This window comes from Mixophyes fleayi, chromosome 8, assembly GCF_038048845.1.
Source record: "Mixophyes fleayi isolate aMixFle1 chromosome 8, aMixFle1.hap1, whole genome shotgun sequence".
Classification (NCBI taxonomy): domain Eukaryota; kingdom Metazoa; phylum Chordata; class Amphibia; order Anura; family Limnodynastidae; genus Mixophyes; species Mixophyes fleayi.
The window spans coordinates 95,796,682-95,926,174 of NC_134409.1; the positions used below are offsets into that span (position 1 = coordinate 95,796,682).

A 129,493-nucleotide genomic window follows, 5' to 3' on the forward strand; every position below is an offset into this window, starting at 1 on the left:
GTAGTGCTCCCGCGGCGCGCAGTAAGCTCCTTACTGAGGAGATCTCGTTAGACTATGTGAGACTAGGATTCATAGTCTCACTCTCACCAGATCTCCTCAATAAGGAGATTACTGTGCGCCGCAGAAGCACTACAGTGACAACTACAATTACTTGTACTGAATGCCGGTATACCAGGTTGAACAACATGGAGAGGAGACAGATGTCAGAGCAGGTGGACTGATCCAGTATTAGCCACTTAAATAACAAGAATGGAGGGTGTGTAATGTATGCAGAACATAATTGGACCAGTTCTTGTCCAATGAGCTGACATTTGCACCATACACTATTCACCTTGAAATCTTGCAAAACCCGCACTGATGGCCTACTCCTTTCCATGCTGATGCTGGTGGACTTGAATTTCGATTGTGGTATGGCTGAAAGTCCTGGAGGTAAGGACCACTCACTAAAGGACTACTTTGGAAGTTAACCAAAATGGAAGGATTATCAAATAGAGCTAATGCTCCCTAAAAGGAAATCTCTACACAAAGTTCTATATAAGATGATTTTACAAATCATTATTATTGATTGTCTTGGATCATTATGGTTAAGAAACAGCATTTAATGTAATCACTTTCTTTTTTCAGCACTAAGGCTTACCTGTGTTCCATAACAATGTGCGTGCATTTAAAAATCAGAACACGTGCATTTATAAATCAGAACACGTGCATTTATAAATTGGAAGATGTGCATTTATAAATCAGAAGACAGCAATGATTTTAAAAAAATTTATCAACTGGAGGCTATCAATTTAAAAATATGTGATGAGCTTTTTCAAACTCAGCAGCAATGATAATTAAAAAGCAGGTTAAGTAGATTAATGTTAAATAAAGTAAACAATCTTTTCCTTTTTATTCAGTCTGCTTCAAAGCAAACAAAAGCAACAACATGATTGGTTTGTCTTGGTTAATTCTATGTAGTTTTCGGATGCAGAATATTGAATTCACAATGCTTAATTATTTCTATAACGCCATTATTAATAACAAAATGAAATAAAAACTTACCATTTTTGTCCATGGAATGAGGCTCTGACTGTTTCTTCCCAATGTCGGCAAAGGAGCGCACAATTAGGATTCTGTTAGTTAACTTCTTTTTGTTTTGGTGATGATGTGGTTTCAATAGCGCTCCATGAACTTTGTGGCGAATGTCTTCACTTAGCTGCCCAGACGCGACTTGCTGATCGAGAATCATATCTGTCATTGAATAAAAATAATATGAATGTATGAGTCTTGTTTCAGGCATGTTTCACACATAATTTTCTGTTGCCTTTTTTGTGGCTGACACTATCATTTGTGAAGTGAACATTTTAATACTCCGATTGGCAACAGGTTGGTATGATCCTATGAAAACGACTGATCTAATTGGTTACAGGCTGGTCTATTGCTGCAAATCTTCTAATGATTTATGTTAAGTTAGTTCTGTTAATGTTCTAATGCAATAATTGGTTACAGATCATTCTAGTTCTCTGAACGTTCTAATGCTCATATTACGCACTGGTCAGTCTAGCCATATGAGTGTATTAAGTCTATGATAGGCTAGAGGTTTGTCTAGTACTGTGGATTTCTAAAACTGATTAGCAGCCGTATGTTGGTCTAGTTATGTGACTGTTGTAATGTTCAGGTTGGCCTAGCCTTTTAAATATTGTAATGCTCTGATTGGCTAGATGGTGGTCTACTAGTCCTATGATTGTTTTAAAGCTCTGATTGGCTACGTGTTGGTTTAGTCCTCAGCATTCTAATGATGCGGGTGGCTACATATTGGTCTTGCCCTGTGAAAGTTCTGGGGCTCTAATTGGGTACACATTGTTCTAACTTGATACAGGTTGACCTAGCCTTGCCAATGTTCCAGTGTTCTGATTGGTTATATGCTGGCCTAGCTGTGAATGTTTTAATGATCTGATCTGATTATGTACAGGTTGGTCTAGTAAACTAAATGATCAAATATTCTGATTGGTTGCCATGTGTTAATTTAATCCTATGAATGTTCTAATGCTCTGATTGGTTACATGTTGGTCTAGTCCTGTGAATGTTCTAATATTCTGATTGGTTACATGTTGGTCTAGTGCCGTGAATGTTCTAATGCTCTGATTGGTTACATGTTGGTCTAGTCCTGTGAATGTTCTAATATTCTGATTGGTTACATGTTGGTCTAGTGCCGTGAATGTTCTAATGCTCTGATTGGTTACATGTTAGACTAGCCCTGTGAATGTTCTAATCTTCTGATTGGTTACATGTTGGTCTAGTCTTGTGAACTATTACTATCCTGGATGAACTAGGACAAATGACAATTAACCTTTCTTTATCCAGTCTTGCATAGAAGTATGCACATTTAGTCTTGTCAACAAATATTTTTCCACAATAGATATGGGCAAACAGATTGGTTTATTAAACAACTTTATTATTCCTTGCATCTAGTTAATTTCGTATAGTATTGTAATATATTCTGTGTACAAAGATAGCTTCACATAATACCTATTATTTTGGTCCACGACATGGAATATGGAGCTTTAAAAAAAATAATAATAATAATTTTACGTGTCAAACAAAAAACCTAGATACAGATTATATAACATGTGTTGTTCAACTGCAGAGGTTTAATTAGGAAGCCCGTCAGTTTTAAGGGATCTTATTTGAAAGATTCTGCCTACAGTGTATTTCATTCCACTTATCTCCTTCCAGGAAATGTAAAATGTTTCATTTACTAAAACCTTGAATAATTGTAAAATATACAAGCCGTATTTAAAGCACATTGTTGGCTGTTGGCACAGAAAGCCCAATGAAAAATTAACTCTTAATTACTAATATGGAAGACACAACACAGCTTGTATTTAAAATAGATTCATAAAACATGTCAATACATTAAAGTTTTGGTAGAAGTCTGTGGCATAATTACAGCTGGACATTTATATAATAGTTTAATATTATTCTATACAAAGGAGGAATGGAAATGTTGTCTTTAGTTGACTTTAGATTTATTCTGCTTTGTATGTCATAGCCTAGGCGCCTGCTTTAGAGTTGAATGTAATGATGCGTCACTTATGTTTCCACGGTTTCATTGCAAGTTGCACATATGTTAAGATATGTTCAAGTTTAACTCAAGATATGTTGCAATTATCCTCATCTAGTCATACTTGCACCTGACTCATGGATACACAAAGAAACGCCTCTTAAAAGGCTGTACTGAATAAACCTACACGTGTTACAGTATCGCGGTAACAATGGGTATAAATGCAAGTTGGAACTTAGGTTATGATTCTTGCTTATTGTTGTAAGATACCATTAGACAGCTGCGGCGGCCGCAGGCACGGCCGCGACTCACTGTAGCTCCGCCTGGCGTCCCGGCCGTCGCTATGACGACCGGGACGTCACTTCAGGTATTTCGGGCCGACCGTTGCCAGAGCAACGGCCGGACACCAAAAACAGGCTGCAGGCGCTCCGGCAGGCTGAATAGCCACGCGCATGTCTCATAGGTCCATAGGTGCTTGGATTATTGGACTCTGCCCATGTTGCTCATGACTGACACTTCTTGCCTGTACCTTGGACCTTGCTACTGTGCCTGTGACCCCGACGTCTGGCGTGTTTATTGATTATCCTGCTTGCCTGTGACCCTTGACCTTGGCTATCGTTTTGACTACCCACTGCCTTCTATTAGTCTCCTGGCCCACCGCTGTGGTCCTACATTACCAACCCACACTACACTTGGAGCTAAGTCCTGGGGGCATCCGAGTACCAGTGTGTGCGTCAAGCTCTAAGGGAAAGGCGGCTGCTATAGGCGAAGATCTCCGTCATCTAGTTCTGTGGGTTGGTGATCAGGGCCAGCAGCCTAACAGATACCCTTATAGTTTCAATGGCATTATTCCAGTTTTATTAAAACTTCCCAAGCCTGAGCTTGGGGGGGTTCAAATAAATTTTCTGAACCAAGTTAAAATGGCAACGGTGTGGGGGTGTGAGTGTGAGGACCAATCCTCTCCCTCCCCGGTTTTCAGCCTAGGCTCTAAGAGGAACAGAGGAGCCCCGGGAAAAACAATTTCATACAGTTGCCCCCTGGAATCTGGCTAGATGAAGGAGCCGGGTAGTAATGCAACTTTAAAGGGTCACATCATCAAGATATTTATAATTTATATTCTATTTATGTTTAACTGTTTAACTATAGCATCAGCATGATATAATTGTAATACCCTTTGTCTGATTAAAATGTTGTGCAAAGGTCTCCATTGTAATTTTCACTGCTAGAGCTGTAGCTTTTCTAACATGACCATCGCTGTGCTGCAGATAATGACAGTGAGAGTGTCTATAACGTCAGTAGCCGCAGCCAGGCTAATGAAGTTGAATTGCGCACAAGATAATGGAAGTATTATTGCTGTGAGAGGATTTTGTAGAGGCAGAGTAGAACTGCACATACAGAATGTCCTATATAAATTGCGTGAACAAGTAGTAAAAGTCTTTTTTATAATCATCAAAACGGAGAGGAATTTGACATGGTGAAGTCGTGATCTCTCCATGAAGAGCACAGGTTATGCTACATGCGTGATACCTTTTTCCTTCTAGTGAGTACATACCCTTAAGGGGTTAAGAAGATCATGTTTATCACGTGGTGTTTGTATAAACTACATATTACACGGCATTAGAAGGATATTGATATTTGGACCAACTGGATTGTACAGGCTGTACTATGTTTGTCTTTTTCTTTTCCTTTTATATATTCATCTGAATGACTGAGAAAAAAAGAGGAAATATGATCCGTTCCACTACAGTGTGAAATCACGTCTCTTGGAATATAGACTTATAAACAGGATGCTTATTGCAATATTAGTGGATTATTGAATATCATATCACCATTAGCGCCGTCTTCCCTTTTATTTGTTTATATGTAGTGATTGTACTGTACTCAAAGGGGTTTGTGTACGTAAAGGTGAAGGGCTGCTTTTAGGTGGGACCGCACAGATATACTCCTATTTGTTTGTTGTTTGTAGTAGTAAAAGTGTAAATAATTCATCAATAATTCAACCTTCTACCTAATTTTCCTAAAACAAACCTAACCCCACTTTATTTTTGCCTAAAATACTGCTTAGTTTAGCTTTTTTTATGTCTTTAATTAATTATGATAGTGAGTGAACATCAGGCTGTCCTTACTACCTGAGGCAGCATGTTTTTAAATTCGGCAAAGTGTGCCAAGAACTGTTTTATTTCACTGAAGTGCAACTGGAAGATGTAAAATATTTGCATCATATAGAGAGTGAGACCTAGGGGTATATTTACTAAACTGCAGGTTTGGAAAAGTGGAGTTGTTGCCTATAGCAACCAATCAGATTCTAGCTGTCAAGTTCTAGAATGTACTTGATAAATGATAACAAGAATCTATTTGGTTGCTATGGGCAACACTTCCACTTTTCCCTTTTAGAAGCTACAGTTAATCTCCTGTGTCCTGTTGATGAGGTAAGAAATGATCACACAGAGGACAATCTCAGTCTTCTGTGGTCATCTTCAGCGGCATTTACCAACAATCAGAATATTTGTGGTCACTGCGGTCATTTTTGGGCCACAGCCGCTTCCCTATCTGGCCAATTGCTCATTATCAGCTATGATATGGCAGTGTGTGCGGCCAGCATTTCAAACCCATACAGTAGACTGAGGCTGTTGCATGCTGGTTTATTTTTCTGTCACTGAATATGTTCCCCAAATCGCAGGGTTAACATTTGTTTCCACTAGGAGGAAAAATATTCATAAAATAAAAAAGATTTAGGGTTTATTCATCTAATGGAAGACATGGTTAGATTTGAATGATAATGTGATGGTCATGTATGAATATCTAGTTATACCACACATTAAAGCATCGTCCCTATTCCAATTTCCCTCAATAAATAGCTGCTCTGATCACAGACTCTCCTACACTTTCATAGAGATAAAAAGGTGTGTGTATTTGTCTACCTATAAATATTTAATTTCCCTCATGAGATGTTTTATGGGTAGCTGCATATAGATGATGGAATGAGAAATGTGTCCTTGAAAGAGCTCAAAAATAGCTCAGAAATATCTTGCACTCTGAAATGATTCCTCTGAATTAACTCATTAAAATGTGAGCAGTAACTAGGGGCCTGATTCATTAAGGATCTTAAATGAAGAGGTATCTTATTTCAGTCTCCTGGACAAAACCATGTTACAATGCAAGGGGTGCAAACTAGATTTCTGTTTTGCAGATAGGTTAAATACTGACTGTTTTTTCATGTACCACACAAATATCAACTTTCAATTTCAGTGTACAAATAAGCTATCAAGTATTTGTGTGTAACATGAAAAAACAGTCAGTATTTAACTTATGTGCAAAACAGAAAACTAGTTTGCACCCCTTGCAATGTAACATGGTTTTGTTCAGGAGACTGAAATAAGATACCTCTTCATTTAAGATCCTTAATGAATCAGGCCCTAGATTTGTATTCCGAAGACTACACAGGTTTAAAGGTGTAGTCTTATGCTGTTAAATATACAGACACAGCACCTTTCTGGAGATATGCTTGTGACATGACTCACTAAAAGGGGTTCTAAAATCACAAATAGGGGTCTACTTACTAATAAGTGGCGATAGGCAGTTCCTGCATGCAGAGTGGACTTTCAGTTTCACCTCTTAATACATAATTTATAAAAAGAGAAGAGAAATATTAAAATATACTGTATTATATCTGATTAATGTCATTAATAGATTTACAAATAAAAAAGATCAATTTTTGGTTAACCTGCTCCCTCCCAAGTTGTGTAATGTTACCTCTATTACACTGTAACATCTTCATGTGTGTAAACACAGGATGGCAACAGAATTCCCTGACTAAAAGCTGCTCTACCACATAGGGAAGGAGCAGGGCATTATAGCTCCACCCGTTCCCTGAAGCCCAGGGAGCTGCTCCGTGAAACTGTTTCCCCTGGGTTCCCGACAACGATGATACCTACAAAGAAACACTGATTAGCCAACAAAACTACATCAATATACACAGACTTACTTACAAAGCAACGCTGCAGATTTTCGAGGGGTGGATGATGCTGACCGCAACTAATTTCAACGCGAGACCTCTCCGGCCCTTGACTTCCACGTCACTGAACAGCGCGACTTAGGTAAGTGTTCATTTAAAGCGGCAATGTCAGGACCCCGCAGGTTAAGTGTTTTTAAGTGCCGGAAAGGTCTCTCGTCGGAATTAGTTGTGGTCAGCATCATCCACCCCTCGGAAATCTGCAGCGTTGCTTTATAAGTAAGTCTGTGTATATTGCTGTAGTTTTGTTGGCTAATCAGTGTTTCTTTGTAGGTATCATCGTTGCCGGGGTTGAGGTAATCGTTTTTACACAGGAAAAAAAATTATATATAATTAATGTCACCTGTTAATAATATAGGCATTAATGATAAACCTGTTAAAAAAAATTGTTTTTTAAGGTTTTTTTCCCCTTCAAATTCATTTATTAAGATGTTCTTAATGTCTACTGAACATAAAACACATTTTTACAGTTGCTCTTGATTGCAAACACATGTTATAGCATGTATACGACACTGTCATCACTAATGATCAGGACTTAGACTAGCCCTGTAGCTGGAGCAAGAGATACAGCAGGAAAAACAAGTTGTTTTGAGATACCCAAAGCTTGAATCGGACGTGGCTGCGTGTGATTGAGTTTGGCACACCCTTACTGTAAACTGACTACAGCTGAATGCCCCTTCCCCGCCCTGTTTCATCCCCAAAATCTTAGACTGTGATAAGTGTCCATTGCATACAAAGATATATCAGACATGGCTGCGTTTACTGGTATATGGTCCAGTTCTGTGCATGCGCAGTGTGATTTTTGTCTTGATGAATCAGGCCCACAGTGTTTCAACCCGATTGGAGCTCATCAGTGTAAGTTAGTGGCTTTCTGCTTAGCATGTGAAGCACTATAGATAGCCTTGCTGGAAAATTGACAATAGCTAGCAGAATATTTAGGGTACCTCCTAGTGACAATATAAAAATATGCTGCGCTATTATAAGAATATTCACTTCTTGGAACACAATTTACATACAAGCGATATTTTTCCAGAAGCAACTGCTTATGCAATGGAGTTATTTATTTGCATAATTATGAGAAATGCCTTTAGGATACTAATTAATTTAGTAGGAAAATGTGTATATATACTACACAAGCACACATATACATGCATGAGTAATATTTATGAGAGATCTATTACTGTCATGTACAATACCTGCAATTTCTTCTAATGTGTTGGCTCTCATGTCCAGCAGCACAGTGCCATTCAGAATACAACTTCTCAACTCAAACAAGCTATGAAGTGTCAATGTGCCGACATAGGGCTTGCTCCATCTCTCTCCGCCATCTTCAACGTCTTCTTCAAACTTCAGCCATCTAGTCAAACAAGACTTAATTAAACACACTAGAAATCCCATCATGGGCCTGAGTCATTAAACAGAGCATGGCAAAAAAAAAAGGAGCAAGTTTGCTCCTGGACAAACCATGTTACAACCTTACAATCTAGGGGGATAATATAAAGAGGGGGAAAACTGTATAATAAAAGTAATAAAAGTAAAATAAAAATACAATTTTAACATTCCTTATTATTATTACACAATATTGCCTGACTATATTATATGTTATTTTATACTGACCTGGCCACTTCTCGCCACTCAGCATCTTCCCCTTCACGTAGGCAAATTTCATCCAATTGTGTGAATAAATTATGAGGGATGTGTTCTTCATCATCGTCTTCTGTTCCAAGGATAAACTGGACCCTTTGGGACAGTGTGTCTACACATCAAAAGTAACCACAGGTTGTTATCAACAAATTAACAACATGCTGTGTGGGGCTCTGTAGATTTATGATTTTGATAAAAAGAAGCTTTAAACAGACAAAATAATGGCATAAATACAAGGCATTATACAATTTAGAGGGTTTTTTTACACTTCTATCGTCAATATTCTAAATGCGATCAGGTAAGCAAGTTACCAAAATCAAAATTATACTGAAAGTGAATCCTTTTTGCTGTTTAGTGTAAGATCACCTAGCGTCTCCTTATACAGACACTACTACGGTTAATGAAGAGAGACATGTCATATAAATGCTGCGCTATTATAAGAATACATAATGTGGGAAAAGATAAGGCTCACTTAATATTTTATAGGGATAATTATGGGAACGTCTCTTATCTGGTAGACCCTCGCTCCCAGGCATTTTAGATAGGAGATCCCTAGACAGGAGATACATGAATACACAAAACTGTGTAGCACCTTGGACAGCAACTACTATGGAAAGTAACTATCATTTGGGTTACACATGTCACAAAAAGTTGTGCTAAGTTAGCACAATATAGCTCAATTAAACTGAAAGTAATGAGAGGAATGTTTAACTAAACCACAATATGACAGTAACCATGGGCAATCTCAGTGTGTGGAGGATTGTGTATCCAGGGAAACGATTTGTTCGCCAAACAAAAGAATATTGGTAATGTGCTCAATAGGTCTGACTAACACAACAGAGCATGGTAATGCGGGAAAAGAGGCCATAATTCAAACTTACCCATTACATCCAGTTGGTGACACTGCTCTCTGTTGCAACGATTACCAAATAAAATAGATAAAATGTACATGTACATTAATCTCTTCTGTCATCGCTAGCAGAGACATTGCTACCTCCTACTGTGGAACATCTAGCGCACGACTGGTGTGAACACTTGTCTAAACAGCTGTGAAAGCTATCCTTATTGTTATCACACTCTGACATCACAATCATCAAAGATAACCATTTATCTCACTACACTGTCCATCCATGCCAGCAAGTGGCAAAGACAACTTATTTCACAGATGTTCGTACGCTGTCCATGAAAAATACATGCGGCATCTCCGCTTCGTTTATCTCTTCCTACATTTAATATAGTACCAGGGCCATCTTTTCCATTGGGCACGATGGGCAGCTGCCCGGGGGCCCCACGGGCAAGGAAGCCCCATAGTCACGGCTCTTAATGAGAATAAATAATCCTGCAAAAAAAAAAACCTGCAGAAAAAACCTACAAGGGTCACTGAGCAAGTACATCTATCTATCTCTATCTCTATATAGCTATATCTATATCTGTATCTCTATACATCTATATATCTATATCTAGGGGCCCCGGTGCACTGCTTTGCCCGGGGGCCCATAATTTTGTTAAGATGGCCCTGTATAGTACTGCCTATAATACACGCAGCTAAAGTCCCAAACTAATGTACATGCTCTCTGCTACACAGGGGTCTCACAATACAGTTATGTGACAGCCTGATTGGTTTATTTTCTCTCATTTAAGAAAAAACAAACAAATATATTTCAACAAATAGACTACCGTAACATAAATCAGTTAAATAGAAAATGAATTACTATAAAAAGTAACTTCATTTTGAAAACTACGTCTCATATATTATAATAGAAGTACAAGGAATAAACGCATCCCTTACAATGAAAAATAAGAAGAATTAGAACTCAGAATGCTGTGACGCATATAAATGGTGGCAGACTTGTTCTTTTAAAGCAGTTTAGAAATGTTTAGGCTTCGAGTGCTCTTCTATTTTACATTAGACGGTTGATTACGTGATTACGCTACATAACTGGTAAGCGCTGCTTGTGTGATGGATGGCTGGGGTTATTAGAAAAAGGTGCGGGGAGGGTGGAGAGTAATAGCGCAGTATCAACAACTGTTGCGCATCATAGGTCAACACATGTGGAACAAATACTAGGTGAGAAACAGTGTAATGAGCATCATTTTAATGAACAAAATGTCAATTCTGTATTAGCTGGACCAGTGAGGGTTTAAAAAATATATTTTTCTTTTTCAAAACTGGTTAGTTCAAATTCTGTGAGCGCAGTACAAATTCTGTTAAATAAATGCTACATTATTGAAGCGTTTGAAACAAGGCTTTTTATTGATTTGATAATGAGCTAAATATTTGTTATGTGATGAAAATGTATCACAAAGATGTTCACAGACAGATAGCTATATTCGGCTAGGATCTGTGAGATCTGAACGGACATCAATCTAGGATGTGCGTGGCCAAATCTGAAAGTTCCAGACATTTAGATCTGGGTATGAAACGTAAGTTACAAAAGTGAACCATTAGCACGTTTGGACGATAGGTATATGCAATTTGCAGCTAAGTAGCCCTAAAATGGCCAATTTTGATCATCAATATGGCAGTATGTGTGCTCACCTTAAGACAATTTTGAGATAATGTAATCTCCATTTAGAGCATATGATATATGGGTTTAAATGATTCTTGCAGCATTTAAAGGGCATCCATCATCTACATATAGTGGAGCAGCCATCTTCTGGGTTAATCCAACATTCATGTCTGTGCAGTCTACCAATTCAATTGTTTCAGTCATTGAGATGCCTTAGTATGTTTATTAGCTCTTAGTGATTTGATAGGCTATCTTCTCATACATCCTAGTCCAGCCCACAAAAATGGCTACCTCCACAATGGAAAAGCAGAGTGCAAATTAAGGGAGAGAGAACCCCTTTGATGCCAACGCAATACCAGAATCACATGTCTGGTTTGATATAACTCTTGAGTTATTTTCAACACTCATGTCTTTAGGAAGTTGACATTAAATATTTGATGCAAACATAACTCTAATACAGGGCAACTACACTCAGAAATGATAAAAATATAAAAATCATTATGTTGAGTACTACAACCTGCTGAAATAACTCCTAATACTAGAAAAAAGGCTACTATTGGAATTCTGCTGTTGGCAGATGCAGACATGTCTGTTGTTGTCATTTGTCAGACAGGTTATGAATACCTGACACACCTCGGTAACCATAGAAACAACAGTCAGTCAGCGCAGTCCATTTTGTTACCATGGTTACAGATGTGGTTAATGGCTGTCAGATATTCACAAAATGTCTGCCACATGGAAGTCATGTCTGAGTCTTTCAACTGCCAGACAGTAGTCCAAATTTCAACTGTTAGAAGTTATTTCAGCAAGTTGTGGCTTTTATTTAGGAGAAAGTATGTATAATTTTTGAGGAGTGTTAACTGTTAAAAAATTACAACAAATAAATAAAGAAAACACATAACGGCGCCTTACCATATGTAGTGGATTCCTGTCCATCTTCTAAACCTGAGTCCCGTTCCTTATCTCTTTTCCGGTGTTTGTGTCCACGATGCCGGTGACTGTGACGGCGATGACTTTTTCAACTCCCAAGAGGCACATGAACTCCAATAAACAATGTTCAATGGCCTATAGCAGTGGTTCCCAAACTTTCTCAGCTCAAGGCACCCTTAGGGTCACCATAATTTTTCCAAGGCACCCCTAAGCAAAAATTATTACCGGGTAGTCCCGTTTTTTAAGTAGTTGGGTCAAAATAACATAAGATGTATTTAGACCCCTTCACCATCACATTGTGCCCCTTTATCATATCACTCTGTATCCCCTTCGCCATCTCACACCCTGTGTCCCCCTCTTCGCCATCTCACACCCTGTGTCCCCCTCTTCACCATCTCACACCCTGTGTCCCCCTCTTCGCCATATCACACCCTGTGTCCCCCTTTTCGCCATCTCACACTCTGTGTCCCTCTTCATCAGCATCTCTCTCTGTCCCCCTCCTTCAGCATCTCTCTCTGTCCCCCTCCTTCAGTGTCTCTCTGTCCCCCTCCAGCATCTCTCAGTCCCCCTCCTTCAGCGTCTCTCTGTCCCCCTCCTTCAGCGTCTCTCTGTCCCCCTCCTTCAGCGTCTCTCTGCCCTCCTCCTTCAGTGTCTCTTTGTCCCCCTCCTTCAGCGTCTCTCTCTATATGTTGTGACAATATAATGGAAATTTACAAAAATACATTCTACCCTTATCAATCAATTATTTGGGCAATTCGAAAAGACTAGAATACACACAGCTTATAATCAAGAGTTTTGTCAGAAAATGTTAAAATTAGAAAAATTACTGAAGAAAGAGGTGAAACTATGGTGAAATATCAATACATTGGAATGGTATGTGGGACAGAAATTAGTACCCAAAGGACTCAAAATTAAACTGCAATGTTTAAAATTCATAAGGTTATTCAAGATATAGAAGCAGATATGAGTTTATACCATAACAATACGGGATATCAAGAATTATTGTCAGTAATTAAGCAAAAGTTTTTCGATGAGGAACAGAGAATCATCAAAAAGAAAGAGGGGAAAATAAGAAGGGATTTAGAAGCCATGACAAGCCCTTCAAATAAGAAATATAAAAATAAGAAGTCCAACAAAGGGAAAGGAATTAGGAAAAATCTGAATATCCAAGTAAAAGATACTCAGCAAAATCAATCTTCAAAACCATCATCCCTTGGTTATAGAAAGGATATCCAACATCAATATAAAATTACTACCCAAAGAACACCACGATATATTGAATTGGTGTACACATATCAAGAATACATGAAATTATTACATACTAAGAGTGGAAAATTACAAGATCTAGGAGAAATGGAGGATGGTTCCCATTCAGTGTCATTACTAGATATGTCTATTTTTTCAGTATATGAGAGTAATACAGATGATGAGGAATATGAACAATTAGCTTATGAGTTCTTACAATTAGGATGGAAAGAATCACATCGTAATTCAATAACCAACTATGGTAGATCTGAAGCAATTCTTGATCATTCCATAGATGTAGGAAAAGGTCCTTTGAATGTAGGTGAGGGGACTGTTCAGGTGGGAACTGTAGAACGAGACCATCAAGATGAACAAGAAGTGACACGAGATGCAAACCAGATAGAGGTATTGACTGCTATACCAATACATTATCCCAAATTGGATACAGTAGTACCCGATGAGGGAATATTGGCAGAAAATCTTTTACAGATCAATAGGGAATCTATCACTTCTAATGATATGGGAGGGAGTTTTTTGGAACAAATACCCACCCAGTACTAAAACGAAAACTAAGTCAATTAGATGGGGAAAAAGAGGAGGCCAGAAGTGTAGACACCTCAAAGAAAATCAAAATCCACTAATACCGTGTACCCAACCCATGGGGATTTTCAATCTCAGTTCACATAATTTATCTCAATCTGAAACGACACTCTTAAACAAGGGGATAAAATTCGCTCCAACTAGCAAAATGAATAAATTTGAAGTATATTTAGATTTACATAGGTTCACACGCAAATTGTCCCTTAAGAAATATTTCGTGAATACCAAAATACCTGAATCACGAACATTGGACCAGTACACACATACCAATTTAAAATTACCATCTACTTTTAACCCCAGTTACATGAAGGGGAACCTTATTGGGACCTTTGAGAGATTAGTTGCAGACGATCTGGAACAGATAGATAGTAAATCATTTAGACATGACAATTTGACAAGGTTGGAAAGAGAAGCATTAATTGGATTACAGAACAACACTAATATTATCATCAAGCCTGCCGATAAGGGTGGCGGTTTGGTGATATTAAATATGGAAGATTATAGAACAGAAATGTCAAGAATATTGAATGATATCGGGACATGCTCCCGCCTATCTACCGACCCAACACAAGAATATCATGATTTATTAATTTGTCATTTAAAATCAGGGTTAGAAAATGGTATATTGACCCAAAAAGAGTTCAAATATTTAGAGACACTTCATCCAAGGAAGCCGGTAATTTATTATTTACCGAAAGTCCATAAGAGTTGACAAACCTCCAGGAAGACCAATCGTCTCAGGGATTGGCTCCCTGACATCCAATTTGTCCCATTATGCAGATTATTTTCTTCAAGATCATGTCAAAATCCAAAGGTCCTATATTCAGGACACTACTCAGGTAATTAACATATTAGACAGTTTGGAATGGAAAGAGGATTTTTGGTTGGTGACTTGTGATGTCACCAACCTATAAACTGTAATAGATCATCATCAGGGATTAACTAGTTCAAGATTTTTTCTTGAGAATGCAGGTATTTTGCCACAAATTCAGATTGAATTTGTTATTGACAGCATGGCATTCATATTACAACATAATTACCTGTTGTATGAAGGAGCATACTACCTACAGACACGTGGTACAGCAATGGGCACCAGGTTTGCCCCGAGTTATGCTAATTTATTTATGAGCAAGTGGGAGGAAGAATACATCTGGTCCTCCCAAAAATTCGGGGCAAACCTGGTGCTCTGGAGGAGGTACATAGATGACGTCCTCATAGTCTGGAAAGGAACACGCATACACCTGGATGAATTCTTGTCATATATAAATCAAAATCATAGTAATCTTATGTTTACACATACTTGTAGCCAAAATAGAGTAGAGTACCTAGATCTAGAGATATATGTAGAGGGAAATCTTTTAAAGACCAAAACATTTAATAAACCAGTAGATGTAAACGGATACATCCTAGCCACAAGTCACCATCATTATAATTGGTTAAACAATATCCCCCATGGTCAGTTCCGTAGAATACGTAGGGATTGCACGGATCTTGATATATAAAGAACAGAGTACACAGTTGCGAGATAAATTATGATCCTGATCTAGTAACAAGAGCCTATGAGTTTAATAGGGATATAGATCGTTCCACTCTGCTCAAATACAAGCCAAAATCAGCCAATAATCAGGTAGTACCACAATTTCAAGCACCTGTGTTTATAACTCAATATTCAAGATCGGCTCCACAATTGAGGAAAATCCTCAACAGACACTGGCATGTGTTGTTGAAGGATGAACAACTACATACCATCTTACCCCCCAAACCGAAATTGGTGTTCCGTAGAGCACCTAATTTGGTCCTGAAAATTACACATAGTTATATACCTGGAGAATTAGAACCAAAGAGTTGGCTTACAGACATCTCCCAAAAAGGGGGTTTCTATTATTGTGGCACGTGTATCAACTGTAAATGTTTGAGTTTGAGATCTAACAAACCTGTTAGTATTTTTCAGTCCAACCAAACATTAGAACAATTTAAAGTGAAACAATATCTTACCTGTAGTAGTAAAAATGTAGTGTACCTATTGGAATGTCCATGTAACATCCAATATGTGGGCCAAACTACACGAAAATTAAAAATTTGCATTAGCGAACATATTCGGAACATTAGGAAATTGAATATGCTGCATAGTGTATCCCAGCATTTTGCAGCATACCATGGAGGTAACCCCATTGGTTTGAAATTTATGGCATTGACTCAAATTAGACCAGATTGGAGGGGGGGCGATTATATCAAAAAGTTGAATAAAGAGGAGATGAAATGGATGTTCAAATTGCGGACTTTGGCCCCTAGGGGGATGAACATTGATTTTGAAATTAATTTATTACTGTAAGATAAAAGGGGTAGATGTTTTGATTACACTAGATGTATTTTAATACAAGTTCTATCTTACCCTCATTGTTGTCCTCATTGGGTTGGAGTAATATGTCAGAGTGACATGACCTTGTGAGAATAATAATGGTTGGGTATTATTTAATAATTTTTTTAAATTATATTAGATATACCTATTATAACCTAGTTTATTATAGCAAGGTATTAGAACTGGTGAAAGAATATATATTATTATTTATAGAGACATTAGGAGACACACATTTAGGTGTTAATCAATTAATATGGATTGATACCTATATGTGGTCCTAAGAAATTTACATGTCTATTTAAATTTGTGATTGGTATTGTGTGTGGGTTTTTGTATATAAATTTGCTTATATATATTTTTTTTATATATAATTTTACTAAAACTTCAGCCACACGAGATATCCCTATTATCTAATGTTGTAAAATATTGTTTTTAAATACCTTATTGATGGTTTTATTGAATTGTCTTATCTAGATATTTTAACAACTTTTGCAAGGATGTATCAGTAGATGATAGGAACGTTTGTAAAATTTGAGTGAACAAGGAGTTAATTACAAGAATCTAGTATTGGTTACAATTGACCAATCAAATTGACATAATAGGTATATAAAGCACCTTGATTAAGGCATTACTCACTCTTGATAAAGTTCCCTATGGGAACGAAACGCGTTGAGGAGTATTATGAACATCGTGACTAAAACCTCAGTGTAAGTACTGATGCACTTTGTATGTTACAATAAAGCTTTTTACATTGATCTATTACTTTGGTCTTCCTTGGGTGCCGTATACGTATTGGAAAGACACTGCCGGTGGTTGCGGTTATATCAGTGTCCAACGCTGGAGGATCTATTACTATCTACAATTCACGAACTACATTACCCAGCATTACTTGCGGTCTTTTGATTGGACATCGAGATCGCCAGCAGCGTTTACCATCGGGCGGTTGAATTTGTATTCAGGAATATAGCTCTTCCAAACGGATGATACATCTTTTACGGACCCTGGAGGCCTGATTCATCGTGTGGAATAACATTATCATCTAGACTTGAGTCTATAACGATACTTTTTATCTTATGGACCACGCTATATTCAGTTTTTAGCCCATATACAATATATACAATCCATCAGATCACCCCAAGGGCTTTTGCTGTAAATCTTGTTTCTATTACTGGATGCTAGATGTTAACTCTTTAAAAAGTTTTGGAATAATTGCACAGCATATCATCATCATCATCATCACCATTTATTTATATAGCGCCAGTAATTCCGCAGCACTGAACAGAGAACTCACTCACATCAGTCCCTGCCCCATTGGGACTTACAGTCTAAATTCTCTAACATACAAACACACACAAACTAGGGTCAATTTTTTTGATATTGAACAATTAACCTGCCAGTATGTTTTTAGAGTGTGTCAGGAAACCGGAGCACCCAGAGGAAACCCATGCAAACACAGGGAGAATATACAAACTTCACACAGATAAGGCCATGGTTGGGAATTGAACTCATGACCCCAGTGTTGTGAGGCAGAACTGCTAACCACTTAGCCACCGTGCTGCCCCACTAGTTGTTTGCCTTTTTAAAAAATGTATTTTATATTGTATGAACCCTGCATGTTTAGTATTTTGGGGAAGAGGGGGATTGAGAGTGGCATAGAGTAGCTGGGTTGTGTAATCTAGCACTAATCAATTAATCATACAACTGTGTCTCCTCTAAAAGACAGAGCTTACTGTACTTAAAAGCAAATCATGATGCTAGTTTGAATTGAGTTAAAATTATCATTATTATTATAACATTTAAATTCAGTTTGCTAAATGTTTCCTATTATTTTTAGATTTAAAATAATAAAAAGTATTATTAGTACGTCATTACAAAAATATAACAAGTATTAATGCATTCAATTCTCAACTAAAATCAATCTAGCCCTGCTGTCAAATCCATTATGAAGCTATTCTCTGCTGAGCAAAACATGATTCAGAACTCAGTGTCCTAGAATGCAACATTTCCCCAAGCTCTGCTCAAGACCAATATGAAAAAAATACAGCACTTCATAATGCCTTATCTTGCAGAATATTCACTGTCGGGATGAGCTGGTGGATGGGCTGAAATGTTTTGTTGCTTTTGTAAAAAAAAAAACAATAACAATTTTTCTGCTATCTACAATAACAGCTTCATTACCTCCAACAGATGTTGCTTTCTAGAAGTGGAAAATTATAATTAGAAATGCAGTGAGCGTCTTTACATTATGGAGCTTAACGCTTAAGGTCAAGCTGGTAATTCTTAGGATTTCTTGTGATCTTGTGAATCCTCGAGTGCAGTGTCATATCACTTTGCACACATTTAAGCCCCATGTAAAGTTGGACACAAAGATTTGCCTTTGAGCAAAGGTTCGTCTGCACACTTGCATTTCCACATCGATATTATAAGTTGTATGTAATGTATTAAATCTACTGTAAGGGTACACACTACAGGTTTTTCATCCAATTATCGTGCCGATCATGCAATAAACAACCGCTTGGTCAGATATCGCATTAGTGTGTACGATCCCACAATCATGTCTTATCATACCAAAGCATATCGCATCATTCGATTTGGGATTTTAAACTTCCTAAAAATCACAATCAACGATGGAACGATGTCGGGCAAAAGTGGAAGAGTGTATGCACACAGGACCAGCAGTGTAGGCAGATCTCTATAGAGTGCGCAGTCACAATCTTTTCAGCAGAGGGTTATGAGAGATGAAGAATACAGATCTGAAGGTAAATCGTATAGGTGTGTACACATCTGCATGCTCTCGCGACTTGATAATCAATCATTGGTAAAGTCGTTACAGAAATCGCATCCCCAGTAATTTTCTATAGTGTGTACCCAGCAAAGATTTATTAATCATCATCATCAACTCCTAAACCAGTTTATATAGGTGCAACATTTACTCCTCGGAAGTGACACATTTTAAGACTTGTGTAACTCAAAATGCGAAGCGTCTCAATGGGACATGATGTGCATGTGCGCAGTGCAACAATTTTGCCCGAGGACGCACGTTTACATTACACAAATGCACTTGAGTACAATGAAGTCCTTAATGACACTGCTAAGTAGCCAATGATGAAAATTGAATTTTATCTTCAGATGTCAGGCGTTATATAAAATTAAACGTTTGCACAGGATAGAATGGTCATAAAAGAGCAATAAAGCTATAGAACACTTATTGTCCAGTCTATTTTCTACTTCATTGTCATTTTCCAAACCAATGTGCTTGCTCTTTGGTAGGTAAAGACAATAATATACTCTGCTGTACATAGATGATTTGCAGGGTTACCGATGAGCCATGTACATCTGGATATGCAAAATACACATGAAGTATGGTTTTACATGATTTTATTGCAATTAGTTTATATGCATAGGTATCAGGGGAGCACAGTGGTTAGCATTGCTTCCTTTCCAGTGCTGGGGACTTGTGTTTTATTCTGATCCCAGGTGTCCTCTGCATGCATGTTAGATTGTCTACAATTGCATGGGTTTCTTCCATGGTCTAAAAGTCTATGAACAGGGTAAGTGACTTCTGATTAAATTAACCCGGGAGTGTGCTTGTGATCCTGGTGTATAGCATAAATTATTTTGTAAACTCCACTTGGGCAGGTGTCTGAACAAATATCCTGTGATTATAAAACACTGCACAACATGTAGGTGCTATAGAAATAAAATATAACATTAAGAGGCATATTCAAATAGCCGCAATGTTCCTCCCAAAATTGCCACTGCGCATGTTTTCTGGTACTACTGTACCTCAACATTGCGGATTTCTACTCGCTCCGCTATGGGGGGGAGAAGAGAAATCTGTGCTGTTACATCGCCATAGAGTGACTTTGCGACTGTTCCTGAGGCTAATTGAATATGCCCTGTCGAAGTACAATAATTGGATGAACGAAAGTATATTGGTTAATATTGTTTTATCGTGCGATTGCACTCAGTATGCCACGCTACACATGGCATGGCGCGATCACGCGTTAAAATATGCATGCACACACTCACACTACAACATTTAGTTATTTATATATTTCATATTTATATTGATTCCATTCCACTGTGATTTATGAGCAGATAGTATTTAGTTTATTATTAGTTTATATATTATGATTATATGTACACTTTAGTGTTATTTAAGGTCTAGGTTACAGGAGACGTGTCATGTCTGGTATCATTTTAATCCCCTATTCATTAGCAGTTGTCCGGTTCTTTCGCCGAAGAGATCGCACATTGCATACTCTAGTTAGTGATGTTAGGGAATAAAACACTTTAAGTGATACTGACTATAAAATGCTAATAGACTAGTTGTAACTGGATTCTTGGCGGGAAAGTCAGAGCACAACCCCTAGAGATAACCCCCACCTTTGGATATTTTGGTTTGAACTGGCCTATGACCTGCAGCACTCTGGATCTCCCTGATACCTGGACCAATAGAAGCAAGCCACACCATCTGCATTGTTCTCACTGTAACACTGAGTGTACATAATAACAGCTCTCACTGGCACTGGCCTCAGTCTTGTCTGACCACAGTATTTTGGAGTTAAATACTGTCCTCTGGTACCAGTGAGAGCGCAGCTAGCGCAAGCGAGCGCAGCGGTATGTTTTTATCTTTTGGTATTGGCTGTACTCTATTATAATTATGTATTGAACTGCTAAATTTTACATCTGCTAAAATAAATTACTTTGTGCTTTGGAAACACAATACAATCGCTTGGGCAATCCTTATTTGAAAACGATAGAATTACTTTAATAGCCCCTAATAGTTATAAATTCTGCATATTTTCTAATGTAGGCATCTAGCATGTGAGCTAGCTGCAGTTATCTATACTGGCTTACTGAGGCACATTCAGTACTGTGGCTTTCTGCAGGTTCTGATGTATTGTCAAGAATTAGAATTGTTACACTAACCCGCGTATTGCTGGCTGTTACTTGCACGTTTCACTGCAGAATGTGGGACACACAGGAACATTCTCTAGTGCCCACGTGACTAGGCAGAACAAGCTGCGGGAGGATTGCAAAAGATGCAACTGACTACATAAAATACGTACGTCCCTTTGCGTGCTGTATCTTCTTTGAAATAGCTCTGCGTATGCATAGAAACGTCCCTTATGCCAATGAACGCAAATTTATGCAATTCATGTCTGAACACAAATGACGTCTGCCTACGATTTGAGAGGTAGAACGGGGGAGGGAAGCGGCAGACTCAGGTAGCCAATGTACAGTAAGGGTGAGCCGACACAGATGTGGCGGATTCAAGTCCTGGGTTTCTTTGAAGTAGACCTAGTTTCAGCCGTATCATTTGCACCAGCAGGTATAAATGCCGACTGATAGTGGTGACTCACATGTCATAGACGTTGTATTAAAAGCTACAAGTATGCGTGCCGCTAACTAGCACAGAAAAATAAGAAAACAACATTGCATGTGCAGTACACATTAAAAGCAACTTGGTTATGTAATTAATGTAAAAAAAATATATTTTTTTTAAATCCCTATTTTCATTAATTATCATACCGTTAAGAGTTGTTCATTGATTTTAGAATTTAAAATGTTTCTATGTGTTCTGACCTTTTATTGATGAAATACTTGTGTGTATGCTGCAGTCTGTTCTATCTGTCTACATACGGTAAGTAATCTCTAGGCAGCGTACAACCAGATTCAACCTGGAAAGTATCTCGGGAGGAAGAAGAATTCAGCGGTACAATTGGCACAAGCTGAAATGAGGATTATATATCATTTGGATACACTCATTCCTAGGGGCCTTAATAAGGACTTTGAGACAAAATGGTTCCTTATGTGAACGAGTTATCCTTATTTTGTTACATATTAGATATGTCATCCCTATCTGTTTATCCGTTTTTAGATATGTATTCCAGACTCGAGTAGATAGGTTGTATACCACACATATTCTCCCGTGTTATATGTTTATGTAAGGTATGGTTTATCGTATATATGGTATGTACTATCATTAAATTTTAGGGGCTCTATAATAGGTAGGTATGTCTAACAGATACAGACTTTTTTCTTATTATAGATGTCTTATCTCACCCCACTATATTGTAGAGATGAGCACACTCGGATTTCGTGAATCTGAGCCCACCCGAACGTTGCCGATCCGAGTCTGATCCGAGACAGATCCGGGTATTGGCGCCAAATGAGAACCTGAAACCGAGGCTCGGAGTCATAATCCCGCTGTCGGATCTCGCGATAATCAGATCCTATAAATTCCACGCTAGTCGCCGCCATCTTCACTCGGGCATTGGTCAGGGTAGAGGGAGGGTGTGTTAGGTGGTCCTTTGTCCTGGTAGATCTCGTGCTGTGCTGTTTAGTTCTGTGCTGTGCTGTGTTCTGTTCTGCAGTATCAGTCCAGTGGTGCTGTGTGCTGTGCTCTGTCAATTTTGAGTTCAGTGGTGCTGCTGGGTCCTGTGCTGTGTCCTGTTCAGTCCAGTTGTGCTGTGTCCTGTGGTCTGTGCATCTAAGGGCATAGTTATTTCCCCATTATTCCCAAGTGTTTAAAAAATTAAAAAAAAGTTCTAAAAAAAAATACAAAAAAATAATTTAAAGAAAAATTAATTACAACAAAATTTGCAAAACCAATCCTGCAGTATAAGCCCATTGGTACTGCAATATTACCAAGTTCACACATTCAGCAGTAAAAGTCCAGTGGTACTGCAATATTACAAAGTTCACACATTCTGCAGTATCAGTCCAGTGGTGCTGTGTCCTGTGCTCTGTCCTTCTGAGTTCAGTGGTGCTGCTGGGTCCTGTGCTGTGTCCTGTTCAGTCCAGTGGTGCTGTGTCCTGTACTCTGTGCTTCTAAGGGCATAGTTATTTCCCCATTACTCCAAAGTTTTTAAAAAATAAAAAAAAACTTCTAAAAAAAAATACAAAAAAAAAAAAGTAATTATAACAAAATTTGCAAAACCAATCCAGCAGTATAAGTCCATTGGTACTGCAATATTACCAAGTTCACACATTCTGCAGTATCTTGTGCTACATATAATGGAGACCAAAAATTTGGAGGATAAAGTAGGGAAAGATCAAGACCCATTTCCTCCTAATGCTGAAGCTGCTGACACTAGTCATGTCATAGACGATGAAATGCCATCAACGTCGTCTTCCAAGCCCGATGCCCAATCTCCTAGTACAGGGCATGTAAAATCCAAAAAGCCCAAGTTCTCAAAAAATAGCAAAAAGAGAAACTTAAAATCATCTGAGGAGAAACGTAAAGTTGGCAATATGCCATTTACGACACGTAGTGGCAAGGAACGGCTTAGGACCTGGCCCGTGTTCATGACTAGTGGTCCAGCTTCACCCAAGGATCTTAGCCCTCCACCTCCTCCCCCCCTACAAAAAATTGAAGAGAGTTATGCTGTCAGCAACAAAACAGCAAACAACTCTGCCTTCTAAAGAGAAATTATCAGAAATCCCCAAGGCGAGTCCAAGGGTGTTGGTGGTTGTCAAGCCTGACCTTCCCATCACTGTACGGGAAGAGGTGGCTCGGGAGGAGGCTATTGATGATGTAGCTGGCGCTGTGGAGGAACTTGATGATGAGGATGGTGATGTGGTTATTGAAAATGAGGCACCAGGGGGGGAAACAGCTGATGTCCATAGGATAAAAAAGCCCATCGTCATGCCTGGTCAGAAGACCAAAAAATGCACCTCTTCGGTCTGGAGTTATTTTTATCCAAATCCGGACAACCAATGTATGGCCATATGTAGCTTATGTAAAGCTCAAATAAGCAGGGGTAAGGATCTTGCCCGCCTAGGGACATCCTCCCTTATACGTCACCTGAATAACCTTCATAGTTCAGTCGTTAGTTCAGGAACTGGGGCTAGGACTGTCATCGGTACAGGGACAGCTAAATCCCGTGGTCCAGTTGGATACACACCAGCAACACCCTCCTCGTCAACTTCCTCCACGATCTCCATCAGATTCACTCCTTCAGCCCAAGTCAGCAGCCAGACTGAGTCCTCTTCAATACGGGATTCATCCGAGGAATCCTGCAGCGGTACGCCTACTACTGCCACTGCTGCTGTTGCTGCTGTTAGTCGGTCATCTTCCCAGAGGGGAAGTCCTAAGACCGCTAAGTCTTTCACAAAACAATTGACCGTCCAACAGTCGTTTGCCATGACCACAAAATACGATAGTAGTCACCCTATTGCAAAGCGTATAACTGCGGCTGTAACTGCAATATTGGTGTTAGACGTGCGCCCGGTGTCCGCCATCAGTGGAGTGGGATTTAGAGGGTTGATGGAGGTATTGTGTCCCCGGTACCAAATCCCGTCGAGATTCCACTTCACTAGGCAGGCGATACCAAAAATGTACAGAGAAGTACGATCAAGTGTCCTCAGTGCTCTAAAAAATGCGGTTGTACCCACTGTCCACTTAACCACGGACATGTGGACAAGTGCTTCTGGGCAAACGAAGGACTATATGACTGTGACAGCCCACTGGGTAGATGCATCCCCTTCCGCAGCAACAGCAACAGCTGCATCAGTAGCAGCATCTACAAAATGGCTGCTCGTGCAAAGGCAGGCAACATTGTGTATTACAGGCAGGGCCGGATTAACCCTAGGGATAACTGGGCTACAGCCCAGGGGCCTCGGGCATCTAGGGGGCCCTTGAAAGTGCTCAGCAGCAGTATTGATCGGTCGGGGGCGGGGGCGCCCCCTGCGCGATCAATGCTGCTGAGCACTTTCACTGCGGTCCTTCCCCGGCGCACTGTAGTCTCCTTACTGAGGAGATCTCGTGAGTCTCACTCTCCTGAGATCTCCTCAGTAAGGAGGCTACAGCACGCTGGGGAAGGAGGAGAAGGAGGTAAGTGCCGGGGGGGGTGGGGGTGGCTCGGATCACAGGGATGGGGGGCCCTCACGGGGAAATGGAGGCCCCCTTAGCCCAGGGACCTCCATTCCCTTAATCCGGCCCTGATTACAGCCTTTAATAAGAGGCACAACGATGACAACATATTAGAGAAACTGAGGGAAATTATCCCCCAGTGGCTTACCGCACTTAGACTCTGATGGGGATTTGTGGTGTCAGACAATGCCAGTAACATTGTGTGGGCATTAAATATGGGCAATTTCCAGCACGTCCCATGTTTTGCCCACACCATTAATTTGGTGGTGCAGCATTATCTCAAGAGTGACAGGGGTTTGCAGGAGATGCTTGCGGTGGCGCGCAAAATTGCTGAGCACTTTCGGCATTCAGCCAGTGCCTACCGCAGACTAGAGGCACATCAAAAAACCATGAACCTGCCCTGCCATCACCTCAAACAAGAGGTTGTGACGCGCTGGAACTCCACCCTCTATATGCTGCAGAGGATGGAGGAGCAGCAAAAGTCCATTCAGGCCTACACAGCCACCTACGACATAGGCAAAGGAGTGGGGATGCGCCTGAGTCAAGCGCAGTGGAGACTGATTTCCGTGTTGTGCAAGGTTCTCCCGCCGTTTGAACTTGCCACACGAGAAGTCAGTTCCGACACTGCCAGCTTGAGTCAGGTCATTCCCCTGATCAGGCTGTTGCAGAAGCAGCTGGAGAAAGTGAGGGAGGAGCTGGTAAACCATTGCGATTACACCAAGCATGTAGCTCTTGTGGATGTAGCCCTTCGTACGCTTTGCCAGGATCCGAGGGTGGTCACTCTTTTAAAGTCAGAGGAATACATTCTGGCCACCGTGCTCGATCCTCGGTTTAAAGCGTATGTTGTGTCTCTGTTTCCGGCGGACACAAGTCTACAGCGGTGCAAAGACCTGCTGGTCAGGAGATTGTCCTCTAAAGAGGACCGTGACATGCCAACAGCTCCACCCTCATTTTCTTCCACATCTATGGCTGCGAGGAAAAAGCTCAGTTTTCCTAAAAGAGCCGCTGGCGGGGATGCTGATAACATCTGGTCCGAACTGAAGGACCTGCCAACCATTGCAGACATGTCTACTGTCGCTGCATTGGATGCTGTCACAATAGAAAAAATGGTGGAGGATTTTTTTGCTGACATCATCCAAATAGACATGTCAGACAGTCCATATTGTTACTGGCAGGAAAAAAAGGCAGTTTGGAAGTCCCTATACAAACTGGCTCTATTTTACCTGAGTTGTCCCCCCTCCAGTGTGTACTCGGAAAGAGTTTTTAGTGCAGCGGGGAACCTGGTCAGTGAGCGGCGAAGGAGGTTGCTTCCTCAGAACGTTGAAAAAATGATGTTTATAAAAATGAATAATCAATTCCTCAATGAAGTACAGCACTGCCCTCCAGATAGTACAGAGGGACCTGTGGTTGTGGAGTCCAGCGGGGACGAATTGATAATGTGTGAGGAGGAGGAAGTACACACTGTAGGGGGAGAGGAATCAGAGGTTGAGGATGAGGACGACATCTTGCCTCAGTAGAGCCTGTTTATTTTGTACAGGGAGAGATGAATAGCTTTTTTGGTGTGGGGGCCCAAATAAACCAATCATTTCAGCCACAGTTGTTTGGTACGCCCTGTCGCTGAAATGATTGGTTTGTTATAGTGTGCATGTCCTATTTCAACAACATAAGGGTGGGTGGGAGGGCCCAAGGACAATTCCATCTTGCAACTCTTTTTTTGGCATTATGTGACCATTCAACAGTCGTTTGCCATGTTCAAAAAGTAAAACAAAATGTCAACAAATTCAAAAAATGAAACCAAAAGTAAAATGCCCTGTCATTATTTAAAACAAGAGGTATTGACGTGCTAGAATTACTGTAGTGTTTATATGTTATAAACACTACACTTGGAAGTTGGAGGAGGTATTGTGGCCCCGGTACTAAATTTGGTACCGGGGCCACAATACCTCCTCCAACTTCCAAGTGTAGTCCAGATAGAGGTGTATCAGATATTAAACAACGTTGACTGTTGCTGCAAAATTATTAAATAATATTGTGGGGAACACTACACTATGCAGTCCATAAACTTTTTTTGGGGAATTCAGACCCGTGGAGGGTTTTTTAATTATATTGTAGGGACCACTCCTCTACGCAGTCCAGATAAATTTTTGGGTGGAATTCAGACCCGTGGAGGGTTTTTTAATTATATTGTGGCCCCAGTAAAATATTGTGTACCGGGGCCACCCCACTACACAGTCAAGAAACTTTTTTTTTGGAATTCAGACCCGTGGAGGGTTTTTTAATTATATTGTGGTGACCACTCCTCTACGCAGTCCAGGTACATTTTTTGGTGCGATTCAGACCAGTTCAGGGTTTTTAAATTATATTGTGGTGACCACTCCTCTACGCAGTCCAGGTACATTTTTTGGTGCGATTCAGACCAGTTCAGGGTTTTTAAATTATATTGTGGTGACCACTCCTCTACGCAGTCCAGGTACATTTTTTGGTGCGATTCAGACCAGTTCAGGGTTTTTAAATTATATTGTGGTGACCACTCCTCTACGCAGTCCAGGTACATTTTTTGGTGCGATTCAGACCAGTTGAGGGTTGTTAAATTATATTGTGGTGACCACTCCTCTACGCAGTCAAGGTACAATTTTTGGTGTAATTAAGACCAGTTGATGGTTTTCTTATTATATTGTGGTGACCACTCCTCTGCGCAGTCCAGGTACATTTTTTGGTGCCATTCAGACCAGTTCATGGTTTTTTAAATTATATTGTGGTGACCACTCCTCTACGCAGTCCAGGTACATTTTTTGGTGCGATTCAGACCAGTTGATGGTTTTCTTATTATATTGTGGTGACCACTCCTCTATGCAGTCCAGGTACATTTTTTTGGTGCGATTCAGACCAGTTCAGGGTTTTTAAATTATATTGTGGTGACCACTCCTCTACGCAGTCCAGGTACATTTTTTGATGCGATTCAGACCAGTTCAGGGTTTTTAAATTATATTGTGGTGACCACTCCTCTACGCAGTCCAGGTACATTTTTTGGTGCGATTCAGACCAGTTGATGGTTTTCTTATTATATTGTGGTGACCACTCCTCTACGCAGTCCAGGTACGATTTTTGGTGTAATTAAGACCAGTTGATGGTTTTCTTATTATATTGTGGGGACCACTCCACTACGCAGTCCAGAAAGATACCTCGTTGCAACGTTTTGGACTAATAACAATATTGTGAGGTGTTCAGAATCCACTGTAAATTAGTGGAAATGATTGTTATTGAATGTTATTGAGGTTAATAATAGCGTAGGAGTGAAAATAAGCCCAAAAACTTGATTTTTGAACTTTTTATGCTTTTTTCAAAAAAAATCCGAATCCAAAACCTTAAATCCGAACCAAAACCTTTCGGCAGGTGTTTTGCAAAACAAATCTCAAGAAAATCCGAATCCAAAACACAAAACACGAGACACCAAAAGTCGCCGGTGCACATCCCTACTATATTGTTAAGTCATATTGCAGTAGTAATGCCCTGCCTCCAGTCTTTAATACACTTGTAATTTTGGAATACGGAATGTAAAGACCTATATATACCTCTGCTTATATTTAGTTTGCTTTCACTTTGATATATGATAGTCTAAATTCGATCGGAGTTTACAGACCTTACGGGGTTTGTTCTTATTTGCGGATTTACTGCAACAGTAACGCCTTTTCTCCCGTCTATAATATACATATATTTTTATACACATTGAGCATATAGACTCATAAAAACCTATGTTCACATTGAGCCCGAGTCCGTTTTCACTTTGACTGTATTTGAGTCTACAGACTTTGCGGGGAGTGTTCACATTAAATATAGAACACCTGCGGACGGACTATCTATTAGTTTAAATAGAAAGGAAGATCCCACCTCTCATAAGCCTTGAGAAAGATTCATTCCAAATCGAAACGCGTTGGTAGAGGTTCAGGAGCAGGTGTCCCCTACCATATACCTTTATTCCTGTGAGTTGCAGGCGATTCCATGGATAATTGATATAGTGCATATATTCCATCGTATGCGGGTAAGGGCACATCGAATGAGGAGATTTGATTTTATTATATTGAAAAGCATGTACGTCTTTTTTATTGAATAAACCGTTTTATGTCAAAGTTAATGCACTATTAGCATTTTCTTATATTTCCCCGTCCACTAATACACCTGGCGGATTTCCATTACGAGATACCTGGGACATCCTAGAAAACGATCATTGAAGGATTGTACTGAAGATACCCGTACAAGAAAAACTGTTGCTAAGTACACAGGGTTGTAGATCGGCGAGGAGTCAGAGGGAGTGACTATCCGCTGTGTGTCTTTCCTGCCTGATGATTGAAGTGATTGGAGCTACAGGAATAGGAGTCACCTTGAGTATTCCACGCTGAGTTGATGATTAAACCAACAGAGCGATCACCGAGAAGCGTTACAGGCTGTTCTACTACCTATGTCTGGTAAGTGCATTACCCTAAGGGGTTTCTCGTGTGAATTCGGATGGAACTAGATGAACACAGTATAAAAAGTCTACCCATTTGGAGATATTACATCTAGAAGTTTTTTCACGATACTGGACTGCGTTAATGCTTATGTTTTATATATGTTCTATTTAATACGAAAGGACTGATTATATGTTTGATTGGTACTAGGCGCCATTTGTGGCGGGCTTGTGGTTTTATATATTGTATTTGTATACTCCATTGTGGATAGGAGTATCCGCACACAGGCAGCCCCGTATCTAAGTCTGCGCTATATTTCTATCTTCTTTTATTGTTGATTATGTAATTAATGTAAAAAAAATATGTTTTTTTTAAATCCCTATTTTCATTAATTATCATACCGTTAAGAGTTGTTCATTGATTTTAGAATTTAAAATGTTTCTATGTGTTCTGACCTTTTGATGAAATACTTGTGTATATGCTGCAGTCTGTTCTATCTGTCTACATACGGTAAGTAATCTCTAGGCAGCGTACAACCAGATTCAACCTGGAAAGTATCTCGGGATTCACTTGGATTTTAATACGGTCAGAGCTACGCTCAAGCACCGTACACTGTGTGCAGCAGGGGCTGGCTGGGCTGGGAGGCTGGGTCACTGGGCCACCTGCATTTTGTTTCCTTTAAAATGTTCCTAATAGGCTTGCAACCAAGGGTAAAACTTGGCAGCCCGCCCCTGGTGTGCAGGTTACATCCAAATATGAATAAGGCTGTAAGAGCATACTAAGCATACTAAGCACACTAAGCATAGCAGCATATATGTATGATACACTCTAAAAATGTAATTCTTTAATTTCCCACCGCAAACCTAAGGGCTCATTAACGGACCGCAACCAATATATGCCTAGTCTTGCAATTTTGCCCCTATACCTTGTAAGATACTGGGCCTGAGTCATTAAGGAAAATAAGGCAAAAAGGGAGTCAATGCTCTACAGGACAAAACCCTGTTACAATGCAAGGGGTGCAAATTAGTTTATTATTTTGTACGTAAGTTGAACACTGGCTATTTTTTTCATGTAGCACACAAATACTTCATAGCTTTATTTTTACACTGAAATTTAAAGTTGATCTAGGACACGCCCCATCCTAACTATAATTGAATATGCCCTGTCGAAGTACAATAATTGGATGAACGAAAGTATATTGGTTAATATTGTTTTATCGTGCGATTGCACTCAGTATGCCACGCTACACGTGGCATGGCGCGATCACGCGTTAAAATATGTACGCACACACTCGCACTACAACATTTAGTTATTTATATATTTCATATTTATATTGATTCCATTCCACGGTGATTTATGAGCAGATAAGTATTTAGTTTATTATTAGTTTATATATTATGATTATATGTACACTTTAGTGTTATTTAAGGTCTAGGTTACAGGAGATGTGTCATGTCTGGTATCATTTTAATCCCCTATTCATCAGCAGTTATCCGGTTCTTTCACCGAAGAGATCGCACATTGCATACTCTAGTTAGTGATGTTAGGGAATAAAACACTTTAAGTGATACGGACTATAAAATGCTAATAGACTAGTTGTAACTGGATTCTTGGCGGGAAAGTCAGAGCACAACCCCTGGAGAGATGACCCCCACCTTTGGATATTTTGGTTTGAACTGGCCTATGACCTGCAGCACACTGGACCTTCCTGATACCTGGACCAATAGAAGCAAGCCACACCATCTGCATTGTTCTCACTGTAACACTGAGTGTATATAATAACAGCTCACACTGGCACTGGCCTCAGTCTGATCTGACCACAGTATTCTGGAGTGAAGTACTGTCCAAAAGTGCCAGTGGGAGCGCAGCTTAGCGAGCGCATGCAAGCGCGGTATGTTTTTAACTTTTGGTATTGGCTGAACTATATTATAATCATGTATTGAATTGTTAAATTTAACATCTGCTAAAATAAATTACTTTGTGCTTTGGAAACACAATACAATCGCTTATGCAATGCTTATTTGAAAACGATAAAATTACTTTAATACATGGTTTTGCCCAGATGCAAAGCAACTCCTTTTTATGCATTGTTCTCCTTAATGACTCAGGTCCACTGTGTTTTTTTATGTGACTATGTACCTTAAATGCCACATATACCATAAGCTTTTGTTTATGCTTGGATGATGCAACCATAACTTGTACAGTCATGGCCAAAGGTTTTGAGAATGACAGAAGTATTATTTTTCACAAAGTCTGCTGCCTCAGTTTTTATGATGGCAATTTGCATATACTCCAGAATGTCACAAAGAGTGATCAGATGAATTGCAATTAATTTCCCTCTTTGCCATGACAATGAACTCTATCCCAAATACAACATTTCCACTGCATTTCAGCCATGCCACTAAAGGACCAGCTGACATCCGGTCAGTGATTCTCTTGTGAACACAGATGAGAGTGTGGATGGGGACAAGGCTAGAGATCACTCTGTCAAGCTGACTGAGTTAGAATAAAAGACTGGAAGCTTTAAAAGGAGGGTAGTGCTTGAAATTATTGTTCTTGTGCACTGGCAATCAGGGTAATTGGTTCTATATATTATATCACCAAAAGGAAATAAGTACTATACATTGCTCACAACACCTGGTGGCAAGTGTATATCACACTGACTAGCAGGAATAGAGCAATATATATTATATTACCACAAGGCAATGGACACTATGCATTGCACTCACCAGCGACTGCAATCTAATTATTACACTGGCCACCACGAAATGGGCACAAAATTTTACTCTAGCCACCAAGGAATGGGATTTGTTATGTACTCTTAATATAACACCCGCCACCAGGGTCTGTGTGCTATACTGTCCACAGGACTGGGCTGTGCTCAAGGTCACTTGGCTGTTATTTTGGGAAGGATCAGTATCATTTGTTGCAGGAAAGGGAACCATTTGGAAAATAAGACTCAATTGCTGAGCAAACGCAGAGGGGATTGAGTGAATTTGCCAATGAGAGAGAGAGAGAGATAGATAGATAGATAGATAGATAGATAGATAGATAGACAGACAGAAAGAGACAGAGAGAGAGAGATAGATAGAGAGAGAGATAGATAGATATTAGATAGATAGATAATTAGTGGCGCTATATAAATAAATAGATGATGATGATGAATGATAGATAGATAGATAGATAGAAAATTAGTGGCACTATATAGATGATAGATAGATAGATAGATAATTAGTGGCGCTATATAAATAGATGATAGATAGATAGATAGATAGATAGTTAGTTAGATAGATAATTAGTGGAGCTATATAAATAAATAGATGATGATAGATAGATAATTAGTGGCGCTATATAAATAAATAGATGATGATAGATTGATAGATAGATAGATAGATAGATAGATAGATAGATAGATAGATAGATAGATAGATTAGTGGCGCTATATAGATAGACAGATAGATAGATAATTAGGGACGCTATATAAATAAATAGATGATGATGATAATAGATAGCTCAGGGAGGAAAGAAACCTGGAGCAGAAGGGCTATAGATATAACCAATACCACCAAATAAAGTAGCAAACAGAATTTGTGAAATACAGTGCTCCAGAGCTGGATTAAGGCTCTGGGGGGCCCGGGGCACTTTAGACAGGGAGGGCCCTAAAGTGTACTATGGCTATAATTTTAGACAAATACACAGACAATACTGTGTGCTCTACTGTTAGGTGCAGGCAGCTACCCCTTCATGAGTAGAGCAGTGTGAAGTGGGACATACCTCCCAACTGTCCCTGTAGACGGGACAAAGTCCTGACTTAGTGGTTCAGTCCCCAAACTCAGTACTGCCCCACCAGAATCAGGACAGTTGGCAGAATGTCCAGCTCTCTCCTACCTGTTCTTCCCGCTTTCAATACTTGTTACTGCCGCTTGGGTCCTAAGCTCAGTTGTGTTTGTCTGGATCCTGGAATGTTGGTTCCCTGTTTGGAAATAGAATAGGTACATGACATATAGAAATATCAGCAATGAGTGAACACAGTAGGCCTCCCTGCCTCTATGCAGTTCTACATTAAATCAAAACAATGCATGTTTTATTATTAGTGCCACTTTCCTCTAACCAGCCCCAAAATAATTGTATTCATCTTTAATAAAAAGACCCATAGCCCCTAAACAACCCCAGCATTAAATTAATAGTAATCACATTTATTAAATAAACCAATTTCCTACCATACATTAAATAACCTGCATTCACTTTTAAGAAATAGCAATCCTTTTTCCAAAACTCTGCCACACATTTAATTAATAGCGCCCAAACCACCCCAACATTAAATTAATCATCCCACCCTACATTGATAAGTGTGCACCAACCCCACGATAAAATTAAATTGCCTCACCATCACCCCACAAACAAAATAACACCCATTAATTAGCCACAAGCCCCTTGTGCCCTCACACACACTACATTGCCACAAGTCCCTTGTGCCCTCACACACACTACATTGCCACAAGCCCCCTACTGCCCTCACACGTTATACTTCCACAATCCCCCTGCTGCCCTCACACACTGTCACTCACCAGACTGTGAGTGCTTCTTCCCGTATGTTTAGGAACCGTGGCCGTCCACCATCCTGAGGGTCTGCGCATGTGCAGCCCTTTCAAACCTTCTGTTCATGTTCCTTTTAGTTAATTGGCTGATCAGGCAACACTCCCTATTTAAAGCACCTGAGTTCCATACCTCGTTGCCTGATCTTGGAGTCTCATGCCCCATGAGCCTCTGAAGGTGTTCCTGTGTTTCCTCGTGTATTCAGCTCAGCTGATTCCTGTGGTTTCCAGACCACTTCAACTCTCCTGTGTTTCATTGTGACTGTATTAGCTGATTCCTATCCGCTGCCTCCGTGCACTACAGTTATCAGCTCACTTCAACTCTCCTGTTTCCTAGAGACTGCACCAGCTGATTCCTATCCGCTGCCTCCGTGCTCAACAGTTCCAGCTCATCTCACTCTCCCGTGTTTCATCGTGACTGCACCTGCTGATTGCTATCCGCTACCTCCGTGTACCTGCAGTGTCCTGCTTGCCGCTACCCTTCAGTTCTACTCGTGTCGGCAGCCAGCTGATCCGCTCTCCGTGCTTCTACAGTGTTCCTGCCTGTGTCAACTCGCCTGTCTGCATCGGATCAACGCCTCGCTGCTTTCATCTCGTCTAGACCATCTCTACTCTTCAGGGTTCTCCAGGTGTCCAGTTCTATATACTACTGCTTCCTGTGTATTTGTTTCTATCCCTGCTGGTCTACCTACCTGTGCGCTGCACCTACTTGATTACCGCTTCTACCCTCCTGGGACTTCGCATCCTGCCGGCCTCCTGCCGTTCAGGTATCTCTGCACTCCTGTCTGACAGCCTGCTCCTGAACCATGGTATGCATACTTCTCATTGACTGTGCTGGTGTATTGCATATCTTGCTGGACTGAGTTGTTCTCCTCTGGAGTTTACTATCCGCTGAGACTATTGCCATCATTTAACTGTGTTACCTTTTGCCGGATAGTTCCTGTGACTTTGTATTATTGTGCAGTGCTGTTCAGTCATTACTATATTGTGCATATCATTGTGGGATCAAGTTCAGTGTGCCCGTGTATACTCTCTATTGCATTTCTCTCCCCGTGCTCCTCCTCACATATACATTCAGTGGTACAACTTGCTAGTGGCAGACCACTGTTCCCTGTTTCCTGAGTCACCTGTTTCTAGTATCCTTTCACATAGCAGTGGTACAACTTGCTAACGCAGACCACTGACTTCCCGGATACCTCCACCTGGATTCCATTCCTTCACCTAGACAGCGGTACAACTTGCTAAACGCAGACCGCTGACTCTCATCACCTCCTCGTTGCTTCTGGACATTCCTCCTCACTATAGCAGTGGTACAACTTGCTACCGCAGACCACTGACTACCCTCACGTTTTCCTTGTCCATTCAGTTCCTCGTGTACTATTACCTACATATTACCAGTCCTGCTAGTCATAGACTTTCCACGAGCATTCTCTACCATCTGCTGTCTCCTGTTCCGTGATCACCCCGCTACCAAAGTACCATATTACCATCTATACTGCTCTGGTAAGTCCATCACCTGGTGATCCCTGGGTAAAGACTCCTAGTGCCCGTGACAGTAAGATCAGGCCATGACAGACCCAGATTCGGAACCTACAGCTAAAGAGATGCTGCAGCATCTGGTTACCCGTGTGGAGCAACAGGATGCTCGCCAACAGCTGTTACTACAATGTTACCAGGCATTAGCCTCCCAAGGAACATCTGGACAGAATGTTACAGCTAATGTTGAAGCTCCTGTGCTTTCCTCCGTTTCCCCAGTGCCATCCCAGGTGTCTACGGCTTCCACGCTTCACCTGCCTACTCCGTCAAAGTATGATGGAGACCCCAAAACTTGTAGGGGTTTTCTCAACCAATGCTCAGTTCATTTTGAGCTCCAACCTCAAAATTTTTCTACCCATCGTTCCAGAGTGGCCTATCTTATTTCATTGCTTTCTGGACAAGCTCTGGCTTGGGCTTCCCCTCTGTGGGAGAGGAACGATCCAGTATTACAAGATAGTGCCAAATTTATTTCTATGTTCCGAAGTGTATTCGATGAACCAGGTCGTGTAATCTCCGCTGCTTCCAGCATTTTCCGTTTACGTCAGGGTTCTCGTACAGTAGGCCAGTACGTCATTCAGTTTAGGATATTAGCCTCTGAACTTCAGTGGAACACTGAAGCATTAATTGCCGCCTTCTGGCAGGGGCTCTCCGATAAAATTAAAGATGCACTGACTAACCAAGAGCTACCTACGTCATTAGAAGATTTGATTTCCCTCTGCCATCGTGTAGACATGAGGTTTCGTGAAAGGGAATCTGAAAAAACAACTTCAGTTAAAGCACCTCTTCGCTCAACCCCTCAACTTCGTCCAGCTTCATCTCCTGTGATCCCCATGGAGATAGGACGTTCCAAATTAACTTCTGAGGAGAGAAACCGAAGAGTAAAGAATAGACTTTGTATCTATTGTGCTGATTCCACACATATGCTCAATTCTTGCCCTAAGAAAATGGGAAATGCCAGGCCCTAACTAGTTCTGGAGAGGTGAAGTTAGGATCCCTGGAGTCCTCTCCATGTTCTACGAAATTAAAAGTCTGCGCTTTTGATGTTACGATTTCCTTTGCTACCAAATCCTTTGAGTCCCAAGCACTGATTGATTCTGGAGCAGCAGGAAATTTCATTTCTAAATCCCTAGTGAATCAATGGTCCCTACCAGTGATTACTTTGAAAACACCGATTACTGTGACTGCTATAGATGGATCACGTCTCATCAATGGTCTCATCACCCAGAGTACGTCTCCAGTAACGCTTCAGATTGGTGTGCTACACCATGAAGAGATTTCGTTTTTAATTCTTCCTGTTACTACAAGTCCGATTGTTTTAGGCCTTCCATGGCTTCAATGTCATTCTCCCCAGATTGACTGGCGCACTCCTCAAGTTACGTCTTGGGGAGCTGAATGTCATCATCGTTGTCTTTCCCAAGTCATTCCTCTTAAAATACAGCAATCTTCCATCTCATCTTCCTCACCGGGACTTCCTCCTCAGTATGCTTCATTTGCCGATGTTTTTGATAAAGCTCAGTCTGAACGTCTTCCTCCTCATCGTTCATGGGATTGTCTGATCGATCTTCTACCTGGCAAGACTCCTCCTAGGGGTCGGGTGTATCCACTTTCGTTACCTGAAACTCAAGCTACATCTGAATACATCCAAGAGAATCTCCAGCGAGGTTTTATTCGACCTTCCACCTCTCCCGCTGGAGCCGGGTTCTTCTTCGTAAAAAAGAAGGATGGATCACTACGCCCCTGCATAGATTTTCGTGGACTGAACGCCATTACTATTAAAAATCGGTATCCCATTCCTCTGATTACTGAGTTATTTGATCGCATTAAGGGAGCTCGGATCTTTACCAAGTTGGATCTTCGTGGTGCCTATAATTTAATTAGAATCCGGTCCGGTGACGAATGGAAGACAGCTTTCAACACCAGAGATGGGCATTATGAATATTTAGTAATGCCTTTCGGGTTATGTAATGTCCCCGCTGTTTTCCAGGGCTTCATTAATGAGATCTTTCGGGACTTGTTATATGTATGTGTCGTTGTCTACCTGGACGACATATTGATCTTTTCACAGGACCTGCCTTCTCATCACCAACATGTGGCAGAGGTCCTTTCCAGACTCCGGAAAAATTCATTATTCTGCAAACTAGAAAAATGTTCATTCGAGTTGCCCCAGATTCCATTTTTGGGTTATATTGTCTCCGGAGTTGGTCTACAAATGGATCCAGAAAAGGTGAATGCTGTGTTACATTGGCCTCAGCCAACTACTCTTCGTGCCATTCAGCGTTTTTTAGGTTTTGCCAATTCCTATAGATGCTTCATTCAAGACTTCTCGTCCATTGCATCTCCTATTGTGGCCCTGACTCGTAAAGGGGCCAATACTAAGCAATGGTCATCTGAGGCTCTCCAAGCCTTTCAATTTCTTAAAGAGTCCTTCTCCTCTGCTCCCATTCTTCGACAGCCTGATGTGACACTTCCCTTCTTCCTAGAAGTAGATGCCTCTAATGTTGGCTTAGGAGCCATTCTCTCCCAACGATCGGAGCAACAAAAATTCCATCCTTGTGCCTTTTACTCTCGGGGTCTCCTGCCTGCGGAGAGGAATTACACTATCGGGGACAAGGAATTGCTGGCTATCAAAGTAGCATTAGAGGAGTGGAGATACTTGTTGGAGGGAGCTCGTTACCCTGTGACGATTTTCACGGATCATAAGAACTTGTCATATCTGCAGTCTGCCCAATGCTTGAATCCTCGTCAAGCAAGATGGTCTCTTTTCTTTTCTCGTTTCGAATTAATCATAACCTTCAAACCAGCTGCCAAGAACAAGAAAGCTGACGCGCTATCCCGAGCTTTCGTGACGTCCTCTGACGTTGAAGAGGTTTCCAACCACTCTATACTAGACCCCAAATGTATTTCGCTGGCTGCTTCTTCCACTAAGGTGCTACCATTTGGGAAGACCCTCGTGCCTCCTACTCTTAGGAGGAAAATCCTTTCGTGGTTCCACTCTTCTCGTTTTTCTGGACATGCTGGTGAACGCAAGACCTTTGAGATTCTCTGTCGAAGTTACTGGTGGCCCTCGATGAGGAGAGATGTCAAAGAGTTTGTAGCTGCTTGTGAATTGTGTTCTCAGTTTAAGACCTCCCGCAGAACCCCAGCGGGTTTGCTTCAACCACTACCCATTCCATCCAAGCCCTGGACCCATATTAGTATGGACTTTGTTACTGATCTTCCGCCTAGTAAAAATTGTAATACTATTTGGGTAGTGGTAGACAGATTTTCGAAGATGGCTCATTTTGTCCCTTTGTCTGGTTTGCCTTCCTCTTCTACTCTGGCTGAGCATTTCGTCAAGGAAATCTTTCGTATTCATGGATGTCCGTCTGAGATTGTGTCAGATAGAGGAGTACAATTCGTTTCCAGATTCTGGCGGGCCCTTTGTAAGACCTTGGGCATACGATTAGCACTCTCATCTTCCTACCATCCTCAATCAAACGGACAGACTGAAAGGGTCAATCAAGATCTCGAGACCTTTATAAGGATGTTCTCATCAGCCAATCAAGACAACTGGGTAGAATTGCTTCCTTGGGCTGAATTCGCTCATAACAACATGTACCATGAGTCATCTTCCAAAACTCCATTCTTTGTGGTTTACGGTCACCATCCGTCTTTTCCGGAATTTCCTGCCCTCCCTCCCACCCAAGTTCCTGCTGTAGAGACTGTTTGTCAGACCTTCAAAAATATTTGGTCTCAGGTCAAAACCTGTTTAAAGAAGACATCTGCCAAATATAAGTCTTTTGCAGATAAGAAGAGGCGGGCTATTCCACCACTGAAAATTGGAGATCGTGTCTGGTTATCTACCAAAAATATTCGTTTGAAGGTCCCATCTATGAAATTCGCTCCCCGTTTTATTGGTCCATATAGGATCATTCAAGTGATAAATCCAGTTTATTTCAAACTTCTACTTCCTAAGAATCTTCGTATTTCCAACGCCTTCCATGTGTCCTTGCTCAAACCTCTCATCATCAACCGTTTCTCGGTCCCTCCTTCAGCACCTCAGCCAGTTCAAGTTCATCAGGAGGAAGATTTCGAGATTACTCATATATTGGACGCAAAAATTTCGCGAGGAATTCTTCGTTTCCTCGTTCATTGGAAGGGCTTTGGTCCTGAGGAGCGTTCATGGATCAAAGCTGAAGATCTCAACGCTCCAGCTCTTCTTAAGAAGTTTTATTCCAAAAATCCGGACAAGCCCGGTTCCAGGTGTTCTGTGCCCACCTTTAAAAGGGGGGGTACTGTCACTCACCAGACTGTGAGTGCTTCTTCCCCTATGTTTAGGAACCGTGGCCATCCACCATCCTGAGGGTCTGCGCATGTGCAGCCCTTTCAAACCTTCTGTTCATGTTCCTTTTAGTTAATTGGCTGATCAGGCAACACTCCCTATTTAAAGCACCTGAGTTCCATACCTCGTTGCCTGATCTTGGAGTCTCATGCCCCATGAGCCTCTGAAGGTGTTCCTGTTTCCTCGTGTATTCAGCTCAGCTGATTCCTGTGGTTTCCAGACCACTTCAACTCTCCCGTGTTTCATCGTGACTGTATTAGCTGATTCCTATCCGCTGCCTCCGTGCACTACAGTTATCAGCTCACTTCAACTCTCCTGTTTCTTAGAGACTGCACCAGCTGATTCCTATCCGCTGCCTCCGTGCTCAACAGTTCCAGCTCATCTCACTCTCCCGTGTTTCATCGTGACTGCACCTGCTGATTCCTATCCGCTACCTCCGTGTACCTGCAGTGTCCTGCTTGCCGCTACCCTTCAGTTCTACTCGTGTCGGCAGCCAGCTGATCCGCTCTCCGTGCTTCTACAGTGTTCCTGCCTGTGTCAACTCGCCTGTCTGCATCGGATCAACGCCTCGCTGCTTTCATCTCGTCTAGACCATCTCTACACTTCAGTGTTCTCCAGGTGTCCAGTTCTATATACTACTGCTTCCTGTGTATTTGTTTCTATCCCTGCTGGTCTACCTACCTGTGCGCTGCACCTACTTGATTACCGCTTCTACCCTCCTGGGACTTCGCATCCTGCCGGCCTCCTGCCGTTCAGGTATCTCTGCACTCCTGTCTGACAGCCTGCTCCTGAACCACGGTATGCATACTTCTCATTGACTGTGCTGGTGTATTGCATATCTTGCTGGACTGAGTTGTTCTCCTCTGGATTTTACTATCCGCTGAGACTATTGCCATCATTTGACTGTGTTACCTTTTGCCGGATAGTTCCTGTGACTTTGTATTATTGTGCAGTGTTGTTCAGTCATTACTATATTGTGCATATCATCGTGGGATCAAGTTCAGTGTGCCCGTGTATACTCTGTATTGCATTTCTCTCCCCGTGCTCCTCCTCACATATATATTCAGTGGTACAACTTGCTAGTGGCAGACCACTGTTCCCTGTTTCCTGAGTCACCTGTTTCTAGTATCCTTTCACATAGCAGTGGTACAACTTGCTAACGCAGACCACTGACTTCCCGGATACCTCCACCTGGATTCCATTCCTTCACCTAGACAGCGGTACAACTTGCTAAACGCAGACCGCTGACTCTCATCACCTCCTTGTTGCTTCTGGACATTCCTCCTCACTATAGCAGTGGTACAACTTGCTACCGCAGACCACTGACTACCCTCACGTTTTCCTTGTCCATTCAGTTCCTCGTGTACTATTACCTACATATTACCAGTCCTGCTAGTCATAGACTTTCCACGAGCATTCTCTACCATCTGCTGTCTCCTGTTCCGTGATCACCCCGCTACCAGAGTACCATATTACCATCTATACTGCTCTGGTAAGTCCATCACCTGGTGATCCCTGGGTAAAGACTCCTAGTGCCAGTGACACACACATTAGACTGCCACAAGCCCCCTGCTGCCCTCACACATATTAGACTGCCACAAGCCCCCTGCTGCCCTCATCATCATTTATTTATATAGCTCCAACATATTCCGTAGCGCTTTACAATTGGGGACAAATATAGTAAACTAATAAACAAACTGGGTAAAACAGACAAAGAGGTGAGAAGGCCCTGCTCGCAAGCTTACAATCTATTGGACAATGGGAGTTTGACACATGAGGTTAAGCCTACATTTGCAGTTGGGACAGCCAGATTGCAAAGGTAAAAGTGACTGTTGCTTAAAATTACTTCTCTTATATTTGAAAAGGTCAATTTATATCCCAAGAAGTATTTAATTATACTGGCAATTAAACATAGTGGCAAACTGACTGTTCAAAACTCAATATACCAGCAGGGCATCATTATAATAACATATATATGTTTTATGTTAGAACATAAAATAAATGCTTGCCTAAGGTCACAGAATAAATCAGTAATGACCTTTTCAACATCATAAAAAGCACCCACACTATGGGATTACATTAGGGGTATCCTCCTACATTATGTTGCACCATGCACTAAAACATGCCGTGCCATATTGTGGTAAAATGAAACGTATTTAACTCAGCCCCAAGATCAAGTTACACATTATGACCCAAGCTCTGCAATGCTCTGCCATTTATATAAATATTGAGCTCAGGGCTGATTTTGGGTCTACATGTTCTGAAATATTAGGTGCATTGCTCTATATTGCTGTATTTATTGAAGTGTGAGCAGCATGCCTCTCCACTGTTTCAATTGAAGCAGGACAATTTTGATTTGAAGAGCATGTTTTCCACAAGTCACGCCATCTATGGTGAGTGGGTGGCATGGGGACATGCCAGCTATTTGTGGACATTGAAAGGGGCAAGTTAGAGGGCAGTGTGAAGGGCTTTATAATTAATGAATGGGCAGTTTTGGGTAGTGTGTGAGTGTATTTGAGGGTGTGCTTTACCCAAGCTGCTCAGACAGCAGACAGGAAGTAAAATGAGCACTTCCTGTCTGAGGCCAATCAGCAACAGGCAGCCTCACGATTGGCTGCCTGTTGCTGCCACTGACCACCAATGATGTTTTTATTAACTTTCTTTTTCCCCAGCCCTTCCCTGCTCGTGGCCCCCCCCCCCCCCCGCGGGGGAGGGGGGGTGAAAACGAAAGTTAATAAAAACATGCAGCAGCTTCGCTCCTCCCAGGCGGCGGGGGGCCCGGGCACGTCACCCCTGTGCCCCCCCCCCCTTAATCCGGCTATGACTATAGTGTGTTTCTCTCTGCTATAGTGTGTGTGTCTTTCTGCTAAAGTGTGTGTGTGTGTGTGTGTGTGTGTATCTCTCTGCTAAAGTGTGTGTGTGTGTGTGTGTGTGTGTCTCTCTGCTAAAGTGTGTGTGTGTGAGGGGGTGCTACTAAAGGGTGCCGAGGGGTGGCTACTATTTAGCTAAAGTGTATGTGTGTGTCTCTCTCTCTCTGCTAAAGTGTGTGTGTGTGTGTGTGTGTCTCTCTGCTAAAGTATGTGTCTGTATGTTTGTCTCTCTGCTATAGTGTGTGTGTCTCGGCTATAGTGTGTGTTTCTCTACTAAAGTGTGTGTGTGAGGGGGGGCTACTAATGGGTGTGTAAGATAGGAGTGGGGGCTACTAAAGGGTGTGTAGGATAGGAGCGGGGGCTACTAAAGGGTGTGTAGGATAGGAGTGGGGGCTGCTAAAGGGTATGCAGGATAGGAGTGGGGGCTTCTAAAGGGTGGAATAGGAGGGTCTTAATATATTGTGTGATATGAGAAAGGGGAGGGGGCTGTCTTAATAGTTCATGGGGGTAGGGTAGGGTATTAATTTAATGGTGGAGTTTAAGTTGGGGCTAATTATTTAATGGGTGCTATTTTTGTGGGGTGATGATGGGGCAATATTATTTATTGGTGGGACAATTTAATTTAGTACTGGGGCCTATTAAATTAATATGGATTTTCATGTACCAATTTTTTTTTCCAAATAGGGACTCCAACATTCCAGGATCCAGACAAGCAACAACTGATCCAGCAGCCAAAGGTAGTGAAAGTGCCGAGAACAGGTAGGAGAGAGCAGGACAGTCTGCCAACTGAGACAGTCCAGAATTTGGGTGACTGTCTCGCTTAGGATTTGGTCCGACTGAAAGCACAGTTGGGAGGTATGAGCTGGTTGTACCTAAGAGTAGTGCACACAGTTTTGCCTGTTTATTTGTCATATATGATAACCCCCCTGCCTTAAGTGCCCCGAGCCCCCCGGAGCCTTATTCCAGCTCAAGCGATACTTTAGTGGTTCTCGCCTTGATTCCATTGCCTGCCTTCTACCTTGCATTGGTCCCATTCTCAGGTGACTTTGTTGAACATATGGACAGCCCCAATTGCACTGATATAATTAATCCTGCCTCCTTAAACTTAGTATATCACCAGCAAACCCTTGGAATAGCTTCCCCTTCACTTATGGCATTGTCTGCCAACCCTCCCTGCACTGTTATTAAATCAAACCACCACCACACATTTAGGGCTCATACACAATTGTTACAAAAGAAGTGTTTTCTTGCAGATGCTTGAAGCAGCTTACCTTTCTGGTGATCACACTGGATAGCCATTTATTATAAGAATTATTTTTAATGCAATTTTTGAAACACACAGTACACATTTTTATATATTAAAGAGAGAGATTTGACTGGTAGTTTACAGCTCATAATGTGAGGGAAAGATGCAACAGTGCGGTGAGGTGCTCATATGCTGCTTTGGCAGACTGTTCAAATAGAATTCTGCCAACATGTTTCGTAATAGTTAAACTTATTAAACAAAGTCAGATATGTTTCTATGAAGGGAATTTTGGAAGGATGTGTTAGTAGGCAACTAAAGAAGTTTGAGCACAGAGACATAAACCAGTCGCAGATAATGTAAAAGGATTCATGTATTTTTATAGCACACGACTGGCAGCTTTTTCCCTGCTTTGCTTTAGAAATGACCCACTGTGTCTTAAGTCATAACATTCCTAAATGTTACTACAACCGCATTCCAGTAGTTCTAAATCCCGCCTACTTTTGTGTTGGTCCGACCCACCGTTGAATTGGACCCACCCACATGAGGCCACTTCAAGAATTTTTTCCATGGCCACTTTAAGTTCCCAATCCGCCCCTGGCTAGTTCTCTAAGTTTAAAAATTGCAAGGAGGAACTCGCTTAGATTGATGAGAGGGGGACCGTTCCAACTCCAGCCCAAGTTCTGGCTGGTCAAATTCAGACCCTATCCCAGATGGTTCAGGGATTATCGCATCGGCTATCTGCACAGGAAGAAGCTTCCAGGACTTCACAAGTAACTCTGCCACCTGCTGCAGAACCTAAATTAAATTTGCCAGACCGGTTTTCTCGGGACAGAGCTTTGTTCTGGAATTTCAAGGAGAGCTGTAAGCTTTACTTCCACCTGAGACCTCAGTCTTCCGGCTCTGAACAGCAAAGGGTTGGTATCATTATCTCCCTTATCCAGGGTGATCTGCAGTCATGGGTCTTTAGTTTGGCTCCAACAAGTCCAACATTGCAGTCGGTGGATGCTTTCTTTAATATCTTGGGTCTACTCTATGATGATCCAGATAGAGTGGCCTCGGCTGAGGCTCATTTGAGGGCCTTGAAGCAAGACCGGCGCTCTGCTGAGGAGTACTGTGCTGAATTTAGGCGATGGTCTGACAGCGAATGGAATGATCCCGCATTACGCAGCCAATTTCGCTTAGGGTTGTCAGAACAAATCAAGGACGCTCCCCTTCTCCAACATCTCTGGAGACCCTCATGCAGCTCGCCAATCAAAATTGACAGACGGATCAAGGAGAGGAAGGTGGAAAACGAGGTACCATCTTTTTCACCTGCGTTTGTTCCTGCATCAATGCACACTGAAGAACCCATACAATTAGGAACATACCGTCTTTCTTCTGAGGAAAAGAATAGAAGACGGACCAGGGGCTTTGGCTCTACTTTGGCATCAAGGGTAATTTTTCCAGCTCCTGTCCTAACAAATTGAGAAAAGAGCAAGCCTAGGGAATAAGGGGAAAGTTCGCCTAGGTCTGCAAATCATCTCCTCCAAAAGTGCAGTCTTAGTTCCTGCACGTATCACTCACGGTGCTTGTTCTGTGGCTGTCTCAGCTTTTGTAGATAGTGGTGCTGCCGGCAACTTTCTGGACATCGGATTTGCTCACTCTTCCGGGATTCCTTCTGTGAAGCTTGATTCTACTATCACTGTCTGTGGCCTGGATGGAGGTCCATTGCCTGGTGGCAAAATTCTGTATGAAACTCCTCTGCTGCAGTTAACTGTGGGCGCCCTTCACTCAGAAACCCTGTCTTTCTACCTCATTAATTGTCCATCTGTTCCGTTAATATTAGGCCATCCTTGGCTCTCCCTCCATAACCCTGCAGTGGATTGGGCTGAAGAGGAAATTACCCAGTGGAGTTCCCACTGTTCGCAGTCTTGTCTGACCTTGCCCTTTCGGATTTTGCAACCCGTGTCCGAGCGGCTTCCTCCTCAATATCATGAATTCCGGGATGTGTTCTCTAAAATGCAGCTGACTCCCTGCCTCCACATCAGGATTTTGATTGTGCCATTGATTTGATTCCAGGTTCTAGATTACCCAAAGGGAGGTTGTATTAACTCTCTGGTTCAGAGACCAAGGTCATGTAAGAGTATGTAAAGGAAAATCTGGAAAAAGGTTTTATTAGACCTTCTAAATCCCCAGTAGGAGCCGGATGTTTCTTTGTATCAAAACAGACAGTGAATTGCGGCCTTGCATTGCCTTTTGGGGCCTTAATCAAATTACAATTAAATACACCTATCCTCTTCCCCTCATCTCTGTATTATTTGATCAATTAAAGACTGCTACCATCTTCACCAAGATTGATCTCTGCGGAGCATACAACCTATACACATCAGAAAGGGGGACGAATGGAAAACGGCATTCAACACACATTCTGGCCATTATGAGTACCTGGTCATGCTGGTACCTGTTCCGAGATCTCATTAATTAAGTGCTCCATGAATTTCTTGGCCAATTCATTGTCGTGTATTTGGATGACATCCTGATATATTCACAGCCCTTGTCGCTACATCGGTTCCATGTTAAACAGATCCTCCAAAAACTTTGTGATCACCATCTCTTCGTCAAGTTAGAGAAGTGCGAATTCGAATTACAGAAGGTGTCATTCCTGGGGTACATAATTTCCTCTGCTGGTTTTTCTATGGAACCAACTAAAGTCCAGCCATCCTAGATTGGGTACAGCCCAATAATCTCAAAGCTATCCAGAGATTCTTGGGCTTTGCAAATTCTTATAGAAGATTTATTCGTAAATTCTCAGATCTAGTAGCCCCTATTGTCGCCCTTACCCGTAAGGGAATGGATCCCAGTAAGTGGCCTTTTCAAGCAGTAACCTTATTTGAAGCCCTCAAAAGGGCATTCATCACTGCTTCGGTCCTCAAACACCCTAATCCGGATGTACCCTTTATATTAGAGGTTGATGCCTCTAATGTAAGATCTGGCACTATCCTCTCCCAGAAAGACTCACCGTTTACATCCTTGTGCATATTTTTCCCGTAAATTTTCTGTCGCTGAGACCAATTATGATGTAGGTAATCGGAAACTTTTGGCCATCAAATTGGCCTTTGAAGAATGGCGTCATTGGCTGGAAGGAGACATTCATGTAACTTCTGTGATAACCGATCACAAAAATCTTCAGTACATCGAGTCTGCCAAAAGGGTGAATCCCAGACAGGCCTGCTGGGCTCTCTTTTTTACCCGTTTTAGATTCCTTATTACCTACAGACCCGGATCCAAAAACATCAGGGCGGATGCATTATCAATTCATTTCGCATCATGTTCCTGTCTCTGAACCACTGCCTATTTTTCCATCATCTATTATTCATGCTGGATTTACTCAGGACTTGGGGGTAACTATTCATAGATTTAAAAAAATAGCTCCCACGGAAACTCTGGTGAACCGTTTGTTTGTTCCAGTTAATTTAAGAGAGGCAGTCCTTTCTGAAACTCATGACAGCAAGACCGCTGGGCATCCTGTTATCTCCAAAACATTGGAGATTCTTTCACGTTCTGTGTGGTGGCCCTCATTGTCCTCAGATATCAGGAACTTTGTTCTGTCTTGTGAAAGCTGTGCAAAAAACAAGATTCCCAGGAACTGTTCTTCAGGCCAGCTTTTTCTGTTGTCTATTCCTTTGAGACCTTGGACACACTTATCGATGGATTTTATTGTAGACTTTTAATCTTCTGCAGGGCACACCACTATATGGGTGGTTGTTGACTGATTTAGTAAAATGTCTCATTTTATACCTTTTAACTAGACTTCCCAATGCACAAGGTCTAGCTACACTTTTTGTTCAACATATTTTCAGCTTCATGGCCTTCCCACGGACATTGTTTCTGATCGTGGCTCTCAATTTATTGCACAGTTTTGGAAATTTTTCTGTACCCTCCTTGGGATTAACATCAGCCTTTCATCCACATACCACCCACAATCAAATGGACAGGCGGAGAGGGTTAATCCAGTCTCTAGAACATTTTTTTACGATTATACACCTCAAAATTCTGCGACAATTGGTCTCCTTTATTACCGTGGGCAGAATTTGCATACAATAACTCATTTCATTCATCCACTCGCACTTCTTCCTTCTATTGCAATTTTGGGTTTCACCCCAGATCAAATTCTTTGTTTTCACTCAACTCTTCTGGTCTCCCGGAAATACGTTCCACAGTTTCTAGTCTCAAGATCATTTGGAAAAAAGTTCAGTCTTCCTTGAGATGGGCCTCATTTCAGTCTAAGATGTTTGCTGACTGTTACTGTACAACCTGTTCTTTTAATGTAGGTCAGAAGGTCTGGCTCACTACTCGAAACATCAAGCTCAGATCACCCTGTAAAAAACATGGATCTAAGTTCATTGGACCCTTCACTATCAAACAAGTTGATTCTGTAGCCTTCAGGTTAAAACTTCCTCGCTCTTTAATAATTCCCAACACTTTTCATTGCTTCCTTCTCAAACCAGTGTTCTACTCAAGTCAGTTTCGATGCCTTCAGCCTTAGAGAACTCGGTCACGTAATCTGGATGGACGTCAAGAATTTGTGATCAAAAAAATTCTTGATTCTAAAAAAGTCCAAAGGACAAGTCCATTTTTTAGTTCAATGGGAAAATCGTGGTTTGGAAGAACGATACTGGGTCCCACGGAAACGCCTACATGATGATAAACTTATCAGGAGATTCTTCAAACAGTCTCCCAAGAAACCAGGGTGTCGAGGTTCCTTAACCCCTCCTCAAGGTGGGGGTACTGTTACGTGCCGCCGCGGCTGCGAGCACCGTTGCGACTTGCATTCTCCTGACTCCGCCGTCCCGGTCATCTCCTTGACGACTGGGACATCACTTCTGGTTTCCGGGCCGACCGATGCTAGGGCAACAGCCGGACGCAGATATGTTAGATCGCCGTGTGCCGGCAACACAGGCAGCCGGGTGCACTCGCTTTTATTACTTTACTATCAAGCATTTGGGAAAAGCAGGCAAAATTACATTCATTTAGCAGCGCATGGGGGGGCTGATGATGTCAGACTTGCCGCTGTATCTGATTAGCTGTATTTAGTATTTAAGGCAGGGAGGGCTTAGCCTCCCTGCCGGTTATAGCGTTTAATTCCCTGTGGATTGCTGATCTGCAGTGTGCCGAGTTGCTGACTCCTGATTGATCTCCTGTTTTAAACTAGGCGTTTTGGACCTGCTTGAACGGACTGCCCTGACCTCTGCTTGTTATTTGGATATACTGCTTGCTGCCAGCCCTGACCCATTGGCATGTCTTTGACTACTCTGCTTGCTTGGGACCCCTGATCTCGGCTTACGTCTGACCATCCGTTACCATCTGTATTGCCTCCTCCGGCTCTGCCGCTGTGGTTTTTGTTAATAAACTTACACTATAATAGAGTTAAGACCTGGGTGCATTTGAGTATCTGTGAGCACATCAAGCTGTATGGGAAAGGTGGCTGCTATAGGCGAAGACCTATACCTAGCTAGTTCTGTAAGTTTATTACGAGACCGGTAGCCTAACATTGTGCAAAATAATAAACTATTTTGCACCCCTTGCATTGTAACATGGTATGTCCAGGAGCAAGTTACACCTTCTCTTTTAGTCGTACTCTCCTTAATGACTCAGGCCATTAGTGCGCTATACCTTGCACACTGCGTCCAAATAAAATTTTAGTAAATTAATATTTGCTCACAAACAGCCTTTTATATTTCTTGGTACTGTATGAACTATTTCCCAATGCGCACACGTATGTGGCTATCCAAAAGGTCTGGACCCTTGTGCGTTATGTTATGGATGCTCTTTGGCTTGAAAGGAAACCCCTCGATCTCTGTAAAGTGTGTATTCAGGACAGTTTATTCTTAGGCTGCTCAGAGACTTTTCCATCATTGACTGTGCTGAGGAAGAAGATAAACCCTTTTACTTCGCACAACAAAGGATCGACGTCATGGCTGGTCCCACGCGTTCGTGCCCAATACCGTAGATCTTACTTTTCTTGCCACACGCTCCCTCTGTCATTGACTCCTCTCGGACATCCAATCGCTAATTAGACACATAGGACATAATGATGTCCATGGTGACAGCAGGAAACACTGGTGACCTAATCACTGGGGTTTCCTGCATGAGAGAGGATATGGGTCTAGGGAGTCCCAGATTATCTCTGCCAGTAATTCACATGTTCTATCATAGATCGGGGTATCTGTGTCATCCACGTCTATGGTATTGCATGTTAATAAATGCTATACCAAAAATCCTTTTAGACTATAGTGTAAGAGTTTATATTATAACAAGATTATATAGACTGTAGGTCATATACTGTGCTACAATCCGTGCATTATTCATGTATTTTGGTGTCTTGCGTGTCAGCTGTGCCGCAACATGCAAGTTTCATTTTCAACAAGCAGTAAGGTAAGCTTCTGAACACAACTAGAACCAAAATATAACAAAGACAGATAGTATTATTAGGTTAACTTCCATTGTGAAATGTTTCCATTAGTGATCTTGTTACATCTTTATACCACAATGGGGGTCATCTCCCTCCACTTGTCTCTCAAACATAAAGTGGTGTTTTCAAAACAATGGTAGGCTGTGTGCTTAATATATTTAGGAAGAATTGCTATGAAGCTTTACCACACAATGAAAAAATGTGTTGCACATTATGCCTCTTTTTATAGGGACTCCACCCAATGCAATCAGAAAGGTATACCAGCTTATTAAAAAGCCTGAGCGAAGCATTGTCACAAGATGTTAAACTATAGTTTCCTGACATCTTTTGAATATTTGTAGGGTTTTGTTTTTAAACAACCTAAGCTCGCACAGATTTATTCAAGAGCTTCAAAACTGATGATATTATAATGTCTTTCCACGTTCCTTAGACTGTTTTTACCATGGGACATGTCTATAGGCAATGGTAAAGATCTGCATGAGGTTCTTTCCATTTAGGTTGTGTGTGTATAATGTGATCCATGCGGCAGGTCAGACCATTGTCACCTTAAATCCAGCAATCTTACTCTGTCTATTATAAGTGACATTATTACTGGAGGGATTTTACACTGTTGCAATTTAGATGTGCTGCCCATCGAGCCTGTGATCATTGTGGTATGTCTGCTATATATTAAGTGTAATTTAATCCTTGTCACTTTTATACTGATAGGAATTGTTACGTTGCTGTAAAGACATTAGCGTTGCAAAAAAAACCTACCCCACCCAAACCTCCAGCCTCACATCTTTCTATCTACTTGTCATCCCCTCTCACACAATACTAAGGGTGCATTGCACATCTTAAATGTAACCAGCTGGGTCTTCTATGCACAGCCTGTTAGTCCATGATGTCTCAAGCTGACCAGAAGCAGCCTGAGAAGTTAAGCCAATCAGTGGCAGAGACTTTGTTGAACTTCCGATGCTAGTGGTAGGCCATGTTGTGCAAGTCAACAAAAAACAGAGAAAAACATAGGTTTAAACTGGGGCACAGTGCAAGATGAACAGGTGGTCAATATGATTTGTGTCTGCTGGTTAAGCTCTTGGCTCATCTTCCTGTCCAGCTAGTCTGCCCATAACTGTGCACTGCAGGGTACTCAGTTGTTATCTGAGAGGAGCCCCTCCTATAAGCTAGCAGAGTGAGTTATTGAAGGACTGGTACTGCTGAAGCAACTGCCCAAGCAGCACTTTCTGTATCTTGATTGAGGTTGCAGCTCCTGCTGGGCTGAACGGACAATTATGCTTGTGGAAGCCTTTGTCACTTTGTGGGACCCACTACAAGTGGGGAGACATTGAACTTTTAGAGGAGCAGAAGATCATGGCTCAGCAGCCTGGAAAGCACTACCAGAGAACAGTTACTATAGCTTCTTTTAGATAGGGTTGTACGTTACAGTTGGCACGGTGACCAACTGATACTTGTTCGTGTAAAGTAAGTTAATCCTGTGCGCTAGTGGATAAAACAAAGGGACTTTGTCAAATAAACTAAGTGATGTTGTGCCTGCTTAGGGATGTCAGGCACACAAGATTGCTTTTAGGCACACCAGTCAGCTGACAATGCAAAAAACCTAAACGTTACCCCAATATCCACACTCCACTCCTTACAAATAATGTGCTAATTAAGTCTAAAATAGAAACCTTTTTTTTTTCTTTTTTTATTGTGATTAACATTTTAAAAATAAATAAATCGCATTACTGAAAATCAGCAAGACACGGTGATGGAAAATATTAGACTTACTATAGTTTTTAATAAACAATATAGGCATTGAGTACAGTATACAAATCAGCAGAACAGTTAAGACATTAAAATTATGTAAGTTAATATTGCTAATGTATATTAATCCATCAAAATCTTCACATTGCCTGTTCTGGTTACATGAATTGAACAGAAAGTGTACAATCCTAGCATTTAAAATCTATAATACAGCTATAAAATGTAATTAGTCTTTTGCTCCTAAGAGACAAAGTATAACAATGAAAGGGTATGCATCCGCCACTGAATATAATGCATTTTCTTACTAGTTGCAGTGGCATTTTACCACATGCTTATGCACAATTGTCACATGGTTTCTCTGCACTGGATTGCAAACCGCAAAAACAGGGGTTAATACTGCTAATCCAAAACAAAATGGTTCTCTCACATTCAAAAAGGGCTGTTAACCAGAAATGAAACTTAAAAGATGCTTTTTCAGTTTTGGATTAACATTTGCAAGTCTATATATAAACTATACCATCATAATAGGAGTTTGATATTTTAACATTGTATACTTTATTGTATCTCTAACCTGGGAAGTATCAGAATGGTACTTCTTGTGGACTAGCTCTTATACACAGATTTGTCAATGTTATTAATAGCTCTTTTATATAAACTAGTTTGCTTCTCAGGTTCTCCGCCTAAAATATATTACACTATGAAGGGCATAAACATGCTGGGGAGAAACATTTTAATTGACCCTTTAATCCACTCATGCTCAAAATATAAAATTCTATTGTAATTTTAAAAGGATCACACATGGTCAGGTCCATTTTGTTTGGAAATGCACTGGGTGAGTTTTTATTTAAGCATTTTTAAACATGTGTCCAGAGAAACTGAAACTTGGTTCTACTGCAAACATTCTTTTAAATGAAAACTGCATTTTAGAGCAAAAAACTTCCATAACATACTTTTATAGATATTTGACAACTGATTAACATGGAAGCTTAAAAAACAAGGAAGAAAAAAATGAAAGGGTGTAAAAATCCAAGGTAATGATGATATTCCTGGATGACACTATTAACGCGTCAATTCAGGCATCGCTAAGACATACAAAGAGTGGCATTTATAACAGCAGACAGAACATATTGTATTCATCAATGAATCCTTAAGTTAAATGCAAGCAAAATGCAGAAAAGGGCCTACATTGCTGTTCAATTCTACTGTAACAAAAACTCTGCATGTATTGTCCATCTCGAGCAAATGCAAATTTTATATATATATATATATATATATATATATATATATATATATATATATATATTGCAACAAAAGGAGGCATTTAGCTGGCAATATGCAGAGAAAGCAGGGAAGTAGAGTAAAACATTGGCACAGTTATGTACCTATGTGGAGATTAAACCAGGTAAAAACATATGTGTAGTTTAAAATTGGTTTACTTACATAATTAAAAAGCTGCTTGCTCTCAGCAAACAGACAGGGTGGGTCTGATAGTCTAAACAGAGCCAGGGATGGGCGTTTCCTTTTAAAGAGAAGGTAGGTGTGTCACCTGTCCATCAAGCTAGGCCTGTGGGAGGAGTGTCAGGTATAAAACCCTGCTTGTTTCATTGTTCAGGGAGATCAACGCTGGGCTAGCTGGCTGATCTGGAGAGAGAGCTGGACTATGTATAGTAAGCGTTGAGGGTCTCCATAATTGCTGTGCAAGTATACGGTGTCAAAACATTAGCCCAAACTGACAATAAAGAACCATAAAAAGGAAGAAGTTGTACGCGTGTGCTTCTGCAGTAGCGGGCTCTTGCCACAATATAATATTTATATATATATATATATATATATATATATATATATATATATATATATATATATATATATATACATACATATATATATATATATATATATATATACATACATACATACATACATACATACATACATACACACACACATATACATATACACATACATACATTCATACATACACCGAAGATAGGCTTTATTTTACACCTATTATAGCAGAAGTAGCAGATTGTTTTTTGTCCCCAGGTTTTCAGCTGAAAAAATTTGGGCTATGGAATGTCAGATCTCTCCAGCTTCACGTTCTTCTGAACTATGTTCCTCCGATTTGCCATTAGCACTTTCATAGCTGCGTTTCTTGTGCTTGCGATCCCTGTCTCTAGATCGCTCTCTATCTTTTGATGAGATCTCTTTATCTCTGGATGACCTAGACAAAAGTAACATTATAATAATTAATAACTTTGGTGTGGGAGGAGGCGGCAACAATTGTCAATCTGATTTAAACCCAGTGAAATAATGGCCAGAGTAATTACCTTCATTCATAAATATTTTAAATATGTACAATTCCAATTTTTGTCATACCTTTCAATTATCTTCCTCCAAGCTAATAAAATAAAGCAAATATATTTGACACAAGGAGGAATACATAGTTGTATTACTAATGACCTACTGGCACTGTTTTGTTGACCTTATGTGCAAATATCTTTAAAAATATATATATTTCAAATGGATTTTTATTGCGCAAGAATACTTATTACATGCTGAAGACATTTCCCCTCCATACCATTCAACCCATTCAAGGTGCAGCTTGGGACGTCCCCATTATCTGTGTCCCCCAAATGGATGTATGAGAAAATGGTATTTTCACACTTGATTTAAATCCTTTTTTCTTAAACCACTGAGCGCCCATTTACACTCTAGTTCCCGTTAAATGTTTTCAGGGGAGTTTATAGACAGTAAAATAACAAAGTTGTTTACAGGATGAGGGATATAGAGGAGGGAGTTTGGAAAAAAGCAAAACCTTATTTAAAAAAAAAAAAAAAAATGTAAGTGCTAATCGGAGCCTCTATGTCCCATGATCTTAGTATCCCAAAGTTGGATGAATGAGAAGTTAAAGTTACAGTTAAAGTAAACTAAATACAAAACTCTATATGAGCTCCTTACTATCATTGATAACAAGGTACACAGGTCAATGCACAGTGAATTTAACATGCAATATATCATTAATTTTAAAATTGAAGTGTGTATGAGATTATATTTAAATCATTTTTGCAACTTCTATATATATATTTTTTTTAACCAAGACCCATAATTAAAAACATACTTTGACTTGGAGCTCCGGTCTCTGCTCCTGTCACAACTGCGATGGTGACTACGGCTACTCGAACGTGATCTATGGCTATGACGTTTGTCATGTGATCTGGAACGTGTTTTTCTTTTACGTTCCCGCGAGGAAGAACGAGGTTTGCGTCTTTCTCTGGATCTTGACCTGGATGGGGCCAAAATGCAGCACTCAATAACAAGTAATAACACATTCTAACAATGTAAAGTATGTGTATTAAATGGTATACAAACAAGAATACATGTACCATTTAACACTAATACAGCCTGTGGCTGGATCACTTAAGTTATTTCTATTGTATAAATTGATCTCACTTAGTATATCTGCAATGATAAACATTGTGCCACTTTGTTTTGTATTGTACATGTACCGATGCCATGGAAATTTCTTTCGAGAACTGTCTGAAGAAAGGAAATCCCATGCTAATTAAGCATTTTTCATCTGTGAGTGACCAACACTTTTTTAGCCTGCATACACAACAGGAGATTGTTACCTTTTATCATGTAGCAAGTAATTTAGAAAATCAGATTGATGTGAACTGCGTTAAGTCAAAGCTACATCCTGATGCTAAATATCTGATGTAATATCTCAGACTGTGGTGCCAGCTAGGAAAGGGGCTGTGTTACCTCCTACCAATATGTGTGTCAGAAACAGTAAATAAAAGATCTGTATTTTGTATTTTAACTATATTACACCATCTGTACTCCTGGATGATCACTAGTACCTCCAACTAGTGTGTAATGGTCTTTGTAAGGATCCCTTGGGCCAATAAACCTCTTTGCTTAAAGATTCCACCTATTGCCTGCTGCCTGCTTTATCCTGTGATCAACAGATAAGAAAAAAAAAAAGTTAAGTGCTAATTGAAGCTTCTATGCCCCATGATCTCAGTGTACCCACAACTCTTATTCGTTCCCCGGCTGTCTTGTGTTGAACCCAGCAACTCCGTGCCAACGCTCTGACGGCTACACCGCAGTCTTGATCTATAGTAATCGGTCAGGAGGTACCAGTCAGTAGGAGATTGCAGGTGGGCAAAGTGCTCCTCCCGAAGATCCAAAATCTAGGAACTCCATTCCCCTGTGGTCTGATAATTTTATTCCACAGAATCCATTACTTCAAAAGGGAAAGTGCTGCAAGGCTGGCAGCATCATGATAAGAATGTATAAGATCCAGTTTTCACACCTGTAAAAAGAGGGAAACCCCTTTCATTAACACCAGAACATGTAGATCCGGAGATCATTAATGTTTTCTTAAGACCAGTTTCCTAGCCTAGAGCATGGTCTGAAACATGCTGAGCAGAAAGCCCTTCACCTTAAGGATGGTGGCTTCAAGAGCCATGCCGAGAAAGCCAGCCAAGCCAGCCAAGGTAACTCCAGTGTAGAAAGAAACCTGACCTAGCTGGTCTAATCTTAGAGGCAGACACCACAACAGGCTGTCTGCCACGCTGAAAACATCTGTGTAACAGAACCTTCCCGTTCATTCGTGTTACCAGTCACACCTGAGCATCTTCTCCTTAATACCTACTAGAGTACACACGGGAGCCTTACTACTGGAGAAAACATGTAAATCAGACACAAGTCCCAGGGTATCTACATGGAGTCTATCAGTAACAACCGTGGACCCCCCTGTCCTGGAGCAGAAGTGCTCCACCATATTGTCAAACAGGGATGCCATCATCCTGAGGCAAACAGAACTTGTGTAGAAAAACTGCATTCCAGTTCTCCACTCCTAGGGTGGACACCGCCATGATTTTTCACTCCTTGCAAGATCCTGAAGATTCCTTTCATGATCAGGGTACTCTTGGTGCCTCACTAATGATTGAAGTAAGCCACCACTGTGGCACAGTCTGCCTACATCTAAATGGCACTTCCTCACAAGAATAGCAGTGCTCAGACTATGGCATTGAAAAACAGTTTCCGAGTCCTATGGAGTTCAAAAGAAAACAGCCTGCCCGGCTGGCAACCATAGCCAACAGTATCTATTGCCAAAGGAGAGGGTGCCGCTTCTCTACCACCAGAGGAGTGACTGGTGAACTCCTGGAGACAGTCTGATGAACTGGCTGGTCAGACGATGGTGAAATTTATTCCATTCCAAAATAATCTTGATCAGGACTCCTTGAGTGAAACGGTGTTAACTGCACTACCTGAAATGTTGAGACCATCTGTGCCTAGGACTTTCAAACAAAGGAGAATGAACACTAGTCTGTAATTTAACGTGGTCTTCACGACCCCCTGTAAAGAGAGGACTATGCCCTTTGCCAAGAACATCTCCAGATGGTGGGTATCGAAGAGCAGTTCCAGGAAGACAAACCTGCTGAGATTGGGTTGTATCCCAAACATGCCCAATATTAATGAGCAGATGGTTTAGATATAGAATGACAGTCACCTTCTCCTGGACCTCAGAAGGGTAGGGATCACAGCCATGATCTTTGTGAAGACACTATAGCCCGAATGTAAAATGGTGGGACAGTACAGGGAATCTGAGGAAACAAAGGTGTGTCTTCTAGATTGGGACAAGCAAATACACATCCTAGATTCTAAGGACACAATGAATAATCCTGGTCCATGCCATAGCTGAACTCCATTCAGGTTTCTGAACCAAGAAGAGTTTGGAGTAAAAACTCAATCCTTTCAGGGACTTCAATTACTGTTCCTGAAAGAGATCAAGGACTGAAGGCATCCCGTAGAGCAAAACGCTTTACTTTGTTACCCGAAGTCAGTGGGGAAAAGCCCTCCAGGTGGGATCCTAAGAAGATCTACAATGTATACCTGAGAACAGATTAATATGACCTAGCATCTGTGATTGAATCAAACCACAGGCCACAGAAGAAAATCAGAATGCTTTCACACCGACAGTTCCAGGGTGGGTGGAATCCAGCTGGAATCCTCGTCAATGCACTAGAAAACCCTAGAGTAAGATTCTTAGGCCACCTCATCTTGCTCTTGAAAGAACTCCTTACAGTCCGAGCCCTTCAAAGACCGAAAAGCAGCAGGAGCTTGGCGCTTCTGCAGATTTGTAAAAGAAGATTCCATCATCCTCTCCAGGGAAGACAAGAACTGAACCTCTGCACCAAACTGACCAGGCCTTCTGCCCAACATGACTTCTGGAGATGCACGGCTATGAGTCTTCGAACTTCACTGTTGCGATATTGAAAAGGGAAGGACCCGTTCTCAAGCTATCCGAAGGGGCTGAGGAGGGTGGGTACCAGATCAGCCCCTGGGGGTTAAGGGGGGGCAGACAACATCCTCATAAGCTTCGCAATGCACCGGGCCAAAAACATTACTCAGGATGGTTCAACCATTACAATGAAAACACCCCACTGGCTATTGCGGCTGCTGTCTCACATGCTGCATCTAAAGCAGCTGCTCCGGATTGTCCACTAGACAATTTAGAGTGGCTCTTGGACAGGTAATTTATATAAACGACCACCACTTTCCAAGGTTTGGCCCTGTATGTATTCCCATTATCCGACATAATAGGTAAGATCAGGGAAGATAGAGAGGATGACAATGACAGCTGTAAGTGGATTGCAAAACAGACACAAAGTACAGAGCAAAGCTGCAGTGCACAATGAGAACCTGACTGCTCTGAACTGTGTCTGTTTTGCAGTACACAAAGTTGCTGGAAAAAGTAACGATTGCGGTATCTCATTAGCACACTTCTGGGGTCCCCAGTCACAGGAAGCAGATTAAAGTAAAGTAAAATAAAAAGTTTACATTATAATGGTTGCCATATGCAGCCCTAAAAGCTGGCACCCATCTCCTTTGGAATCTTGAAAAATAATGAACTTCCTGGCTGGCATCAGAGGTATAGAGGAACAGGAGCTTAAAGTTTTGGAGGCAAATTAAAAGTGGCCAAGCTCCTGTCACCCCATTCTATATATCCACAATGTGTACACTGTCTTCTCCCATGGATGAGGATGAAGAAGAAAAATGAATGCTGCCCCGGCTCCAGTTCCCCCTAATGGATGCAAGAGAATATTATAAAATAAATTGTACACACACACACATATATATATATATATATATATATATATATATATATATATATATATATATATATATATATATATATATATATATTCTAAGAAATAATAAATGCAATGCTAATTTTGTGAGGAGGGGGGTGTTTGCGGAGCTACATTTAAAAAAGTATTACTGCTATTAAGCTGAAATTTGGCATGTCAATGGAGAACCATCCATAGGTGTCGCATGGCAAATTTCAGACAGAAAAAAAAAAAAAAAGACAGATTAGGAATAATCTAAACTTGAAAATCTTGCCTTTTTTTCCCCACTTCCTGTCTTGCAAAAAGTCACTGTTTTTCTGTTTTATTTGTGAGAGCGTAACTCAGTGTACAGGGTGTGTTAAGACAAGGGGTTTGTTTTGTTAGAAAGCTATTAGGGCTGAGGAGTGCTTTTGAGGTATGAGTTTGGGAAAGTTACAGCTTTTTTACAATTTGGTGAAATATACCCCATTTTAAAGATAGGGGACTTCATAGAATTTCATAACGTTGCCCATAGAGGTGTGTGTTGGGTGTACGCAGAGTGGCTTCACTTGCAAGTACAAATATGACTGACGCTTCTTGCCAAGAAATTTCCTTCTGTCAGCAGGAGAAATTAGAATGTATTCTGGGTACAGGGAGGATTGCGGTACACACTACCAATTTTAGCCCTGGCACCACTCTTATTTCAAAGGTTAATGGGTCCGTGCGGTGCCAGAAGCGGCTGTTACAGAGCCCATTTCAAACCTCCCTCCCCTCAGTGACGATAGTTAATTTATTCACTGCACGGAGCTTGGGGTGGGAGATTTGAAAAGTGCTCTGTGTATGTTGAAGGAAAGTTCTGTCTGCTCTGTCTGATATATTGTCCCCCGCGCTGCTTTGTGTGATCTATTGCCACTCCCCGGTGGTCTGAGTGATCAGTCCCGGAAGTAACCTACTTTACACTGCGGAACGCAGTGGAAATAGAGCGGAACGACCAGCTACTCGCCACAGGAGTATCTGGAAGTACATTGCAGCGTACAGGTGAGAAAGACAGCAGGCCGACAGAAGTGACAGTTGACAGGTCAGTGAATGCGGTGACGACGGCTTGGTATTGGGGGGACTGTTGGTGGATAGGGCCCAAATAGATGCACTCTTGAGGCAGCTGATCACAGGATTTAGGTGTAGGGCATTTGTTTTCCAGCATTTGACCGCTGGCAGATTTTAGGTGCCTGCAACTGTGTGCTCAGTGGTGGGCTTTCCTGTGATGACAGCTGGTGCCACAATCAATGGCTTTCTTGGTTGCTACTCGGGTCTGTAGGCCACAGGCCACTGCCAGAGTTAAAACGAGGCCACACTCAGGAGCACAGATTGGGTCTGGAAACGGTAACTTGGGGTGGGGAGTCCAGTTTTCAGGGGGAAATTTTGGAGTTGAGCAGAGAAAGAAACACGGCCGTCAAGTCACGCCCCCCGCATAGAGGTTCCTTTTGTTTTACCCCAATCTGCAGTTTTTTCACTTTCATTTTGTTTTGGTTTTAATTGTAGTAATTGATGCTGGATACCCCATACCTCTGGCTGCTCCCCAGCTTCACCTTATAAACAACAGAGCTGGATTAAGTCTCAGGGGTGCCCTGGGTACCCAAGACGATGGGGGGGGGATATAATGTAATATGTCTAATTTTAGACAAATACACAGGCAAAACTGTGTGCACTACTGTTAGGTGCACGCACCTCTGCCTTCACGAGCAGTACAGTGTGAAGACGGACACACCTCCCAACTGTCCTTGCACTCGGACCAAATCCTGACTAAGTTTGACAACTGTCCAAATTTGGATGACTGTCTGACTGCCCTGCTCTCTCTTACCTGTTCTTTAGATCAGTTGCTGTTTGTCTGGAACCTGGAATGTTGGGGGCTCTACTTGGTAAAAAATGGGTACATGAAATTTAGAAAACTCCAACCAGACCCGGCATTAAATTAACAGCACCCATGTTTAATAATAAGGCCTCCCTCCAGTCCCAAACATTAAAATGCTAATATAGTATGTGTCCCCAGTGCCCCCCCTCAATCCGTCACTGTCCCTGAAGGAGCAACAGAAAAAAGGTGCCATATTCTAAGCTTTTTCTGCATCCCCTTCAAACTTTTTTCCAGGAAAGTATGAGAAACACCCGCATAGTATCACTTAGCGCAGACAACTTAATGTAGCTGCACACTAGTTAGCAGTACAAACCAGAGCAACTGAGAACCGCAACCCGGAAAGACGTAATTATGTTGTCCCTAAGAATGGAGCACATCTAAGAAACACTGCATGCTTGAAAATGAAGAGTATTGAGGAATATCAACACGGGAAAAAAAGTGGAGACAACCTCTACAGTGAACCCCCAAGGGATCCTTCCTCCCTTGCTTGTCCTTGGTACATTTGAAGCAGACCTGACAACCATCTGGAGGGTGAGTGTTTGGTTCTTATAATACAGATTTAAATATACAAGCTATCACCCTCCCTAACTACCCAAGAGGCTTCAAAAGCCACATAGTATTCCATTGGCATGAGGCCAAACAGTCAGTAGCAGCATGCAGGGCGAGGGGGCGCTACAAGCGTATTAGCCTAGGGCATGAACACATATTCAGAGAGAAGTACCTTCAGAAAATGTCCAAGAAATTGTAGCCCAGCATGTTCGTCATAACTTCTGATTCTCCAGCTGCTGTAGGACTAAAATTCCCAATGTTCCCAACCACCAGCCTGCCGATTTGTCACATGGTTCATATGTCTGCATATGACTAAACGTTGAGGTTTTATACGCTTCTATGCCAATTCCATCCAAACCAGATGGAGTGGCATGTGAGAGAAAATGTCCTTTTTATGTATGTATTTTATTCTGAGTATAAATGAATGGTTTGTTTTTATTATTCTTTTGTGGAGATCCAGTGATTTACCTTGGCATCAGTGCAAGAGATAAATATGACTTAGGTTCTGTGTCCACCTGTCACATTGAGTGGGGGGAGAGCAGAAATCACAGAGGGACTGCACACGGCATGAGAAATTCCACTGACAGCTTCTCCCCAGTAAGTACTTCAGTTATTCTTCCTGCACACCTCTACATATACATATATTTATACATGCATACACACACACATCCTGGATGTACGAATTGTCAAATTCTATGCTGCGGAGAATCGTCTGTACATCCAGCAACTGGAGAAATATATAAACTACAATACAGACTTGCCTGTGAGAGCAAAGTCGTGATTTATATGCTCAAATGCCCATGCAATTTACTCTACATCGGAAAAACATCCTGTATGCTTAAAGAGAGGCTAGCACAACATTGGATGAGATTAAACATCTGCCTGTGGCGAGACACTTGTTGAGAAAGGGCATCCATTTGGGACTTGAAGTGGTATCCTATAGATCATATCCCTCCACTGAGGAGAGGAGGAAACTTATTTCTTTAATTTTTATGTGTGAATATTTTTTTTCATTTTTTTTTTTATTTCTATGTGGGTTTAGTTATGTTTATTACGTTTGGATTTGTCATTTTTTTCTGTTGTGGTATTAGTGAAGTTTGTAATGTTCACTGTTAATTATTTTCTCTGTCAATGTACATCTAGTATCTGCTTGATTACTGCTGCAGCCTGTCATTACCTGGATGGTGTTGTTACTGCAAATATGTTTATCTGGTTGTTTGGATACACTAATTGAGAAAAGACCTGAACAACACATTTTGATTTGAATGCACCTTTTGAACATAATCCAGATGGCTCTGATGTGACCTGTATTCATCTGCATGATGTTAACCACTCATTTACCAACTGACCACTGTGGGCTATTAATTTTACCTCGAGACAAGATCGCTATACTTTATGCTTTGGGATCATGGACACTTAAATTAGTGTTTTAAGTTCTGATATAGCCTACACGAGGGATCACATATATTTCATGATAGGCAACACTTAGGGCTAGATGTACTAAGCTGCGGGTTTGAAAAAGTAGGGATGTTGCCCATAGCAACCAATCAGATTCTAGCTGTCATTTTGTAGAAAGCACTAAATAAATGAAAGCTAGAATCTGATTGGTTGCTATAGGCAACATCCCCACTTTTTCAAACCCGCAGCTTAGTAAATCTAGCCCTTAGGATAAATTGCTATGTTTGTGGTTGCTAAGAGGAACGGGGCCTTGGGGCTATATTTACTAAACTGTGGATTTGAAAAAGTGGAGATGCTGCCTATAGCAACCAATCAGATTCCATCTGTCATTTTGTAGAATGTACTAAATAAATGATAGCTAGAATCTGATTGGATGCTATAGGCAACATCTCCACTTTTTCAAACCTGCAGTTTAGTAAATATACCCCTTGATCTTTTATACACAGGTGTCTACTTAACTATATGACATTATATTTAATGCCCCTGATGAAAGCAACCTAGCTGAAACGATCTTTGGAAAGGGGATACTATTGTGATTTATCTATTTTTTTCTATTACATTTCGTATTCTTCTTATTGCTGGTCTGTTCGCCTGTATAGGGGGATGTTAGTATGTTTTGTTAGAATAGTGAGCTCTATGGATGTAATATTGCTATATCTAATATGCAATTATTTGTTGTTTTAGCGAGTCCTGCCATAGTGACTCTGTAAAGTAGTAGATACACACTCCTTACAAATATCATCAAGGGTGTATTTTCCATTTTGTAAATCAATGTGAGATCAACATAATTATAAAACTCAAACTCAATCTCTCAAAAACTGAATTAATAATATTCCCACCCAAAAATGGAAGCTTCCTGCCTGACATTTCTATTTCTGTTGATAACATGACCATAAATCCCACCCCGCAAGCTCGTTGCCTAGGTGTAATCCTTGATTCACAACTGTCGTTTATTCCCCACATCAACTCTATATCTAAATCATGTTACATACACCTAAAGAACATTTCCAGAATACGCACATATCTGACACAAGACACACCGCAAAAACCTTAATTCATGCACTCATCATCTCCCGCATCGACTATTGCAACTCCCTGCTTACTGGTCTTCCCAAAGTCAGACTTGAACCCCTACAATCTATTTTGCACGCAGCGGCTAGATTGATTTTCCTTCCAAACCGTTAATTCCTCTGCTGAGCCACTCTGTCAGTCTCTACATTGGCTGCCTGTATTTCAACGAATGCAATATAAAATTCATCTACTAACATACAAGGCCATCAACAAAATTGCACCGACATACATTTCCTCACTTGTCTCGAAATATCTCCATACTCGATACCTCCGTTCTGCACAAGATCTACGTCTCTCCTCCACTCTCATCACATTCTCCCATTCTCGGTTACAGGATTTTTTCCGGGCTGCACCCACTTTGTGGAATTCCCTCCCACGCACAGTAAGACTTTCCTCTAGTCTTCAAACCTTCAAGCGTTCACTGAAAACCCACCTCTTCAGACAAGGTTATGATATTCCTCAACCATCATCTTAATTTCTCTAGATTACCCTATTACCATCCTCTACACTGCTAACGCAAGACAACAACCCTCTGACCAACACTGCCACACACACAGCACACTCAATACTTTTACCTTTGCAGTCTAGCTGGTCCATTGTGCAATATGATGTAGCACATGCCCTTGTGTTTCTAACTCCCATTGTCCCATAGATTGTAAGCTTTCGAGCAGGGTTCTCTTACCTCTCTGTCTGTATGTATTACCCAGTATTGTCTTATCAATGTTTGTTCCCAATTGTAAAGCGCTACGGAATTTGCTGGCGCTATATAAATAAATGTTGATGATGATGATAGGTTATAAACGGAGTTCTAATAGTAAGATACAGCAGTTTCATAACCCCTGGAAGTGATGTCACACACTATACAGAGGATTAAGATATATTAATTGCTTGCTAACTGTATAAACTATATTATTGGTTGGATGGGACAGTTAATTAATTCATGTAAGAAATGTTTTGCTAAAAACATTCCCTTTTGTATTGGATATTTCTACTGATATTTTATAATGCACAAATTTTCTTGTCAATATGGATGTTTTCCAAATGTATGTAATTCATATTGTAACTACACAATTACGATTAATTGATTATTTTACTGTTATAAAAATCAATTTTGATTGGTTATGTATTAGATATACTGGTTTCATATTCCCGGAAGTGATGTTACGTCATAGAAAGTACTAAGTAATAGAAGATACACAAGTTTCGAATTACAGGAAGTGACATCATGACAAATTTCCAGAAGTATGGAGCCCGTCCGTGGATTTCAAATATCGAGTGGGCATTTGGAAAGCTCTGGATTTTAGACACTATTTAAACCCTCCAAAATATGATGTAGATATACCCTTTGATAAAGTCTTCTGAGATGAAACGCGTTAAGGATGTAAGGAAGACTGTTTTTTTGCACCGTGGGACGTCTGGAATACGATTTATACAAAAAGGTTGCTGACTTTGTCTTACACAGAAAAGCGCAATATATCAATTTTAATGTACGGGCATTTGCCTATGTTTTCAATCTTTTAATGTTTTAAATAAATGAATGTTTGTTTTACTGGCTAAATCTGGAGCATATTACACCATGTTGTGGTATCTTTGAGCCTACAGCTATATCCCGGAAGGCTTCCATTATCTGGACTAATCTGAGTAAACAAGACCTTGGTATTCAGCAAATTGATCAGATAAGTGCTTTATATATCTCATTTTGGTACAAATTCACTTTGGGCACTGACAGTTTTGATCAATTGAAGTAAAAGTTTTACACTACTGTGGCGCTCTCTCTCTTTTAGGTTTTGATATATCTTTATCTACATATATATTTATTATATCTATCTATATGTCTAAGCCCTCTCTCCTTCTGTACAATCTCATGTAGCGAGCTTTCTGCTATCTCCACATGGATGTCCCAACGTTACTTAAGGCGCATGTTCAAAACAGAGCTTATTATCATCCCTCTTGCCAGTCACCACCTGCCCTCAAATCTCCCTCACTGACAATAACACCACAATTTCCTCAGTCTCCCAAGCCCGCTGCCTTGGTGTCACTCTTGACTCCACCCTCTGCTTTATTCCTCACATCCAGACTCTCTCCCAATCCTGTCGACTCCACTTTAAAAACATTGCCAGAATACACCCTTTTCGTAATCAACATGCTACCAAAACTCTTATCCATTCTCTCATCATCTCCTGTCTTGACTATTGCAACCTCCTGCTATCTGGCATTCCTAACACCCATATTTCCACACTTCAATCCATCCTAAATGCTGCTGCAAGACTGATCTTCCTCTCTCACTGCTCCACATCTGCTGCACCACTTTGCAATTCCCTACACTAGCTCCCTGTGTTCTCCAGAATCAAATTCCTCTCCCTTACCTACAAAGCCCTCAACAACATTACCTCTGCATACATCTAAAATCTCACATTAAAATACTCTCCCTCCTGTCCTCTTAGATCTACCTCTGACCTTCGCCTTGTCTCATCTCTGGTAACCACCTCTCACTCCCGCCTACAAGACTTCTCCCATGCTGTTCCCCACTTATGGAATTCTCTACCACGCTCAATCACACTTTCCCAGAGCCTTCAAATCTTTAGAAGCTCTTTGAAAACCCATTGCTTTTTAGTGGTAACCTTATCCTTGATAACACTATTCACACTAATGCACCCTCACTACTATCCCAATTTCCACTGTGAAACACATTTGCTCCTCTTGTTTAAACTGTGCTCTTCCACATAGTATGTAAGCTCTCTAATGAGCAGGGTCCTTCATACCCTTTGTTTTCATGTCTCCATTTATTTTGTCTACCTTGTATGTCCATGTTTTATGTATATATTGTTTTCCCTACTGTATAGCACTGTTTTGCCTTACAAATCTACGATGATAATAATATATTATATTTTTTTTTTTTTTTAAATACAAAAAATAAATCACTTATCCAGGGTACTCATTCCCCCAAAAAATGAGTACGTTTTTTTTATAGTGCAAATCACTTGCAGACAAAATGGACAATCACAATTTAGTTTATGTGGCCCATCAATGTTAAAATATTGTAATGCACCAATTTAGTACCATGGATAAACATGTTTGAAAACCAAATAGTTACAGCTCAAGTTTCGCTTACATGTAAAATATAGTTCAAATATACTGTAATCTCTGGCTTAAATGGATATAGTTGGTAGGCATTACCACAGAAGCATTCTTACCTTCTTTTTAATTTGTCACGTTCCTCCCTATCCCTTTCTTCTCTGCGTTTTAACCGATCCTGATTCCTCTTCTCTTGCTTCTCTGTCACAAGTCTCTATTTTATTAAAAAACAAATATATATTACAAGAAATACCACCAACCTCCTAGTAAAAGGAACATCCCGTTATCATAAAAAGAAATTAGGACATTAAAGTAACAAACCCCTTTATTAGAGTTGTATAACAAATTAATATGGGTGGAAAGGTAGTAGACATACCTTTAACTCATCTAATTTCTCACGTATCTCAATGAAGCCCAAGTGTAACTTGCCCCCAAAGTGGTCAGCCAGTCTTCTGTCATTGTCATGGAGGCCCAAATAGGCAGAACAGACTTCACATACTCTCAGTTTCTGCTGCTGGAAGCTGGAGGCTGGCATTGAGCTGCGGTAGATTTCCTGTTTGTAAAACAAGTTTTCGAAAAATAAATATATGACACACTTCTTCTCTACTCAATATGTGCGCACTTATGTGTAGCCTTAAACAACTTGCTTAAAATACTATTTTAGAAAACTTTCTGCTATTGCATCTGCCAATGCTCTGTGCAGGAAGAGGATGTTTGCCTGGTTTTCTCTCAAAAAATGCACTTCCTTTCAAGCTCTATTGAGAAATAAAAAAAGGACAGACTCAATGTTCGTGCCATGAAAGCTTACAGAACAATTGTTCCTGGGATTAGTAAATGTGGAGTGGTAGAGCACAGCAGGTTGCAATATATTAGGTGGCAAAAAAAAAGTTTAGGGAGACCTGTATGCGCAAAACAGTGTACATTGCCTCCAAAGGAAAGTGAAGAGGGAACTTTTTCACCTGTGGTGTATTCACATTATCTTTGGAACATGAGGATAAACATTCTTACACTTATACCACACATTGATTACACAGCAAAAACATTTAATTACTTTGTCTACCCAAGTAAATTGTATGAGGACATTCGATTGTTAATTGGGATATATAGGCCTTTTTTTTTTTTCTTCTCCTCTCTTACACCTGGCGAACCACAGTTGATCATTTTATTTATTTACTGCAAAAACCATGTTCACAGAAAAGATTGAGTCAGTGGTATGTAAACCAATACAAGACTTTCCTTCTACAAGCAAACTTGTGATGACATCACTGGGATTTCCAATGTGTGCGGTGAAAGTATTGCAGTCACTGAAAATACACAGAATTCTAGTTTGCTCCTGATACCTATATACACACACCTTCTGAGTATAACGTGTGTTAGGGAAGGAACGGGTTAATTGCAACCACACACAATAATGATAAAAAGTAGACTTTACACTCGAAACACATTAATGTTATTAAAATGTGTTAATACAAGTGTATGTGAGTACATAATAGCCACAAGAATACTTAATTTCCACATAAGTATTACAAACCTCAGCTTCTCTTTTTCGAATTCTTGTCTTTTCAACTTCATCCATAACCTTCTGTGACTCTTCAACATTTCCCTCTGCTCCTAGTTGCTCAGCTTTGGCCAGCAGTTTTCCAATCTCTTCATTTAACTCATGTACTCTCTCTGCCTAAGCAAGAACAAAACCAAAAAACAGGTAAGAACTGGTAAGGTAAGATAATAGTTTGAATGATGTTAATGAGGTTGTACACTATTTTACATCAACATGCCCTGTAAATGTTTATATTCCAGGGCCAAAATGTAGTGAAGACACACACATATACCCATCTATACACACATATTATACATAAGTGTGTGTGTGTGTGTGTGTGTACGTGTGTATATATATATATATATATATATATATATATATATATATATATATATATATATATATATATATATATATATCTCAAACACACTGAAAATGTTCAATATGTATAATATACACTTCTACAGTATAATTAAACAGAGCCGTGTTTTTAATGTGTATTAAAGGTATACTTAACTGTGTTCTTATTAAATGTATGCATTTGGATCTTTGTGGACCACTTGGGATGACCCAACTACCGCTTTTCTTTTTAAAGGAAATAAGGTATTGGTATTTTGCAAAAAGATTGCAATACGACCACAATTTTAATATTCTTCAGTATGAAAGGCACAGAATACCAGATTTCTTTCAAGAATGAAGGTAGCATTAGATAGTGTACATTATTGCAATTATATTTTTACTTCAAAATTGCATACCAGATACACTTTAACAGACAGGGACCTCACAGCATTAAGGAGCTCAGCTTTGGTTGAAAAGAGCGAACGCTAGGCTGCCAGCTCAGAAAGCCCATTCCTCTTCAGGCTACATTACACAACTCCTCTGATGGAGTCCTGCAGTGCACAATGACAGCTATAAGCTGACCACTTTCTGTTTAGCGTGCAGCTGATATTAAACAATGCAGGATTCAGTCTGAGAATCCATGTAACTTATTAGTAGTGATTCTTGGCCTTAACAGCATGGGTGTTAAAACCATAGTCCTTAAGTTCTTTCATCACCAAGGTTGAGGTAAGCCGACTTAAACAGGTCTTGTCTTAGATATTCTCAACATGGCATCGGGTCCGTCAGTTCTTTCAGAACCACAACATTCTTTGCCAGTCTGGTGCTATCACAAACCCATTTTTTTTTTTAATGGAAACCTCAAACGTGATTATTTCACTTTTTTAAGACCAGGAACAATTATTAATCATTAATTAATAAAAGTTATGTTTTATACACATAATAAATAATAAAAGTTATCTATTTCAGACCGGAGTGCATCATTTTCTTTTTCTTGTCAGGAGATTCTCTCCTTTAAAGGTTTTTCTTCTAAGCTATCAGAATCACCTAAACACCCTCTCCCTTGTTAACCTTATTTAGGACTCACAGAAGCTTTGCTATTGCAGGGAACAGGCAAGTCAGATGAAAATTCCTTGGGACAGATATGACATATACCAACATCATCTTTGGATATCTTGCTCTTGAGCAAAAGCGCTCCACAATGTGATTCAGCCTAGACGCCAACATCTGGCTGACCCCATTTTTCAACTATCTGTTGAAAAACAGAGTGGAGGGACCATGCCTGCTGAGAAATTTTGCTTCAGTTTTCCAAACCTGGAATGAACGTCGGAATAGCAGGAATATTTTGCTCCACCCATCTGATTATTTTGCCGGGTTCTCTCATGAAAAGGGAACCCTTGTCGGACTAGATCTTTATGGCCTTTCCTTTGGTGTTCTCAGACTAGTGCATTGAACACTGCTCTCAGATCCAGCACATTTGCCAGAAGCTTTGACCCCTCTGGAGCCCAAAGTTCCAGATGAAGGCCCCCCAGCACAATGGCTGTCACAATTGTCCAATTCTAAATGGTGAATCCCTGTTGAAGTTGTCGACCCTCAGCCACCGGAAAAGCGACGGAAGCACATGGGAGGAATTTTCAGCATCTGATCCCTCCCAATAATGCAGTAGAAGTCTGATGCTTCTGTGGTTTAGTTGCCGATTCAATTATCCTTTCCAAAGGATAGGCAACCTTAACAAGACATGCACCCAAGCCGGCTTGTCTGTTGCAGCAGCTGCGGAGCGCAAAGACCCCTGGCTGATTGCCACAGATAGAGAAAAATATCTCCCAGAGGGTACCGCAGAGGAACAGTTCACTGCATGATCCCTGGATGGACTGTGTCAAAGACCTCCCTTGCCATCTGTTTCACCCGCTGCGCATAAGACCTCACCACCTGAACGACTACTAGGCAATTTGAAGTAACACTTGGAACAGGTTGTTTAAAATATTTAAGGGCAGCATCCAGAGCTGCCTTGCCTAGGAACTCTGAAGCCTTCCCTAATGTGATCCATTAAGGGCAGCAAGTCTGAGTTCGGCATGCGCAACTGAAGACCCACGGTCACCTGGCCGAACTATTTCTTGCTGACCAATGTAGATGTCAAAATGGGTCTCAGGCCTGCACCTGTGACATAGATGAACCTTAAAATGCCATTGAAATCCGTACTGTCACTGCACCAGACCCAGCACTTGGAACAGGGTTAGTAGTAGATTTGGACAAAATGCCACAGGCATGTCCACTAGCAGTATGTCAGAGAAATGAATTACTACTTTCCCCTCTTCTTCACAATTGTCTACTTCTTAAAGAGACATCTGAAACAGAAGGATCCAATGAATACTGAATGTTGAGTCTAGTGAACTGCCATGACCAATGTATCCACAGTCTTTGTTGTTTTCTTTATAAAATCAATGTACTACTTGATTAAAAAAAATAAAAACAAACAAAAATAAAAACAAAAATAAAACAAAAGATAACAGAGAAAAAACTGACAGAGTACAGGTAAACAAATGAACAGTCTATGTAGGATACATGCGGTCTCGAGGAAGGATATCAAGGGACACAGTCACATTAAAACTAATAAACAGTACATTGATAGTCAAGCATATGGGTGCATATCAGAAATGACACAAGTTACACAAGCTGTGAAGATTAGGCAAGAGACTGAAAGTTTACCAAAGGATCATTGGGCAACCAATATACATATAGAGGAAGATGTGCAGGCTCAGGTGCACCAGGGGGTAAATTTATCAAGCTGTGGGTTTTGAAGAAGTGGAAATGTTACCTATAGCAACCAGATTCTATTTATCATTTTAGTATATTCTTTAAAATGACAGCTAGAATCTGATTGGTTGCCATAGGCAACATCTCCACTTTTTCAAACCTGAAGCTTGATAAATTTTCCCCCAGGAGTCAAACTGAGAAAATAAATGAAAGTTACGATATAGGAGAATGACAAGCCTCAAGATCCTCAGCGCTAAGTCTATATCGCGAGGAATACCACCAGGATCAAATTTTGTGATATTTATGTTGTGCATTCCTGCTAGTGTACATATACTGTTCACGATTCATCGTGTCATTTACCAAAACTCTCCATTTGCGGAACTCTGGTCCTTCAACAGCAAGACACATACAGGCTATTATAACTTTCGCCAGAGTTGCAAGAATAAAAATATATATGGAGAGGGAGTCCTGAACAAATTGTCTTCCAGGGTAGAGCCAAAAAGACATACCTTAGAGTCAAGGAGAGGAGCAACTGTTAAGGTATCACATATACATTCCCACATAGCAGTCCAGAATGCAGTCACCACTCTGCAACTCCAAAGCATACTTTTAAGGATATGGTTCCAGGTCTCATCAGTGAGCGGGCCTAAATCAACTACCCACTTGGACTTGAGAGGTAGTAGGCCGTCGGGTGCATACTGGAAGTTAAATTCTGAATAAAGGGTAGAGATGACTCTTCGGATACCCATAGTTAGCATTAACTTCTTAGTAGGGGAGGCAATTATTTGGAACGAGGAGTTACCAAACTGAGAATAAACAGAATGCCTCAGCTGTAAGTGCCGATTAAAGACAGAGTTGGGGAGGCCAAAGTCTAAACGTATTTGGCACTCCATTACAATAAAGATGGCCCAACATAGCCAATCCATATTTATGGCAAATATCATTAATTTATGGAGGTTACCAACATACCACAGTGGAGAGTCGAAATCCAGGCCTTCCCTCCTATGATATTGTGGCCCTGGCCCAGACCTTCACCGGCTGTGTAACAATAGGAGCAATATTTTTAAACGACTTCCCACCAGAAGTGGAGTAGCCCGTTTGCTCACCAAGAAATCCCACAAATGCACTATCACCAGAGGCCCTCAACCAATCAAATGTGATAATTGCGCTGCCAAGTAATAAAATGTAAAGTAGGGTACAGCCAAATCACCCATATTGCCATGGATCTGAAAATGGTACCCAATTTAATTTGGGTTCGTTTAACACCTCAAATAAAAGAGAAGATAAACGTGTTAATAAGCTGAAATACTCGATTAGGGACATGTATAGGAGAGTTCTGCAAAACATACAGATACTTAGGCTGCACAATCATTTTAAAAAGGTTAACGCTCCCTGATACAGTGAGAGGGAGCCGCTTCCACGAGTGAGACTTGAGCTTAAAGTAGTCAGTGATGTGGTCAATGTTTAGTTTAAAAAATTCTGTAGGGACAGGAGAAACCCAGATTCCCTGGTACTTAAAATGCAGTGTCCATTGCAGGGAGTGACTAGGAGTCAAATCAACGGGGAAGACACCATGGAATGGGAAAAATAAGATTTTTATTCACCGTAAAATCAATTTCTCCGACTCCAATAGGGAGGTGGGACTAGGAGTTTAGGCTCTTAGACTTGTTTTAATTCACACACCCCTCCTCTCCTGCAGATACCTCAGTTTTGTCTAATCAAGCCTAAGAGAAAGGGGGGCCAGGGCAAAAATCTAAACGTAAAATTCACAAATAGAACTATTTACAGAGCAAAGGAGGGTATGCAGTGTCCCCCAATGGAGTCAGAGAAATTGATTTTACGGTGAGTAAAAAATCTTATTTTCTCTTTCCTACCATTAGGGGACACTGCGAGACATTGGGGACATACCAAAGCTGCCTCTAAGGGAGGGAATGCTCTGGAACGCCTGCACGCAATACTCTGTGCCCAAAGCTCGCATCAGCGGATGCAAAGCCATGCAAACTGTAGAATTTTGAAAATGCATGGACAGATGACCATGTTGCCGCATAACTGCTTCGCCAAAGCCACATGACATGCTGCCCAAGAAGCGCCAACAGCTCTGGTAGAGTGAGCTCTCAACGTTACTGGGACAGGCCGAAAAGCCCGAACATAGTGAAAGTGATCCAGCGGGCAAGAGACTGCTTGGAAGCTGGCCAACCCCGCTTCTGGGCATTATAAAGAACAAAAAGATCCTTAGTCTTATGGACAGAAGCCTTGCGGTTAACATAGTATCGAACAGCACGAACCACATCCAGTAATAGTAACTTGTCACTTGAAGAAGAGGGGATCGGACGGATAGCCGGGGCCACAAACTCTCGATTTAAATGGAACCTTAACACTACCTTCGGAACAAACGAAGGTTTGGTGCGAAGTACCGCTCTATCCTCATGGAAAATTAATAATGGAGGCGTGCAGCAGAGCACTGCTATCTCCGAGACCCTACGAGCTGTAGAGATAGCCAAAAGGAATACCGTCTTCCAAGTGAGAAGACGTAAATCAACCGAATCCAGAGGGTCAAATGGAGCCCTGGTAAGTGCATTGAGCACCAAATTGAGGTCTCAAGACTCTGTCAGATGAACGAAGTAGGACTGCACATGGAGCACCCCCTGCAAGAAAGTTTGAACATCCCTGAAGGCCGCTAGCCTGCACTGAAAATAAATAGGAGAGCGCAGAGACCTGAACGTTAAGGTTCCCCAGGTGGAGCCCCTTATCCAAGCCGGCCTGCAGGAAGGCCAACAGTCGAGGTAGTCTAAACGTGCACATGTGGAGATCTTGGGACTCGCACCAAAGAATGTATGCCTTCCAGACCCAATGATAGATGGCTGAGGAACACATCTTCCTGGCATTGATCGGGGTACCAATCACCTCCCGCGAGAAACACCTGGCCCTAAGAATTGGGGTCTCAACAGCCACACCGTCAAAGCTAGATGATCTAAAGGGTGGCAGAGAAGAGGTCCTTGAACAAGAAGATCTGGTCGCATTGGCAGACGGAAGGGAGGTGCCGCCGCCAGTTCCAGAATGTCTGAAAACAATGCCCTGCGTGGCCAATGAGGGGCTACCGCTCTATTTTTAACTTCTTTAGCACCCGTGCGAGCATGGGTATCAGGGGGACTGGTACACCAGCCGAAAGTGCCATGGCATCCGTGAATCCTGCCTGGGGGTCTCGAGACTTTGAGCAGTATAGAGGAGCTTGATAGTTCAGCCTGGATGCCATGAGATCGAACTCTGGCCTGACCAGCATTCCACTAGGAGAGTAAAGACCTGCTTGTTGAAGGACCAATCGTCTGGGTGAACGCTCTGCCTGCTGAGGAAGTCAGTCTTCCAATTCTCCACGCCGGGAATGTAAATGGCTGATATCTTGGGAACATGACGCTCTGCCCATACCATGATCCTGGCCGTCTCCTGCATGGCCCCTACGCTGTGAGTTCCCCCTGGAGACTTGGATACGTCATGGCCGTGGTATTGTTTGACTGAATCTGAATAGGCTTCCCCGACAGAAACCTCTGTGCTTGCGTCAACGTCCTGTACACCGCTCTGAGTTCCAGGACATTGATTGGGAGTATGGCTTCCTGGGGAGACCAGAGACCCTGTAATCTCAGAGACCCTGGTACCCTCCCGCAACCTAACAGACTTGCGTCTGTCGTAACCAGAGTCCATGACCAGGCTTGAAGAGACTGACCTTTATCCAGATTCTGTGTGGATAACCACCATGCCAGGGAAAGGCGAGTGGGTCTCGACAGGCAGATGATCTGCCCGTCTAGATGCATCTGGCAACCGGACCATTTCTGAAGAACCTCCCGTTGAGGGTGAGAATGGAATAGCGCAAAAGGCACGGCTTCGAACACCGATACCATCGTTCCCAGGAGTTTCATGCAACTGAGGAAAGAATCCTCTTTTCGCACCAGGAGGATCTCGGTCTTGCGCAGTAGTGCGAGGACTTTGTTTTCCGGTAAATATACTCTCTGGGTCCTTGAGTCGAACATGAGTCCCAAGAAACGCATCTGCAGCGCCGGAACGAGTGATGACTTGGGTAAATTCAGAACCCAGCCGTGTGCTTCCAGAAACTGAATTGTGATCTGGATGTGATGTGTCAATAGCGATGCCGATGGAACCTTTAGAAGAAGATCGTCTAGAAAGGGAACTATTGTGACTCCCCTCTGTCACAGGAGCCCCGCGCCATGAGCTTGGTGAACACTCGGGACGCAGTCGATAGATCGAAGGGTAGGGCCCTGAACCGAAAGTGGGAGCTCCCTACTGCAAAATGGAGGAGAGACTCGCACCTCTTCCATATCAAAACATGCAGGTAGGCATCCTTGATGTCTATGGAGGCCAGGAATTCTCCCTGCTCCATTCCGGCGATGACAGTTCGAATGCATTCCCCATTTGGAACTTTTGAAGTCTTACCCGCTTGTTTAGAAACTGCAGATTTAAAAAGGGGATGTAATGACCCATCCGGTTTTGGCACCAGGAAGAGGCTGGAGTAAAACCCCTGACCTCTTTCCCTCTGAGGGACGTGAACAATGACTCCAGCTGCCAGCAGTTTCTGGATTGCCTCCTGAAGTGCTCTGCACCTGAGGGGACAAAGGGGAATATCTGTGGTGAAGAACCTCCGTTGTGGAAGCTGGACTAGGTCTATGTCTTAGCCCCGGGACACAATTCCTTGTGACCAAACGTCTGTGGTGGATGCCCACCACTGGCTTTGGAAGCGAAGAAGCAGTGTTCCCACCACATCCAATTCCGTCAGAGAGCCCTGACTGATGGAAGAAGGATCTCTAGACAACTTCGGGATAACTATATCCTGGTTTATATGAAATTCGGATACAACTTTTGGTTGAAAAGAAGGCGGAGTCCTCAAGACAGCCCTGTCATCATGATAAAAAACAAGAAGGGAGCTCTGCAGGAGAGTGCTGCCAACTCAAACACATCTTGCTAAATAAATTGGCAACAAAAAAAGCAACTTTCCAAGTGAGAGGCTTGAAGGAAATAAATTCCAGCAGTTAAAACGGCGGTTTCTGTAATGCAGTTAGAACCAAGTTTAGGTCCGAAAGAGCCACCGGAGGGACAAAGGGTGGCTGAACATGTAAGACCCCCTGGAGAAAAGTCTCTGAAAATAAATTGACAGGGCAGGGCCGACACCTGTACCTTAAGGGATACCAGTCGCAAAACCTTATCCAGACCGTCCTGAAGGAATGTTACTACTGTGGCTAAACGGAAGGAAGAGGTTGACACACTGTTCTGCTCACACCAACCTATATATGTCTTCCAGACACAATGGTAATTTCTGGAAGATGTTCGTTATCTAGCCGTTTTCTGAAGTCATGGTGGTTGCTTGTCTGCTGGCTTTGAACGGCACCCTGTCCAAATCTGCCTACCTCACTGCACCCCTCCCCGAGGTACTGAAGAATGACCTCTGGTGGGGATGCCTCTGGATCTGCCTGCAAAACAAAAGGAGCATTAACACCTACCTTTTGTCTTGGGGGCATCCACTGGCAGAACCGCACTTCGTCCCCCAGTGGCCTGAGAGATGAATTTTTCTAAGGGTGGACCGAATGCTGAGCCATCATATGGTAATGCCTCAAAGCCTTTTTGAATTCAGTATTCGCCTCCCACGATCTCAACCATAGTGTGCGCCTAGCCGTCACTGCCAGGAAGGAGGTCCGGGATAATCCCTGACCTGCGTCAAGTACTGCATCTCCCAAATATTCAGCCGCCTCCTTAATGTGGTCAGCCAAGGATGACAGAACAGCTCTAGGAAATCCCAACTGAAAGCCATTACTTAGGGAAGAGGCCCAATTTTCCACAGCTTTACGCACCCATGCTGCCGCCGTCACGGGACGGAGGGAAGCCCCTGAAGCCAAATATATGGATTTCAGGATACCCTCACATTTTCTATCAGTGACATCTTTTAAGTTAGCAGCACTGGGTAATGGTATAATGGTGGATTTTGCTAAATGCACAATGAGAGATCCACGCTGGGGTTATTTTCCCATGACACTACTTCAGAGTCTGTAAATGGATAATTGATAACTGGGAATCAGATATCTGCTATCAGGTTTCATTCTGGCCTCTTGCCAAATCTCTGACAATTGTGACGAGGATGGAAAATAAATTGTTTCTTTTTCCGTTTAAACATGGATGCCTGAGAGGTCACCTGTTCTTCCTCAGAAATGTCTAGCACCTGTCTTACCACTAGAATGAGGTCCTCCTCTCTTTTTCTGTTGGGGGAATCATCCTCCCAGGCAGATAACTCCTCAATGTCTGAGAGTCTTCAACAAGTTCAACATCCTCCATAATAGAGGGGTCAGTGTTCGACTCTGGCAGCTCTTGGGCCTGGGATTGAACCTGGCGTTTGCGCTGCCTACCTGAGGAAGACGACTAATATTTCTTCCAGGGATGAAGAAACTCTGACCAGACCTTGTACAGATCTTTCAAGGTTTTGCATGCAGGAAGGTGCAATGGCCATCCCTAGGACATGAGTTAGAATTGTCAACACCTACAATAAAGATTGGCAGTTCCCTGGCCAAGGCTGGCTCCGGCACACCGGAGGCCTCCCCAGATGAGCGCTGGCCCAGGTCCTCAGCCTTGCAAGTCGTGCATAGGGCATCCGGGTCTCACAATCCACAAGGTAATTTTGTTTGGCACTTTGAACAAGAAAAATATGATACCAAAGTGGTACCGGCAGCCTTGGACTTGAAACTAGTCTTTCTTTCTGACATGATGACATCGCAAAAAGGAGAGAAAAATACAAGACACACTTTGTAGAATTCAGTCACTTTCTGAGTGACCACTTCTGCCCGGGAGCCTATTTTAGTGTTCAGCCAAAGTTGGAGGGGAAAGTGGGTCTTTAAGCACTGCAAGCGCTCTTCCTCCCTGCTGCAGTGTTCACAGCATGAGCACTGCAGTGAGCAAAAAAGTAATTAAATTAAAATAAAATCTAAGTGAAAGAAAAAAGTGCCTATTCCAGTGAAAATAAAAAAAATAAAACGGATATCTCTGGTGAGAGTGGGTATAGAGGAGAAGGGAGCAGGCCAAACAGGTCTTTAGTGCCCAACTCCACACAGCGCACTCTATACCCCACGGTGAGCAGTGTCCCCCAACTGTATGTGCAAGAGAAAAGTATTTGGCCACATGTATAAATTATCAAATTAAGGTTTTTCAATCAGACACCGTTGCCAGAGACATATAAAATCAAACACCTAGCCATGCAGTTTCCATTTGCAAACATTTGTAATACAAAATGGGTTGTTCTGAAGAGCTCAGGTGACTTCAAGCATGGTACAGTGATAGGATGCCACCTTTGCAATAAGATGGTTCGTGAAATTTCATCCCTGCTGAATATTCCATGGTGAACTGTAAGTGATATTATTAGAAAGTGGAAGTGTTTAGGAAAAATATGAAGCAGAAGACAACGTAAAATCAGAGCAGGGTGAACGATTGTTAAGGCACATGGTGCGTAAAAGTCGCCAACTCTCTGCCGATTCCATAGCTGAAGAGTTCCGAATTTCCACCTGCATTAATGTAAGCACAAAAACTGTGCAGTCAGAGCTTAATGGAATGGGTTTCCATGGTCGAGTAGCTGCATATATGCCTCACATCACCAAGACCAATGCCAAGCATCGGATGAAGTAGTGTAAAGCACACCAACACTGGACCGTGGAGCAGTGGAAACGTATCCTGTGTAGGGACTAATCGCGCTTCTCTGTTTGGCAGTCAGACGGAAAAGTCTGGGTTTAGTGGATGCCAGGAGAACGTTACCTGCCTAACTCAATCATGATAATTGTGAAGTTTGGTGGAGGAGGGATAATGGTATGGGGCTGTTTTTCAGAGTTTGGGCTAGGCCCATTCTCTCCAGTGAGGGGCAATCTTAAAGCTTCAGCATACCAAGTCATTTTGGACAATGCTATGCTTCCAACTTTGTGGCAACAGTGTGGGGGAAGGCCCTTTTCTATGGCAACATGACTGTGCACAAAGCAAGGACTACAAAGACATGGTTTGAGGAGTCATGAAAAAAGCATTAAAAATTTCATGTAAACAGATAAAAAAACATTACATTAGCATGCCCTTTCCAGCGCTCCAGGGTGCTTATTTAAAATTGAGCATCAGTTGGTGTGAAATGATAGAGGGAAGGAGCTTTTGCTTGAGTAAGTTAACTCCTAAGTACCCACAGCTCCTGGGTCTGCCTATTAACCCAAGGTTGACCACACCCTTCAGGTGCTGCAGGTTTTATAAAGATGGAGGTTCAGGGAAAGGTTTAAAATGGAACACCCTGAATATAAATTTGTATCACTAGCTTAAGGAGTCACCTACAGGAAATGCCTTGACACTGGCAGATGAGCTTAACTCCAATATAGCAACATTGTGCACAAAATTCTCCTTTAAGTATATGCTGACACAGTGGTTTTTATATATTGTTTGTTTCTGAGCGCCGGACATCATTTTTCTTTTATATACACCCAAGGTATCAGTATCCCCGAACATGGATGAAAGAGAAAGATTAGCGTTTGGATTATTAACTGAATAGGAACATGGTCAGACATATTTTGTATTGTAGCTTGTTTGTTATACTGTGTATTCATAAAGTCTGAAGGTCTTACTTTGGCAGCCACTTCTGCACTTATCTCGTCCTGAGTATCAGCCAATCTTTTTTTCGCAATGTCAGTCCTCCTGTCACAGTCTGCAATGAATGACTGCAAGTGGTCCATTGCCTATGGGTAAAGAAATAGTTCTAAAATTACGACATTTTAGAGATAGCAATGAAAGAAAAAAGAGGATTTTTGTACTTACGTTAAATCCGTTTCTCTGATTCCGTCTGGGGGACCCTGCTTACCATGGGTTGTGGAGGGGAGCACGGGAGTTGGCACCTAGCTAGTTAACTTTAGCACTACTGACAGACCCCTCCCCTCTACAATCCCCCTGACTCTTCCTCTTCAGTTAATTAAAAAGCCCCAAGGAGAAAAGGCCAATCAACCAAGAGCACACAGAGGAAAAGCAGAAGGGAGGGATCGCAGTGTCCCCCAGACGGAATCAGAGAAACGGATTTAACGTAAGTACAAAAATCCTCTTTTCTCTTTCATCCAGTCTAGGGGACACTGCTTACCATGGGGACGTTCTAAAGCAGCCCCCTAAGGGTGGGACCGCTCTGAAAGCCCCGTTCGTAGAGCACTACGAGCAAAATTTGCATACGCGGACGCAAATACATTAAACTGATAAAATTTGGTAAAGGTGTGGACAGAGGACCAGGTGGCTGCCCTGCAAAGCTGGTCCGCAGAAGCCCCATTTCTCGCTGCCCACGATGCCCCTACCGATCTGGAAGGGGCCGTAAGTCTCTCTGGCATAGGACGGTTAGCCCTTATGTAAGCCTGCTTAATGGTTGCCGTAATCCATCTTGCAATAGACTGTTTTGAGGCTGGCCAGACTCTTATTAGAATCAAAAAGTACAAACAGAGAATCTGTACGCCTAATCTGGGAAGTTCTCTTAACATAAATACGGAGAGCCCTAACCACGTCTAACTTTTCCATAGACTGCTGATTAGAATGAGAAGTCGATGAAAAGACCAGAACCATGATTTCCTGGTTCAAATGGAATGCCGAAACAACTTTTGGAACAAAAGAAGGGAGAGTTCTTAATACCGCTTTGTCCTCGTGAAAAAACAGATATGGTTCCCGGCAAGACAGAGCTCCCAACTCTAAAACCCTGCGAGCAGATGCAATTGCTAAAAGAAAGACGACTTTCCAGGTCAGACACCTAAAATCTGCCGCAAGTAATGGCTCAAAAGGAGGCCCTTTAAGCATATCAAGTACCAGGTTAAGATCCCATGGTGCTGTAGGCGGAACGTAGGGAGGCTAAATATGTAAGACTCCCTGAAGAAAAGTCTTAATGTCTGGCAAATCCGCTAACTTCAGGTAAAAGAAAACTGAAAGCGCTGATACCTGAACTCTTAAGGAACCTAAACGGAGACCCGCTTCCAGCCCATCCTGAAGAAAAGCTAATAATCGAGGAAGACGAAAAGAGGACGTGTGACAGGACTTATTTTCACACCATCTGATATAGGCTCGCCAAATACGATGATAGATACGAGCTGAAACCGACTTTCGAGCTCGCAGCAGTGTTCACTACACTAAGGGAAAAAAACCCTAGCCCTCCAGAGCCTGGCTTCAACAGCCATGCCGTTAAACTGAGCCGAGGTAAGTTCTGGTGACGAAAGGAACCTTGTAGAAGATGATCGTCTCGCGACGGAAGACGATGTTCTTGCCCTACCGCCATGGAGATTATGTCCGCATACCACACTCAACGCGGCCATGAGGGTGCTATTAAAATTACCGGCAGACCGCCCTGCTTCACTCGTTTGAGTACTCGAGGAAGCATGTATGCGTGTAAATATTGTCACTTATTATATATGTTGTTTATTCATAAATACTCTGGGCTCACAGTATTTATGAATAAACAACATATATAATAAGTGACAATATTTACACACATACAATCAGCGTCTGACCATACCCAGGCATAGCAGGGGTCTCTCTTTTGATCAGCCAACAATTATACTAACCCAGGGACTTTGTACCCCAAACAGCTTATAAATTAATGTTATGCTGATTAATCTCTAATCCATTGGCAAACTATTTATGGGAACTATACCCTTAAGGATTGTTTTTGCTTTTTCTTATTGGATAATTACACATCCCTGCTATCTTCCTAGCTCCACTGTCCGTGGTATATTTTTATACACTTTTTGCACTTGCTTTCACAGGTTTTTTCTCTCTTTTATTTCACTTTTACATTAAGAGGGTTCTCTAATCTCGATAGAGATATGTTTTTAATTTGTCAATATTAATAAAGGCATTTGCCCTATCATAACATAAATCTAAATATTGAATCATTTGATAAGTTCCTACCATACCATTATTAAACCAGGTATTTCCCTGGAATGTGAGCGCTATTCTCAATTACTAAAACTGGATTAGGAGTGCTCTAATAATCCATTTCTTTCAACCTTTTTGTTGTGTCTGGAGGCCATGAGATCTATATCCGGAAGACCCCACCTCTGAACTAGAAAATGAAATACTTCCGGATGGAGGGACCACTCCCCTGGCATCATTGCATTGCGACTGAGATAATCGGCCTCCCAATTTTTTATTCCTGGAATGAACACTGCCGAGATTGCTGGAACATACTGCTCCGCCCAAAGAAATATTTGAGCTGCTACTCGCATTGCAGCTGCACTCCTCGTTCCTCCCTGTCTGTTGACATATGCCCCAGCCGTGGCATTGTCGGACTGAACCCTGACTGGATGGCCTTGAAGAAGAGTCTGGGCCCCCCGAAGAGCCAAAAGAATTGCTTTCAACTTCAACGTGTTGATGGATAGGGCTGATTCCTGAACTGACCAAAACCCCTGGAGCCGGAGATGCAGGACTACAGCCCCCCAACCTTTTAGGCTGGCGTCTGTTGTGGCTATGATCTATGACCATGGAGCAAAGGACCTGCCCACCGACATGTGATCCTGAATCAGCCACCACTGAAGCGATTCTCTCGCCTCCTGAGACAGCGAGATCTTCTAGCGATCCAAATGTAGGTGGGATCCTGACCATTTTGTCAACAAATCCCACTGGAAGCATTGTGAATGAGCCCGACCGAAGGGGATCATTTCGAAGGAGGCCACCATCTTTCCTAGAAGACGCATGCACAAATGAATTGAGGGACTGGGAGAGGACAAGCCCTGAGATGTTATACTCTGAATCAAGCTGATCTTCTCCGCAGGCAGGAACACCTTCTGCTGACTGGTGTCCATGATGAGTCCTAGGAAGACCATGCGTTGGCACGGAACCACCTGGAATTTCTTTAAGTTTATCAGCCACCCATGCCTCTCGAGGAAAGCTATGGTGAGGGATAAGTGCTGATGCAAGCAAATCTCTGAGGAGGATTTGATGAGCAGATCGTCTAAGTAGGGAACAACCTGAACTCCCTTTAAGTGAAGACACGCTGCCATTACCGACATGATCTTCGTGAAGACCCTTGGAGCCGTGGAGAGGCCGAAGGGAAGAGCCCGAAACCGATAGTGGGAGGCCCCCACTGTGAATCTCAGAAGAGGCTGATGACCGCTCCAAATGGGAACGTGGAGGTATGTGTCCTTTATGTCTATGGAAGCCATAAACTGATATTTCTCTAAGACGTTTATTACAGACCTCAGGGACTCCATCCGAAATTTGTCCATTTGCAAGTGCACATTGAGGTTCTTTAGGTTTAAGATGGGTCGAAAGGACCCGTCCGGTTTCCTGACCAGAATTTTTTTTGAATAAAAACCCTTTCCTTTCTGGTTGTCTGGGACCCTGCAAATAACTCTTTGCGAAAGAAGAGAGGCGACACAACCCTGTATCGCCTGTCTTCTTTGTGGATCTCGGGGTAGCGGGGTTACAAAGAAACAATGTGGTACCGGACCCAGCAGGTCTATCATGTACCCCTTGATATAATGCCCTGAATCCAAGGATCCTGAGATGACGCTGCCTGTAAGGCCTCTGCTACTGGAGTATCTACTTTAGGGATCCCTTCCCATCGAGCCACGTTCTCTTCCTGCAATGGAATAGAGAACCTTTTAACAGGCTGTTTCCAGGCTCCCTCAGCAATATCTCTGAGTTCTACAGAAGGAGGAAACCGAATAACCCTTCTTTTGGCTTTCTTAAAAAGATTTCTGTCTATAGAACTAGGATCCTCCATTTCTGGGAGGTCCAAAGCCTGCCTCACCGCTAAAACCAAATCATCAATACCTTGGTATCTAGCGTTTTCTTCCTGTTCCAGCAGCTGAACCTGGTCAGGATCAAAGTTTATGTCGCCTTCCTCTTCGGGAAAACCCCTCAGAATCCGAAAGGATCAGTAGAGGATTAGCGGATCTAAGCCGCTTTCTTTTAGAAGGAGGTAAATCTGGGGATTCAAGCAACCGATTTAGCCTGTCTAAATCCTTTATAAATGCCGAGGACCATGCCAGTTCTGTCGGACCAGGGGGCTGATCTGTTACTAAAGAGGAAGGTCCTGCTATAGCCGTTTCAGGAGAAACTGTGGCAGCAGGAAGCCCCAAAGCTGTAACAGCATTATTTGACACAGTAGGAAGGGCTGCCACACTTGTCAGTGAGTAGATTGAGTGATAATCTGTGCTAAAGAGGAAACCGACTGCATCAGAGAAGCCACCCAGGCCGGCTCCTCCGTCAGCAGGGCTGGAGTGTGTTGGGTTTGCGCAGAGGGGGCCCCCCCTTCGCAGTCAGAGTAGAGCGCCAACAGGTCCTTCTGCCCACATGGCAATTTAACCTTGCATCTAGAACATGTAAAATATTTAGCCATAGGACCTTTTCCTTTATCTGTCATTTCACAAAGGAAAGGAACACCAAACACACCAGATAAGAGAGATTGATATCTAGGCAAGTAAGAGAACCACAATATAACCCCTACTAGCCCCCCTTTGTAAACCACACAATACAGTTTTGCTGTAAATGCTTAAACAAATCTGCGGTACTTAGCCAAAAGGGTCACACAGGGGAGAAGTCCAACAGCAGTGTCCTGGTGCCTGCTCCCTCCAAGATAAGTTCTTTCCCGGGCTTCTCTGGCGCCAGAAGACTTGGAGTGTTCCAACTGCGCTGAAGAGCAGGGGAGCTCTCTGTAGTCTAGTTCTCCCTCTTCCGGCACTCTTGTAACTCTCTTTTTTTTTTTTTTGAAAAAAGAACTACTTGTATCGGCAGAGTAATGGAGACCTAAAAAAAGGGAAGTCTCCTGCAGCGTTCAATACCCCAATGCCCCCTCCTTTCTCTGAGGGGGGATCTTGGTATAGTCCCCGACCTCTCCTCCTTCATTCTATTCCTCCGCGGACCTAATGAAAAAAACATGGCCGCCGGCAGTGTATTCCGATAACCGGCGCTCTATGCCTGCAGTGGCAGCGCCGGTTATCGGGGGAGCCTCCGAGAGTGACAGCGGTACGTGAGACCGCTTGTCACACTGCAATCAGACAGCCTATGCTCTGCCATTGAGAGCCGTCTGCTCTCTCCGACAGAGCCCTGTCATTGCTGCGATTTTTCTGGGAGTGTGTTCTCTATGATAGAACACACTCCCAGCTCTGCCATCCAAACCTAAGTATTGCTTAAACAAACAAACAAAAAAAAAAGTTAATAAAATTAAAATCAAATTAAAAATAATCAAAAATAAATGAAAGAAACTTGCTGAAAAAAAACAGCCCAACTCCTTGGGCACCTAGAAAAAACTGAAGAGGAAGAGGCAGGGGGATTGTAGAGGGGAGGGGTCTGTCAGCAGTGCTAAAGTTAACTAGCTAGGTGCCAACTCCCATGCTCCCCTCCACGACCCATGGTAAGCAGTGTCTCCCAGACTGGATGAAAGAGAAATCAATGTTAGACCCAAAGAAAATTAAAAGACCTACAATTGTTTTGTTTTTAAGTTTGAATGCACCCATCTTAAAAACATTCCCAACACCACCCTGGATGTGCAAGGCAAAGAAGCTGCAGTAATTTTAAAGCAGGCTAACTTTTGTGAAACTGTAGTGCTAACCTGCAGATAAGTAAACAGATCATTTAATACTTTTAAAAAACAAAACAAAGAAAAAAACAGCAGACCCACAATGAGCATGTTGACTATATGAAAAAGTATATATTTTTATATAATCATTAGTGCCAATTTTTTTTTCGTATCTGTTCGGTTGATATGGTACTTAGCGTATAGCATTTTGGTATTACGCTGCCCAAGCCCCTTTACACCAACATATTTCTTCAGAGTCACTTATATTATGTGACATTTCTCCAGGGAGTCCCCCCTCCTTTCAGAATCTCCACCTATTAATCTATCCCCTCCACAAAATGACATAACCAAAAGAGTTCCCATTTCTCTTGCTGTAACAGTCAATTCTCTGAGAGTCGATACTATGAAGAAATTAAACTTAATACAGAGATGAGTGCAATGTATCCATAAAGATGACTGGAGAGCTGAATATAATCAGTAACTGCAGTGATCTTCAATATGGGAATCTCTTCAATATGGGAATCTCTTCAATATGGGAATCTCATGGTTATGTCAGTTGGGGAGTGGAGGATTTATACAACAGTAACAGAAAAAAAAACGTATGTGGAGTTCTTCTGTAAGGGTGATTTTGACAAGAGAAACATTGAAGTATGCAAAGTAAAAGTAACCCATAAAACAGGTAGAGAGAAATATTATGTACATGTTCTGCACCAGTTAGTACCAAAATTCAGTAAGTAGTAAAGCCCACAAGACGGTCCATTTTTGAACAGCAGCCTATTAATATTAAAATAAATACATAAATGGAGGGGGGAGGGGGACAACACACCTTCTTTGTAGAAATTGATTAACATTTCATATCCATCAAAACCTAAATCATTTGTAAAAATTTGAGCAAAAACAACTTACATCAAGCTCAAAGAAGAAATCTTGCTGTTTCGATGCAATTTCATAATCTGCCCTCAAGGCCAAGTCATGGACTTTCAAGCATTCTCCCAGATCCATCCTCTGTACAGAATAGAAAAGAGGTAGGAAAAAGAGTAAATGCTTTCTTAACAAAAAAAAGGGGGGGTCAATTAATCAAGTAAATTTTAAAATTACGTGATCCAAGCTGCACTAGCAATTTTCAAACATAACATGAAAAAAGAATTAGCTAAATGTTATGTTTATTAAATTATTATATTTAACAGGTTTAGCTTATAAACGACTACATTTCCATTCATTATGCCAAATATGCAAAAAATTTACCAATTTACAAAGTACCCAAGTCTTTAAAGGAGGTAATTGCTTCAAAATCACTTTTGATTTGAGTTCATCTGTTAAATCTCCTGTGATCACCCAAAGTCAATGAGGATTCTGGCATTTTATAAAATACACACATTTTTTTTATCCCCAATAATGATAACTTGTAACTTCTAACATTGTACTTCTAAGCTTTCATTAATGCACCAATTAGAAATGTCAAATATACATACAGAAGGAACTGCACATTTTTACAACAAATGCAAAACACACTGTTTAATGGCTTGCAGGCAGGTATTCTTAAAAATGCATATTTCAATACGCCTATACTGAGTAGTTATGTATTGCCCTTGCTCATAACTGGATAGATGCTAAGTCATTCCCATGATCACATTAAGAGTATGAGTCCTACAAAAGCAAAAGAGCTGCCTGTTAACATACACAGTCCTGCAGCTCTGCCACAAATCTGGTGGTTTAACAAATCAAGTCAAATTTGACATGGGCGTAAAGCATTTCCTTGTTCAGGTCAGCAAATGTTGCTATAAAAACTCCTATTTGAAGCATCATCTTACTGGATTTTCAATCCTATCCATTCAATTAGTACCTGAGTAGACAGTATGGTCGGCCATTAACATTTTGGAAGCATAACAGTTGAGTGGCTCCAAAAATAACAAAAGGGAGTACCTCAAAAACGAAATCTCTTGTGCAATATTGAAAGTGTGTTACAACTTCACTTTCATGTTGTCATTAGAGGAGGTCAACACTTAAGAATGCAACAGGTTTGTGGAGCTACAAAACTGCAGCAATTTGTGACTGCTTCAACACACCACCATATTAGATCATACTTTTCAGAATAGTTTTTATAAATGTCAGCCAGAGTCACACCTGACACTATTATTATTATTTATTTATTTATAAGGTGCCCAGATTCCGTAGCACCGGAAACAGAAGCAAGTAACAAATACATGAGGTAATACACATAAGCAGCATAGATGACTGAGAGTAATGCTATGGGTACTAACAAAAGACATGAGATACAAGGGAGTCCGACAGCAGACAGACATGGGACAATAGGTAGAGAGGAGGTGAGTTTTGAGTTAGAAGGACTGAAGGTTGGGGGAAGATTCGAGTGAGGCTGGGTAAGGTGTTCCAAAGATTAAGGGCAGCACGGCAGAAGTCTTGGAGGCTAGTATGGGAGGAGGTAATGGGCCCTTCTGCTCCACGGGATGTTTCTGTCCTCCCTGAGCTCGCCTTAGGACACCTGCGTTATGGTTTGACAGGTGTACCACCCAGTTAAACTCCCCACCTGCCACTGTCCTCGGAGCTGGTAGTCAGAAGTCAGTGGCAGAGTGGAGTGGCCGGGTAGGTATTTACCTCGAGACAAGGTACATCACAATGAAGCTCCAATTTCATATTCAATGCCACACTGTATCAGGATTTTTGTGTAATAACAATTAAAAATCTCTTAATTATAAATGGGTTGTGCACTTTTGGACAACCCAGCGGAACCTTTGCCTATGCATATCAAACAGGGAAGTGACGGCACCAATTAGGATTTCAAAATTATTACCAGTAATTCAATCTTGCTGGAGTGCACCCCTCTAAATAGGAACCACAGATTATTTCACAATGAGGTGCAACTTCATTGCACATCATTAAACTTCAATATTTGGACACAGTTCAGAATTGACAGCATTTAACCACAAATCGCAAAGCTAGCGTGGGCAATTGGCAGCCCTCAACGAGGTAACATATGGCACTCTCGACCAAGGAAATTTCTCCTCTACTTAATGACTTCAATGTCAGAGTAAGCAAAGTGCATTCACACAGTCTACATTGATTAAGCAGTGATTTTAATAATGGTACTGTCTACAACTTGATTTGCTAGCCATAAATGTATCTACTTTTTGAGCTGCACTTCTTACTGGTGGCCTGAATTTATTATGCAATATGCTGCCTGTCTGCAAGGGTAATTGTACACCCCTCTATTGGAACAGAGGGCCATTTACATAAAAAAAACATAAAATATTAAAAAAACAGTGCTAGAAGTTTACCATGTCTGAATTGGATAGGTTACACCATGAATGGACAATGAAAATTTACATACCGTTCCAGAGAGAATATCATTGGGACAGCAATTAAGCAAGTGGCTTTTGCACACTCTGTCATCACTGAACTTGATCCGCTGTCTGGTTGTGTCGCCTGCAAAAAAAGATTCAGAATATCTCATATTAGAGATTCCAAACTAAATTTTGACTGTGCACTGGACCATATTATTAGTCTAGCCTAACAATATTGGGCAAGTACAGAAAAAGTCTGACAGTTTGTTGGAGGCATAATAAATTTGAATGACAGGTTCTCAATATACAATAATACATTCTACTATGCGCTATGAAAATCAGAAAGTCCATTTAATCCGTTTGCAGATACTCTAACTTTGTATTGTTCAATTTACAGTTACCAATTTATACTACGACTATCTCACTTATTTTCCCACTTGTACAAATCTTTACAGTTAAGTTGTCATTTGATGTTTTCACTAAAGTATGTCAGTTACTTTCATCACCATGGTTTAACTGTATTTTGATAAAATATCAGAATACACATAACGTCCACCAATAGGTGGATTCATCCTTAGCAAGTTGATTGGGCAGTAGCTGAAAACCTAAATAATGCTGCTTTAGTGGCATAAACAAATTAAACAACTATGGTACCTAGAAACTTCTCTTTGTCATAGTGAAAGATATGAGCATACATTTATGCTTCTAGATTTTTTGTAATTAGCTGTACAGAATCTAAATGGTGAAAACAAGGCTGTCTGTATGAGACAGGATGGAAGCCATCACTCAATTATAAACTAGGGGGTAGTTTCAGAAGGTTCCAAAGCACTATAAACCAATGCACAATTGACTGAGATTTTTCCCCCTATTACCTTAAGGAGACACAACAGGCTTAGGCAACCATGCACTTTTAAAAATTATTTTTGCTTTTAAACAGAATCATGATAACAACCCTGCTATAATCTCTGACTGATGTATGGGGACAAACGCTTGCTAACAGGGTTGGGTTGCAACTGGATACACGGTAATATTATTCATACAAACCTGAGAAGTACTTACACTAGTCAAGACCCAGGAATACTGTTAGTGTGCAACATTTTACCAACATTACCCATGTCGTGCTCTGTGGACTGCAAAAACTTTTCATGATGTGATCAGCTGAAGCCCCAGACAGATTTTCCTATGATTTTGATTTTCTATGTCCTTTGATGTAGATAATTGAAAAGCAAAAGGGCAACATCCAAACTCACCACTCTAAACTAAAGTTTACAGACTAACTTATTACATTACAAAATACAGTGTTCCCTCTTTAGGATGCCAGCTTAAAACACAAGGCAAAAAACAGTCATTACAGAAAGGGTGCATTATAAAGAGGGTGAAATATAATGGTATTAGTACATTGTAATGCACATTTGTGCAGAGAACATACCAGGTGGTGAATAAGGGGGAGTTATAAAGAGGGAACGCTGTAGATCTTTTTTTTTTTTAAACGTTTACAGGAGAGAATGGTTGTCAAGCTCTACCTGACTAAAGTGACACAATGGATCAATATTTCTCTACCAATCATTAGAACACTGGCTTAGACATCAACCATACCAAGTGCGAGTAAAAAGCACTAGAATCATAAAACCAATATACTAATAAAGCAGCTGGTAGAATAAAAATAACTTTCTAGAGAACAATTATACTAGAGTAGTTATTAGCCGTTTTATTCACTACAAAGCTGCTCCAAGATCTCAAATTCCAACAGGATTTAAAATGGGACTTTGCTGGAAATGATTTTTTTTTTAAATGTATTTAAAATAAAGCTTAACAATATCAAAATGTATTTGTTAAAAGAGCCCTCTTGTTTTCAGCACCAGTAAATTGTCAGCCCTGTATGTACAATACTTGTTGGGCAGCAATCGAACAAACTACTGCAGGCAATTCCCTAAGCTCTATGCCTGTGCTCCAAACCACTAGAAGCACTGATGTAGTGGTAAGAGCCACTGGAGACAAAGTCTGTCTAAACAGAAAGTGCTATGTTAAAGAAAAAATGCATGTTACTGGTAAGCGATTATTTCCTATAACTGATCACATGCTACACAAATGACGGTGTAACCCTGCACATGGAAAAATATATGTGGTCCAGATGTTTAGTAAAGTTAGCTGTTTTATATAAATAAAGCTACCGATAACAAAAATAGTAAATGATTCAGGAACCTGTTATAGCTAATTACAGGTATGGGCTCTATTATAAGGCATACTTGGGAATTCCCAGATAAAGAGTTTTTTCAGTTATTTGGAGCACTATGTAGAAAATAAAAATATTTTAAAAAATACCCATTTTTCCTCCACACTGAATCTGCCAATCTGCTCATTTAATGGTTTGGCAGCACCCCAGTAACTGAGGAAGACAGCATTTGGTAATCATGTCAGAGTGTACGATATTAATAAGCTGCAGAAATTAGTTACTTTTTTCGCTTTCCAGTTTCCAGGTAGAATGACCCCATACCCATATATCTAAAGCAAGGTTGAGATTGCGATGAATACATTTTTTGTAGGTAAACTATGCTCTGTTTTTAAAGAAAATTCTTAAGACAGCTATCAAACTAATGTTGAATGTTTATTTAAAACCACAGCTTGCAAATTAAATATTGCACAAAAGTTTCAACATTCAGTAATTGTTGAAAAAAAAAGCATCACTACATTGTGGCAGTGCTGCTGTTATTTTTCGCTATAAACAATGAATATAGGTAGGTAGTCTGTGCCAGGCTAGTTTAAATGAAGCAAGAGATGTCTCAATATGAGACCTAGGGAAATAGTTTACACTGCTATCTAGTTTCTGTACTTTCAGTTGTTCATGATTCAAAGAAAACCGCTATAATTGCTTTAATAGACTGTTATACTTCATCTAGCTATTGTCCAATAGACATTAATGGGCCAATTCAATTAGCCGTAAGGTGCGGCAGTAACTTTGTGGCTATGTTTATGTGTGCATTACCAGAGTTCCAGTAATGAAAAGGTAACATTTTTAATCAGAAAAAGAGCAATGAGCATTTCCAAAGTATTATGTGGAAAGGCACAATGTCATGCTACTGCGACAACTCTCTGATGATGATTGAATCAGCCCATAAGAGTTTAATAAGAGTGAAATGTTTAATACCTAATGAGATACATTAAAAGGATACTCACAAAAGTTAAACTATGAAGAGCAAGTAAACCCACTATTGGACATATAAAAGCATGTGCTTTACAGATGTAAAGAATACACCCAGAATAAGAGGTTTATATGCATTTAGAGTAAATATTCCCAACATGCCAATTATTCTATCCATCTACTGAAAGCATTTGTATTTAATTATCTGCTTGAGAGGGAATGGTGATTGTCAACTTTAACTACTCTAGAGTTTAACATACAGAATCCAAGTTGACAGGCTTGCAGTTACCTATACAACAAAAACTACATACAGAATTGCGAATTCATATACAGTGGCCTGGTCAATGATGTCACAGCAAGCAAAACTGCCATGCTATGCTTTTCTTTTCTCTAAAGGTTGTGGGATGTGGCTATGTTAAATATGTGAAGAAATTATTTAAAATGAATAACATTGAGAACTGCAGTGGAAAGTTAGTATAAAAATAAAAAGTGCATTCTATCTTCATATACAAAAATGCAAATGTGTTTAAAATCAGCACTTAATTTATTTAATAACCAGATGATTGCTTCTTGCAAATAAATCTATTGCACAGCATGTGAATGATCATTTTTATTTAAAAAATATCAAGCACAGAGGGCTTCAAATTGAAATTATAATAGTTATTTTATTTGCATGGAAAGTTATTTTTAATTACATTGTTTTCTGGCTGTTTCTTGTATCAATATATTTCTTACTTTTAGCTACATCATTTATATGGAAAGGGAGGCGTATAGATACAGCTTCTCCCTTACATCTTAAAGTGAAAAAATAGGCCGACTACGTTAAACATGTCACCTATGACTTCAATAAATTTTAATTTGTATTATTTTTTCTGGCAAATGTTAGGGTATAACATATCCAAACTAAAAAGAACATCTTTAACTAGGATCATGTCACTATTTGTTTAATACTAACATACTTTTATACTGCAGGCAACAAAGGACCTTAAGTTAAATTAATTATGCAAGTGTTTGCTAAACTCATAAATGATCTGAAACAAAATGAATACAGCCAAATGAGATTACAAATTTTAAGTGCTACTATATAAAGTGCTTTAAATACTTTTTAAGAAAATATACTCAGAAGAATCCAAAAATCCAATCGAGGTCTTTTCCTTGGTAACCCATATTTGATCAAATTTATTTGCTGAAAGTCAGGAAAGTAGACTTGTGTTATTTTCTATAGATAGTTTAGCTCTGTTTGGGCCAGCAGCTGCAAGACTTAACTTTTTCTTTAGATTACACAACTGCGTTTTGTCCACATTCATTAACACATCTGAAAAGTTTGTCATAACTCACGGCTCGGCGAATGCGGGGCCTTTCTGATACTCCCTTGCGGATTGAAGTAGGCAGGCATAGATACATTGAACCTTTATAAATAAAACAAGGGGGCCAGATTGTTCAGTTTGTATAAAATACATTGCTTCTGCCAGCATTTTAACACAGTATCAAGTATATGTTGATCCAAACTTTATGAAAAACATAAAAAGCTAGAGTTAATCCCTCCCAATCACATTTTAAAGATTTCCAGACATGTAGTTTCACGAATGGTAGATAGATATTCTAATTATTATTTTCTACATTACAGTAAATATATCAATTAATGTATGGTTCATTTTCAGATACTAATTTGATGTGATGATTACTCATTGTGTAAAGTATGAAAAACATTACTTTTTAAATTGAAGATATTGCCCAAAATACTTTACAGTAAGTAGATTTAATGATCAATATGAGAGAGCAGATTACAAAACTAACCACTTTTCCTTGTTAAAGAGAAAAAAATAAATAAAAAAATAAAAAAAAAAAAAAGATATACATCCTGAGAATAGTAAATGGGTAAAAATGTGACTAGAAAACGAAAACAGAAGACAGTTCAGTCTTTACTGTGCCAACAACCCACATTTGTGAAACTACATAGCTGGCCATTTACATGCATTGATTGACAGTGTGTACACCCTCACAATCTTGTTAAACCATTTTATTACAGAAAATGAAAGGCAGGAGACACAGCACAGGTTTCAAACCAGAATCAAACCATGAATAAAGCACAAAAAGTTACCAACTTTCACTGATAAATATCTACTTAAACAGAACAAAGTTCCACAAAAAGGCTTATACTGGAAACTTTGCATTAAGAAATTAGTTTCAAGTACAGCCATTCACGAATTAGAAAGATTAAAATGCATATATCCATCTTGGGACATCTCTTTAGGTGATATTGAGATAGTCAAACAAGGAAGTCCATGTTTGTGTATGTTAGCACCAAGTTCATTTCCTACAACTTTACTGCACTTAATACCTTTTAAAGATATGTGCAGGCAGATATATATATTTTTTTAAATAAATTTTATTGACTTTTTTCAAAATTGAACAGTACAACATATGTTGCAATAGAACTCATAACAGTGTGAACATTGAGAGTTTGCAAAACAGGTAGAGTATGGAATCTGGAACAAATACAGAGGGATTGGTTGTTGTGAGCCATAAAATATGAGCGAGAGAGAATTAAAAGTATAATTGTTATGAGATATCAGAAGTACCATGAAGGGAAGACGGGAAGAGGCTGAGGGAGAGGAAAGATCAGAAGATGAAAACAGAGAGAAGAAGAAGGGGGGAGGGGTAAGGAGGGTATGTTAGTAGAGGTAAAAACAGAGAAGGGAGGGAGAACAGACCGAGGGGAGACTCAGATCAAGAGATGACTAAAATCTCTATATTATCATTTATTAGGAAATAGAGTGTGAAGCTGTGAAGTAATCCAGCCAACTGTGCCATGTGGAGAAAAATTGATTAGGGTGATCATTAACTACACTAGTCATGTGCTCTAGGTTATATATATATATATATATATATATATATATATATATATATATATATATATATATGCCAAACACTCTGAATAAGTTCGGAAATAGAGGGACTCTCTGGTTGTTTCCATTTCCTGGCTATTAAGCATCTGGCTGCGGTCAGAATGTGGCTGGGGAGTTTCCAAATTATTCTGTGAGTGTCAGGTGGAAGTCGATGCAGAAGAAAGTAAGACAAGTGGAATGGGGACAGGGATCCTCAATGGCTACAATTAAGCCAGCAGAGGTCAGAGGCTGTCGGATACATTGTTTTCAGTTTGAATGGAACTAAATACCAACGAAATAAGAGTTTGTAAGAATTTTCTTTTATCCGAGTACAGATCGAGGATTTGGCAACAGCCTCGCGAATCTCCGTCCATTCCTCAGGATTCAAAGTCTCAGCCATATCCTCCTCATAGCGGAGCTCATGAGGCTATTTGTCAGGCAAATTGTGATTCATTAATAGAGAATAGAAAGTGGATAATAAGCCTTTAGATGAAGCTTTGTTTTCACAAAAGGTTTCTAGGGGAGAGGGATTGTGGGGAATACGGGGGTCTATTAAGGTGCTGAAAAGGCATCAAATTTGTACATATTGATAAAACACAGAGGATGAAAGGTGAAAGCGCTCGCAGAGTTAAGCAAAGGTCGGGAAAAATCCCATTGGAACTATATCGGAAAAAAACTAAATATTCTGTTTTGTCCATTGGGAAGAAGATTTTGAATTAATCCCCAGAGGGAAAGAGGGGTTATGCCAAAGTGGTAACATTCGCTTAGGATTAGCTAAAAGTTTTAAAGTGCGGGTGCAATATTTCAAAATTTCTAAGGAGAAGCAAACTGTTGGGGGGGAGAGTGTGAAGAGGGGGAAGGTCTTGGGGGTCTAGCCAAAATAAGATACTGGGGGATAACATCTGAAGGAGGTCCGCTTCCGTGTCAACCCAAAGCCTGGTCTGAGGGAGAGAGGAAGAGAGAACCGCTTGAGTGAGGTGAAACGCCAAGTAGTATTTATGGAGGCAAGGAAGCCCCAGACCACCGTTGCGAGCATGGCGGAAAAGAACTTTGAGGCGAACTCATGGACGTCGGCCGGACCACACAAATTGTGAGATGCTTGACTGTAGATATTTGAGAAGTGAAGGAACACGTACAGGTAGGGTCTGGAAGAGAAAGAATCCTTGGCAGAATATTCATCTTAACTAAGGCCACTCTCCCAATCCAAGAAATATACTTCGAGGGCCAGGATTGGAGGTCTTGCTTTAGGGCGGCTATTAGTGGGGGGAAGTTGGCAGTAAAGAGTTGATCATAGGTTTTGGTAAGATTAACTCATAAGTATTTAATGTGATGTGGCTGCCAATGAAATTTGAAGGTGTTTTATAAGTGCATTTGAATATTAGAAGGGAGATTGAGGCCAAGGGCTTCAGTTTAATCAGAGTTGATTTTAAAGTTCGAGAGCAAACCATATTCATTAATTTCAGCTAAGATGGATGGAACAGAGACATGAGGGTTTGTAAGTGTGAGAAGCACGTCGTCGTGCATACAGGTATTTTAAAGATGATGATCCTTTAGCACCTTCCTTTTTCAATGATGTAACACTGAGTTTCCATGGTCAAGTACTGGCTTTGTTAATTGATGTTAAGTTCTCCTTTCCTGCATTTTTTTCTTAGGAGACAATTGAAGAAAAAGGAGCGCAGCAAATACAGTATTTATTAAATGAGAAAGCACATTTCACCATATCTACTCTCTCCCACTTGCCTTTAATTCCATGCAACATACTTTATTTTTTTAATATTCAGCACACACTATAAACTGGTAGTGCCAGAAAATGACTGCGGTCCATCATACAATCTGAGTTTTAAAATCAGAATGCCAATGATTCAGATGTTTTACCAAGCTGACCCTCAAGCGCAATAATTACAGTACAGTGTTTTTAAAATGTAACAGGCAAAAAATACTAATGTAAAACACTGTAAACCGGTAGCTATATGTTGGAACAAAAAATTACTCTACTAGTTTGACAGTATTGTAAAACATGCTAGTCTGAAAAACACACTCAAGCACCTGTTTGGGAATAACTGTATAAGGAAAAATTTACCATTAAGTTTATCCCTGTTCCCCAACTAAAAAGAAAAACAATCTCATTATTGCATTGGAAACTAGGTTTAGTGACATTTCTAAAATGTTTAAAGAATTGTGCACAAGTGTCATTGAGGCAGCCCTTCCGTGTTTATATATATCTGCGAAGAGACTTTTGACATATACAAATGGTTTGATTGGATGTTACATAGCTGTACTGGGTTTCCCACCTTCATTATTGCTGTAAAAAAAAACAAAAAAAAGAGTTAGGACTGTGCTAACGTTTACTTGTATCCAGGGACTGGATGACTGGTATAAGGAGAATCGCACTGTCAATCATCCCGCCCACAAATTATCCCTGACCAGGCAAATAATAAGAGTAGGATAACTCACCAAATTAATGAAAAGGCCACAGACTACGTGACGCTAACGTATATCATGATTAATCATATGTAATGGCTTACCGTCCCTAGAGGTCCCCATGAGCTGGTCAAGCATGGCGCGCATTTGGGCCTGCGCCGACATTTTGATGCGGGAAGGAAAAGATCACTGCGCTCGAAAACCACTTGCTATTCCAAATATCCCTTTCCCTGCCGTTTAACACACTGGGTGAGCCCTCGTCTGAATATAAAAAGCCTAGAGACGACCGACCCGCTCCTCACACAGCGGCCGGTGGAGGTGACAGAACAGAGAATTCCGACGGTTACTCCTCTCGCGAGCTCCAGCTCTTGGAGTGCGAGAAGAAGTCAGTCGATCGCGCCACCGAAGCCACTGCGATTGGCTGGAGGCCGTCCTTCACTCGTAGAGAACCGTACATTGGTCAGTGAGTGTCTCGCGCCCGCTGATTTTGGTTCTCTTGCCGAGACAGGGACTGCTTTGCTCTGCCCGTATGACGTGTCACAACAATCTCCAGTTCAGCAAGTGGATACCTCCAGAGTACACGTTATGTGTGCTTGCTATGTAGTTTTTAATAAAATAGTGTAGATGGAAATGTTATGTTAGCGCAATTTAGTAAAACGCATGCTTACAACGATGGTGAATGGAATCATTTAATTCAATAAACATGATAACGTATAGATGAATACAATGAATCATAATACTTTAATGTATAGTCATGTGCTAGCAAGTCCGAATTTAAGTATGAATTCCATGTATGTGTAAAGGGCCCTATCTATTCAACTCCGGTTCGTCTGCCAATCTTTCTGCACCACTTTGTTGTAGCGCAGTGGTTCCCAAACTTTTTCATTTCGAGGCACCCTTAGGGGAGATTCAATTCTCCCCGAAGTTCGCTGCATAAAACCTATTATCCTTATTACGGTAATTTTAAACCGCTCGCAGCCCAAAAATCTGACATTGAAACTGCGCACCATTACCGTAATAACGGTAATGGTGCGCAGGCCGCGTTAATTTTTACAGTAACGTGGCCAACTGAATTCCCCCCTTGGGGTCTTCATCAATTTTTCTAGGCTCCCCTAAGCCTAAATAGTTACAGAGTAGTCCCATTTTTTAAGTAATTGGGTGAAAATAACGGAATAAGTATTTAGGCCCCCTCGTCATCACACTGTGCCCCTTCATCAGTTTCCCTTGTATTACCCTGCTCAATTTATCCTCCATTAATTTTCTTACCTTTTACTTGCCTTTCTTTCTTCTGTTTTCTTCTTTTTTTCTTCTGTCTTCTTTTCTTCAGGTCCCCCTCTGCACCGTTCCTCACTGAAAATGTCGGGCGACAGTCTGCGAACAGAGCATGAAGGAGGTGCTTTATTGGTAAGATTGGTAAGTTTCTTGTTTTTTTTTTTCAGGTTTTTTTTGTTGGCCGGCCTGTGGACAAGCGTGGGATGGCAGGATGGCCTTGCTTACCCCGTTTACCACCGGCCCTGACTGCGACACTCCTGTGAGATCGCTGCGGCACCCCAGGGAACCGCGACACACAGCTTGGTCTAGGAAAAAGAGCAACAATTATTCTTGGGAACTACAGAGCAGAGAGAGGGAGGGTGTGAGGTGATGGGCGGGAGTAGAGCAACTGCACTCCTACTGCTTACACCTCGATTTTGGTTCAGAACCTGGGCGCCAAGGGCTGGGGGGCATCTGCCCCCCAGGCCAGTTCCATAGAGGGCTATTTTGGGCTGGGTCACTGGGCCACCGGCATTTTATTTGCTTTAAAATAGGCTGCTGAGTCAAGGCTTTCCCCCCGGGCTGAAATGTGCCAGCCCTCCCCCGCTGGGCGCAGTGCTGTAGATATTTATGATGGAGAAGACTACTGCCCGAATATCTTACCACTGGTGAGGGCCTTACCAAGAGAAAAACAGAACGGCAGAAAGGCACAGTCACCTCTTGATGGTTGTCTGAGACTTCCAGGAATGGCGTCTAGGAAAGGGGCGAAACACATCAACCCTCTCACAGAACTGTCTACCCTTGATAAGGTTTACCACCATCTTTAGTGTTAACTATAATAACAACAGCAATAACGCCCTGGTCCTAACACCACTTTATGTGACCGGTAAGTTGCGCAATGTTAACCAATAACACTAGGGGGGTTTCAGTTAGCCGCAAAGTGTTTCTGATTTGACAGAAATCTCTACTCTTTTTTCAATGAGCATCGATTTCTACATCGTGCCACATCGCCAGCAATTGAATTCACCCCCTAGGTGCAGTGTACTACGCTAAGACACTCATAATTCCATATAGCCAATCAAAGGACAAACAGACAAGAAAATACAGGACAAGGTGCCAAAAATCTACCTTCAATAGGGATCTGACTAATGGATCCTATACCAGAAAGCATCTCAAGAGCCTACCTTTAATGTGGGCCTGACTAATGAGTGCAAGGAGACGATACGCAATGTTAGGTCTAAGTGACCACTTGGAAAATTGGCCACCAGGGACAAGGGTAAGAAAAGGTATCAGACCAGACGTGGTCTTTAATTAACAGGTGCTAACCTCCTACCTGATGCCAGGCCTAATGCCTAAATTTCTTCCACAGGTGCTTGAAGTATATTGGCCACAGGCTATGCCTGATTTATTGTGTCCTTAATTTTTATCCTAGGCTCTGAATCTATTAAAGCTGTGTCTCACAGGCTTCTAAGCCTGAATAACTGCACCTTATATATAAAGGATATAAGACCTATGTAACGAACGCCCAGCCTGACCCAGATACAGCAATCTGAACAGCTGGCCGTTACTGGCGTTACCTTAGTCGCTTAGCAATAAATACACTTTTTCTGCGACCACAAAGGATTTATTATGGTGTCCTTATGTTCACCAGAACCACTTATTAATGTTTCACACGTAAATCATACACACATGTAGCATGAGCCTCCCTGGGCTCCATAAGTTCACAAAGAATCACGGAGAACAAACTAGATTACATTTATTTAATCTGAAAAATGCTTCCAAGGCTTAGTTACAAAAATTAATAACACGACATAGAATATGTTGCACAAATGAGTTTCATAAAATAAAGATAAATTATCTAATATATATTATGTGAAATATTTTAGGAGTTTGATCATCTTTATGGTTATATACAATATTTTGAAGACATTCTTTCTATATAGAGAGAGTGTATATTTAGAAATGTTCCATTGTATCTTTATGAAGCTATTATACTGTCTAATCATTATATTTGATTGCGAGTATATAATCTATCAATATGCTCGTATATTACAAATGATTGCTAATATAAAACCACCAATCTATCTTCTTAATGCTACGCTATGTATGGCAGCCATGTGATATTCTAAATTTATGATTGGCAGGGTATATAAGGACATACCTTTGAGGAAAAGAATCCACCACTGATGAAACCGCCCAGCTTGTCGGCAGAGAAACGCGTCAGGTGTGACGTAGACGAGCTTGGACATACCCATTGTTTTGGATTTCCGTGTATACACGTGTTTTTTCAGTTCCAGCTCTTATGGAATACTAGAGCTCTTACATCGTAAGGATACATTAGGATCTCTCCACAGCGATACAGGATATTTCTATATAAGTGAGCGTTACCAAAGTTCTGGCAAGGTACCTTATCAGCATATTGTGGATATACGAGACTTTCAGCTGCACTCTATTTGCCAGGAGCATGTGAGCTCCCCCGGTCATATGTTTTCTATACACAGCATCAATTCGTGTTTACCTATAGGAGGAACTGTTTCATCATTTACCATCATTCTAAATCTCTTCCCATACAGGGAATATCTATATATCGCTACATATAGAATCTTTGCACCTGTGTCTATACAAATATATAGGTACCTACAGAGCTCTGTTAGGCATTAAGGCGGTATACTATCCAGCTCGGTCTGCCAATATATTACATACATATGTATGTGTATTATAACTATTTTAATTATATGTTTTAATAAATTTTATACATCAGTGCTGCCACTACATGTATATTTTACATGTAGCATGAGCCTCCCTGGGCTCCATAAATTCACAAAGAATCACGGAGAACACACTAGATTACATTTATTTAATCTGAAAAATGCTTCCAAGGCTTGGCTACAAAAATTAATAACAAGACATAGAATATGTTGCACAAATAAGTTTCAGAAAATAAAATAGGAAATAAAATCAGAGTCACTACTTACTAGTTAAGACCTGGGGGTAAATGTATCAAGGTGCGATTTTGCAAAATCAGCGATTTTCTCGGGAGAGTTGAAACTCGCAGATGTATGAAGCTGAGATTTCATGCAAAATCGCCAGAGTTGTGCTTTTGTAGATCCACCAGCCGGACTGTTGGATCTACAAATTTATTTGGGACATTTGTGACAGCCATTTTGGGATTGAAAGCTGCTGACAAAAGAAAGAAGACTTCATCGGTGAGTAACAGGGGATTTATTATTTTTAATAAAAATATATGGTGTAAATGAGGGTGCTTACTGTGTTTATTGTGGGTTTTTTACTTTTATTAAATGTTAGTGGTGTTTACAAGGGTGTGGTTTTTTTTGGGGGGGGTTTTAAACAAAAAATTTTATTTGTTTATTTGAACAAGTTTACATGTATGTAAAATCAGCAAGTCGATGTATACATAAAGTAGGACATAATTACATGAGGATATAATGTTAACAACATTTATAAACGCATAATAAATGTAATGAAGTAACATCCAAATGTGGTATTGGTGTATACAATTCAAAGAGAAAAAACTTGTAGGTGAGGGGAGACATACAGGGGGTTGAGAGGGGAAGAGAAGGGAGGTATCTGAGGAGGAAAAGAAAAAGGTAAATGAATTTGTCTATGGTCACTGGAACAAGAGGCTGGTATATTTAGTCAGTCATCTCCAATCAAAAAGAAGTATGTAGATAATAAGTTAATATAAGAGAATGTCAAACGGTAGATAGGGGCGGTTCTGCTTCATAAAAGGATGTCCAAGGGTTCTACACAACTTTGAATTGAATTGGAGTATCGTTGAGGGTGGCAGTAATACTTTTCAAACGGTATATTGACCAGATAGAATTTATGGTTGCAGTGAGTGAGGGTGTGATCGAGCTCTTCCAGTGCAAAGCAATCAGGCAGTTAGCTGCATTCAGTATATGTCTTATTAGTTTTTGGGTTGGGCGGGGTATATTAGGGAGATGTCTAGGGAGTAATGAGAAGAGAGGAGTATCAGGAATCTGAATATGTGTAATGGAGGATATTAGCTTATGGACTTGTTGCTAGTATGAAATTATCTTGGGACAGGACCACCCAACGTGCAGCAGGGAGCCCCTACAACCACACTCCCTTCAACATCTGTCTGAGGAGGCTGGGAATATAGTATGAAGACGCGATGGAACCAAGTACCATCTACTATAAATTTTGAATGAATTTTCTTTGATTCGAACGGAAATAGAGGTTTTAGCCAGGTTGGTTATAATCTTGGTCCATTCTTTAGGATCTATAGTTTCTCCTGTGTCTTTCTCCCACGCGAGTTCATGTGCTTCTTTAGATGGAAGGCCAAAATTATTTATTAATTGGTATAATGTGGATATGAGGCCTCTCGTTGAGATTGGGTGTTTACAGAGTGATTCTATTGGAGAGCACTGATCTGTGAGGGCTGGTTTAGAAGTTGTAGAAGTGTCTAATTTGTAGGTATTGATAAAATATTGAATTGGGGAACTTGTAACTTTTTTTAAGTTCCGCAAATGTAGGGAAGATGTTCATGGGAGCAATGTCCTATATTTTGGTGTTTAAATGAAAACCGAAGTTGGATTCTTGGTTTACGACCGGCCCATATGAACTTTGACAGGGATTGCTGTAAGTTTTTAAGTACATGCGTGGGGACATGAATGGGGAGGGTCTGCCATAAATAAAGGAGGCGGGGTAATATATTCATTTTTATAGTGGTTATACGGCCGAACCAGGAGACCGTAAGTTTAGACCATTGCGTGAGGTCAGCTTTTATTGTGTTAATGAGCTTTGGGAAATTAGCAACATAAAGTTGGGAATAAGATTTTGTTAGGTATACGCCTAGATGAGTTGTTTAGATTGCCACCTAAATTAAGTTAGTTTTGAGTGTCTGAGTTTTCCCGCGGACGCAATATTTAAACTCAAAATCTCAGATTTGTCAGCATTAATCTTATAGTTGGATAGGGAGCGTAATATGAGGGTTAGTTAGTGATAAGATGACATCATCAGTGTACAAAGCAATTTTATGGTCTCTAGTGGTGGTTGGTATACCCGTAATATCGGGGTTGTTTCGTTTGCGTGCTGCAAGGGGTTCCATAATAAGGGCAAATAGAAGGGGGGAAAGCGGGCATACCTGTCTGGTGCCATTGTGTATAGTAAAAGGAGTAGAGGTGAAGCCATTGGCTAATACTGAGGCTGTTAGGTTATGGTATAATGCTGAGATACCACGACAGAAGTCTCCCTGAATTCCCAAAGAAACTAATGTTTGTTGCATGAAAGGCCAAGCGACCCTATCAAAGGCCTTTTCGGCATCTAAGGCGACCACCAGAGCCGGGAAAGCATCCATATTAGCTATATGAATCAAATCAATCAGCCTTCTAGTGTTGTCCGAAGGTTGTCTACCCGGGACGAAACCCACTTGTTCTGGGTGAACTATTGAGGGTAGTACCGGGCTCAGCCTATTGGCAAGAACCTTAGCAAAGATTTTTAAATCGACATTTAAGAGTGAGATGGGGCGGTAACTTCCTGCCTCTGTGGGATCCCTCCCAGGTTTGGGAATGACTACAATCCCTGCTCCAGTGGTCGCTCCGTCGAATTTGCCCCCAGATAATATGAAGTTAAACAAACCAGATAGCATGGGTGCCAGGGGATTAATGAATTTCTTATAATAAAGTGATGTAAACCCATCTGGTCCGGGTGCTGTTTGACGTTTCAGAGATTTAATAACGTCAATGATTTCTTCTGATGAGATCTCTGCGTTGAGGGAGGCAAGCTGTGCAGGGGTTATTTTAGGGAGATGGCACGATTGGAGGTATTTTTTTATGCTGGATTTTAGAAGGAGGGGGTCTGTGATGTCCGGGATGATATTATATAAGGATTCATAATATTCTCGAAATCTATGTGCTATATGTTTTGGGTTATATAGTAATGAGCCTGTAGAAGATTTTATAGAAGAGATTCTATTCTTCGTTCGCCTAGCTTTTAATTTGCGCGCTAAAATAGAATCTGCCTTATCGCTCTTCTCATAATATTTTTTTTGTTTCAGGGTTTCATTGAGTCTCCATTTTGGGCGAGTGTCGTTTTGTTGAGGTATACGAAGTGCCAATTCCACCGCGTCGTGGTCGGACCAGGAAACGGAGTACTTGGACCTCATCTATTTTCTGTGTAGTCAGGTGATCTACAAAAAAAAGTAGTCAATTCTCGTGTACAAGTCATGAGGAGGTAAATAGTGTGTATATGATCTAGAAGAGGGATACGTCGGACGCCAAGCGTCGTATAGATTATGCAAATGTGGTTGTGTTTTCAGTCTTGTCGAATCTCTGGATTGTGTGGAATGCATTTGCTTGGGTCGAGATCGGTCTAGTGAACTATCAAGGACGGCAGTAAAATCTCCCCCAACAATGGTAATCGTACTCGCGGATAAGGAGAGCTGCTGAAAGAAACCAGAATAGAAGGCTCCCTGCCGCACGTTTGGGGCATAAACTGAGGCTATCGTTATAGTAGTTTGATTGAGCAAGCCTTTTAGGATGAGAAATCTACCATGAGGATCTGTGATCGTGCAGTCTATGGTTAGGGGTACTCTTTGATGTATAAGAATAGCGGTGCCACAGCGCTTCCACTGGAAGAGGAATAGAAAGTGTGTGGGTAGAGTTTGGATGCAAGCGAAGGATGGGGGTCTTTAAAGTGGGTCTCTTGAAGAAGGACTATATCAGGGTTCTGTCTTTTAATAAATTGGTGAGCTATTGTCCGTTTTGTGGGGGAATAAAGACCGTTGACATTCAACATGAGAAGTCTAAACTTCACGGTGGTTTAAAAAGTGTAGGTCGCTGAGAAAATAATTGGAGATGAGTGACTTGTGGTTCCAGATACCGTAGGACAAATGGGTTAAGGGGCATACATAGAGGGGTGAGAGAAAAAGGGAGTAAGGTTCTGAACTCATTTTGAGTTTTGGGAACCGGAGTGGAAAGAGGCGGAGAAAAGAAGAACTCCGTCTCTGTGTTAGGGGGGTGTATGTGGAAAATTTTGAGTAGCTGAAGATACATATATATATATATTACAGTTCTATTAAATTTGGTCATAGAAGAGTAAGTGTATAAGAGGGTAGTGGTATCGGGGAAGAGGACTAATGTGTATTAAGCAGTGGATGTGTGTCTATTGTAGAAGACATACTGTTATAATGTTTCCACTTTTAGAGCCATAGGTGAATGTCAGAAGAAAGGCAATAAACTGCAGAGGAAACATTAATTTCGTAAACAGTTGGGTATTCAGCAGATAGCTATCATCAGGGGGGGAGGGAGGCGAGAAGGAGCGTCAGGCTTCATGAATACTCCATGACCCAATCTCAGTAAAAGAATGTTGGGGTCTGATATCTAAACTCTCAAAGGAGTTCAGCAAGACTAAGATTATCAAAAATTGAAAAACGTTCCACCCCGACCCCTCAGCAAGCAAGTGACTAATAACATTAAGTATCTATAAAGTTGTAGGATATACTAAGTGAGCATGTCTAACTAAAAACAGATAACATGAAATATAACAATGGTATTTGTATTGGTGTAAGCAGCAAAACGGTACTAATAAGGTTGAAGGGAACGATCTCCAGAAAGGGTCCAACTCTTATAATCATGAGATGAAAGCATGTGTGGTTGAACATTGGATTTAGCAGTCCAGGGAAGGGACCAACAATAAAATAGGTATTTAGAACCTGTGAGAGGCTATAGTGTAAATGGTGGAACAATATATGAAGACATAGTGAGACAAAGTACATAGGTGGAACCTGAACCTGGAGGGAGAGCTGCAGATGTAATCTGGATCTGGAGACCATTACCCGGAGACTTCTACGCCCGTCGCCAGACTGGTGTCGGGGCAGGCGATCTCTGCGACGTTGGTGAAGGTGTTGCCATCGATTCAGCTTCTTGAAGAATACCGAAGCGCTTGAGCGGGTGTTTTTACGGAGTGGGTGCGACCATCCTTCGAGACTTAGTTGGAAGGGAAAACCCCATTTATATCTAATGGAGTGGTTGCGTAATGCTTTTGTGACGTTGATCAAGTCCCTTCTTTTCTTAAGAGTAGAGAGGGCCAGATCTTGGTACAGTTGAAGATTAGTCCCCACATAAGAGATTGAACATTTCTTACGGACGTCATTATCTTGTCTTTGGTTTTGAAGTAATGAAATCTGATAATTACATCCCGGGGAGGTTGATCTGAGGCAGGTTTAGCCCGCAGGGCCCTGTGGGCTCTATCCAGGTGAAGCATATCTGAAGACATTTCGGGAATAAGTTGTAAGAAAATCCCATTGAAGTAGCCAGGGAGAGCGTCTGTGGTAACAGATTCAGGAACATTTTTAATGCGGATGTTGTTCCGTCTATTGCGATTTTCCAGATCCTCAAGGTGTTCTTTGTAGGTGTTGAATTCAGCCCCGAGTTTGATGATTTCTTTGTCAGTTGTTTGTTGATGTTGCGTAACTGTATCCAGTTGTTGTTCAATTTGATCTGTGCGAGTGCCCAGTTCAGTGATTTCTGAACGTAACTCGGCCACTATAGAACGCATTTCAGATTGGATGTTTTTTGTGACAATATTAATTACCTCTTTTGGAGTCAGGGGTAAGTCTGTAACAGATGTGTCATCAGAGTCTGAATCCGGGTCTGTTTGGTGAGTATTTGTTTTAGGGCGACCGTTGGCTTTCTCCAGCGCTTTCATAATGGTGTGTTTTGGAGGATTAATCACTTTATTCTGTTTGTTAGCCATGTTTAACGATGCAGACGAGGTTCTGATAAATCACCACCAAAGGAATCACCAGTGAATAAATGCAGAGGTTGTTAGATCAACTGAAGGTATAGGATGTAATTCAGAGTATTTGCAGCATTTGTAACGGGAATACTGCTTGGTGGGTAGCGAATATTTGATTGTATGGATATAGTGCCTCTTCCCACACCACAAGTTTTACTAGTAGCAAGGCATTCTTTGGATAAAGGGTGAGATCACCATGAAATTAGTGAAGATTTATAATAGCAAGAGAATTTTCAAAATAATACCAGAAACCGTCACTGGATGGCAGACTTTCTCAATTGTTGCATGCAGAGGAGAGCTGTATAGGAACTCCATGACGTTTTATCAGTTAATCCTGAATCTAAGAGCCACTTTAACTGAACGAAGTGGAAATTGAGAGGAACTGACCAGATAACTGGTGAATGGAGCTTTCTGAGGTGAGGCAGACTAGGGTAAATTGCTTAGACACGCTGGGTCCCGAGAGAAGATCACAGATGTATCATGTAGGAGGTATGAGGGAGAGAGTCGCTGGGATCAGCTGTATGTTTATAGAAGAAAGTTTCTTACCAGTGCAGCGTTACTTCGCCCTCCTCTATGCTTCTGAAGAATTCCCAGCAGACACCACAGGGCTCAGCTCCCCGGAAAAGAAGGTGTCAATGGCGTCTAGGGACTTCCGATCCTGCTTCTCCAAGACTCCTCAGTTCAGTGAAGGCCGCAGAAAGTCTCAGGTAAGCGGACTAGAGCCTGGATGGTATGGGAGGTAATAAGCTTACTGCAGGGTCCCCTTATCGGGAGAGTCAGAGCGACTCAAGCGTGGCGCCTCTCAGTATCCCTGGACTATTGGAGAGGTCTGGAGCGGAGAAAAGATAGGTGCTGGATAGCCCACAATGCGGCAGCTGGAAACATCACAAGGGTCTTTTAAAGTTTCGGGTTGACTCCCACAGAAAGTCCACTGTATTTGGTGATGGCGCCCGCTACTGCTAATGGGACATCAGGCAAGCTGTCAGATTCTCCCAAAGGGAGAAAGCGCTTTTAAAGGGTGATGATCCCTGGCGAATTTAGTAATTTGTATGTGGTTAGGATGCCCACAAATCGCCAATCAACGTTGTTTTTAACACTTTGTGCAGGGAGCTCAAAAGAAGTGCGACTATCCTGAACGGCTACTTAAACATTTTTTTTGTGGAACTACAGGTCCCAGCCAGCCATGGATGTCAGGGCATGTTGGCACTTGTGGTTCTCCAAGTGCCTACATGCCCTGGCTGCCGTGGGTATGCTGATGCTTGTAGTTATACAAGCAGCAGCATGCCCACACTATTTTGGGCAGCCTGGCTGGCTGGGACTTGAAGTTCCACAAAACAAAATGGCGTCCGTTTGTTTTTTTCAATATTTATCGGCGGTATTACCCTACTACCCACAGCCCACGGAAGAGCCCTAGTGCTATTAGCACTGGGCTGGGTGTCTCGTTTTTTCGGCGGACCCCTCTCCCTAGGGAATCCAGCCCAGTGCTGAACAGCCTGGGGTTGGTTAGTGATTATGGCAGGGGGACCCCTGCTGCGTGTCCCCCCTGCTATAGTGCCTACAACCCCGGCTGGTTTGCCTAGTGCTGGTTAAGTGAAAATCGGGGGCACCCCACGCAAAATGTTTCCTCGATATTCACGGAAGCAGCAATGGTCAGGCAGCACTAGGGTTAAGCAGGAATAGAGGGGGGACCCCACGCTTTTTTTTTTTTTTTTTTACTTTTATCTACTCTTTACAGTTTTTACAGCTGGAGCTCCGGCAGCTGTATAACAGGGCAGTGTAACAGGGATGCTGTGTAACTGCTACAACACAGGAGAGTTTGCCACACATGGGAGTGTTTGAACTCGCTGCAAATCGCCAGAGATGACCAGCGATTTTAAAGTTCAGGGTAAAAATCACACCTTGATACATTTGCTGAGTTTTTAACTAAAATCGCGGGTTAACACCGGCGATTTGCCGCGATTTTAACACGCTGGAAAAATCGCACCTTGATACATTTACCCCCTGATGTGTGAGGGAACACAATTGAGAAAAATAGGACATTTCAGTCTTGATAGACCCCCTCATGAAAATGCACAATGTAATGTCTAAAGCAGAAGATTTTAAACCCTTCTTACAGGCTCTTCACCCTCACCTTAGGAATTATATTTTCAGTTAAGTCAGTTAAGTCAGATTGATACCCAAAATGACACAGAGCTTTCTGAAGTAAATTATCTATCACTAATATATATGTTTGCGCATCTCAGAGAATCTCTCGCCTCTGCTATGCTTGACTGGCTAGATGGTTTCCAACTTTGGGGCTTCAAACTCCTCCAAGAACCTTATCTTTCCCGGGCCTGGATAGTTTCAAAAGATTATTGACACTTGCATAGGTTCAAACTCATGTCATCTAGCAAAGCACACGTTGAAAATACCTTACAAGGTCAGACACAATATACATTGTCATACATGAATTCAACAGAAAATAATAATCAGTCATTAGATATACTACATAACTGTCAAAACCTACAATACCACTAATGGGACCCACGGGCCTTGTGCCCGTCTAAATGCTGCACAGGACTAGTAGCTGAAAATATGCCCATGGGCCTTGTGCCTGAATGGAGAAGGAGAGAGTGCAGGCGCAAGCCTATGAGAAGGTTGCCCAAGGGTTTTACTTGCGTCTGGCAGTCTCCAACTGTTCCCTCCCTGTCTGCTATCTTGAACCAAAGCCATCCTCAAGACTTGGCTGCTGTCTTCCTGCTTTATCACGCAGTCGTCTCTCTTGACTCTCTCCGCTGGTCACAGATGAAGATCGGAAACTCCGCCGTCAAACTGCCAATACCACTTTTACCTGCTGAATGTAAGCCATCGCCGAGGGCGCAGGGTAATGACTCGGTGAACTTTGATTGGCTCGCTGCAACGCCTGCATTCAAACTGGCTGCGGTGAGCTCAGATTGGCTCCCCATGGCACCCACTGATTGCACCACAGTGAATCTTCATGAATTGGCTTGGTTCAGGGCCAGAAGAGAATAAATACTTAACATAAGAAAACAGTAATATATTCGCCAAACGTTCAACAGGAGTACAGACTTGTTAGCATAGAGATGTGGCTTGACAGTGTTAGTAGTAAATGCGATTTTTGCATTTCCCTCTTTGTACACTATAGTATAATGTAATGAAGTGTTATTATCACATTACAATATAAGTCATGGAGATAAAAAGAGTGGGATACAGATAAGGCTGGATACACCCTATAGTGTTTTCGGGCCAATCAGACTATAAACAACTGATTGGCTCGATATCACAGTAGTGTGTACCCTGCAACAGGGAACAATTATGATTTAAAAGCACATAATATCGTTGAACGAGATTATTAAACTGACCTATAAATCTCGATCAACGATGGAAGGATGTTGTTACAATTCTGCAGTGCGTATGCACTCTGCAGAATTGTAATGACAATTTAGCTGACAGTGACAGCCCTCTGGCACTGGGTGTGTGCTCACCAAGCTGTCAGAGACGAGGGAGCTGCAGGTGATGGGAGGGCAGCCGGATCCAACTTCGCTTCTATGGACTCTATATGCACCTGCATCCGTAGAGCAAGCAGGTACTGAGAGGTTGGGGACATACATTCATTTTGTTTGCACCTTCGGAAGCCTGTGGCAGTTAGACCCCACTGCCTCCCTCTGCATCTGCTGATCATGCCGACCATGACATTGTTGTGGAATAATTTGGAGTGTGCTGATCTACAACATAGGAAAAGAATCCGGTTTGCCAATAAATATATGTATTTTCATCCTGATCTATATGTAATATAGCCCTTCTGCTATTAACTGTATATACGTACTGATAACACTGGTAGCTATGCCTTCTGCTAACTCGTTCACTGCCAGTACTGGAAGCTGTGCACTCTCATGAGAAGAAGCGGCGTGGAGGGGTAAATCTGCTCACATTCTTATACTGGGCATTTCCATGCATTTCATAAATTAATCATTGGCATTAAACAATAAAGAGCTGTTCCAGTCAATCGCCAATGGGCATCTGCTTATACAGCTTTAAATACTCGTCCCACGTGTCACTTTTCTTTCCCTGTACTATTTTCCTGAATCCTCAGCCGAAGGTTATGACAGATGAGCACAGATCTGAAGGTAATCGTGTTATAGTGGGAACACTATAGAGGGATTTTATTTTCCTGTTGTTTGTAAAATCTATAGTTGGTAGAATGTTCCTGTAGTGTGTATGCAGCCTTAGGGAAGACAAACAGGTTTATCTTTGCTTCTAAAAAAGCCTTGTGTACATTTTATTCCAAACCCCCTGATTATTTATTATAAGGTGCTAAGGACTAATATATTATGGCAAGAGCACACTTCTCCTAATGCAGACATGAACAAATTCTCATTTATTTACTTTGCTTTATTGTCAGAATAGAAAAGTAGTAGATAACATATAAGTTTCACACACTTCCTGGTGACCCTAACTTAACAGAAACCAACTCTCTAGATACCAGCCATACTAGCATCAGTCATACTGAACAATGAAAACAGATAGGACTTTATACTTGACACTCATCCCACAGCCATAGCTTGATGTGCAGGTGACAATCCCACTTTTTTAAAAGGGAGTTCACATCAGCTGCTCTGGTGATTGCTCTTACTGCAGACACACCTTGCTGCACAAATGTATAACTCTGCATACTTTCTCTGCAGATTACCAGCCAAATACCTCCCTCTGTTACAATATACACTATATGGACAAAAGTATTTGGAAATTTGACCATTACACTAACAGAGACTGTAATGACATTGTATTCAAATACATATACTTTAATATGGTGTTGGTCCCCCTTCTGCAGCAATAACAGCTTCCACTCTTCTTGCAAGGCTTTCTACAAGATGTTGGATGATTTCTATTTGAATTTGTGCCCATTCATTCTATAGAACATTTATGAGGTCAGGCACTGATGTTGGACGAAAAGGCCTGGATCGCAATGTCCGTTCCAGTTCAACCCAAAGGTGTTCAATGGGGTTGAGGTCAGGTCTCTGTGAGGGCCACTCAAGTTCTTCCACACTGATCTCATCAAACCATGTCTTTGTAGTCCTTGCTTTGTGCACAGTCATGTTGGAACAGAAAAGGGCCTTCCCCGAATTGTTGTCATAAAGTTGGAAGTGTAGCATTGTCCAAAATTACTTGGTAAGCTGAAGTATTAAGATTGTCCTTCACTGGTGATAAGGGGCCTAGCCCAAACCCTGAAAAACAGCCCCATACCATTATCATTCCTCCACCAAACTGCACAGTTGGTATAATGCAGTCAGGCAGGTAAGGTTCTCCCGGCATCCACCAAACCCAGAGTGGTCGATCTGACTGCCAAACAGAGAAGTGTTATCTAATATCCTTAAACAAGTACAGGGCTTAGATTTGAGCAATTTTAATCACATGGCACAGAAAGCGGCAGAATCGGTGACATTGATTTTGCTGCATGAGGTTACTCAGCAACAGGTGACAGTTGAAACTGAGATGCGGGAAGCACAGGATCAACCAGCTATGTTAAAAGAGTGTTTTAGATCAACAGAGTATAGATACAAATAATTAGAAAAAGCATATACAAAATATATAGTATATTTTGTAAATAAGTGCAGAAAGTAAGTGAGAATGGAAAAAATAATTACCAACAGCATGACTAAGAACAATCTTGCAACAACGGGTGGGATTGAAGATCATACAACTCAACCAATGGACAGATAATTCAGATTCAGAAGTAAAGATAGACCAAGGTGAGAGTGACCTCCCTCCCTGATGGGCAATTATTTTATTTTCGAGGGAGATTACTTTTTACACACATCCCCACAGCGATGATGATTGCTCCATTGTATGCAAACATGTACATGTTTGAGTTTGAGCGTAACAATTGTTTTAAAAATTGAATGTCAAAGCTCACATTTTAATCTTGTTACAACAGAATCCCATTTGGCACTAGCGGACCAGAGGCGCGGAGTCCCCAATATTCATCAAGAACCGCAGCAAGGCAGGATGGACTTTGCTGTTAGGAACCCGCAAATCGCAGCCCTCTGGACTGCTTAAGTATGTAATACCAGGCCCAAAGAGGAAGATGGAGAATTCCTGGAGGAGCTGAGACTGTTATAGTGAAAAGGCATGAAGACACAGTAATCAGTACTGGAGGTCTGGCAAATAAGGAACTGGTACACAGTCAGGCAGAGTAGTCAGACAGGATAGGATCTTGTACACAGAGTATCAGGCAGCAAATAGCCAGACAGGCTAAGTTCAGAACACAGGAAGATCCAGCAAAATGTAGTCAGACAGGCAGAAATGGCACTCAGAAGATCCAGCAGAAAACACTGCACAAGAAGCAGCACAAAGGAGTCAAATGCCAAGTTGAGCAAGTGTCAGTGCTGACATTTTAAAGAGGCAGATTCAAGAAACCTGCCCCAAACTGAGTCATCTGACCTGCTACCTAGAAGCAGGCATGGAGGAAACAGCGCTGGAACAAGGAAAGGTAAGAGCGTTACAATTCTATAGGCATTATATCAATGATATTTTGTTATTTTGGACTGCAAGACCATGAATTTATATTTACTTTCACTGACATTCTGATTCTCTTATGAAACTATGCATAGTAGTGCCAATGGGTCTATTTCATTAGTGATCTTATCTGCCTTTTTTGCGGATAATACCAAAATCCACTCTGCGCATGCCCAGAAATGGGAGATAAGAAGGAAAATCTGCTGCGTAAGTTAAGAATTTCTTAGTTAAGATGAAAATCCTAAGATAAAAGGGTTGGGAAAGGGCAGGGAATAGGCAGATATCGTACTGACTTAAGAAGAGTAGGCATTTACCTCCGGACTCATTGGATAGATAAGAAGAAGTACTTAGCATTTTTCTTAAATTAATGCTTAACACTTAAGGAAGCTTGGGGTCAAGTTTAAGTACAAAAAAGCTATAGCAAAACTAAACTGTTGAAAAAGCATAGTTTGTTTAAAATACCCCTACTCACAACTAAATATGCACAACATACATCTTCACTTAGAATTATTTTTTTTTTTAATATTAATATCACACATTAAAGAATGTACTATTTTTTGTAAATAAACCATGGTGGATGCACAGTTTTAATAAATTGCAATGTGAAGTGGTTGATGTGTAATATCTAATAGTTATCCTATACATTGTTTGATTTTTTTTTTTAAACAGCTAATAATATGCTACTACAGTTTAATTTGTTTAAACTATGTAAATAATGTGAGTACATAAACCATGCGTACTCTTCCATAAGGGACACAGGAGAAAACCCACACAAACATGGGGGAGGATATTTAAACTCCGGAGAGATAAGGCTGTGGCTGTGCAGATGGAAAAATACGTGCATTATATAGACTAGAATGAAAAGTTCAACAATACACCATTGCCTGCAAGTCAAGTGCTGCTGGCAAGCTAAAGTGTTACTGAGAAAAATTAACAACCAGCAGCACCGAATAAGCCACAACACTAAACTGTTGTAAAACTAAGGTTTGCTTTAAATAACCATAATTACAAATAACTATGTACAACATACACCTGCATACACTTCTCTCATAACAAACTTTTTATCTTTTTTAATATTTATTAATGTCAATAATTATAGAATGAACTATTTTACCCCTAAGTCCATGGTAGATGCACAGTTTTAATAAATTGCAAGATAAATTCATTGATGTATAATCTAATAATAGTAATAATAATAATAAAAGTTGGACTCTAATTTGTTTGAAGATATTTTTTCGTGACTTAGGTGTTTGATTAGATCTGTGGATATTTTCTATTTGGATTCACTTTTTTTTATAACAGCTGCTTGTAGCTCCACACAAATTGCAACATTACATTTAGGCATATTCAACAAAATGGGTCAGGAATCCAATTCATGACCCCACTGTTGAAAAGTGGATTGTCTAACCACTAAGGAAATGTGCAGATTGAGCTTTACATACATTATATAAACTTAAATGACAAGCATCATGTCTGAAAGTCCTATAGGTGGTAGCTAATAGTATTCCTTAAAAAACCAACATAACACTATTGGCAACATCAAGATTTAAACAATAAAGAATTACACACACATTCTCTTGTTCTCCAACATGAATAATGTGTCATCTGTAATTTTGTATTGGAAATAAATGTGGATGCGAATTCAACGGCTAATAATTCACAATCATAAATATACATACATGATACAATACTCGGTATAAACAAAGCCGGTACCAAAACATATACTTGCGTACTCTTCTTTAAGTGACACATTGGACTAAACCTACAGAAACATGGGGATATACAAAGTCCACACAGATACAGCCGTGACTCAGGATTCAAACTCATGACCCTACTGTAGGCAACCGGAATGTCTAACCACTAAGTCATAGTTCAGATGGAAACAACCATACAACAGAACACAGGCACTAGTTGCACAAAGTGTTAATGAGCATAATTAAATTAACAATTGCACACACCTTAATAACAGACATGAAGGATCATGTTTCTTTTTTTAAAAAATTTAAAACAAGAATGTCCATGCTAATGCAACTCAGATTAAATCGCAATCAGAAATAAACGCAAACATATCGGTATAAAAATAAACAACAGACACCCGTAAACAGCATTGCATAGCCCCAGCATCACATCTCGCCATCTGATACCACAGTGGGCCATAAACCTGCATTTACTTGTCTCATTAGAATCCACTATAAAAGACTGGTTCATGCACACTTGGGGGTAAATGTATCAAAGTGCGAGTTTGCCAGCGTGTTTAAATCGCGGGTGTTTACCCGCGAGTTTTTTTTAAAAAAACTGGAAATGTATCAAGCTGCGATTTTGACACTCATGTTCAAAATCGCTGGTCATCTCTGGCGATTTTGAGCGATGTAAACACTCCCGAGTTTAGATAACTCTCCTGTGTTTGGCAAACTCTCCTTGCGTAAGCTGTATTTACTGTATTACAGCTTAAGCAAGTAGCGTTGCATATGCGCAATGAGCTACGTTACTTGCGTAAGCTCTAGGTACAGTATTAGGTGATTCCCCGACTAGCGTGGGAAAATCACATTATACTGTAGTTTTAGCTTACGCAATGAACGTAAGTTCATTGCGGTTCGGACCTCCTACATAGTAGGAGGTGTTTGCGGCGGATAAAGACTTTTATTATTTTTCTACAATCAAGAACAAAGATTTGCGATGTTACAAATATGGGGCCCTTCTGGCCGAAGTGATGCTGAATTTCTTCAAGCCATTTTGGAATTACAAATTTGCTGGGACTGGGGCAAGCCTGGAACTTTGGAAGAAGAAAGAAGACATCTTTGGTGAGTATTTGGGGTGTTTTTATTTTTAATAAATAGATGTGGTTTCAATGAGGGTGGTTAGTGTATTTATTGTGGGGTTTTTATTTTTAATAAATATGTGTGGTATTTACAAGGGTGTTGTTATTTATTTAACTTTTTTTTGTGGTACTACAGGTCCCAGCAAGCCAGGGATGTCAGGGCATGTTGGCACTTGTGGTTCTCCAAGTGCCAACATGCCCTGGCTGCCATGGGTATGCTGGTGCTTGTAGTTATACAAGCACCAGCATGGCCACACTGTTTTTGGCAACCTGGCTGGCTGGGACTTGTAGTTCCACAAAACAAAATGGCGTCCGTTTATTTTTTTCATACTTTTTCGCCATATTACCTTACTACCCACAGCCCAGGGGTAGTAGGAAGAGCCCTAGTGCTATCAGCACTGGGCTGGTTCTTTCTAGGGGGGGGGGCCCGCTCGTTTTTTTCAGCGGACCCCACTCCCTAGGGAATCCAGCCCAGCGCTGAACAGTCTAGGGTTGGTTAGTCATTATGGCAGGGGGACCCCTGCCGTGCGTCCCCCTGCTATAGTGCCGCCAACCCTGGCTGGTTTGCCTAGTGCTGGTAAAGTGAAAATCGGGGGGACTCCACGCAAAATTTTCCCCCGATTTTCACGGGACCAGCATTAGTCAGGCAGCACTAGGGTTAAGCCTGAATAGTGGGGGGACCTCACGCTTTTTTTTTTTTCAACTTTTATCTATTCTTTAACATTTTAACACTGCCAGGGCAGTGTAACAGTGATGTGTTTCTACAACACGCTGCTATGAAGCAGCGTGTTGTATCTGGCGTGTTTTGAAGCAAACGCTCCTGAGTTTGCTAACTCGCAGCTTCATACATTTGAGAGCTGTATAGCTGCAGTGGCAAACAGTCGGGAGTTTGATCTCTGGCGATTTTGCAAGTAGCGATTTTGACAGAAGCAGAACTCTGGCGATTTTGCATGAAATCTCAGCTTCATACATCGGCGAGTTTCAACTCTCCCGAGAAAATCGCTAGAGTTGCAAAATCGCACTTTGATACATTTACCCCTTGAAGTTGGTTAGGAGTCTATAGTGGAGTTTACTGATGTGGATTTGTAAAGTGGACTTTTATTTGTAATGAGAGTTATATTTTCTCTTACTCTTTTATAGACACATTCAAAGTTTGAACTTGTAAGATAGTTTATGTTCAACAATAACAGTGCATCTCTATCTTCATATGTAATGTGCATTTTTACATGTGTATTCTTTGTATTATAAAATTTAACCGCAATTTTTCTTGTGAAGCTTTTCAATCGAGTATCCATTAAAATGATTCTTATGTATTTTGCCACTTCCCCGTGTTACATGTTTATCCAACAGATCCCCAGCCCTCCTGAAACCTTGGAGGCAGGCCGCTTCAGGTTCCAGACTGATGTGCAAGGTAAAAAAAAAATTCTAATATTATTATTATTATCTTTGACTTATAAGGCAACACAAAGGGTCCGCAGCGCCGTACATTGCATATACAGAAAACAGAACCAAGATACAACATGATACACAAATATATACAAACACAGGTGACAGGGTAAAGCAAACCAGATTATATCTGACAGATAGTGAAAGGTATAGTAGAAATCAGCAAGAAGAAGGCCGAAGATTAATAAAACAGGGAAAACAGGGCTAGCGAAGCAGGCCAAGAGGTACAGAGGGTGAAGGAACAGTAGAAGGAGCACACAAGGAAAGAGGGCCCTGTTAATGAGAGCTAACAACCTAAAGAGAAGGGGGAGACACATAAAGGGTGGTACTAACTAGGGGAGAGAGCCAGGACAAGAAAGTTAGGAGGACTGATAGACTTGAATAAAGAAATGAGTCTTAAGGGCACGCTTGAAGTCTTTGAGAGTAGATGCTAACCTGATGGAATGTGGAAGATCATTCCACAGCAGGGGAGCAGCCCGGGAAAAGTCCTGAAGATGAGAGTGAGAGGAGGTGATCAGTGAAGTAGTGAGGCGGCGGTCAGAGACAGAGCGGAGGGGGGGGTAGGAGTGTAGGTAGAGATGAGATTGGAGATGTAGGGAGGGGAAGATTGACTATGGTTTATATTACACTATTTCAATTCTCTAAAAGCCTAAAAATACATTTGTTCTTTGATGATGAATGTAAAGGCATGTTTCATATTTCTAAACATATACAAATGCATGCACCAGACAGTTTTGACTGAAAAAAGTTTACCTTTGAATTCTGCAATTATTTTCTAGTTGGGCTGTAAGGGCTGCCTTTGAGATTATCAGATGTGAATTTTCTAGCCATAGCACTTATAAAAATAATGTTGAAGCTTGACTGTTGGAGCTTAGCTGAAAAAAAGACAAAACTAAAGGCTTTAATTGATGAACGACCAGGCCTTAGCTGGGAGATAGCTAAATGTGTGTACAAAGTACACAAAGTTAAGTAATAATTTATTTCAAAGTGGCCTCAGGTTGATCTCTTTTTCTCTAATATTTTAAACTGATAAAGAAGATAGCCATTATGGGTTTCAGCATGACCTGCTTTGCAACACCTCTAACCATTTAAAAAAAACAACATCCATGTATTTGTATTTAATGTTTTTTTTATTTATAAATGATTTTGTATTTACAGTTTGTTTTGAAGTTGTGTTTTATTTGATTACTGAAAATGTGTTTATAAATAAATATATTTTAATTTCTCAATACTCATTACTCCTGTAACTCTCTGCTCCTTTGGACACTGTTAAACACCCTCTTCTCCTACACATCCTTCACATCATTGTCCATCTAGACACAATTCTCTCCTGGGTCACTTCCTACATCTCAAACCACTCCTGTAGTGTATCCACCTCTGGCACAATCTTCCTTCTACTTCCACTCTCTATTGAGGTCTCACAAGACTCCTTTTTTTTTTTTACTAAATGTTGTACTTTAATATTGTACACCTCTACTTTTGGTGCACTCATTTGCACATTTGGCCTCCAATACCACCTCTATGCTGAGGACACCCAAATGTACATTGCTTTCCCTGACCTATTTCCTTCAGTACCATCTGTTTTAAACCACTGTCTTTCTGCATTTGACCCATGGATGTCACAACGATACCTAAACCTCAGCATGTTCTATAAAAAGCTTATTATTGCCCCTCATGCCTGAGTTACCAACTGCCTTCCAATCTCCCTCACTGTCAATAACACTACTATAACCTGTGATGTATAAAATTTAAATCATCAGTAAGTTTGTGATGAGGATATGAGGAATCCATTAATAAAGCATAACATACATTAAAAAAAAAATACATTTCTACAAAGGTCCCACAAAGTTTAAATATTATACCCCATAACAGGGCTGGACTGGGACTAAAAATCAGCCCTGGCATTTAAAGCACACAGGGCTGTGGGCTCCATGCACTATATTGTTGCACACTGATGCTGGCGCAGTACAACATGATGTAGTATGAGTGTGTGTGGGGGGGGGGTATTTATTTCTCTTAATTACCCTCAACATTACATTATTAGCACCCCAATTACATCAATAAATACCATGACAATACATTATTAGTACCCAAATTACAGCAATAAATAACCCCCCACACACACTCATACTACATCAATCACCCCCACATTAGAGCAACCGGCATCACCCCCCATATTACAGCAACCGGCATCACCCCCCACATTACAGTGTCCAGCGTCACCCCCTACATTATAACAATACCCTCTCCTACTTATTAGCAATACTAAGCACCAAACACACTACAACATTGCCACCAGCACGCCACCCCATACTACAGCAATATCACCAATTATACAGACGCCACTGTAGGAAACAATGTTTTGGTTTTTTCAAATCTCCCACAAAATAGCAACAACGAACAGAGTACATACACACACATATAGGTAACAGGTACCCTTTTCCCTCAATTAAATAGTAATGGCAGAATTTTCATGAATCATTCCACATGAAACAAAACTAACATATATCTAAAAAAAAACATAACTATTGAATGATCAGTTGAACCAACACGGCCGCATTAAAAGTATTTCCATCTACAGCAAAATGTCAGAGAAAAATATTTTTGTTTTACTACAGTAATTGGATATGCGTCTTTTCTATTCATTTTAAATAACACAGTATATAAATTAAGGGGGATAGAGGAGGTGGGTGAGAAATAATTGGATGTGATCCATCAGTTTGATTAGATAGGAAACATTTAGATTATTTACCTGGAGACGTCTACCCCCTTGACTCACAGGCAGGGCTGACAAGTGGAATTTTGTGCCCCGATACAGCAACTTCTTTGGGCTCCCATCATATTCAACAATGAAAGACTTGCCTTTGGCAGAAGTTCATATGATGCCACACCATAGTGTGCCCAGTTCATATTATGCCACATCGTAGTGCCCCAAGGTCATTATGCCACATCGTATTACCCTCAATTCATATTTGGTCATGCAGAAGTGGCCACAATTCATATTATGGCATAGTAGTGCCCCAAAACATATACCATACAGTAGTGCCCACAAATCATATTATGTCACAACAGTGCCTCCAAATCATATTATGCCACAATAGTGACCCCAAATAACATTATGCCATAGTAGTGCCCCCAAATCATTAGTAAAGCCCAGACAAAAACTCATTCACAAATAAAAATTGGTACAGCATATAAGATACTGAGTGTGAGTCCCAAGAGCAGCTTAATACATCATTTACAATGCAAACAAAAATAGATATATTGACACAATTACAGATAAAATTTATGACAAGCAATGTTTTTTCCTCTTAATTAAAAATCTCTGTACAGATAAATATGCAAAAAACATTACAGCGCAATAATGAGCTATACATAGTGTTAAACATTATTGGATACGCTGTAGTGTCCCCAGTTCAAGAAAGGATGGTTAAAAACATATTGCACACGAGAAAATATATGAACTTACCTGATTATGGCATCCTGTGTTCTGTTCTCCTACTGGGCGCGCTGGGCGAGGAGGGATCAGCAGCTGTCAGCTCACACAGGCAGTCGGGAGCAGGAATAGAGGGCAGTGGTCGAAGCAGAAATTTAGGAGTGGGGGTATAGAAAATATAAGTAAACGGAGTATGAAGGCTTGATTTTTTATTTTTTTTAACACTTGTCCCCTCTGTGCATTTCCATTCTTCATTACTACTTGTGTTTTATGATAGCTGCATCCCTGACATTCGAATTCTTAAGAGGTCTCTCCCTTTACACTTTCTTTTACCTATGCCCCTGCACCATCTTCTCCTTTGTCCCTCTCACTTAACCCCCTGCACCACCTTCTCCGCTGGCTCTCACACATCTTCCTGTACCACCTACTCCCCTGGCTCTCTCACACGTCTTCCTGCACCCTCTACCCCCTGGCTCTCTCACGCCTCTTCCTGCACCCCCTACCACCCTGGCTCTCTCACCCCCTCTCCCAGCACCCCCTTCCCCTTTGGCTCTCTCACCCCCTCTCCCAGCACCCCCTTCCACTTTGGCTCTCACCCCCTTTCCCAGCACCCCCTACGGCTCTCTCACAGCCTCTCCCAGCACCCCCTTCCCCTTTGGCTCTCTCACCCCCTTTCCCAGCACCCCCTATGGCTCTCTCACCCCCTCTCCCAGCACCCCCTGGCTCTCACCCCCTCTCCCAGCACCCCCTTCCCCTTTGGCTCTCACCCCCTTTCCCAGCACCCCCTTCCCCTTTGGCTCTCACCCCCTTTCCCAGCACCCCCTTTGGCTCTCTCACCCCCTCTCCCAGCACCCCTTCCTCTTTGGCTCTCACTCCCTCTCCCAGCACCCCCTTCCCCTTTGGCTCTCTCACCCCCTCTCCCAGCACCCCCTGGCTCTCTCATCCCCTCTCCCAGCACCCCATTCCCCTTTGGCTCTCTCACTCCCTTTCCCAGCACCCCCCTTTGGCTCTCTCACCCCCTTTCCCAGCACCCCCCTTTGGCTCGCTCACCCCCTCTCCCAGAACCCCCTACCCCTTTGGCTCTCTCACCCCCTCTTTCAGAACCCCCTTCCCCTTTGGCTCTCTCACCCCCTCTCCCAGCACCCCCTGGCTCTCTCATCCCCTCTCCCAGCACCCCCTTCCCCTTTGGCTCTCTCACTCCCTCTCCCAGCATCCCCTTCCCCTTTGGCTCTCTCACCCCCTCTCCCAGAACCCTCTTCCCCTTTGGCTCTCTCACCCCCTCTCCCAGCACCCCCCTTTGGCTCTCTCACCCCCTTTCCCAGCACTCCCCTTTGGCTCTCTCACCCCCTCTCCCAGCACCCCCTTCCCCTTTGGCTCTCTCACCCCCTCTCCCAGAACCCCCTTCCCCTTTGGCTCTCTCACCCCCTCTTTCAGAACCCCCTTCCCCTTTGGCTCTCTCACCCCCTCTCCCAGAACCCCCTTCCCCTTTGGCTCTCTCACCCCCTCTCCCAGCACCCCCTGACTCTCTCATCCCCTCTCCCAGCACCCCCTTCCCCTTTGTCTCTCTCACCCCCTTTCCCAGCACCCCCTTCGGCTCTCTCACCCCCACTTCCAGCACCCCCTGGCTCTCAACCCCTCTCCCAGCAACCCGTGGCTCTCACCCCCTCTCCCAACACCCTCTAGCTCTCTCACCCCTTCTCCTAGCACCCCCGGCTCTCTCACAGCACCTCTTCTCCTTTGGCTCTCTCACCCCCTCTCCCAGCACCCCCTGGCTATCTCACCCCCTTTCCCAGAACCCCATGGTTCTTCCACACTCTTGACCCCCCCCCCCCCCCCCCCACGCAAGAGAATGAGGGCAAAATATGTGTCTGAAATTGAAAACATAAGTAAATTACTGTCTGCTTTTTGTGGTTGTGGCTCAAAAATTTCACACTTTATTTATACAGTGACATTTGAAGCTCAGCTTGGACAAGAACTACCACAATTATAAATCTGGTGCCTCTAATCAGGTGTTGTCCGATGCCTGCAATTACAGCTTCCTGTTGTCAAGTGCCTGTAATTGCGAATAGCGGTATACTGTTCGCATAAATTCGTCACTCCCCCTGTTGCTAGAACCCGAGGAATGAATGACAAGCCGACAATTTGTAATGTAATTAAAGTATCGGGAAAAAAAATAATATTCAAAACTAATGAATAAAAAATTATCTATCAAAAATATTATTTGTAAAAAAAAAAAATTAATGTTGTTTTTGGAACTTTTAATGTTAACATTTTTGTTATAAAAAAATAAATAAAAATGGTGCGTGTCTTTTGTAATTTAATTACAAGAAATGTGTAACGGTAATTTTTGTCAATAATAGATGGACATTTAGAACATACATTAATATTTAATTTACATCGGTCCCTTCACACTACATCATCATTTTTTTCATAATTTCTTTATTTATGATGGCACCAGCAATTCATCAGTGCTGTACAGAGAACACAGTCCCTGGCCCAATAGAGTTTACAGTCTAAGAATCCCCAAACACATACATCAATTCAACTACTATATGCATTTTGATTGATGAAGTCAAATGGTGTTCACGGAGGAAAAAACACGGGGAGAACATACAGTGCAAGACTTAAGAAAAGTTAGACAATAATAGGAGTAACTTGGTCAAAGCATGTTTGATTGGAGGTATTCTGAAAAAGTTGGTATATAATTATAATTGGGTCATGTCTTAGATCAACTTTCAATGTATCTGTGTGGTACCTGAAACAAACAGCCATTAGTTACTTAGGTGCTAATAAATCAACTATTTTAACCACTTTTACAAGGTTCAAAGATCCTCTATTTTTAACTTTACTTTGCATAATGGGCCACAAAGTCCATGCTGTAAGACAGAAGGGCTAGTCACTAAGCCACTGTGGTGCACAAGTGTTGGCTACATATAATTTTGGGGAAGCTGACATACATAACATACATGCAGTATCTGAGGAAAAAGTTTGGCAGAAAATAGTTGCATTTACCTGATAGGAGCCTGGCACCTCCAAATCAACCCCCCCTCCAAATGTTAGGACATTCATTGTAATAGATGTGCAGTATGCAGATAATGTAAATGAGTGTGTCCTGTAGGCCAGATTCATTTCTTGAAGAAAAACATTGTCATAATTAAAAATGCTCCTTGGCCTAACAAAGTTGTATTTGAGGGGGAAGTACATCTAAAATATGAGTACAGACTTATAATTGTGGTAAAGCATGTAGTAGATCAAGTTTGAAGGTCACAGTAAAAAGTCAAACTATCAAGTGTGTTACCAGGGAATTATACTCACCGTTAATTTCCTTTCCTTGAAATACTCCATGGCAGCCCTTACAATGGGTTAATCCCTAATCAGCTAGTGTAGACAGGAATAATTTTGTCTCACCTGGCTATATAAGGTAGCTCCTCCTCTTCCTCAGTGTCTTTCGTAACTTCCCAAGCCGTCCTATAACATAACTGTGAGAACAAGGGTGGGAAAATATAGGGCTGCCATGGAGTATTTCAAGGAAAGGAAATTAACGGTGAGTATAATTCTCAATTTTCCTTTCCCTACTCCATGGCAGCCCATACACAATGGGATATACCAAAGCAGTACAATAAAACCAACGCCTTAATAAGGTTAAACAAAAAATGTATTCACAGCGCTTGTTGGAGAATCTTTCTCCCAAACTGTGTCTCCTTAGAGACTGAAACATCAAGAAGATAATGCTTAGAAAAAGTGTGCATCGACGACCATCCGGCTGCCTTACAGATGCCATTTGCGGATGCATGGGTTCTATGTGCCCAGGAGGTCGCTACCCGCCCTAGTTGAATGTGCCTTCAGTATCCTAGCTACTTCACTTCTCTGATCCACTTTGCCAATGTGGGTTTGGATGGGGCATGTCCTTTGCGAGGACCTTCAGAAAGTCCAAATAGTTGCTTTGTCTTCATAAGATTTTTTGTCTTGATAATGTAAGCAGATATAGCTCTCACCACATCTAGAGTTTGGAGACGTGTTTCGTCACTAGTAGTGGGATGAGGGTAGAAAGATGGCAGAATCAATTCTTGATTCATGTGGAAGGAAGATACAACCTTCGGTTTATACTCCGGATTCGTCCTCAAAATTACTTTATCTTCATAGATATTCAGAAAGGGTTCTTCACACCATAACGCATGTATGTCCCCCATTTGACGAGCCGAAGTGATTGCCACCAGAAGAGCACCAGAGTCAGCCACCTGAGAGATATGTTGTCACGGGAACTATGAGTCTTTACCCAGGGATCACCAGGTGATGAGCTTACCAGAGCAGTGTAGATGGTAATATGGTACTCTGGTAGCGGGGTGATCATGGAACAGGAGACAGCAGAGGATAGAGATGCTCGTGAAAGTCTATGACTAGCAGCACTGGTAATATATATGTAGTAGTACACGAGGAACTGAATGGACAAAAGAAAACGTGAGGGTAGTCAGTGGTCTGCGGTAGCAAGTTGTGCCACTGCTATAGTGAGGAGGAATGTCCAACAGCAACGAGGAGGTGATGAGAGTCAGCGGTCTGCGTTTAGCAAGTTGTACCGCTGTCTGGGTGAAGGAATGGAATCCAGGTGGAGGTATCCGGGGAGTCAGTGGTCTGCCTCTAGCAAGTTGTACCACTGAATATATATGTGAGGAGGAGCACGGGGAGAGACTGCAATACAGAGTCAATGATGGCAAAAGTCTCAGCGGATAGTAAGCTCCAGAGGAGAACAACTCAGTCCAGCAAGATATGCAATACACCAGCACAGTCAATGAGAAGTATGCATACCGTGGTTCAGGAGCAGGCTGTCAGACAGGAGTGCAGAGATACCTGAACAGCTGGAGGCCGGCAGGATACGAAGTCTCTGGAGGGTGAAGCGGTAATCAAGTAGGTGCAGCGCACAGGTAGGTAGACCAGCAGGGATAGTAACAAATACTCAGGAAGCAGTAGTATGTAGAACTGGACTCCTGGAGGACCCTGAAGAGTAGCGATGGTCTAGACGAGATGAAAGCAGCGAGGCGTAGATCCGATGCAGACTGGCGAGTAGACACCGGCAGGAACACTGAGAAGCACGGAGAGCGGATCAGCTGCTGCAGACACGAGTAGAACTGAGGGGTAGCAGCCAGCAGGACTCTGCAGGTACACAGAGGTAGCGGATAGAAATCAGCAGGTGCAGTCACGATGAAACACGGGAGAGTAGAGCTGAGCTGGAACTGTTGAGCACGGAGAGCAGCGGATAGGAATCAGCTGGTGCAGACTCGAGGAAACACAGGAGAGTTGAGGTGAGCCGAAGACTGTAGTGCACGGAGGCAGCGGATAGGAATCAGCTAAACAGTCACGATGAAACACAGGAGAGTTGAAGTGAGCTGAAGACTGTAGTGCACGGAGGCAGCGGATAGGAATCAGCTAAACAGTCACGATGAAACACAGGCGAGTTGAAGCGAGCTGAAGACTGTAGTGCACGGAGGCAGCAGATAGGAATCAGCTAAACAGTCACGATGAAACATAGGAGAGTTGAAGTGAGCTGAAGACTGTAGTGCACGGAGGCAGCGGATAGGAATCAGCTAAACAGTCACGATGAAACATAGGAGAGTTGCAGTGGTCTGGAAACCACAGGAGAGTAGAAGTGGTCTGGAAACCACAGGAATCAGCAGCGCTGAATACACGAGGAAACACAGGAACACCTTCAAAGGCTCATGGGGAATGAGACTCCAAGATCAGGCAACGAGGTATGGAACTCAGGTGCTTTAAATAGGGAGTGTTGCCTGATCAGCCAATTAAGTAAAGGGACAGGTACTGAAGGTTTGAAAGGGCTGCGCATGCGCAGACCCTCAGGATGGTGGACGGCCACGGTTCCTAAATACACGGGAAGAAGCACTCACAGTCTGGTGAGTGACATATGTCTTGCAAGGGTTCAAAAGGATAAGCTGTTAAGGCGTCTAAGACAATATTGAGGTCCCAAGGGGCTAAGAATGGTTTCAGCCTCGGTCGTAACCTCTTCAGTGCCTGAAAAACCTGGAAGACGAGACCTTGAGATGATAGCTTGATATTAAGAAGGATGCTAAGAGCAGATACTTGCACCTTTAACATAGCGGGTGCTAGTTCTTTAACAAAACCATCTTTGAGAAACTAACACATTCGGCACACTGGCAGACATGGAATCCTTCGCCATGTCCCTTGCCCAACAAATTAATTTTTTCCAAATTCTGCAATAAATCAGAGGAATTATTTTTCCTGGCCTGAATTAGAATGTCTATTACTTCATCTGAGACCCCTTTAGATTTCAGTAATTGCCTCTCAGTTTGCACGCCATCAAACTCGGGGAGTTTGGATTTGGATGCAAAACTGGACCCTGATGTCTGAGGTCTGGCCTGACCGGTAAATTTCATGGATGTTCCAGCAACACTCTCTGTGCTACAGCGAACCAGGGATGCATCGGCCATGCCGGGAGGACTGCTATCACCTCCACCTTCTCTTTCCTTATTTTCCCGAGTACCTGAGGGATGACTGGAAAGGGAGGAAACACATACCCCAGCTTGAAGTTCCACTTCATTGACAGGGCATCTATCCCTAGGGCCCTGTTGTCTGTGACGGGAGTAGAAGAGGGGTACCTTGGCATTGCTTCCTGTGGCCATCAGGTCTATCAGTGGCGTTCCAAATCTGCGTTGTACAAGTTGAAAAATTTCTTTGTGCA

General features: G+C 41.4%; 1 protein-coding gene and 2 long non-coding RNA genes across 4 annotated transcripts; 1 reads left to right on the forward strand and 2 right to left on the reverse strand.

The window, feature by feature from the left end:
- Nucleotides 1–1,074: 1,074 nt before the first annotated feature.
- LOC142100135 (uncharacterized) lies at nucleotides 1,075–8,789 on the reverse strand. Its single transcript, XR_012678729.1, has 3 exons — nucleotides 8,673–8,789; nucleotides 8,252–8,412; nucleotides 1,075–1,230 (listed from the first exon to the last, which is right to left on the reverse strand). It is a non-coding gene; the product is annotated as an uncharacterized LOC142100135 (long non-coding RNA).
- A 45,559-nt stretch (nucleotides 8,790–54,348) lies between these two features.
- On the reverse strand, nucleotides 54,349–98,768 carry LUC7L2 (LUC7 like 2, pre-mRNA splicing factor). Of its 2 annotated transcripts, XM_075182906.1 has the most exons (10): nucleotides 98,641–98,735; nucleotides 94,566–94,636; nucleotides 90,136–90,230; nucleotides 87,696–87,794; nucleotides 80,875–80,985; nucleotides 69,146–69,289; nucleotides 67,991–68,167; nucleotides 67,734–67,828; nucleotides 55,553–55,717; nucleotides 54,349–54,655 (listed from the first exon to the last, which is right to left on the reverse strand). In XM_075182906.1, the coding sequence occupies exons 2-10, from the start codon at nucleotides 94,621–94,623 to the stop codon at nucleotides 54,511–54,513; spliced, it is 1,089 nt and encodes a 362-aa protein (XP_075039007.1). In that variant the 5' UTR covers nucleotides 94,624–94,636; nucleotides 98,641–98,735; the 3' UTR covers nucleotides 54,349–54,510. The 2 variants fall into 2 exon arrangements, with proteins under 2 accessions (XP_075039007.1, XP_075039006.1); XM_075182905.1 differs by lacking the exon at nucleotides 94,566–94,636 and having other exon boundaries at nucleotides 98,641–98,768.
- A 144-nt stretch (nucleotides 98,769–98,912) lies between these two features.
- Nucleotides 98,913–102,477, forward strand: LOC142099451 (uncharacterized). The gene is made up of 3 exons (XR_012678550.1): nucleotides 98,913–98,995; nucleotides 99,864–99,940; nucleotides 101,932–102,477. It is a non-coding gene; the product is annotated as an uncharacterized LOC142099451 (long non-coding RNA).
- Nucleotides 102,478–129,493: the final 27,016 nt, after the last annotated feature.

Bases quoted from the DNA above. Each gene is read 5' to 3' on its own strand.
- LUC7L2 (XM_075182905.1), bottom strand. From the start codon at position 98,701: ATGTCGGCGCAGGCCCAAATGCGCGCCATGCTTGACCAGCTCATGGGG. The intron at 80,986-87,695 runs GTAAGTTGTTTT...CTTTACCCATAG, and splicing joins ATTTCTTCTTTGAGCTTGAT to GCAATGGACCACTTGCAGTC. The intron at 54,656-55,552 runs GTATGTTTTTAA...ACTTTTGTCTAG, and splicing joins GACCGGAGCTCCAAGTCAAA to GTCATCCAGAGATAAAGAGA.